Below are 144,179 nucleotides of genomic sequence, written 5' to 3' on the forward strand. Positions count from 1 at the left end.
AAACGTGTTGTTTGTAATGTCGCTGCTGATATGCTCCTGTGTTCCTCCTCCTTCAAATAACGAATAGAAGAACGTGTTGCCTTCTGTTGCTCCGTGAAATAGATTTAAAAGGTGGGTCTCGAAAATGTGTTGTTTGTTATGACGCTGATGTGTTCCTCCTTCAAACAACGAATGGAAGAATGTGTGTTGCAAATGTGAAATGTTTCCTGGCGTGTTGCAGGTCCGTGTTGAGCATCGCCGATCCCAGTCTGGCGGGAATAAGACCTTTTGTTCCCTGCTCCTCCGTCACCGTCACAGCTGGACCCAAATTCACCGACCAGATCCTTTTACGCAACGGCCATCCCCCGCAATCTACTCGTCTCGTCTCCCACTCACGGTGACGGGCGCGGCAGACACCGTGTCGTTCAATGCGTGGCGGTGGAGGTGCCAGGGTCGCGGGGCTGGCGTGGAGGAGGCCAGATAAGGGGTAAGGGCTAAGGTTGGTATTTAAACGCTTCCACCTCCCACATCAACTACTTCCAAAGGCCAAAAAGGAGATCAACCGAATTTTAACGACTGTGTTTTTAGGTTCATGGTACAGACGAAGGGTCAGTCTACCACCAGAGTCATAAAACTACCCAAGGAAATGACCCAAACTCTCATGAAAGCTTCGTCAAATATGTGAGATTGGGCACAAGAATGTTTAAAAATATGGCCCTAAGGAAGGTCAGTAAGATCAGGTGGCTGCCCTCCTCCTCGTTCTCCTCCCTCTCTCCACACCTCCTGCTCCCGGCCGCCAGAGAGCCAGGTCCAGGTTGTCATGCATGCAGCCGTTACCAGCGAGGCGGCGAGCAGCGGTCCGCCCTGCATGGTGCTGCACCGGCCTCGCAGCGACCCTCTCTTCCGGTTTACTGCAGACATCCTGCTTCCCCGCGGTAACTGTTATTTTCCAGGTAACTGCTCAGTGCCGCCGAGGCCAGCACATAAAATATCGTGTCGGTTTCGGGATAAAGGAGTGAGCCCCGGCAAGATGGCCTCACCTAAGCTCCCTTTCCCCATCCACCCACCGCGAAGGCAAGACGCCACCGACATGGGCACCGCCGCCCTCCCTCCCTCCCTCCCTTGAGATCCCGTCCCACTCTATACCATCTCTTTTTTCAACCACTTCCTCCACCACCCCACACACACACACACACCACAGCCTCCCCGCCCACCGCCTCACACTCACACACACACACACACACACACACACACACACACACACACACACACACACTTTCACAACACGCCATACCCACCACCGCCACCGCCTCCTCCCTTTGCCCACGAAGACCCGGCTGTTCCACCTCTTTTGTCGGGCGCCCACTCCAGGGCCCGTACGAGCTGATCTAACAGCCGTCTTGTTTATCACCTCGCACCCAAGGACCGCCGGCCGCCGCACCCTCGCTGCCCACTGAGCTACACATATTCAGCCCAACAGCCCACTTCAACCCCCCTTTACTGACCCAGCGGGCGAGGACCGTGAAGGGTGAACCACTCTGGGTAACGCCGTTGATCTCCTCGCACACCGCACATAATGGCGAGCCTAGTGGTGGTGGTGGTGGTGGAGGTGGTGGAGGTGACTGGGGGTTAAGCGGGGTGGAGCCGAGGCCGGCGTGACTGCCCAAGTTCCCCCCACCCTCGACCCTGTCCCCCCCGCCACTCCCAGCCCTGACACACCAGCTGATACTGTTAATGGTGCATGCGGGTTTTGTCTCGTCAGGCTGGCTGGGTCCCGCCTGGCCGCCTCCACCAGACTGCCACCTGCTGGCTGGCGGCTCCTCGCCACCTGCTGCCCCTCCTGCCGATCCAGCAGTTGTTTGGGTGTTTTCCACCAGCAGGGGAATGTTCAAGACTATTCCGGCCGTGCACGCAGCGTGAGGCACGTTCTTGGTGCTCCAGATGCTGCGTCACCGCCTTGGTCTTGTTGCACACCTCCACGGCCTCCTCCACCTCCACCACCACCACCACCACCACCACCCGCCTACTGTTCGTGCCGCCCCGCCTATCCACTCCCTCCACCACCCACCGCCCACCCACCCAAATGCTGCCCATAAATTTCTTCGGGTGATGTTCCTGATCCCCTCCCTCGCCCCCTCCACTTCATCTGCTCCTCCGCGGCGCCGCCACCGTCCCCTCACTGGCTGTAGGGGCCTCGTTTCCTCATGCTAACGACACGCGGCTTCACGTGATACCCATTTTAAATCCAGGTACATCTGTGTGCTGGAGGGCCCGTGCAGGTGGGAGGGCGGGGCGCCCCTAGCCCGGAGCGGCTGTGTGGCGCGGGGGGAGGCGAGCTGAGAGGAGATAACGCACATAAAACCCGCGACGAGAGGAGTGTGCCAGACAGGACCCTGTACCCTACGAGGCCCCCGACGCCCCGCACGTGTGTTCCTCCCAGCGCTCCTCGCTCATCACGCCCACTCCCTCCCCGGCCCCCTCACCCCCCCCGCCACCTGCTTACGTGTGCTGGGGCGGCTGGCTGGCTGACACACACACACACACACACAAACGGGAAAGGGGCTTGAGCACTGCGGCACAAGTGTGTGCAGAAAAAAAAGAGGGGCAGGCACCCACACGCCACGCATCGCCCTGCCTCGCCTCGCCACGCCACACACACACACACACACACACACACACACACACACACACACACACACACACCTGATGACCTCGTTGATCTGCAAGTCCGGTCGACCCCGCCAGGCCCGGACCTATCACGTCTGGCCCAGCTCGCCTCGCCTCCCGCAGCACAGCCGACACGACAAGCCTCCAATACTAATATGTCCAGGAACCTTTACCGGAATCCTGTTCAGTCCTCGCGCCCCGTATAATCTAGCCTCGTAAAGTCAAATAAGTCCATTAGTTGTGCTCTTCATTGAAAAAGATAATACTGTAGTTCATCCCGCGTCGGACCAAGTGGCTGGCGATCTGTTTACCCCCTCATCAGGCAGGAAACGACCCCCGCACCTCGCCAGCAACGGTTCCTCATCATCACCAGGAAAAAACGTTGAAGTAAAAGTCCAAACTCATTATCTCATGAACGTCTTTTCGCGGCCACGCCACGCCGAGTGCTGCCACGCCCGCGCCGACACAGCCTTGATAACAAACAGCTGCACTTTCCCCACGGCCTGCCGTCACAACAGCCACTCCGTCACCGCCAGAGCGCGGCGGCCACCAAGGCAGCTCAAGGGTCATGGCCCCTTAGGTAAACAGGGAGCCTAGACAAGCCCTCGCGACCACCGGGAGAAAGAAATCTGGATGCAGCCTCATGACTCCCGGTCCTGAAAAGGCAGCGGCGGGAATATTAGCGCCGTGTGCAGCGCCAGATGGAGCGCAACAACAGCAGCAGCGGAGCACTCACGGTGACAGGAACAGATGCTAATGGCTCAGAAATAGGACCGCCTCCGGCAGCTGCAGCGGCACCAGCAGCTCTCACCCCTCCCCTCAAGCATGGCAGCGGCCGCCCGTAGCCATATTTGCTATTTAAATTAATCCCATGCGGGTGTTTGGGTTCGCGGTTCCCCCAGACATTAAGCTGGTGTCATAAGTTATCGAAAACTCATTCTGGTTATGCATCCCTTTCACCCGCGCCGGCAGTGTGGGGTCAGGCGAGCGGCGGGATGGGGCGTGTTGTGCTGTGCACGGAATTGTACCGTGTGTGTGTGTGTGTGTGTGTGTGTGTGTGTGTGTGTGTGTGTGTGTGTGTGTGTGTGAGTGTGTGTGTGTGTGTGAGCCTTTATTATCATTGTTACATTCTCGGTGTGTCTTTGACCTTTGTGGTCCGGGGCGCCAGATACGAGGTGGCGGGGCGGTGGCCTGCTATGCACACGGCTGGCTGTTCATTCAGCTCATGCCCGCGGGGAGGGCTTGGCGGCCACACGGGAGGGCGGCGGTGGTGGAGACCACAAGGGAGGTGTGTCAGCCGGTGATGGAGCCCAGGGTGGTGGGGCGGGGTGTGGGTGGGGCGGTGAGGTAACACGCCACTTCATGAGGGGTTGTCAGGCGAGGCCGGTGCCGGCCCAGCTGGCCGTTAGGCGGCGGCTGGAGGGGGAGACCTCAGCGTGTGGGAAGCGTGTGTTTTTGACCGAGCAGGATGGCGCGGCCCGGCCACAGTGCCAACACCTGCCACTCGTCAAAGTGTGGCCACGTGATTCGCTTTCACATCAACCTTAATTAGTGTACACGAGGGGAACCTGACACAGCAGGCCCCCCGCAGCCCGCCCCTGACTCACAGCCTGGCTCAGCGCTGCCGCAGAACCGCAGACCAGCCCGGCCTGGCCCACCTAATGGACGGCCGGCCCTGAACTGGCCGCCGCTTCCTGGTTTGCTTTCCTTTAACATTTCGTTTCGCCGCAGGAAGGAATGACGCAGCGCCTCCAGTGTTCCAGTAACCACCGGGCCGAGCTAACTGCATCCAGGCTGGCCTGCCGCTGGCGGGTCCGTTCTGTAGAGCCTTGCGGTACAGGCAATGCTTGGGAGGATATGGGACGGGAAGAGTAAAATAACATACTTTACAAAGGAACATCCTTTAGCTATCTCCATGAAGTGGCTGTAGTTACATATAAAGAAGTGCCCCCGCAAAGGCAGTTCCCCTAGCCATGCTTATTACTCTTTGTTCTCACGAATATTTATTGAACCAACACTTCAGCGATGTTATTTTCCTTTGCGCCATTGTGGACCTTGTGTGACACCCGCAAAAGCTGACACACACCACAGCTCGACAAAGTTGACAATTATACAGTGTTCTGATAGCTGACACCGAACTTTTTGTTACCACTGTGGAATATGTGGATAAGCAACACACACACACACACACACACACACACACACACACACACACACACACACACACACACACACGAAACCTGAGCAAGCGGGGATGGGGGAAAGGGAGTGAGCGGGCCTCCAGACGTGAACACAAGTTAGGAGCTGCGAGCCAAGACAAGCGATACAAAAAGCTGCCAAACCGACGGCGCGGCGGCGAGGCCTGGAGGAGGGCACCTGCTGCGGTGTTTACCAGCCCTGGGGCCTCTCGCTCGCGCCCCCCTCCGCCAGCCAGCCACCCCAGCCGCGCCGCCCGCACTGCGAACAGCCGACCCACCTGCTGGTCTTTGTTTGAAGCAGACTCCGACGACCTAGTAATGCTGGTGTTTATGGCGCAGCGCTGCCTTATGGATCTCAAGATTTAATGGTCGGGTCAACGGGCTAGACGCGCTGAAGGGGAGGAGGACAACATTACGGGTGTTTGGGTGTAGCGGCGACGGCGCGTGGAAGGGAAGATGATAATAGACTTGTGATAATGGCTGCCAAACGCACATGCAGGTGGTACTTCCAGGATCATGCCCCCCTCCCCCCCGCACCGCTGAGGGAGCGTATCTAAAAACAAGTATTACCAGGTAACACATTAGTTCCACTCTCCTAAAGACAAAATCATTTACTCCCTGTGAACTACATACATTTACGAATTTTTCTTCCATCCTAATTCAACGTTCAGTGTAACGTCGCTGACCCAAGGAATTATGGGACACAAGAACGAGTTCCCTGCGAGGGGTGTGACGCCTAGACAAACACCAAATTGGAGGCGTGCAATGAAAGAGGAGCACGGGCGGAGCGGCGGTGAAAGCCATCCGCGGGTGAGCAGTTTGACAGCGCAACACATATGGCTTCGTAATCGTTAGCAATAAAACACGTGCACGGAACACGTCAGACCTCCAAGAAACGCTGGCACCCGAACAACTGTTGAGCGCAGACTTCACTTAAGGTAACGACAAGGCTGCGGGAGATAAAGAGCGGCTAGGAAGTTAGAAACACCGCCGCGGCGAGTGCTGGCGGCAAGGAGGGACGTGGCGCCGCAGAGCCCACTCTCCCGTCACCGCAGCGCGCCTCGCTCCCCGCCCCCGGCCGCCGCCGCACAGCCGGCTCCGACAAGTGACAGGTAAGCGGAGGCGAACAAACTGCTCTGGGCTACAGGACGGCGGCCGCAGGGGAGAGTGATGGTGACAACCGGGGAGTTGGCACGCAAGGCAGCCTTAAAGCTACGGATGACGTCGCCGGAGGAAGTCGAGGGCGACGCGGGGCGGACAGGAAGGCCGGCGAGTGGCAGGTACGGGCCTGGTGGGCAGGGGTGGGTGGGTAAGGAGTGTGGGGGGGCGCTGGGGCCACCCCGAACAGCGGGATAGCTGCGGCTGGCTGTCAAGTGAGGCCTTCAGCCCTGAGCGGTTTGAGGGAGATGCTGCCACCCACCTCAGCATTACGCTTTCTCTCTCTCTCTCGCAGTCTCTCTCGCTCTCTCTCTCTCTCTCTCTCTCACACGAGTATACAGCCTCGGGGGTGAACCATAAACCTTGTAAAGAGTGAGTGATGCCTCAGCGCCGCCAGAAGACCGCACAAACAAACAAAAAACAGCAGGGAGTGTGAAGACAGGCCGGGAAAAGTCTGAAGCTGACGGTCACGACTGGCAGCCATCCGTCATGAGAGGCGGAGGTGTGCGTGTGGGGCTCACAGACCCTCGACGATGACCTCCCTCCCCACCGCCGCCGCCGCCGCCCCTCGCTCGCCTCCTGCTTAGCCGCGTCATGTCTCCTCACATCTGTAATCTACTCACGTCATTTCCGACAGTTTTTCGGCCCATTTACCCTCCGTCTCGCCCTTCCTGTTTAGTGCCGCAGTAACAACACGGGAGGGCGTTCAGACAGTCAGCCACTCTACTTGGCAGCCACCTCGACAGTCAGTCAGTCACCCCCTCCTCCTCCTCCTCTTGCCTTCCTCACGACCAGGGATCCCGTCAACTCATCGTACCACCACAGCCCTGTCCCCGCCTTAGTCGCGCTTCTGCAGCCACCCCCCACGTCCCCCGCCCACCCATCCACCCGGCCCTCACTCAGCCTGTCTGCCCATGAACCCAGATCACGCCATCACCCGCCACCTGCCCTCCATCCCAGCGATCTCCGTCTGAGGTATTCACGGTGAGCCTTCGCCCGGCAGGGAGCAACCCCTAGCGATCCCTCCACACAAACACCGCCAGAAACGCCTCCATACTAATGATCATTTGCATACACACTCAGCCTCTCAGACCCCCTTCCTCCTCCTCGTCTTCCTTCATCCCCTTCCTCCTCCTCCTCCTCGTCCTCCTCACCACACGCCCTCTCTAACCGGACCCTATCGGACTAGACCTTCCGCTTTCCACCCCTCCCTCTCCCTCTCGCCATCCCTCAGGGCCACACACACACACACGCACACACACACACACACACAATCACTTCTGCCTCTCCGCCAGACGCATTCACGCTCAGCAGACTCTGTTACCCTCCCCACCAGACGCTCCTCTCACCCTCCTCGCCACTCCGCCGCTCCTCTCCTCACACTCTCTCCCTTCTCAACACTACTGGCTCTCACCACCATCATCTCAAGGCTCCTCCATCCCCCACCACCACCGCCGCTGTCAAGGAACCGTCCAATCCTTTCTGGGTCCGCTCGCCGCTCACCTTCCTTCCTCAGCAACTTTGGCGAGGGTGCGTCCGAGGTTCACACTTTTCTGCCCCATTCCGCCGCGCGGCTACATAAAACAGGTAATGACACACGAACCAACGACCCAACCCTTGCACACATCCACCTTGTCCTCATTCCTCCCACACCCACGAGCGGCGGCGGCGTCAGGCTCCTCCTCACACACACACATACATATACGCCCATCCACACACACACACACACACATACACACACACATACACAGAGACCCTCACCCTCACCCCTCGCTCGCCCTCTCTCTCTCTCTCTCTCCCCAGCCAGACATTCTCGCCACCACAAATAACAAGGGTCGCGGACAAGCTTTTATTCTCTGCGTGCACCTGCTGTTCGCTCGCTCCTGCTACCACCACCACTGCCACTGCCACTACTTCCTGCTCCTCCTGCTTCTGTGCCACCGCTCCACTCACCCACACACACATACAGACATACACACGCCCTCCCAGCCAGCCATCAACCGTGCACCCTCCTCCTCCTCCTTCTCCTCCTCCTCTCTCTCCATCCTCAGTCCTTCCCCCGCATTCCCACACCAGCTGACACCCTCGATTACTGCACGACTCCTCCTCCTCTGCAGCGCTCACATCCACATCCATTTGTCACTGAGCTGCCTCGCCTCGCCCCTCCCTTCCAGTCCACACGCCGTCACTCACAACCACCACCACCACCACCTCTACCACCACCACCACCACTACCACCACCACCACGATACTCTTTCTTCGCCACCCCGCACGCCATGTATCTTTAGTCTTGCTACAGTTACACATTCCTGTCATGCCACCGCTGCTGCGTCCCTGTCGTTCTGTCGTTCCCTTCCCCTTCCACTCTCTCCCTCTCTCTCTCTCTCTCGTCGTGTAAAGCTCTCCGTCTCCCTCTCGCCTCGCCTCGCCTTTCTTCCCCTCGCTCCTCGCCATCAATAAAGATATCACGACCATCAAATAAAGTATCCAGCTGCCCGACCATGGGAGCGCCCTCTTCCTGGCCATTCGTGTCCTCCACCTCTTCCTTCTTCTTCTACGCCTTCTTCAGTCAGCACTTCCCCTTCAGTATTCTCGTGTCTTTCCCCTCTTCTTCCCTTCTTCCTTCTTCAGTCAGCACTTCCCCTTCACTCCCCTCGCGTCCTTCCCATCTTCTCCTCGTCCCCGTCTTCTTCCCTTCCTCCGCCGTGATGCCTCGCTCGCTCCTGGCTAACGATTCTCCTCTAAAACCCCTTCCGGTACCTGCTTTCATCCCTTCCCTGCCTCTCTCTCTCTCTCTCTCTCTCTCTCTCTCTCTCTCTCTCTCTCTCTCTCTCTCTTTCCCTCCGTTTATCCGAGCCACCTCAACCTCGCCTCACCTCACCGCTCTCTGCCTGCCAACCCAACAACCCCGTCTCTTCCTCCTCCTCGTCCTCGTCCTCCTCCCTAAGCCCTTCTCTCTTTCTCCCTCTCCTCCTCCTCCCTAACCCCATCTCTCTTTTACCTCTTCCTCTTCCTCCGCCTCCTCCCTAACCCCTTCTCTCTTCCTCCTCCTCCTCCTCCTCCTCCTCCTCCTCCTCCTCCTCGTCCTCCCTACCCAGCCTCCAGACTCTCCCATGCCGGCTTTTACGCCCGCCGCCCATTATGCAGCCTCACAACAAAAGGATCGCCGCCCACTGAGGTAGCGGTCGTCACCACAAACAACAGGTTCCTTCTCGCCGACCTCCACCTCCCCTGAGCCACCGCCACCGCCGCCGCCGCCACATCACAGCTGACGCCTGACACTCCATCCTCTCCCCCTCTTGTCCTGTCCCCTTCCTTCTCCTCCGCACCGTCCTCCTCCCCCACTCGCCTTCTTTCCCGTCCAATCCATCCTCCCTTCACCTGCAACACACACCTGAGCCGTGCCAACACACACCTGATGTCCGTAGCTCACCACCACCACCACCACCACTGCTTCCTCCTCCTCCTCCTCCTCCTCCTCCTCCTCCTCCTCCTCCTCCTCTTCCTCCTCCTCCTCCTTTTCAGCCCACACGGATAACCAGGCGACTCTTTCACCCACCTACCGCATCACGCTCTTCTGAGTCATGTTTTCTCCCTCTCTTTTCCTTGTCTTCCCTTCCTTTCCTTCCTTTCCTCCTGCATGCAACGCCTCCTCCTCCTCTTCCTCCTTCTCTGACGCCATTGCCTCCGCCTCCACCTCCGGCTCAGTCATCATCACCTTTCTTCCGTCTTTTTTTCTTTTTTCTTACCCTTTCGCCTTCTTCTGTTCCTCCTTTCTTTTCTCCACTGCTACCACACACACACACACACACACACACACACACACACACACACACACACACACACACACACACACACACACACACACACATACAGGACGTCTCTTTTTTTTTTCCCCTTTCTCCTCCTCTTCTCCTTTCTTCCTCGCTAAACTCTCTTGCCATATACTCCACTTTCCAGCGTAATCATCAAAGCGAGGCGACGCGCACACACACACACACACACACACACACACACACACACAAACGCCGCCCCCCTCCCCTGCCCTCAAACACCCCGCTCCCCCTCCCCCCTCCATTCTGTCGTCAGCTGAGCGCCACGAGGGCAGTAGTAATCACCGCCGCCCCGCCAATACGTCTCACCCTCGCCCGTCGACGCCGAACGAATATGAATGAAAAACGAAACAAACTGAAGAGGCACTGAGCGAGCGTGTTCGATTATCACTTGAGGAGCAAGAGCGAGAGCGGGGGACGGCCGGGCCCTGAGGTGTGTGTGTGCTAGTATGCCTCGCCTCGCTTCGCCTCCCCTCTCCTCCTCGAGCTCTCCCTTCCTCTCCCTCCTCCTCCTCCTCCCCTTCCAAGAGTCCCACCGTCCCACCACCACCACCACGTCCGCTCCTGTAAGACTCACGGATGTAATTTTACCTGTGGCTGTGTGTGTGTGTACCTGACCGCGCCGCCGCCTCCGCTACCGCCCGCCGCCTTGCCCGCCCACCCGAGGAAGGCAAGGGACGGGACGGGAAGCGAAGGGAAGAAAGAATCCACGCTTACCTGCACGGGAGAAAGAAAAAAAGGGGATTAGAACGGCATAACATAAATAGTGGCATAAGAAAATTATGTGTAAAAAGATTATTGCTACACTGTGACCGGCAATTGCAGTAAAAACATCAGATAACAACAACACTGGCAAAAAAAGAAAGATTAGACGAGTATAAAATAAGTAGTGGGATAAAAGTATTTGTGTAAAAAGATTATACACTGACCGACGATTGCAGTAAACGTCAAAAATGGTAAAAATGAATGAGAATAATAAATGATACAGTCTGACCGAAAATAAAGAGGTTAGAACTGTATAAAGCAAACAGTGGAAAAGAATGTGTGTAAAAAGATTCACTGTGACCAGCAATTCCAGTAAAAACGTCGGATAACAACACTGGCAAAAAAAAAAGTTAAAACAGTATAAAATAAACAGCGGCATAAAAAGTGTGAGTAAAAAGATTATACACTGTGACCGGCAATTCCAGCAAAGACGTCACATAACAACACTGGCAAAAATAAAAAGATTAGTACAGTATAAAATAAATAGCGGCATAAAGAGTGTGAGTAAAAAGATTATACACTGTGACCGGCAATTGCAGTAAAGACGTCACATAACAACACTGGCAAAAAAAGAAAGATTAATACAGTATAAAATAAATAGCGGCATAAAGAGCGTTTGTGTAAAAAGATTATAGCTAAACTGTGACCACCAACTGCAGTAAACGTCAAAAATGCTAGAAACGAATGAGAAAATGAGAAAATGATACACTCAGACCGAAAAAAAAAAGAGTTTAAAACTGCATAAAAATAAACAGCTGCATAAAAAAAAAAAAATGTGTGCAAAAAGAATACATATACACTGTGACCCGCAACTGCAGTAAATACGTCAGATAACAATAGTAGCAAAAATGAATACGAAAATGCTACACTTTGACCAGCCCTTGCGGTATAAAAGTCAGACACACATAGATACAAATCACGACCTTCCGATGCGTGGAAAACAGAATCGGACAGCGCGGAGGAGAGACAGCACTGAAAGAGACAATCCAAGTAGTCAGCACACATGCCCGCAACACCTCACGACCTTTGTATTGAATAACCGTAACACTGCAAGGAAGCAAAACACGGAACACAGACAGCTTATAGGGGATGGGTAGGGAAGGGATGGGTAGGCAAGGGAAAACAAGGGACGGGAACGAAAGAGAAGGGAAAGGTAAGGAAGGGAAGGAAAGGCAAGGGAAGGGAAGGGAAAGGAAGGGTAAGGAGTGAAGGGAAGGGGAGATGCGGAAAGGAAATATAAGTGAAGGAATAAGAGAAGGAAGGGAAAAGAAGGGAAGGCAAGGGAAGGGATGGGTAGGGAAGGGTAGGCAATGGAAAACAAGGGACGGGAACGAAAGAGAAGGGAAAGGTAAGGAAGGGAAGGAAAGGCAAGATAAGGGAAAGGAATTAAGGGCGAGGAGTGAAGGGAACAAGAGGCGGAAGGGAAGGAAAAGGAAGAGAAGGGAAGGGAAGGGAAGTCGGGAGCGAGATACATAGCTAGATAGATACGCAGGCGAGAGGGAAGTCGACGAGCGAGCCCTTGATGCGAGAAGAGCAAACACGTAATGCCACCCAGCCGAGGAGCGCGAGGAGGAGGCAAGGGGGTGGAGAGGGGGGGAGAGGGAGGGCAGGGAAAGCTACAAGAGGGGCGGGGAACTAGAAAAAGCCGCGTGTGAGGGGCGAAGAGGTGGGATGAAAAAAAGGTGTGAAAGAGAGCGTGTTGTGGGGTGGAAAGGCGAGGCGTGGGTCGAGGAGGATGTGGAGAGAGTTGTGGGATGGAGTGGATTAGAAGTGGAAGGGAAGACTTGGAGGTGGAGAAGAGTGAATAAGGGGTAGATGGGAAAGGAAAGAAAGAGGAAAGTTTTGTTTAGTCGGCGCAACATCTGTGGTCATATGCCGGAGAGAGACAGAAGGGGAAGGAATTATGGGAGAGGGGAAGGGGTGGAGGTGGAGCAAGAGATATAGAATGAAGTGGAAGAGGAGGAATATAGACGGCAACGTGTGGAGGAAGAGAAAAACATGTAGAAACGAAAGTGGATGAGAGGTGGAAGATTGTAGAAGTTGTAGAAAGAGGTGGAAAAGGCAAGGCGTGTAGTGTGGAGGTGAAAAACTGTATAAAGAAAAGTGGAAGATAAGGCATGGAAGTGGATAAAGAAATACAGACAAGAGGTGGATGAGATATGGAAGAAGGTGAACAACTACAGAAAGAGGTGGAAGACAAATCCTGTAGCATAGAGGTGGAAAGCAATGAGAGAGAGAGAGAAAAAAAAAAATGCGTGCGAGGGACATAGAGAGGTAGATGGAGAGAGAGAAAAAGACAGAGAGAGAGGTAGGGAGGGAGGTGTGTGGGGTGCGTGTGAGTGAGTGAGTGGGAAAAGTGAGGAAGGAGGAGGTGGTGCGTGGAAGATGGAGGTGGAGCAAAAGGAGAGGTGATGTGAGGTGAGGTGTGGTGTGAGGGGGAGAGCACAAGCCAGCCACCAGCGGAAGGGAAGAGAAGGGACACGAGGGAGAGGGGGAGAGGGGCTGACGTCGCATAATGATCCTGAGAACATCACCTCCTGGCTGGCTGGTCGTCTAGTCGCCCTGGTCTGCCCTTCAGCCCACCCTACAGGCACTCGCTTCCTCTCCCTCTCCCCTCCTCACTCTCTCCCCTCTATTACCTTCCCTCCTTCCCGCCCGTCCTCTCTCTCACCCTCGCTTTCCTCTCCACGCAGGACTTTAAACATTTTCTTCTCTCCCTCCGATAAAATACGTAGAAATAAAACAGTCAGTGCTTGAATAACACATGAACGAGCGATACTGTGGACGGTTTGAAAAGTGGGGTGCATGTAACTATAGCATTAAGTGGATGACGTGGATTTAGTGTTGAGTGGGTGCCGGGGTGGAAGGGAGGGAGGAAGGGTGCGTGGTGTGTGTGTGTGTGTGTGTGTGTCTGAAGGTACTTAGTTGGAAGGGAAGAGAAGGGAAGGGAAGGGACGTAAGGCAAGGGAAGATGCGGAGAGGAGGCATTAGTGAAGGATGGAAGGGAAGGAAAGGGAAAGGGAAGATCAAGGAAAGGAAGGGAAGTGAAGAGAAGGGATCGGAAGGGAAAGGAAAGAAAGAAGAGGGAAAGGAAGGTGAAGGAAAGAGGGGAAGGGAAGGAAAGAAAAGAGAACAGAGGAGAAGAAAGGAAAGAAATAACATAATGAAAGTGAAGGAAAGAGATGAAGGAAGGAGAGAGAAGGGAAAGTAAGGGAAGGGAACAAAGGGGAAAGAAAGGAAATGGATAAGAACGGACAGGATGTAACAGGAGAAGAAAATATAGGAATAACAAGACAATGAAAGAGAAGGGAAGCTCAAGGAAGGAGAAGGAAAGGAAGGGAAAGGAAGGACAGGAAGGGAAGAAAGGAGGAGGAGGAGGAGGAGGAGGAGGCCGGAGGAAGGAGCGTGATGCAGGAACGGAGCCTGGAGCAATGTGTGAGGGGAAGGATGCGGTCTGCAGATGCGTGAAGATGAAGGAGAAAGCGGAGGAGGAGGAGGAGGAGGAGGAGGAGGAACAGGAGGAAGAAAAGGAGGATCTGGAGCAGTGGGAGGATGTAGGAGACCAGCTGACGACCATGAGAAGAAGGAAAAGAAGAAAAGAAGAAAAGAGAAGAAAAGAGAAGAGATAACAGAATGTAGAAGAGAAAAAGAAGTTACATAGTTTAAATAGTAGTAGTAGTAGTAGGAGTAGTAGTAGTAGTAGTAGGAGGAGGAGGAGGAGGAGCGTGACAAGGACGACCAGGAAAAGCAGGAAGAGCAGAACAGGAGCGGAGAAGAGAGGGGAAGAGAGGGCGATGAAGAGGGGAGGCGCAGGAAGGCGGGAAGGAGGTGGAGGGGAGAGGGGTCAGGCAGGGGCGTTGAGCCGGGCGTGGGTTTGGAGCAGTCGTTAACCACGCCCCCGTGAGTCACTTGGGCGCTGATGCGGGTTAATGGAGGCGAACTGGACACGCGGCCCTCCCTGCATGGCGCGGCGGCGAGGGCGAGAGTGTGCAGGGCCGGGAAGGGCTGAGGCAGGGATGGGTTAGGGTGGAAAGGACTGAAGCAAGTTGGGAAGGGCTGGGCTGGGCTGAAGCAGGCTGTCGAAAAGAGGGTTAGGCTGGGTTAGGTAGGCTTGGAAGGGCCGGGAAAGGCTGTGCTAGGCTGAGAGGGACTGAAGGTGGCTGGCGAGGGCTGGAAAGGGCTGACGCAGGTTGGTGAGGGCTGGGTTGGGCTGAAGCAGGCTGTCGAAAAGAGGGTTAGGCTGGGTTAGGTATGCCTGGAAGGGCTGGGAATGGACTGGGTTAGGCTGAGAGGGACTGAGGCTGGCGGGCGAGGGCTGGAAAGGGCTGACGCAGGTTGGTGAGGGCTGGGTTAGGTTAGGAAAGGTTGGGAAATGCTAGGAAGAACTGAGGCAGAACTGTGTTAGACTGGGAAGGGTTGGGGAGGGATGGCGAGGGTTGGGTTAGACTGGGGTCAGGTCCAGGTCGGGGTATACATGCAGCTTGCGGCGTGGCGGTCCCGAGGGTTCAAGGGGATAGTTGAGGCAAGTGTACCTGGGTGTTGGTGTTGGTGTTGCTGGTGTTGGTGTTGGCGGTGATGGTGGTGGTGAGGGAGGGGGAGCAACCAAATGTGTGCCTGTATGTGTAGAAGTGGTGGTAGTAGTAGTAGTAGTAGTAGTAATAGCAGGAGCACATAAGCGTTAGTAAATAGTAGCAACATGTATAACAGCATCAAAAAGGCTTGGTTCCCTCAGCTTATCTCGCCCCCGCTGCAGTAACACAAGGACTTGAGGGTCGGAATGATCGAGAGCGAGTGGGTGGTGGCGGGCGGCGTCCCCTCTCTCTCTCCCTTCCTCCTCTCTCCTCTCTTCCCTGGACGCCCGAGAAACACACTCACACAAAGGCTGGCTCGCTCGCTTACTCCCTCCTTCCCTTCCTTTCCTCACCTTCTTCCCCTCGCACGATCCTCTTACTCCATATTACCCTCACACTACCAATACGCCATTTCTTCATCGCCTCGCCTCGCCTCGCCAACGCTATCAGTCACTATTTAAATCGAGACCTCCCTCCCGTACTTCTGCTGAGAGGAAAAGAAAAGCAAACTCCCCGCGGACTTATGATGGGAATGGCTGGTTGTTGTTGTTGTCATCTGTCTGTCTGCCTCTTTTTTATGTCCGGTCTATGACTCTTTCACCTTTCCTGCTCTCTCCGCGCGTCCCAGTCTCCGGTATCGCTCATCTGACTCTCGCTGAGCATCCGACAAGCTGAGATTCGAGGCGGCGGAGGTGGGAGAGAGAGAGACGCCCCTCAGTGCCGGCGGGCGGAAACAGACGGATGGACGGTCGGGAAGGGACGGGTCGAGAGACTAACTGCGTCTCGGAAACAGAAACTTTGTACGCCACAGACTGACGACGCGCGAAGATCAACTGAGGCAAAATTAAGTTGGTTCAGCTTATACGGTAAACTTTGATATCTGTGACCTGAGGAAGTGAGGAGGGAGAGAGGGCGGCTGTCGTGGGGGGGGGACGTGGGCGGGGCGGCGGGTTAGGTTAGCTTGTTGAGGCGACTGTGTGGGTATGTAAGTGGTGGGTGGTGAGGGGTGGTGGTGCTGGGAGGGACAGGGCAGGGGGGCGGGGTGCGGGGACTGGTCTGGAGTGCGAAAGGTTGTTTGTACAAGGTGAAGGGTGTAGGGTGAGTGTGGGGGTTGTATACACAGTGTGGGAAGGAGGGTGTGTGTGAGGGTGGGGGGTGGGGGGAAGATCCGTGAATGCAGCGTGAAGAGGAGGAGGAGGAGGAGGAGGAGGAGGAGGAGGAGGGGGCGGTGTGAAGGAAGGGTGTGGTGAGCGTAAAACAAGTGGTATGTGTTATGGTGTGAGGGGGATGTGTGTATGTGTGTGTGTGTGTGTGTGTGTATGTGTGTGTGTGTGTGTGTATGGTGTGAACGACTATGTATACAAAGATATGAGGAACGTGGGGATAGGAAAGTGAGGCAGGGTAGCGATGACGGTGGAGAGGAAGGAGGGATGTGCCTGCGTGTGGAAGGCCGTGCATGCAAGGGTGGAATGAACGGGGCGCGGGAGTGTTGCGAGCTATGTGCGTGGCGTGGAGGGCAACGGGAGCAATGTGGAGGAACACGCAATACAGGGTAGGTGGAAGGCTACAGCGGAGTGGAGGGGGTGTCGAGAGCGTGTGAGTAGGAGAGGTGGAGGAGGAGTGAGAAGGACAATGTGGAACGCTTGTAAAGTGTGGCAATGTGGAGGGACACGCAATACAGGGAGAGTAGAAGGCTACAGCAACGTTAAGTGGAGTGGAGGGGGTGTGGAGAGCATGTGAGGGCGTGGAGGAGGAGGAGGTGGAGAAGGAGGAGGAGTGAGAGAAGGACAATGTGGAATGTTTATAAAGTGCGGCGGGGAGGCAGGAAATACTATTAAAGTGCTGTGAGTATGACAAAGGCGATAACTGCAAACAGACAGTCGCAAGTGTAATCCTTGATAATACAGAAGAAGGATTAAGGGCAGCGAGGGGCGAGAGCAGCTTGCAGGAGGAGGAGGACGAGCAGGAGGGAGGGGAAGGAGGGCCCCGACTAATGGCTGGCTGGGGGAGGCACGAGCAGAGGCAGCAGCAGCCAGCCAGTAGGGAGGGGGACAGCTGTGGGATTCTCGGAGGTCGTGTCTAAACCTGGAATGAGGGTCTTGAGAGCGGCGGGCGGCGGGGCGGGGAGCGGTGGGGGGGGTGAGGGGAAACGACAGGACGTGCGTGGCGGCCACTTCAGTCCGCTTTATGGATGAGGCCGGCGGTGAGGTTGCTCAGAGATTCCATCTAGATGATAGACTGAAGCGGGGAAGCTGTGCTGGCAGGGGTGGCGGATGGCACGGGAAAGTGGGATGGCAAAGAAAAAACATAGTAAAGTGAGGGCGCCGAGGGAGACGAGCAGTGCGACCAGCCTGTGACAGGAAGCCACTCGGCAGGCGACAGCAGGGGCGGGAGCGTCTGGACACTGTCAACCTGATGACGCCCATAAGATCGAAACTCGCACAGCAATGCAGTGGGGGCGCGACCCTCGAGCCGGTGGCGGTTGTTGCTCTCCTCATCGACCCGGGGAAAGTTAGCAGCAAGTTGGCACACAGACAGCAACATCCCCCGCACCGGCGACCGTGGCCGAGCTGTCCCGCGGCAGGTGTGTCCATTTGCAGGTGGGGGGAAGAGGGGGAGTGGGAGGGGGTGGTGGTGAAGTGGTGCAGCTGGTGGTGGCGGTAGAAGAAGAGGCAGAGTGGGTGGTGGTGGTGGTGGTCGTGGCAGTGGGTGTTAATGTCCTGAGCGTCGTGTTGGTGATGACAGCCGTGTGGTGGTGGAGGCGTCGGGTGGGAGCCGTAAAAGTGTTACAAGGTGCCGTGGAGGGGGTGGTTCTGGCGGAGGGAGGGAAGGCGGAGAGGGGGTGGCAGTGGATAGGCGTGGAGGCGCGGCTGCAGGAAGCTGTGGCGGTGAAAAAGTATCGCTTCGGCACATTTTTGCATAATTTCGGTAGAGCTAGGAGGGATAACAACATAATGACGCCATTAACGTTTGGGGCTGGGACATTTAAGCTTATTTTCCTCACGCAAAAAAAAAACAAGTAAAAGTATCAAATGCCGGGATAGTTGTGTCCTTCCTCCCCTCGGAGTTCGTATTGCTCTCAAATGCCAAAGTTGTGAGAGTGCGAGAGGTTTGTTGCTCCCCACGCAGCAGCTTCCTCACGGCGCTGTCTTGCCGCCTGACTCGACTCGATTCTTGTGTGAAAAGCACTTTAAGCTTCTTATTGGGCGCGGACACTTCAAGTGGCCTCCGACACGCAGGATAAACACACAGAATGCGCCGCGTTGCTATGCAGGGGGTGACGTACAACTCCCGCTACGAACCCAGAACGAAACTCGACCTCAATACGGCACCGGGGAACGCGGCATGCAGGGACAAAGGCCGCGTGACATTGGCTGTGCTTCGACGTGGCGGCTCGAGGAGGAAGGGCTGAAGCAAAGACCTTGGGCTGAAGTTTTGCACCCTCGCAGGCTCCTCGCTCACACCACCAGCACTGAACGAAACCCGACCTCAATTCGGCACCACGGGAATGCGGCATGCAGGGACAAAGGCTCGTGACATTGGCTGTGCTTCGACGTGGCGACCCGGGGAAGGGCTGAAGTTTTGCACCCTCGCAGCCTCCTCGCTCTATGTAAACAAAAGTGCCTCGCTCACTCCCCGCTTCGGTTATGCACCTACGTTCTGGCCCTTAACTTCCTCGCCGCCTCCTCCCTGCCCGACTAACTCCTTAACTCTGCCATGCTCTCTTGTGGTTCCTGTCCCCGACTTCTTTGCTACCTCCTTTCTATATGAGTAAATTAAGCTCACAAACGCTGACACCAACACACACACACACACACACACACACACACACACACACACACACACACACACACACACACCTGCACGCTCTTTGCAGCCTCCACTGTATTACTTAACTATGCTACCCGACTTCTCCGTCAGTGTTGTCGTTGTGCGTCCGCCTGACTGACTCTCTTTCCACCTCCTCTATAAGAATAATGGAAGCAGGTCAACCCACTCCTTGTCCCTGTCTAAATCTCTGTCTATTGATGGTTAGTAGACTTAGGTTCCTTTAACACCTTCGTCCGCTCTCAGACTTCCTTGAATTCACTCTAACGTAAGATAAGCTATTCGAATCTCATACCCTAACGTTACTGTCTCCTTCCTTTCTATAAGTAAACAAAACAGCCACGACAGAACTCATTCCCAAACTCAGTCTCGATCCCTCCTTCCTCACACCCCTTCCTCTCATGAACTTGGCTATTGGCTTGGCTATTGGCACACACAGGAGTAATGCAGCGACTCATGGGACAATAGTGCGCGCCATCACGGTCTGGTACACCGTCTCCGGTGCACGCTGACCTGATTTAGCGACACTGAACTACACGCGACGGGCTGACTCACGCGCTGGCACACAGATGACAGCCTCGGTCCCCATCTCTCTCCCCCTCTCTCTCTCTCTCCTCTCGGTCATGCCAGCAGTCTCTCTCCTTTCCACTCTTCTCCTCTTAACCGAGCGTGTCCGTCTCCTCCTACTCCATCTCCCCCTCCTCCTCCGTCCCCCTCCACGTGGATGTAAAAACGTAAATCCAATTAAGCCTCAAAAAGCAGGCAAATGAAGGGTTAATTATTCGATAACCTCTGCCTTGTGGTGGCTGGTCGGGGCGGATTACGCGTCCTGCCACGGCGCTTCATTGATGACACGCCTTCGGGGTTGCAAAGAGGCGACGTCACAGCGACCACACCAACTAGCCGACCGACCAACCCTTGACTTTGATGGGGAAACAGGTAATAAGAATGTGATGTTTGAAGGATACTTTCTTTCCCTCTCGATAAGATGCGTTGTTCGTCCGTCCAACGTAGTTAATATGAGGGATTTTTTTTTTCATGGTAAAGGAAGAAGGCCAAGGGCAAAAAAAAGGAGGAATATAACAAAAGAGACCGCTAAATGGAAGCGTGTGAAGCGTAAGTGAATATGAAAAGTGAGATTTCTTTTGAGAGGCAGTGGAACATATTTTCGGATAACACACATATATAGAGACAAGAAGGGAGTGAAGTATCGATGCGTGATGTTGCTGCATGGACGAACGAACTAACCCATAACCTAATATACAGAACGTTAGGACATCACCACCACCACCAGGACCACCACCACTATAACCAGCACCACCACTAGCATCACCACTACTACAAGCACCACCACCACGACCCACACCTTCATCACCACCACTACCAAGATCGCAACACCATCACCCAAGACATTAGCACCACCGCTACCACCACTACCAATACCAGCACTACCACCACCACCACCACCATCACCACCACCACCAGGCACTCCTCTCACTTTAACTTTCCCGAGGGAGGCACAGAGTCTCGCGTCCAAACCGGAAAACTGCTGCTGGACTTTGGCAGGAACACGACGAGGCGGCAGAACGAGGACCCTGACGTCCCGAAGGTGCGATCCTCGACACCTGCCCCCCCCTCCTCCCTCCCCCTCCCCTCCCCCTCCCCCTTCACCTGTCTCCGGAGTCCTTCGTCTCGGCTACTCTCACTTCCCTTGTCGCTGCGGGTAAACATTAGGCCCCTACGGACTCCACCCCTTACACACACACACACACACACACACACACACACACACACACACACACACACACACACACACACACACACAGAAGCAGCGAGACATCACTACCGCGTCCCCCCTCTTCCCTCATTCTCTCTCTCTCTCTCTCTCTCTCTCTCTCTCTCTCTCTCTCTCTCTCTCTCTCTCCCGCAGTATACATGCCTGTCACACCTGCACAACTTTCCCGACATCATACACATGCACAAACATCTCATAGTAATACATTTCCTCCTCCTCCTCCTCCTCCTCCTCCTCCTCCTCCTCCTCCTCCTCCTCCTCTTCCTCCTCCTCCTCCTCCTGTCTGCCACGCCTTCTCTGTCCTTGCGTCATCAATAAGAACAAGGAAATAGTTTAAGGAAGCATCAAGAATATACTTATAAACAGTTAGTTAGTCAGTCAGTCAGTCAGTCTCTTCTATCATACTCATCTTTTTTTTTCCTTGTTGTATTAATTTCGCCGTAACAATTAGATACTCTTAGCGCAATACATGATAAAGATACACACCAGTTAATTTATGAAGGTTGAGTTACGTGATATATATACTCTCTCTCTCTCTCTCTCTCTCTCTCTCTCTCTCTCTCTCTCTCTCTCTCTCTCTCTCTCGGCGGAGATGAACGAGCTCTGAGTCGCAGGGGAGCATGAGATTGACAAGGTAGCGAGCGGTGAGTGTTCGTGTTCGGGATGGCGGGAGGTAATGAGTGAGTGTGTGTGTGTGTGTGTGTGTGTGTGTGTGTCTCTCTCTCTCTCTCTCTCTCTCTCTCTCTCTCTCTCTCTCTCTCTCTCTCTCTCTCTCTCTCTCTCGTTCCTTCCTTCACACCCTAACGCCTTTCGCCCTCTCTCTCTCTTTTCCCCGTTTTTCCGACCCTCTCTCTTGCTCTCTCTCATCTATCCTATCGTGCACGCCAGCCAATACTCTCTCTCTCTCTCTCTCTCTCTCTCTCTCGACGCTATCAGGACAATGCTATATAAGTAATCATGTGTACGAGAGAGAGAGAGAGAGAGAGAGAGAGAGAGAGAGAGAGAGAGAGAGAGAGAGAGAGAGAGAGAGGGGTTAGATAATAGATAAATAGGTAAGCATGATGTCTTGAAGGTGAGTAAGAAAAGGGGTAAGTAGGTTAGTTAGCAGAAAGTAAGGTAAGTAAAATGCTAGAAAGGTAATTAGAGGGGCAGGTAGGTAGGTATCTTTTTTATAGGTAGGTAAGTATGAAGACAGATGGACAGATAACTAAACATACAGGTACTACAACACACACACAGGTAGGCAGGCATAGGTAAGGTAGGCACAGGTATCAATCAATCAATCAATACATCAATACATCCATCCATACCCAGGTAGGACGAGAGCACGAGGGCGGCAGGAGGGCCAATGTTATGACAGTACACAACAGGGACCAACCACTCCTGGCAACTTCCCTAACATGACAGCCTAGGATGTGTAGCAGGAAAGTCCAATATTGCACGTCCTGCCTTCACTGGTGTCAGGACTGGGATAACGGGCAAGAGGGGGGGCGGGAAGGGAGTCGAAGTAGGAGCAGAAGTACAGGTGGTGATGGTGGTGTCAGGAGTGGGATAGCAGGCTACAGGGCGGAGGGGAAGGGGGTCGAAGGAGCGGTAGTGTAGCAGTATAGGTGGTGATGGTAAAATGGTGCCAGGAGTGGGATAGCGGGAGAGTAGGTGTGGGAGGAGGAGTTAGAGACGGTATAAGGGAAGGGGAGAGGAGAAGGGCAAGGAAGGGAGAAGAGAGGGAAGGCGAACATATGGGAAGGAAGGAGAGAGGAGGAGGTGGGGAGAGGGAGAAGGGAAGGAAGAGGAAAAACAAGGGAAGGGGAGAGGTGATGGTGGTGGTGGGCGAGTTTTAAAGTTCCAGGACACTGTATACGGATAATGACGTTGAATTAGCAAGATTATTACATAAGTGACTCGGGTCAGGTCGGGTCTAGTCGGGTCGGGGTCTGTAAGCAGCAGTCGTGTTTATGAGCCTGGTGGTGATGGTGGTGGTGGTGATGGTGGTGGTGGGGTCAAGCGTGAAGTGCATAATGAGAGATAATGACGATTAGGTTTTATTACTGACCGAGAACGAAAGCGAGAGCGAGAGCGAGAGAGAGAGAGAGAGAGAGAGAGAGAGAGAGAGAGAGAGAGAGAGAGAGAGAGAGAGAGAGAGAGAGAGAGAGATGACTGTCAATGTGTGGATCGTGAGCTTGACAGGACGCAGGCGAGGCAGCAGGCGGACGCTAATGGGAGGAGGAGGAGGAGGAGGAGGAGGAAGAGAAGAAGGAGGAAGGAGAAACACAAGGGAACAACAATATAAAACAGGCAGGCGCTGATATGAAGAGGAGGAGGAATAGGAGGACGAGGAGGAGGAGGAGGACGAAGACGACGAGGAGAACGAGGAAGAGTAGGAAGAGAATAAGGAGAAGAAGGACGAGGAAGAGGAGGAGGAGAAGGCACGCAGGACTATACACCAACACGAAAGGCAGGCATTGATGAGAGGAGGAGGACGAGGAGGAGGAGGAGGAGGAGGAGGAGGCGCGGGGCAGTAGCAATGAAGCGGTGAGGCGTGGCGGCAGCGACAGGCTTCACCTACTCTCCAAATTGCCCCGAGACGGTTTGCTTAATCACCTTCACCCTCCCCTTCCCTCCCCCCCATACCTCCCCTCACCTGCCCCCCCCCCCCCCCTCTCCCCTGCTCTTTACCTTAACCTATCAGTCCTGCTCATCACGCGTAACATCAGGCACATCCATTATCCGCTTTCCCCTTCACCTGTTCTCTTATACTCTCAGCATCTATGATATTCGCAGCATCCATCTCCTTCCTATGCCTGGTCTCATCTCTGTACATCTTTTATCCGTTCTTGTATACTTCGCATCAGTAACAATATATCTATTCTCCCTTTCTCCGTCACATTCACAGCACTTTCGATATATGCAGCATCCTACCTGGTCTCATATCTATACACATTTTTTTTTTTTGTCCCGTCATATACTTTGCACCAGTTACAATCTATCTATTCTTCCCTTTCCTCTTCACCTGTTTTTCTTTATACTCGGGAGCTATGATATGATGCAGCATCCACTTTGGTTCTGATTGGTTTCATCTCCCGCCTTTTTCTATCCGTTTCTATCCTCCGCATCAGTAACGAATAGCCGGTGTCTCTCTTCTTTGACCTATATACTCACAGAGCTTCATCTATGTAACTGTATCCTACACTTCATTTCATCCTCTCCTATCTATCACAGCAATAATAATCAGCAAGGTCTCTAAACTATCCTCTTTCCCCTATAAATACATAACGACTCATCAATGTAACTGTATCATTCACTTCGCAAGCTATGCCTACCTCTTCCTTATCCTCCTTTCCTTCATTTCCCATTCTATTCACTCCTTTCAGTCACCTCAACCTCCCTCTCAGCCTCCAATGACATTTTTCCTTTTCCCCATTAATCGCTTCCTCTCACAACACCGCTAATCTTCCCTACGCATCGCAAGTCACACATTTACTATTACACACCGTCATTAGCTACACAGGTGGGAACAGGCGGGTAGGCAGGTAGGTAAGAGACGGGGAATAAGAGGAAGTGACTAAGGACAAGGGCGGGGCGAGGTAACACTAACGGGGAGGCATAAGAGGCATAACAGGAGGCAGCGAGGCGAGGCGAGTCACTATGGGAAAGCAGGTGATGAATTGGCAGTCACTGGAGGCAAGCAGAGAGGCGGGGGAGCTGCAGGGCGAGTCAGGGGGAGGAGGGGAAGGGGGAGGAAGAGGAAGGGGAAACATGGAAACATGGAAACATGGAAACATGGAAATGCAGGCAACAGAAAGCCTATTGGCTCATTACGAGGTCGCCCGCTTGGGTGATTTAATCTGCTCGACCGCCACTTGGGGCTTGGTGAGCAGATGAAAGCACCTCGATATTGAGGAGCAGATGGAAGCCCCTCGTTATTCAGTTTACTCCTGACGCAGCGAAATGACGGTCGATTCTATATTTGAAGGAGTTGATGGTATTCGCATTTACTACTTCTGAGGGAAGATTGTTCCAGTGGCGGATGACTCGGTTTGAAAAGAAACTCCTTCCAATGTCTGTGTTACATCGACTCGACTGAATGGGTAAACCGTTATTTCTAGTTCTTGAGTTGGTTTGCAGTTCAAAGAATTTGGAGTAATCGACGTTATTGAACTTTTTTAGATACTTGAAGACTTGAATCATATCCCCTCGTAGGCGTCTTTTCTCCAATGTAAAGAGATTGAGTCGCTTGAGTCGTTCCTCGTACGGTTGAGCCCTTAAGGTTGGAATCATCTTTGTGGCGCGTCGTTGAATCCTTTCCAGTAAAGCAATGTCCTTTCTGTAATTGGGAGACCAGAACTGCACTGCATACTCGAGGTGCGGTCTTACCATGGAATTATACAAGGATAGCATCACGTCTGGTGTTTTACACTCGAAGTTTCTCGCTATGAACCCGAGCATAATGTCGGCCTTGTTGTATACTTTTTGACAGTGATTCGCGTGTTTAAGGTCACTGCTGATAGTGACTCCAAGATTCTTTTCCTCCTGCATCGCTTGCAGAGGTCTCCCATTCATGATGTATGTGTGGATTTTGGGACCCAATGTGCATGACTTTGCATTTGTCAACATTAAAAGACATTTGCCATTTTTCCGACCATTCGATAATGTGATTGAGGTCTTTCTGAATGATTTCGCAGTCGGTCTTTGTGAGGGCATCTCCACCCACCTTGGTGTCATCTGCAAATTTCGATATTGTGGATTTCAGTCCTGATTCTAGGTCATTGATATATATGATAAAGAGGATGGGTCCCAGCACTGACCCTTGAGGCACTCCACTAGTGACTGGTAGCCAATCGGAAGGCTGTCCGTTGAGTAGTACTCGTTGTTTTCTGTCGGTGAGCCAATCTCTTATCCACGCGATCAGATTGGCTCCGATGCCCGCCGAGTGCAGTTTCTTAAGGAGTCGCTCGTGCGGTACCTTGTCGAAGGCTTTCTGAAAGTCCAGGTATATAACATCACTGGGGATGTGGGCATCCCAGTTCTTATATATACCTTGGAAGAAGTCTAATAAATTCGTTAGGCAGGAGCGCTTGTTTCTGAAGCCATGCTGGGTGTCGGAGATTACATTATTGTTTTCTAGAAACTTAACAAGTTTATCTCTAATAATCTTTTCGAGTATTTTTCCTGCCACTGATGTCAAACTTATGGGCCTGTAGTTTAATGCAACGCTTTTGTCTCCTTAATTGAAAAACGGTGTTACGTTCGCCATCTTCCAGTCTTCCGGGACCTTGTTTAGTTGAACTGACCGGTTGAATATGGTAGTGAGTGGTTGAAGTATTTGTTGTTTAAGCTCTTAATAACCGCGGGGACAAACTGTCGGGTCCCATTGACTTGTTCGTGTCGAGTTTGTCCAAGTACTTTTTTACTTCTTGGTCGCATATTGAGTCAATTTCAAGCGGCGTGATCTCACTCGGCGGGGCAGGGCTCTCGGGAATGGTTTCGATGTCCTCGACTGTGAATACGGATGCGAAGTTACTGTTGAGGATTCTGGCCATCTGTTTACTGTCCTGAGTTACAGATCCAGTCTCGTCTGTCAGGGGACCAATATTGATTTTACTTTCTTTTTCGATCTTATGTACGTGAAGAATTTCTTGGAGTTAGTTTTGATTTCGCGCGCTATTTGCTTTTCATAGTTGCGTTTGCTACTCGAATAAGGCTGCGACAAGCTCTGAGGCTGTTGTGGTACTGTGTGCTGGCTTCGGCCGTAGCATTCTCTTTCATCAAATTATAATTCCTTTTTTAGGTTTACTGCCCTTTTATTTCTCTGGTCATCCACGGTGGATCTACGGCCCCATTTACTCGCCTGGATTTCGTAGGCACTGTAGCCTTCTACTTGCAACAGCTTATCTTTGAAGACGTTCCACGCGTTGTCGATTGTATTGTCGGTGATGCCAAGTTGGTCCCAGGTCGTAGGGGAAGCAGTGCACGGCTAAGTTGAAATTTCCTTTTTGTAATCTGGTATCACTGATGGATTATCTACGAGTTTGTGACATATGTTGATATTAAAACGGATTAAGTGGTGATCGCACCCATTAAGTTTCTCACCAACTGTACAGTCGCGAATGAGGTCGGGGTCGCTTACTAATACCAGATCCAGCAGATTGTTTTCTCTTGTTGGTTGAGTTACAACTTGAGTGAGGAACGAATCCTCCACCATTTCTAAAAGCCTGTTACCCTCTTGATCTCCAGTCATCAGTCCCCAGTCAATGTTAGGGCAATTAAAGTCCCCAATTATAATTGCTTCCTTGCTTTGTGTTAGAGAGTGAATCTCTTCGTAGAGGGCAGTGTCATCGGCTGCCTGTTGTTTCGGAGGCCTGTATACGGTTGCAAGTGTTAGTTTCTTGTTATTTGCGGTTATTTCCACATAGACAGAATCGTATTTCTCTGCGTCCTGTTTGTCTATTTTTATGGCAGGGAGTGTACTTTTTACGTAGCAAACTACTCCTCCTCCTTTCTTGTGCTTTCGACTTTTGTGGAAGCTTTCGTACCCAGGGAATGACATTTCGGATTCTAGATGGGTAGAGTTGGCCCAAGTCTCTGTGATGGCTACCACATCTGGTTTCTCTGTTGCAATATACGCCCTAATTTCGTCCTTTTTGGGTATTAAACTACGTGCATTTGTGTACATGATAGAAATGTGGCCGTGACGAGTTGTACCAGTTCGCTTGTCGGAGGCGTGGTTAGTTACACAGTTTCTTGTGGGTCGCACTGACGCTACGGGTTGGTTGATCAAGGGCTGCCTTTGCCCCGTCCTCGCCCGCCGTTTTTTGAAAGGCTTTTCGAAAAGCTTTTCACTGCCTCGTCCAGAAGCCTCCCGAATCCAAGATGGGAAAGTAGCAAAAGTGGGAGGGAAATGGGACGGGAGAAGGTGGAGAGGGAGGGGAAGGGGAAGCGTTGAAGGGAAAGGGATAAGACTGGGAAGGGAAGGGGAAGGTGGAGGAAGGTGGGGAGGGAGGGGAGGGTAAGGAGTGGGCGGGAAGGGAAGTGGTAAGCGCGGGGGAGGGACGGACGGAAGGAGAAGGAAGGCGTTACTGGAGGGACAGGTGGGGCGGGGAAGTGCTTAGCGGGGGATTAACGGAAGACAGGTGACGGGTCTGGGGATATGAGGAGCAAACTGGAGCTGGAGGTCACGAGGGGAATGAACAGGTGGGGAGGAGGAGAAGGAGGAGGAGGAGGAGGGGTAGTAGATTAAGGGAAGAGAGAGGGAGAGAAATAAATATGAGGGAGAAGGGAGGTATCAGAGAGAGGGAAGATCAACAGATGGATAGAACGAGGAGGAGGAGGAGGAGGAGGAGGAGGAGATAGGGAAGAGATAGAAGGAAGAAGGAAGGGTTAAAAGAGAGGGAAAAGACTGAATAGGTAAGAAAGAAGGAATAGGAGAAAGAGAAAGGGATAGGGAAGTGGATAGGAAGAAGAAGAATAGGAGGAGGAGATAGAGAGGAGTTGAAGGAAAGAGATCAGAGTTACAGGGGAGAGAGAGAGAGAGCGGACTGAATAGGCGACGGAGGAGGGAGAGGGGAGATCGGAAAAAGGGAGTAGGCTAAGGGAGAGAAGGGAGAGATCAAGGGTCACAAAGGGGGAACTAGAGGGGAGATGGGGGCGGAGTGGGGGGGGGGGCGAAGGGGTATCTGACGGCAGGATGAAAGGTCAGGAGTTGGTGGGAATCAGACTTTGGAATCAGACGGGATTAACTGCACTAGAGAGGGGGGGAGGGGAGAAGAAGAAAGAGGGAAGGGGAGAGGGGGGGTGAGGGGAGAAGAGAGGAAGAACAAGAGAAACATATGGATAGGAGAACGTAGGGAGGAGGAGAGGAAGGGGAAGAAGAGGAGGAAGAGGATAGGAAGAACAAGGGAAGGGGAACATTGGGGAAGGAAAGGGAACGGAGAAGAGGGTAAGGAAGAGTGGTAAGGAAGGGGAAGAGGAGGAAGAAGAGAAGAAAGAGGGAAATAGAAAACAATGTGGAAGGAGGAGGTGGAGGAAAGAAGAGGAAAGAGAAGAGGAGGAGAAGGAGAAAGGGAGCTAAACAATGTGGAAAGAGGAGGTGGAGGAAAGAAGAGGAAATAAAGAAGAGGAGGAAAATGAGGAGTGAGGGAACTTGAAGAACTGGAAGGGGGGAAAGGGGAGAAGGAAAGAGGGTGTGAGGGGGGAAGGGGGGGGCAAGAATCAGTGAGGGGCGAGCCAGGAAGTTGAAGCACACCGGGTGGTAGGCCAGAGGGGCGGAAGTCACTCGAGGGGGGTGGCGAAGGGTCGGGTTCGAAGGGGGGTACAACAGGCTGCCAGGGTCCACCGGTTCGCCAGCCAGGCACCAGGAAGGGTAAGTAACATGCGGGGTGCAGCTAACGACCACGAGGTGTACCGTTAACACACACACACACACACACACACACACACACACATGCATACACACAATAAAATAATAAATAACAAAAAAATAAACACTGAAACACACACATACTAACAAACACAATTCAAGGAGATTATATATAAGTAAGACTTCGCGTTTCCTTTTGTTAAATACGTAGCAAGAAGACAGACAGAGAAAGGAAGAAAGGAAGGAGGAGGAGGAGGAGGAGGAGGAGGAGGAGGAGGAAGAAAGCATAAGGAGGAGGAGGAGGAGGAGGAGGAGGAGACTAGTCGGTGGCGGTGATGAAGAAGAGTTGGAAGAGACAGAGAAGAAGGAAGAAGAAGAGGAAGAGGAAGAATAAAGAGGAAGTGAAAGACGAGCGAAGGAAGAGAAAGATACAGAGAAAAAGAAGAAGGAAACAAGAAAAAGATGACGACGACGAAGAAGAATTAGAAGAGAAGAAGAAGGAAGAGGAGAAAGGGGAATTGGAAGAACAGAAAGTAAGTGAAAGAAGAGGGAAGGGAAGAAAGGTAAGGATAGGAAAGATAGTGGTGGTTGCGGTAGTGGTGGTAGTGGTAGTGGTGGTGGTGATGGTGATGGTGGTGGTGCCTCTGTCAGTACCCGTCATAACATCACCTCCACGGGAAGTCTCGACAAAGTGGCGCTGTTTTATGCCTTTGTAATGTATCAAGAGGGAAGGAAGTGTTGAGGGAGGGAGAGAGAAAAATATAAAGGAGGAAGAGTGGAGGAGAGAGAGGGAGGGAAGGAGGAGGGAGGAAGGGAGGGAGTGGCGTGAAATGGTGTAAAGGAGAAGAAAAAGATGATGACGGAAGAGTTAGAAGAGGAAGGAAATGGAAGGATAAAGAGGAGATAAAAGAGGCAAGAGAGAGAGAGAGAGATACAGAGGAGAAGAAAGAACAAAAAAGATGATAACGACGAGGAAGACTTGGAAGATAAGAAGGAAGAGAAGGGAAAATGGAAAGACAAAATAGAAGCGAAGCAAGGGACAAGAGAAGTGAAGGGAAGGAAATCTATATATAGAGAAACTACAATGATCTCACACACACATTTCAGAGCTTTTTTTTTTACAGCAAAGGAGACAACACAAGGGCACAAAAAATGGAAACAACAATAAAAAAAAAGCCCGCTACTCGCTTACACACATACATCTGATAAGGCTTTCGTAGAGGATGTTGTGGTAGGCATTTCCACGGTGGGTAGTTTTATGAGCCAAGTGTTAATTTGACAAGGCTTCTGCACCGTGAACACGAAGAACACTCATGAGAACCCGACTGATGTCCTTTGTGGTCTTAGAAAATAGTTGTTATGAGCGTCGGAAGCATCTAAGAATTCGGGCTTTTAACGTCCATATTCTATCAACGTATCGGGCTCCCACTCCGGCTAATTCCTAAGGCCACAGGGAAGATTAACCAGGTTTTAATGGGTGTTTTTTCCTCTCATGATACAGAAGTCGTGTAAAACTATCACTAGGATCATAAAACACACCAGCAATTTCTACGCGAGGCTTCTCAAACAGGCGAACTGACGTGCCGATACTTTTAAAAATACGCGACTAAGAACATCCATTGTAGACAGAGGGACGACCGATCACGAACACCAAGGCAGTGGGTGTGGGTGTGGGTGTGGGTGTGGGTGTATGCAGGTCTCTACGCATAAAGGTTAAGCCAGAAGTGAAAGCAGAAGTACACGACGCCCAGACCAAAGGGTGGGGAGCGAGTTTGGTGGTGGTGGTGGTGGTGGTGGAGCAAGGTGGAGGCGGCGGTAGTGAGGCGAGACAAGAGAGATTGTGAGGCAAGGAAGCGAGCCGAGGAGCGCAGCCAGGCCTGAACACCCACTCCGTCACAGCGGCACGGAGCAGCGTCACGTCGCCGACCATGTTAACGGCACGATCACCGACCACCACCGGCAGCAGCGAAGGGGAGAAAGAAGGCCAGCGGGCAGGGAGGGGGAGGAGGAGGAGGAGGAGGAGGGGTGATTGGGAGGAGGGAGACAGTACGGGCGGGTGTAGGTGACCGGCAGGCAAGTTGATGACGGCGAGATTAAAGCCTAAAGGGGCGGTAGTAAATTGTACTGACAGGAGTGGTGGTGTTGTTGTGTCGGTGTTGTGATGACGGCGAGGGAGTGGCGGCGGTGGAGTGGCGGTGGTGGTGGTGTTAAAGCCGCCGCTGGGGCTGGTGTTGTGGTGGAGGCGGTGGTCGTGGCTGTGAGGGCGGGGGTGGGGCAAGGGCAGGGGTAGCAGCAGCGCCTGGCGGGGTCGACCTCACCAAGGCGGGCGGCAGCGGGGCGTGGTGGGCCGTGATCCGTTAAACCACCCACTTATCCCCCTCACCCGCGGCCCGTCTGCTCCGCCTGCCCCCGTCCTGCCACTCTGTCCCTGGTTTGGGGGTGGTGGGGGGGACGGGGGGTCGCTCGGGGGCCTGGCGCGGGTGGAAGCAGCGGGTGGCGGGGGCTGCGGCGAGGACCGGCACTCATAACCCGAGGCGGCACGCGGCTGATGGGGGTCTGCCATCACAAAGTGCCGGCAAGTGCGGTGCCTCGGGCGGCGAACACCTGCGGTTACATCTTGGGTGATATTTATGTTCACTTTTATTGACCTGGCCGCCTCCTCCAGCCGGTATGCTCCATAATAATACTCGCAGCTGTCATCCCACTAATACTGGCCAGCTGCCCGGTACAGTTCACTGGTGGTAAAACCTCTTTTATGGCTCTCTCGAGACCGGCCGGACCTCTTTTAGTCGCCGTGGAAATTCTGCTCACAATTAGGACCTTGTATACTGAAAACACTATTCATGGCCCGCGAGAGGAGGAGTCAACGAGGCCACAGGTTCGCTCAGGGAGTCCTCTGGCGACGCGGATGATCGTGACTGGATTTTTATCAGCTTAGGCGCGTCGTATATAGAGAGGCGTGCTGCTTGTCATCCCCCTCGCCGCGCCAAGGCTGGGAGTGGGGACGAGGGTTCTGGGGCCGATTACACCAGCAGCGAGGGTTTGGCGCGCCCACAATCATCGCGGGCTGCAGGATGTACTACAAGATTAATCTGGATGAAAGTGAGGTCGGTGCAGCAGACCCCACGCCGCGGAGGGAGGGCGGCGCCGCGTGAGCATTGCCGCATGTTCCACGCCAGCGGGGCGGAGACGGCGGCAGCGGCGGCGGCGACCTCCCCACTACCACCAACCACTGCGTCATCGCCCTCCACATTCTTGTTCGCCCCATGCCATTCCCTCGCCTCCACTTGAGAACTGTAAATACGTCCACGATTGCCCCCCTTCTAGTTTACAGCCGTCACTTAACCTTACACCTGCATGCTTCCCTCCCTCCCCTCTCCCCTCTCCCCTCACTTTACACACCCTTCCTGGACCCCTCTCCACTTCACCCCATTCTTTATACACCCTTCCTGAACCCCTACCACCCTTCTTTCACTCCTCTCTTTACACACCCTCCGCCCAACCACATCCTTCCTGCACCTCCCCCACCCTACCACATCCTTCCTGAACCCCTCTTAACCTCGCTTCACCCCTCTCTTACACATCCGTCCTGCACCCTCCACAACACATGTCCACAAGGCACCATGTTATAGTCTAACCTCCTGACACATCCCACCCGTCTGTCTCTCCTTACACCTCTCCTCTCCCTCTTCTCCTCACAAGGCTACGCACACTTCACAAATCACAGCCCTTCCACTCCACTCCACCCCTCCTTCACCCACTTCCCTCCACACACGCCCACACGTCCACAGGTCAGCATATACCTCCATACCTGTCCACACCTTCCCCTTCAGCCCTTACACGCATTAACACTTCCACTCCTCTATCCATACATGTCCTGACACTCTTCCACTCCCCCACCCTCCTCCCTCCTACCCTGCCCTCCACACGAGTCCACACAAGGGAGAACACGCACACTTACGCATTCTTCCACCTCTTCCCGACTCTTATTCCTCCACCCCTGACTAGTCTCTCCACCTCGTCTCTTCCCTCCTTCCCATTCTTCCACATAAGGGAGAGCATAGTCTCTTACATACGCATCCACTTCTCCCTACTCTTACTCCTCCACCTCCACTCTTCTCCCCTTCCCTTCCTCTCCTCCTTATTACTCTCCAATCCTCCGTCCAACCGTTTCCTCCACTAAAGTCCACACACACACACCCTCCACCTCCCCTTACTCTTCCTCTTCCACCCCTACGCTTCCCTCCTTCCCTTACTCTCCTCCACCTCTCCCTACTCTTACCTCCTTCCCTTCCTCTCCTCCACTAAAGCCCTCCCCCCTACATACACCCATCCACCTCTCCCTACTCTTTACCCCCTCCACCTCCACGCTTCCCTCCTTCCCTGCCTCTCTTTCGTAGGTCCGCACGAGTGAGTCAGTGCCAGGTGCCAGGTGCTGCCTTGGCCCGGACACCTGGACACAACACGACACCCCCACCACCGCACGATGCCGCGCCCCCAAGTGACACCGACACGATAGGCTATATACACCCCCTCCCCCTCCCCCTCACCTTCCCCCTCACCCTCGCCAGCCAGTCATCAGGCAGCCTCGACCCTCCACGTCACCCTCCCTCGACGCTGGCCACACAAGTTTGATGATGTGTCCCCAACTCTCTCTCTCTCTCTCTCTCTCTCTCTCTCTCTCTCTCTCTCTCTCTCTCTCTCTCTCTCTCTCCAAGGTTCACGACGTAAATCTACCTACCTACCTACCTGCCTGACTACCTCATACACACACACACACACACACACACACACACACACACACACACACACACACACACACACACACGAACATACCACCTTGCATTCTTTTCATCTCACATAATCCTATACTCGCTTTCTAATCAGTTCTTTTATACTATATTATTATTTTTATTTTATTTTATATCAGAAATATGAAGCAGAAGTTAAGTTCAGTTCAACCTAACCCAGTCCATCCCTAACCCAGTCAAGCCCAACCTCAACCCATCCTACTTCAGCCCATCCCTAACCCAAGGCCGCCAGCCCAGTCCATCCTTGCATACTTCAGCGGCGTTCCACAGCAGGCGTTCCCTCGTCTGGCGCCTATCTGTCAGTGGTCTCGCCGAAGCCTGCCTCCGTGGGCCCTCAATACCGCCGGGGGATTTACGCCAGTCTTCCTCGCTCCCTGCTCGCTCCTTCCCTCCCTCCCTTTCTCTCATCTCTCCTCCTCCTGTGTGTGTGTGTGTGTGTGTGTGTGTGTGTGTGTGTGTGTGTGTGTGTGTGTGTGTGTGTGTGTGTGTGTGAGAGTGTGTGTGTGTGTGTGTGTGTGCCGCCCCGCCACTGTGGCACCTCAGGCCTTTCTTCCTCCTGTCACTTCAAGCTTTCCTGGCACTCTAACCGCCAGCCTGTCTCACACACACACACACACACACACACACACACACACACACACACACACACACACACCGTGACACACGTAGTCTTGCTCGGCTCTTTAATGCCTCTGTCTCTCCTCCTCCTCCTCCTCTTTATTCTCCTCCTCCTTCGCTCAGATACTTCCGTCACCGCTGCTAAAATAACCTCCAGTGTTGCGTTTTACTGCTTCTCGTCTGGGGGGCCTCCACACACACACACACACACACACACACACACACACACACACACACACACACACACACACACGCCTCCACACCACCGACCGAGACCGACACGCTGATAAGTCAATCTCCTTGGGGTGGGCGAGAACTGTGCCGATCTTACAGTAATCCCCCGCCGCCCACCCTTCCTCTCCCCGCCGGCCGCCCGCCCCCTCGCCGCCTAGACACAATAGAACGCTTTCATCGGTACCGCCACTCGCCTCACTCCTCTCTCTCCACCCCGTCACACATCCTCCTCCCAGCATGCGGTGCGGGGTGCGTGACCTGCGGGTAAGCCTGTGAGTATGAGGGAACGCGAGTGTGATACGGAGTGCGTCAGACCCACCTGCCGCAGCCCGCCCAGCCAGCCAGTCATCCAGTCAGCCAGCCGCCGCACCCCCTCCCTCACTCTTCCTCCCTTCCTGCCTTGCCTGCCCACTACCTCAACCTAGTCCTCTCCTCCTCGTCCTTGTCTTCTCGTTCTTCAGGCACCTCCACCTTCTCTCATCCCTCTTCCCTCACCATCCACCCCCCTCCTCCTCCCTCCGACATCACCACCTCCACCGCCCACCTCAACAGTTTTGCTGCCGCCCTGTCGTCGTCGCTCTTCCCTCCTCCTCAAGGCTTTCTGGACGGCCTCTCAACACGTTTCACAGAGATCTTTACCAAGGATCTTAACCACCTCACTCCGACTGACAGGACCGCAGCTACCCGGCCCTCAATAAAAGATGTACTAAGGCAAATAACATCGAAGTAAATACCACAATATTAGATGTTTAATGTTTGAAAAAGCACATGTGACTTTAACCGTAACCACCTCACTCCGACTGACAGGATTGCGACCAGCCAGCCAACCCTCAATAAAAGATGTACAAAGATAGATAACAAAATACACTCCACAATAAAAGTTTATAAAGCACACTTGACTCGGGAAAATGATACTGCATGTCAGGAAAGATTAGCTGTGAGGGAGGAGGAAAAGATAGAGAAGGAAGGGGTGGTGTAGCAAAACATATAACAGCAATATAAATACCACATTGAAAGAGGCTTACTGTTTCAAGAAGCGTACTTTACTTACCGAAATCTTACCGTGTGTAGGAAAACATTAGTTACAAGGGAGGAAGCAAGAGACAGAGAAGGAGGAAGAGGGAGTACACGAGAAAGCAGAAAGAACATATGGTTGGGTAGGGAAGGTTGTTACAAGGGAGGAAGGAAGAGATAGTATGGGTAGGGTATACGTTAGTTACAAGGGAAAAAGGAAGAGACAGAGAAGGAGGAATAAGTAATACACGAGAAAGCAGAAAGAACAGTATGGTTGAGTAGGGAAAAAGTTAAATACAAGGAGGTGGAAGAGGAGGAGGAGGAGGAGGAGGAGAGGTAGTACACGAGGAGGTAGAAAGAACATTATGGTCAGTCCCTTGAACGTCACATCTCCCATCCTTTCATCGCTTCCTCTGGTTCCTCTCCTCGCCGACCAGACCAGCAGGAGGACCAGCAGCCAGGGAAGACGGGACGGGATGCGGCAAAAATCAAGGCAGGCCGGGTGCATCAAAGCCTCCCTCCCTCTCGTTCCTCGTCCCTCCTGCCGCTCCCTCCGCCCACCTCCCGCCCCTCGCCGCCGCCCGCCCCGCCATAACCATCCCCGGAATACTAACAACCACCATCAACAACTGGCCTAATCCGGGCGGGCCGCAGCAGTGGTGGTGGTCGCGGCGGTGGTGGTCGTGGTGATGTTGGTGGTGGGCCGCGCCTCCACGACCACCGCTACCACCTGAACGTTCGCGGCAAGTGTCACCGTTCCACGCACGCACGCACACACACACACACACACACCCTTGCTTCACCAGTATATATAAGCACTTCCCGCGGTTCCTAAAAGCGGCATACATACATACATTTAGCTTTACGCGCAAGAGACACGCAGTCAGTTCCGTGTCCTTTTACACCAGCCCAAGCGAGCCCCGAGCACCCGAACACCCGCGCTGAACCACGCCAGGTCCCCCTCCCCAATCCCCTCCCTTCCACCGGTCATGTCCCGCAGGCAGTGAACGTGGCACGAGAGGGGGCGGCAAGAGCACGGTCGGCAGCGTCATCATGAGCCTGAGTCACACAGAAGCAGCAGCAGTAGAAGGAGGAGGAGGAGGAGGAGGAGCAATGCGGATATGTGAAAGCTTCTGTGTGTTACGGAGAAAATGAACTTGGCGGCGCTAAGAACGATACGCCACTCTGTGTTGATGTGGAAGGAGAGAGGAGAAAAATAGCGAGAGGGAGAGAAGGCGGTGTATGGGGAGTGAGGAAGAAGGTAGTAAGAATGGGGGGAGGAAGGGAGAGGAACAGAAGGAGGGAGAAAGCAATGTGCAGGGAGGATGGGAGAGGAAAGGTGGGAGATTAAAGGCAGCAGGAGTATGAGAAAGGGAGAGGAACAGAGGGAGGGAGAAGCCAGTAAGATAGTGGAAAATGTGTGTGCGTATGTGTGTGTGAGAAGGGTGTGGATAGTGGAAAGGAAAGTGGCGCAGGGACGTGAGGTAACAGAAGTGACTCGTGGAGGTGGAGGTGGTGGGGGTGGTGGTGAGACGAGGAAGGTGGTTGGGTGTGGAGGTGAGTGGGTGGGGTGGGTGGTGATGTCTGTCTGTATGCGGGTGTTGGGGGAAGGGAGGTGAGGGGTGGTGATGTGGGTGAGTGGGTGTTAGCTGGGTGAACGCCATGAAAAACACCTCACATCCCTTGTTCCTCCGTCCTCTCTCCCTCCTCCTCCTCTCTTCTTGGTGTTATCGTGATGTCAGATGGTGGCGGTGGTGATGGTCGGGTGAGGGTGGCGGGAGGTGGTGGTGAGTCCGAGCCTGTCCCGTTTACCTAACCTTCTACAGTCTCTCTCTCTTTGTATCCTTCACCTCCAAGCCCTCACGCACCTCTATCAATGCCTCCATCGCCACTTTAGCTGTCCGTTCACCCATACACTAACTCCCGCGGCCTCTCCCTCCCTCGTCTTCTTTGTTGCAGCCGTTTGTTCGACATTTCCTATTCTCCGGTGACATATTTGCGTCATCTGTTATTCAAATGCCTTTACCGAGTCTGTGCGCCGTGCAACACATGGCCAAGCAAAGCCTCACCTCAGCCACTACGCCACAGTCCCCTTGTTGACAGCCAGCCAGCCAGCCAGTCAACCCAGTTTCCCTCCTCCTCCTCCCTCTTGCCTCCCCTGCTCCCGCCTCCATACTCGTCCCATCGCCCATATCCGTAACGTAACGCTCAGGCCGCCCTAGAGCACTCACCCTCGACCGGCCCCTTGCCCTAAAAAGCTGCTGCTCCCCGCCAGGAAACGGCCATCGATAACAGGGGTTATCGGGCCCCGGCCAGTCCTCGCTCGCTGATGTCACCCGATCAAGGTCGCCAGCCGTCACTGCGGCCAACTGCTCCCCCGTCAAGCCTCGCACGGCACGGCACGCCGCACTCCGCCTCCCCGTCTGCGGCTCGGCCTTTTGAGTGAACTAATATGTTTAGAGCGTCTCCCAGATATTTCGGGGCTGTCGTCTTTAACAGCTGAGGGGCGGTGCGTAGATGTGGCTTCATTTGAGCCCGGATATAGTAATGCGTTAGTGGCGTGTAATAACGGTGGGGGACACACACACACACACACACACACACACATCCTCGCGCTTTTTACGGCCGTGTTGTGAAATCATTACATCGCTGAAGCAATATGGAAGTGAAATTCTGGAGCTCGCGGCGAGAACACGCTTCATAAATATCGCGCAAGAGTGCGAGTGTTCGACAGAAAGAAACCGTTTTCCGCGCGAAGGGCGAATCAGCCGTGAAAGGAGCTAATAATATCATTACAGTCCAGCGGCTTATATGACACTCTTACACGGGACGAATTTATGTCGCAACGACCTGGGGGTGAGCGAGCGAGGGAGGCTGCGTCAGTAACGGCGTGCGGGCGGGCAGCCTTGATCTCCGGCTGAGAGGGGCTGGCTGGGGCAGGTGGCGCCGCTGAGAGGCCGCCTCCACCACCACACACACAGCCTTGCCACCACAACAACCTCCCCTCCTCCCCTGAGCCTCCCCGCCCGCCTCCACAAATGCGGTCCGTGTTGACAGCGGGACTGCATTATATCTCCCAGAAATTCGCCATTCATCTTCCGGGACGGCAGGGGCTTGTCTCGCAGCGGGCAGCGGGGCGTTTCGGGCCCACCCAGGCACGCGTGAACCCCGGACGGCAACACAGCACCAGCGGCGACGACCCTTGAGAAGCCAATAATGCCAACCTCCGCAGGCGAGCTAGGGCGGCACCACCACACCAGGCAAATGCCGATAAAAATAAAAATTGTTAGCCTGGCTTTTCCGACGAGCTGATTCCTGGTATCCGGCGGTGTGGCTTGCTCTACTGGTCCCCTGCCTCCACCTACCCTTCCACCGGCTCCCGCACCGCCAGCCTCACTATTTCATGCCGCTGGTGTGTGAAAACATTGAAAACCTGAAGACAACCGCAGACATTCTTTCTCCCGCATGAATATACGTCAGTGGCCGTCACCGTGAAACACACCGCCGCTCGACGAGTCCCTCGCGGCCTTCCTTTGTTACAGTGTAGGGCGTTGTGTGTGTCTGTCACCCTCCCCCGCTCCTAAACGCCCCTCGGCTTTCCCCTTCAGTTGGTGTAGGCGGGCGAGCACAAGGCCATCTATGTGTTGTGTGCTCCCTAACGCCGCCTGCCTCTCCCTCCCTCCCTCCCTTGGCCCTTCCCTTGCCTCAACCCCGCAGCTCAGCGGCGTTACCATCCTCCTCCTCCTCCTCCTCCTCCCTGCGTCTCCCTCTCCCTCTCGGCTCTCCCAAATCACCCTTCCCAGCCCTGCCTCTCCCTCCCTCCCAGCCCGGCTACAGGCTATCCATCGCACGAAGGGAACATGGGTCTGGGTGGGCTTTTAGGCTTTATTTCTACCTTTCTCAGCACACACACACACACACACACACACATACATACACACACACACACCGCTTCTGTCCCACTGCGTCGTGTTTATCTCGGTCGCGACACTCAACGACTTGACACCCCTTCGTCGTCCCCTCCATCCTCTGATCTAGGCGTGATCCCTCCCTCCTTCCCTCTCTCCCTTCCTCTCTCCCTCTCTCTCCCCCCCTTCTGAGGACGAGGCCTGGAATGGGGCGCGCACTGGAGGGTCGTGATTGTGTCCTGAAGCTCAAAGTGTGGCGGCAGAGAGAGAGAGAGAGAGAGAGAGAGAGAGAGAGAGAGAGAGAGAGAGAGAGAGAGAGAGAGAGAGAGAGAAGGGGGGGGGTCACTAATACATACATACACAGACTTCTTGCATCATCGTTGCTTCCAATAATAACAATAAGAATAAAAATAGCCTCGTAAGGGGTCCGTGTGGTCTGGATATCTATGCAAATCTATGTAAATCTCTCTGATAGGTAGGTACTCACATGTCACGTGTTCTGTACAGCGAAACTCACCTGCAAGAAGAATGGGAAAACAAGGTTAGTAGAATAATAATAATGATAATAATAATAATAATAATAATAATAATAATAATAATAATAATAATAATAATAATAATAATAACAATACTACTACTACTACTACTACTACTACTACTACTACTAATAATAATAATAATAATAATAATAATAATAATAAATGTTTAAAATACGAATATACACTAAAATAAAAACATAAAACAAACAAATAATTAACAAATGCACGACAGAATGTTCAATAATTTCTAAAAACAAAAACAAAAGAAAAGAAAGAAAAAAAAGAGCCGCAAAATAGCAAAATAAGTAAGTAACCAACCAACATCTGTAAATATTATTATGCTTATATACATACACTTAGATGACTCTCAAAAGATAATTCTCTCTCTCTCTCTCTCTCTCTCTCTCTCTCTCTCTCTCTCTCTCTCTCTCTCTCTGCCGATGTCCCCAATAATTATGTTTCTCGCGCGCCCTTGCCACACTAATGCAATAATCTACATATCACATTACACGATTTCCATTGCTCGCCACACGCATGCATCTACCCGCCTGTTTGCAAGAGGGAGCATGTTTTTGTAATGTAGGGGAGGGGAAGGGGGGAGGTGGCAGAGGAGTGGGGAGGGAAGGGTGAGGAAAGAGAAAGGGGAGGTGGAGAGCCTGTGTGATGGGAAGGGGGAGACGGAAGGAGGGTTGGGGTGAGAAGGGGAAGGGGAAGGAAGGGATGAGGAGGGGAAGAGGGAGGGTTTTGGAAGGGGAGGGAATATGGAATGAGAAGGGGAAGGGGTAGCAAGGGGGTGTGGGGTGAGAAGGGGAAGGGGTGGGTGGGATGAGAAGGGAAGAAGGGGGAAGGGAGTTACATACATATGCTTTGAGAGAGGGAAGGGAGAGGGGGAGAGGGGATGAGGTCGGTGTGAAAAAAAAAGGGGGGGGGTGGTCTGTGTGAGGGGGGTCGTTTTCCCTTATACTGTCCTCCTACTCCTCCTCCTTCTCTATCGTGTCACTTTGTCTCCCCTCTCTCTCCCCCTCCCTTCCCTTCCTCCCCCCTTCAGGAGTCTCTACCTGCGTGTAGCTCCAAAGCATTCCCTCTTATCTCCCCGACAGCTGCCACTGCGACTGTGTAACTTCCCTCTCTCTCTCTCTCTCTCTCTCTCTCTCTCTCTCTCTCTCTCTCTCTCCTCTTTCTTCTCCTCTTTCTCTTCTTTTCTTCGATCCCGTTCAAGTATATTCGGTTTATTATTTTTTTTCTTTTTTTTTCTTCTCTACGCTCGTTTCCCACCAGCTCCTGTTTTCCATAATGACGCAGGTGAGCTAAAAACACATTAATTCGCCCGTTCGTCAGCGTATATTATCACCTCCTCCTTCTTCTCCTCCTTCCCTCTTGATGGTAAGGTTGGAATTCTCAGACGCTTCAACATCTCACATCAACTATAACCAAAGACTGGAAAGGAGATCAATCGGGTTCTCATGAGTGTCCTTTTCAAGTTCACGGTACAGAGGAAGGGTCAGACTACCACCAGGGTCATAATACTACTCCTGGAAATGCTCCAAACTCCTACGAAAGCCTTGTCAATTATGTGTGAGTGCTTGAGCGCCGAAATGTTTTAAGAATACGACCCTTGTGCCTATAGGTCAGTTGATTGTCACTTCTTTGTACGTCTTTGCTTCGCTCGCTTCACGTTTGTCATCTCTCTGTTCTTAGTCTGTCCTTCCTACCTCCATTCATCCTTCCTTTCTCTTGTCTGTTCCTAATCAAGCTCTTTTTAGTCTTATTTCCTTTACCCTTCTTATATTCCTGCTTTCTATCCCTACCTTTCCTCTTTTCTTTCTCCATTCCCTTCCTTTTTGTCTTACTTATTCACTACCGTAATTATATTCCTCCCTTATTCCTTCCCTTCATCCCTATTTGATATTCCTACCTGAACCTTCTACCCTTCATTTACTTCCCTTCTGTCTTCCAACCTTCCTTTCCTTCCCCTCTATCTTGCTCACTCCCTTTCCGATCTCACTCCTTTCCATCCCTTTCTGTCTCACTCCCTCACTCCCGTCTCATTCTCACACCCCTCCTTCCCTTCTGTCTCTCTCACTCACTCACTCCCAGCCGTCTCTCTCCCTTTCCTTCCCCTCTCGCAAGGCAGCCGACCTCACCTCTCACACGGAGCCACCACGTCGGGACTGGCGTGATCGACCATTATAGTTGTGGGGCGGAATTATAGGTCGCTCCGGCTGCTCCTTTAACTTCCCTTCCCCTGCCGCTCGTCTGCCAGCCCGTTCACCCGCCCTCACGTCGCCGTCCGCCGTCACCTCCTCCTCCCTCTGCCGCCACGCTGACACCACGCCTTTACTTCCCTAATCCGCTCCCACTCAGTGTACTCTACTCTCATACACCTCCGCGGCTCCTTCCCCCTCCTCCTCTCTCCCTCCTGTACCTCTTGCTCCGACCCGACCCTCTCCCCTTCCTGTACCTCCTTCGTCTTTGTTCCATCAGCCCAGGCCAACCAGCAGCCCCTGACACACACTCTCCCTGCCTCTTCACTCTACAGTACTTCGTTGTTCCCCCTTTTCAGCCTCCAGGTCTCTCTCCCTTCCTCTCCCTCTCACTGATTTACCCTCTCCTTCCCTTCCCTTCATCCTCGTCCTCTCTCGACCTCTTCTCCTCCACCACCACCATCTCCTTCCTCACCAGAAGCCCTGAAGCTGGCGGCCATTATTCGGCGAGAGGTGGTGGCTGGTTGAGGGGTTGAGGTGGAGGGTTAGGGGGGCTTGAAGGGGGGAGGTGGTGCTGGCTGGCCACTGCTTCCCTGCGTCAGGAGTGCGGGGTCGCGGCAGGCTCATCCATCACACTAACGAACACCACACCGGGGCAGCGCATACACCACCTCCGCCTCCGCTCCCTCACTCATCATCCCCCGACTTGCCTCCTCCTCCTCCTCCTCCTCCTCCTCCTCCTCCTCGTCCTGGTTGCTCTTGTTCCCTCCTGTTCGCTCCTGCCTATCATACAGTTCTCACTCTCTCTGTCTCTGTCTGTCTGTCTTTCCACTCCTCCTTGTCTGTCTGTTGTTGTGTTCTTGTTTCCTCTTGTTCTAATATTCTTGTTCTCGCCTCCTTTAACTGTCTGACCTAATGTTTTTTTTCTTTTCCTTCTCTTCTCGTCCTCTTTCTCTCCCATTTTCTCTTCTACTGTTTTATTCCTCATCCTCGTCTTCCTCTTTCTTCTTCTGTTTGTTCTCTTTCTCCTTCTCTCCTTCTCTTTCTACTGTTCTTTTTCCGTTCTTTTTCGTCCCTTCTTTTATTTTTCTCCCTGGTTCTCGTTCTTCTCTTCCTCCTCTCCCTCTCGTTCTCTTCCTCTCCCTCCCTGTTACCCTTTTCTCTCCTATTCCGCCTTCTACTTCTACTAGTCCTTTTCCTCTCCCACTATTCTCCTCCTAGTCCACATCCTCCTCTTCTACAACTGTCCTCCTCCTCCTCCTCCTTCTCCTCCTCCTCCTCCTTGCCCTAGTTGAGAGAATTCAGGTGGGTGAGTGGGTGCCTAATTCAACCCCCTCACCCACCTACCTACCTACCCACTCACCCACCTACTCGTCCTTACCGCCTCGCCCCGCCCCGGCCGTCTCCCTCGCCCCATAAGCTCGGCCAGACACTTCCGTCGGCGCAGCGCTGAGAACAATGGGAAGGTCGGGACACGATAAAGTGCTTAGAGGACGTCCCCGCCTCTCGTGCCGCGACCAGATCCGACCAACCCTTCCTTCCTCTTCTTTTTTTCAGCCTCCATCATGTCCTCCTACTCCTCCTGATGATGATGATGGTGATGATTCGTTTTTAAGAGGTGCGCTTCGGGGATTACTACGTAGGTCGGGAAGGGAGTGAGTGAGTGACGACAGACGGAGAGAGCAGCCCCCAGTGTGTGTGTGTTTGTGTTTGCGTGTGTGTGTGTGTGTGTGTGTGCGTGTGCTGGTGAGGAGATCAAGGCAAGTATGTAGGGTGACGCTCTGTCCTGACCCTTAATAATTCCTTCCCTGCCTGTCTCATGCCGTGTAATAGTCCACAAGTCCTTCCCTTAACTCCCCTCTCTCTCTCTCTCTCTCTCTCCCTTGTGTTCCTTTTCCCTCCCTTATCCTTCCCTTCATCCTTCCTGCCTCCCTGTCTTTCTTACGATTCTGACTCTCCGCATGTAAAAAAAAAAAAAAAGTGTTCATACTAAACCTCTATATTTTCGTTGCCAGCTCTACTCCTTTTCTTGTTACTTGTCTTCTTTGCTTCCCTTTCCTCCCTATCCTTCTTTCCTACCTCCCTCTCTTCTTTCTGATTCTGACTCTCCGCATGTATATAAAAAAGTGTTCATACTAAACCTCTATATTTTCGTTGCCAACTCTACTCCTTTTTTTGTTCCTTGTCTCCTTTGCCTCCCTTTCCCTCCCTATCCTTCCTTCCTGCCTTCCTTTCTTCCTTCTGTCCCTTCGCATTCTATACTCCACCCTGTCGTCGTTACCCTGCTAACCCTACCCCGTCCCTTCCCTTGTCTACTGTCTCCGTATGCAGGGTGTCTGTCGTACGTCCTCTCCCTGGCTTCCCTTCCTTCCCTTCCTCCCTCTTGCTTTCCTTTTTTCCTTATGATTTTACGGGTGTTTAAAAAGAGTTCACATTCCCTCTGTCTCACACTTTTAACCCTATCTACCCCGTCCCTTGCCTCTTGTCGTATGCAGGGCGTTCGTTCACATATAGGATCGTAGTACTAAACATTGCGTCGTTCAGGAACACATATTTGACAAGGCTTTCATAGGAGTTTGGGACATTTCCAGGAGTAGTTTTATGACCCTGGTGGTAGTCTGACCCTTCTTCTGTACCGTGAATCTAAAGAAACACTCATTGGAACCCGATTGATCCCCTCTTCGACCTTTAGAAATAGTTGATATGAGAAGGGAATGTGCCTTATAATACCGACCTATACAGTATCTTCCCTCTTCCCCTCTGCCTCCCCTACCACGCGCTACACCATAACCTAATTTTACCGTCCCCTTCTCGCCCCATGTATCCGCAGGCAGGGTGACCATATATCCTCTTTTCTGACGACCTTTCCTTCACCCTGTCACGTTAATGTAATCTGAGGTCCTTTTACCCTACACAGTCTGACCCAGCAAAAGCAACCTCCAGCATGTCACATCAACCTACTGACCTGACCTGACCTGACTTGACGTGACCTCCCCATCTGCCCCAACACTCTCCAGTTTGTTGGTCAGTCAGTCCTCTTCAACTCCCCTTCCGATGATATCTGATCCCCTTCCGGTTCCTATGCGCCTATACACTCAAAGCCTGCACGTGTATACCTCTTCCTCCTCCTCCTCCTCCTCCTCCTCCATCTCTCCTTTTTACATTACAATTTGCATTAATATCATCACTACTTTTTTTCTTTATCTAATTTTCTTTATTTTCTCTTCCTTCTCCTGATACGCAAATGCATTCAGCCATGGAGCCATACTTTCTAACTTGATTCTCGGTCAGCTGAGTTAGGAGGTAACATCTAATATATACAAAAGTGACTGAACGTACTGTGCTGTTTGTTTAATGAGTGGGAATGAGTGGCTTTATAATATGTAAGAGGAATGCGTGGTTTTAGTATAAGAGGAGAGATTGATACATAGAGAGTCTGCATATGTTAAGTCTGCGTAGTAAGTAAAATTAGTCTATCATCACACTTATCAACAGAGAGACTTGCGGTTCATAATCAAGTTATTTGTGTGTGTGTGTGTGTGTGTGTGTGTGTGTGTGTGTGTGTGTGTGTGTGTGTGTGTGTTTGGATGCGCTATAAACACCAATGTCGCCGCCACTGACACACACACACACACACACACACACACACACACACGTGATAAATCTAGCTGCTCACACGGATCCTCCACGCCGCCACACTTGTGCAACACCACCACCAACACCACCACCTCCACCTCCACCACCTCCACGCGGGCAGCAGCAGCAATCACGGAGCAGCACCAATCCCGGCATCACCTTTACTGGAGCGCCGATGATATTGCACTCACCACCACCACCACCACCACCACCACCGTGCAACAACAAACCACCAGGAGCAAGCCGGTCTTCCACCTCCAGGCAGTTCCCGCGACACAGCTAAGGCGACCATTGTGTCCTGTCCTGCAACACCACCATCACCACCACCACCGGAAATCATCGTCTCCTGTCCTGCAACACCACAAGTAACACCATAATGCCCGCACCACCACTATCACCAACACCACGAGGAGCAACAACTAACTGCAAAACCCCAGACTACCATCACCACCTCCACCTCCACCACTTCCAACACCACCGCCGCGGACAGCCCATCATGCAAATGAGGATTTGGTGAGCTGCTGCGGTCGAGGGGAACTATTGATTTGTTTGCTTGTTTAAGGGTCAAAGTCTCGTATGGATGGGTGTGTGAAAAACTACTCCCGTGTGTGTGTGTGTGTGTGTGTGTGTGTGTGGAGATGCCGACACACACCGCAGCCAAGTGTAGGAGTGTCGGTCGTATTGTCGGGTGGCATAATGGTCCAATAATACGGCCATCACTCACCGCTTGCCTTGTGCTATACATGTTAACGCTTCCCTCTCCCCCCTCTCTCCCTCCCTGGTCCTCCCCTGTCCTCCCCTGCCTGTCACACTCCCTCACACTCCACCTCACTTTGCTTCGCCCTGCCGCTGATGTCCGTGCAAGCTGTCACCCCATTACACATCACCTCCATGCTCATCCCTGCCCTGTCACTCCCTCACGCCCTGCCGCTGATGTTCGTGAAAGCTGTCACCTCATCACACTTCACCTCCCTCCTCTCCCTGCATGCTCATCCTCATCTTGTTTTACCCTTCCCCCCTGTCGCTTGGGACGTTCAGAATACCTCCCCATCTTTCTTTTCTACCTCTTCTCGGTTTCCACTACTCTTTCCATAATTCTCCCCCAAGACATTTGCAGAAGTCTTTTTAGGTCTTTCATATTGTTAGCTTATTTAATCTCCCCGACCTCCTCCTCCTCTGTTCCTACTCTCCGTTTTATCCTGTGTGTTATCCTTCTCGGCTAAATCTACTCCACTACTCCTTCCCTCTTCTTCCTTCTTCCTAATCCTTCTCATCTCATGCCGTCATCTATACTCCCTCTCCTTTCTCCCCTCTCATACTTATCTCCCCAAATCTACTCCTCCACTCCCCCTCGTTCCTCTCATCTCCCTTTCTCCCCTCTCATCCCTTGTCTTCCTCTCCCATATCTACTCTTCTACTCCCCTTCCTTCCTCGCCTCTGATCCTTCTCTCCCAAATCTACTCCCCTTCCTTCCTCGCCTCTGATCCTTCTCTCCCAAATCTACTCCCCTTCCTTCCTCGCGTCTGATCCTTCTCACCCAGATCTACTCCACTTCCTTCCATCCTCCATCTCCCTTCCTCTCCTTTCTCATCCCGGCTGTCCTCCTCCTCCTCCACTCCCCGCCCGCCCGCCCACTCGAGGCCCTCCGCCATGCGTGTACAGCCTCACCACCTCTCCGTATCGGCATTCTGAATCTGATTTCCCGTCTAGCCAGAGCCAATTATGGAAAGGCCGTCTGCATCCAGGAGAAGATGGATGGAGGGGCGGAGGTGTGAGGCGGCGGCGGAGGAGGAGGAGGAGGAGATAATGGTGGGAGTGAGGGTGAAGCGGAGGCGGCGGCGGAGGAGGAGAATCAGGGATGAGTTATACACAAAAAAGGGATCATAAAAAGAGAGCGGAAGCGTGTTAAAGTGAAGGGAGGAGGAGGAGGAGGAGGAGGGAGAGGCGCGGAGAAGAGAGTTATCCGCTCCCCCGAACCTGTGATGTTAAATGATTAATGTAACAACGGCGGTGCGCTGCGGTGTGTGACAGACCTTGTAGAGGAAGAATAGATGGGCCTTGGCTGCTGTTGTGGATCCAGGAGGAGGAGGAGGAGAGGGAGGAAGGAAGGAAGGAGCGGCGGTAGTCCTTAGTTGTGGGTTTAGAAGGAGGCGACGAGAGAGGGGAAGGAAGGCAGGAAGGAAGGAAGGAGCGGCGGTAGTCCTTAGTTGTGGGTCTAGAAGGAGGCGACGAGAGGAAGGAAGGCAGGAAGGAAGGAAGGAAGGAGGGAGCGTCGGAGGCTTGGGAATGAGAAGCGACAGAGAGAGGGAGCAGCCAAGAGCGCACACGAGGGAGGGAGGGCGCGAGACCAAAGAAAAAAAAAGGTATATTGAGAAAAGAGGAGCAGGAGCCGAGGTAGTGGAGCGTGCCTCGGGTGGGAGTGGCGGCGATCAGTGGAGCACCTGAGCCGCTCGCCACACACACCTCACATCACCCCCTCGCCTACACCTCCCCTGCTCCTCCTCCGCCCTCTCGGCTTCAGGGTGGCTCTTGGTCGCGCTAATCTAGCCTCTATCAATTATCTTCGGTGTCCCCATTCTCCTGCTGCGTCGGATACAGGTGGCGGCGACTCAAAGCTCCTTGCTCCGTGTAAGACTGGAAAAATGGCGCTGGTGGTGGTGGTGTCGGTGGGGGAGTGGGCGCCAGAGAGGCGTATAGCACAGGGTGGGGGTCGCGGTGGTAGTGGTGGTGGGGGCGCGGGTAAGCTGGCAGATGGGAGGGCAAAGTGGCAGGTAAAAGTGGGGAGGCTGGTAGGCAGACTAGCAGATAAGCCCGAGCAGGCGCGGGCATAAAGGCGTAGGCAAACTGGCAGCTCCGGGGTGAGTCGCAGGAGCCGTGAAGCCATCCCGTGTGTCAACGGCGGCGCGGCGGAGTGTTAATGAGCATTCCGCGGAGCAGGTGTCTTCAGGGGGTGGTGCTGGGCCGCGTTTCTCAAGGCGCGTGGAAAGTCGGTACCAAAGATTCCGGGAGTGGAAGGCGGCGGCGGCGGAGGAGGGGGAAGAGGAGGGGCGGCAGTGGTAGTGACGGTGGGTGGCGCTAAAAGGCTGAGTGAGGGCGCGAGATGCAGGTGGTGCGACGCGTGAAAGGTGAGAGTGTTGAGGGTGATGTTTTGTTTGTAGTGCGGGGGTAGCGAGGCCGGGGGGAGCGGGGTCGAGGCGGAGGGAGGAACCTGAGTAGCGGGCTGGTGGGACCCGGGGGCGCGGCGCCGTGGGAGGCCACAGCTGTCGCCAGCCTATCTGAGGGCGACCGCGTCCGCCTGAACCGACGATATAGAATGCTCCTCTGCTGCGCTTGAAGGGGTGTTGCCTACAGTGTCCGGCAGTGAATGCAATGTGCTGCTGGCTGACGCTGCAGTAACGACAAGGATTTCTGGGCGAAGTGCAAGACGAGCGAGGCAGCGCACCCGCCGTCCCTCAGCCCAATACTGCCTGAAGGCCCGTCGCCCCGCACTCTCCGGGGAGCACTTTGCTATACACTCCGCCGGAAATTCTCCACAAAAGTGACAGTTTTCGATGGAATTATGCATGCAGTTAGAGTTGCCGCTCTATGGCCGGGGATGAAAGGCAAACAAACACATAAAAAGTAAGAGTATCAACACACAAGTTGGAGTTGGTGCATCGCTATTGTGTCACCGCTAAAGTATCTCTTTGTGCGTGTGTGCCTGGCCGACTGCAAACCAACGGTGAGAACGGAGCGCTGCCGGGCGGGGTGAACGTAAATGGTGCGGCGGCGGAGTCTAGACAGGTGGCGGTGGCGGAACGCGCGTGCACGAGGCTGCATGACTGGCGGCGCTCGGGCGAGGCGGAGATGCATACAAGTGCCTCATGTTCAGACATCAGGTGAGCTTTGGGGTGATATATTGCGCGTGTCTCGAGGTAAGTACGTGTCTGTGCTTCCGTGCGTGAGTTTGTGCGTGAGCGTGTGCGTGCGTGTGTGTGTGTGTGTGTGTGTGTGTGTGTGTGTGTGTGTAGGTAGGTAGGCGTGTGGGAGTGGGCGAGCGCGCGGGGCCGAGGACATGCCCGTGGCTGCACAGGGGGTCGTAAAGGCGAGGTTACGACCACGGCTGCTGCTGCAATTTCCGTCTCCGTCCAAGGCAGAGTGGCGGCGGTGGCGTGCCCCGACGTGCCACACACACACACACACACACACACACACACACACACACACACGCCCCGCCCTGCTGACGTCACGCCCAACCAACCAAACCTGTCAGCAAGTCCCCGCAGCTCCACATCCGGTCCCCGCCTCAACTTTGGTCACAACTTAGCCCACACTTTTCACCACGGCCGGCGTGCTTGTCATCACCAACACCGCCACCACTAACCACCACCAACCACCACCACCACCACCACCTACATGCGCCTCAGATTACAACGACACTATCACCACCACCCCGCCACCGCTCACACTTGCAACAGACAGCGCTATAAAAACTGCTTCACGCTAGACATATTAGAAGACCCACACTCCTCCACTCGGCCGCGACTCAACACGGCAATTCTTCGACCAGCGCCTCGTCACTTCCACTCACATTCCCGGGCTCGCTGACGCATGCAGCCCTCCACTCGCTCACCCGCCTGCCTGCCTGCCCGTCACCACCGGCACAGTCACCAACCACGGCAGCATGAAGCACTGCACCTGACCTGACCACCTGAACACCTCTTTGGATTCTTTTTGAGAGCAGCGAGTAGCGGGCTTTTTTTTTTTATTATTGTTTACTTTTTATTGTGCCCTTGAGCTGTCTCCTTTCTTGTAAAAAAAATACCACCCAGCTTAGCCATGTCACCAAGTAGAGGGTCGGGTTCTATGATGTCCCCACCTTCCTTCCTTCACCGCTCCTCGTCCTCCTCCTGAAAAGCCTCATTATTATTTCAAACACGATCACCATCACCCTCGCACTATCACTACTCCTCATCGGTGTCCTCATAATCCCCAGCGTCTTTACTACCGGCTGCACCATTACGACCCCCTCCACCGGCACCATCACCACGTAATCTCCCGCTGCCCGCCGCTCACCCCGCACCGCCGCCAAAGCTCAGCGAGGCGAACGGACATTGACAACCCTGCAACGCGTGTCAGTTTCACCACGCCCAGACTCTTTACACCGTGAGGGGCTGGAGGGAGGGGATGAGTGGTGTGTGTGTATGTGTGTGTGTGTGTGTGTGTGTGTGTGTGTGTGTGTGGTGGCTGTTCCTCCTGCTGCTACTGCTACTGACGGAGGGCAAAAAAGGAGGGTGGGGGTGGAGGGTGACTATGTGTGTGTGTGTGTGTGTGTGTGTGTGTGTGTGTGTTTCTTGGGGTCTGGTGACTGTTCCTTCTCCAGCTGCTGCAAGTGACGGAAGCCCAAAGGAAAGGAGGAGGAGGAGGAGGAGGAAGAGGAGAAAGGTGCCGACGGGAGGAGGGATTCGGGGTGGGAGGGTGGAAGGGGTGATGCCCGTGAAGGAGGCGGAGGAGGGAGGAGAGGGAGGAGGAGGTGGTGGAGGAGTGGATGAAGTACTGGAGGCAGCTGGCGCGAACCTGCGTGGGGGAATATAATAACTTTGCCTCAAGTTAACTCAAGACTTAGCTCGGAGCCATCTTGCAAGCCAGTCCACCACCTCGCAGATCCCTTGCAACCACCCTCCACCTCCTATTCTTCCACCACCACCACCACCACCATCGCCGCCTTCACCTCCTCCTGGTATCGTTAGGCAGGCCAAGACCTTTCAGCGCCCGCCTCACACGACCAGCACGAAGCCTGGAAACGAGCACAGCAACGCCCAATGCCTCCCTCGCCTCTCCATGCTCCGGCCGTGCTCCTACTCAGCGTCGCACCATCCCCCTCTCTCCCTCTGTTTTATACTCCATCCACGCACCCACTCCACACTGCACGATCCCCCCCCCTTCTCCTACTCCTTCTCCTGTTCCATACTCCATCCCTGCACCTACTCCATGTTCCACCATCCCCCTCCTACTCCTTCTCCTGTTCCATACTCCATCCCTGCGCCTATATACTCCAGCATCATTCCCTCCCTACTCCTTCTGTTCCATATTCCATCCCTGCGCCTATATACTCCACATTACTTCTCCTCCTCCTCCATACTCCATACATGCACCTATACTCCACGTCGCATCATCCCCCATCACCGCTGCCGCCATCACCAAAATCACCTCCCACATCATCACGACGACCCACAAACATCCGCGTACTGGACGACGCCTCGCTAACCAGACACTTTACACCACCTGTTCATCGGCACCATACGTCTACCCATCATCACGTAACTGCCGACCACCACCACCACCACCACAACCACTAGTCACCATCATCACCACTACCACCAGTCACCATCATTATTACAGACATTCACCAACCAGCCATACGGCCGCCAGTCACGTCGCTAGGTCCTATATATGTGGTTAGGCGTCCTCATCCCCTTTCTGTTAGCCCCGCCAAAAAGCGACCATCACAGCCAGTCCCTCACCATTCTTATTGCAGACATCCACCACCCAGCCGCCAGTCACGTAGCTAGGTTTCATATATACGTTTTATAGCTAAGCATCCTCATCCCCTTCTATACTATTATCACCGCCACTCTCTCACTATTCTTATTACAGACATCCACCAGCCTCCCGCCACGTCACAGATCGGATGCTTGACGCGGATTCTTTCTCTCATCTCTCGCTCCGGACGTGTCAGATGCGCCGCGGTATGGTCTGCTTCGGTGTTTGTTCCGTTGCCTTTCTGTTTGTTTTGGCGATGTTCCTATTTTCACAGGCGGCTTTAGACACCCTATATATAGAAATCATTGTGGGCAGTGCAAAGTGTTTAGAAAGGGAATAATAGCTTGGTGAGGATGTTGATTCCCTTCCGCGTATTTCTAAACCTATCGGCGCCTCAGTATCCATTTAAAAAGTCTCTCGTAAAAGTTCCTGGGATTTTCGCGGCCTGTTTTGTGATGCTAGTGATAGTTTAACTCAATTTCTACGCCTTGAACGGTAAAAAAAACATCCCTGAAAACCCGGTTAATCTTCTCTGAGGCCTTGGAAAATAGTAGTCATGGGAGCCCGAGACCTTTAAGCATATGGACCTTTAGAAGTCTTTCCTATATGCGGACAGAAAGCATACATAGGTGACGGCCGTGCGCGGGTTTGTTTACGTGGGATGCGAGCGGTGACGTCAAGCGCAAACTAGCACACATACCACCACCACCACCACCACCGCCATCACATCCTTCCCTTCCACTAACAAAACAAACGCCGCCACCACCACCACCGCCTCCACTCAGCCCAGCCCTGCCCGCGCCTCCTCCTCCTCCTCCTAGCCTGGCATGCCGCAGCTAACATGACCGCACCGCCAGAACGCTACTTATCGTTCCGTCACACGCCGCGCTCACGTGAGGGGGAATATGAGGAGCGGCGGCACCACGCCACACTGCCACCCGCTGCTGTGGTTGTCCGCCCACCAATCCGGGGAATTTATGACGCACGGTGCCCCCGGTCTGCTGCTCCACCACGCCACCACCAACCCATCCACCCCATCCACCCGACGGCCTCCACGCACCCATCACGACAAGGCATCACCACTACCACCACACACGCACGTACATACATACACACACACCGCGACGCACTCATCACATACCGCATCACAAGTCCCCTGAATCACGCCATTGACACAACAGACAACACAGACACAGCACCACACACTCTCACCACCATAACACCCTAATGACATCAGCACACATAAACAGACACACAGGCCACCGCGTCGTTTCCTGCACAACACATACGATACACACACAACACACCCCGCTACGCACCCAGTACTACTAACCTTCCCCCCGCTTCCTTCCTCCCACATCCACGACTGTAAGCTAGCCATCACACACACACACACACACACACACACTCCCTCATAACATCCTCCTATTAAAGACTCTTCCTCACCATCTTGACTCGCCTATACCAGCTTTCTCTACACGCATCCTACCTGCCTCCTCCTCCTCTATAAGTATTAGCTATTAAGTGGGTTCTAGTGAAGAAAGGACACACGGTAAAAGGTAGAGGGAGGGAGTCTTCACAGCATAAATTACACGCAGTTTCTTGCTTTAATATTCTTCATCACGGGGACTGTTAATGTATAGCGATAAGTCAGATTTAAGCAGTCAGCGCCCTAGTGTTTTCAGTGCTCAAGTCTCGTTATCGATAGTCTAAGTCAGTGTTGTCCAAACTGGGGTCCGCGTACCCCTGGGGGTACGCAGCATAGATCAAAGAGGTACGTGAAAAGACGATGAACACACACACACACACACACACACACACACACACACACACACACACACACACACACACACAGCAGAAACTTCCCATGATCTATGAAGGAAAGGAGAGAGGGAGGGACGAGTACCTAGGAAGGACGCCTAATATACATGTACCTAAATATAATATAATATAATATAAATATAATATAACATAATTGAGTTTAATCAGTCATGGAGGGTACGTAACAGTAGGAGAAGGTAATACAGGGTACAACAGGCGAAAAAGTTTGGACACCACTGGTCTAAGTCATGAGTTGTATTTGTCAGTGAATGTCCCTCTAGTACTGATATCTCCCGGTGACGAGCCTCCTGCTGCTGCTTCTGACTGCTGGGAGACGGACCTCCTGCTGCCATGCTCCCCCTCTCCTCACCCACTCCCTCGGACCCTCCCACGCCAACTGCTCGAAGTCATGAGTTGTATTTGTCTTCGAAAGTCACTTGTACTGATATCCCCCGGTGACGAGCCTGCTGCTGCTGCTTCGGACTGCTGGGAAACGGACCTCCTGCTGCCACGCTCCCCTCACCCCTTCCCCTCCATCCCTCGGTCCCTCCCACGCCGTCGCCGCTCCCCACCCACTCGTGCAAAGCGGCAACACTCATGCACCGCTACAAACACACGGCCACTTTTGAGGGACGTTCATCACTCCTGAGCATTCATTACGGCCGCCGCCCGCCCCTCCCGGGACAACAATGACCCCTGGAGGGCGCCACACACCCACCTTGACGCTCTACCCCCCTACCCCCCACACCTTACACACTTCCTCCCACCCTCTTCACTTGCGGTCAGTCAGTTTCCTGCGCTATTCATGACCGCCACCGCCATCGCCGCCGCATCTATTACTGGCATTGATATTACTAACCCCATTAATCTCCTCCCACTTCGGAGCGTTATTTTTATTTTTACGGCCGTTTCCAATGATGTCAGCGGCACCACTAGTAACCTCATTAATAGCCCGCCGCCGTGTATGTCACCCCCTGCCCCTCATTTACGTCGGGCACAACAACTAACAATCTAATTAACGTCCGCCGCCATCACCGCCGCCATCACTAACATCATAAGTTATGGATCCGTCACCACAACAGTCGGGCGGGCGGCGCGTCACGCTATCAGGCGCACCATCGCGGGTCACCATTATCGCCCGGCTCTGAACCTGAGCCCGCCTGCCCCCAATATCGCCGTCGCCACCACCACCACCATCGCCGCCGCTGCTACCGCCCATCAGCCGCCCAGAGATTGGTTTCCTCTCACCGACCGACCGCCTGCCTCGCCTGCCTGCCTCGCGCTCCCTGTTGACGCTTTCCCGTTCCTGCCGCACCCCCCTCTGTACACCCCCCGACCCCGGCGCCTCCCACTTAACAATACATTAATCTGTCCTCACCGCACCGACCGCCCCGCTACCAACAACAATAACAACAACAAAGCCAACAATTCACCGTCTATCCCCGAACATAAAGCGTGTTTTGCGGCGGCGGGGGTCTGGTAGCACACACACACACACACACACACACACACACACACACACACACAGGAGCGAGCGGCATGCCTTCTAATCTCATCATTATAGCTAACGAACACCGGCACGCCTTCAGTCACTCACTTCCCACCCTGCGTCCTGAGTCACCCCTGGGAGGGAGGGAGGGAGGGAGAGAGAAGGAGGGAGGGACATCCGCCTCGCCCTTATCTCCCTCTTGGGCTAAGAAGACGCGGCCGCCTCCACACACACACACACACACACACACACATACACGCTAGTCCAGGTTACCAGATACTGCAAACACTCCCCCTCCCTCTCCCTCTCCTCTCGGCCTCGCTCCCAATATCACCGCCTCTCCCATGTAGTCTGCCCCTCCCCCCCCCTCCGGCCCTCCCTCCCCCCAAGACCAGACCAGCCAGGCAGCCAGAAGCGGGGAATGTCTCGTGCCGCCTCGCATCGCCTCGCTTCGCCTTGCCTTGCCTTGCCTCGCCCAGCACCAGGCAGCTCCTCCCTTCCCCACCTCCTCCTCATCCTACTCCCTACGGCCTGCACCTGTTTCTCCATACCAAGCGAGGAGGGAGGAGGGAGTGGTGGCGCCTTCATGTCCTCCACACACACACACACACACACACACACACGGCATCTGAAACAATACGAGTGTGTGCATATATATGTACGTCACACTTCCCCCCACCGTTGCAGCTGCCACTCACGCGCACACACACACACACACACACACACACACACACACACACACACAGGGATACGTGGGAGGCTGTGGTGTGGTGTCTGTCTGCCAGGAGTAGGTGAGGTAGAAAGATTTGTATGCAGATATACAGAAAGGTAGATAGATAGATAGATAGATAGGTAGAGTAAATGGAAGATCATTCACACTTAACACACCCATTCATTCTACGATTCGGTGAGACATGAAAGCAGGTAAGTAGTTAAGTAAGCAGGTATAAGTAGAAAGAGCAGGAGGAGGAGAAAAAGCAGAAGGAGGTGGAGGAGGAGGAGGAGCATTAGCACAAAAACAAACCCACTCCACCAAGTCACAAAGAAGCAGGAGAAGACAAACAGATAAGCAGATAAACAGGTAGAGGTAGCAGGGACAAGAGCAGAGGCAGGGAGGGAGGGGGGTGTCGGGAGGGAGGGAGTGACACAAGATGATAACGCCAAGAATTGAAAAAAAAAAAAAAAAAAACTATACACGTGGTAACTGAAGTGCCTCCGAGGATTAGGTGCAGCGGGAAGACAAGCAAGACAAGCAGGCAGATAAGCAGTGAGGCAGGTAGGTAGGTAGCAAGAGCAGGGCGGTGACGAGGAGGTTATGAGACCCATTAGTGTGTCTGCTGGCGCTCTCTCTCTGGTCTCCTTCCGTGCTCCCTCTCCCTCCCTGCCTCCCTCCGTAATAATTCCCCGGCCGCGCTCCGCCTGCTCCTCGCTATCACACACTCACCACACCAATACGTCCCCGCCCTCCCTCGCGCCGCAAGACCATTACGCCAACAGACTCATGCCAGCCTTGTAATGCACTAGCGACCCCTACTCTTGGTTCCCTCTCCTCTATACCCGTTCCCGTCTCTCCCTCCTCACTCCGTCCGTCCTTCCTTCCCCTGACTCGACGCTTTGCTGCTGTTGCGTCTCCTCATGTTCTGGTTTCCTCCTCCTCCTCCTCCTCCTCCTTCTTCTCCGCCTTCTCCTCCGTGAGCCATCAAGTGCAGGTCCGCCGCACAATGCAACCTTGTGATAGTCTCCCTCTCCCTCTCCCTCTGTGTGTGTATGTGTGTGTGTGTGTGTGTGTGTGTGTCCAGTTTTGACTTCTATCCCTGCTCTGTCTGTCCGTCCGTCCGTCTGTCTGTCTGTAGTGTTAAAATCAAGTGCAGGCGATGAAGAAGCGTGCCACACCCTTCTCTCTCCTGTATCTTTTCTTTCTCTTCTACCTTTCTCCTCCGTTCCACTTGTAAGCACTCCTGGTATCCTCCTCTCTCTCACTCACTCACACGTCTTTTTTATTCGTCCTTCCTTCCTTCCTTCCCTTCCCTCCCCTACCTTTCTCAGTTCCTTGATGGCTGCACGGCTCCCTCCTTCGCTCGCCTTTCCCCCTTTCTCAATATCTCTTCGCTTCCTGAATCTACCTTTTTCATCTTTAGAGTTCTCTTCTGGATGGTGTCTTTCCCCTCTCTCTCTTCCTCTTTTTTCCCCCCAAGCATCTTTGTTCCCTTGCATCTACACCACCAGTACGGCTTTGTTCTGGTCCCGTCATCACCATCCCGACAAACAATCTTACAAGCTCCTCTCCCCTCTAGCATCACTCTTTCCTTTCGTCCACATCACTACTCACTGCTCCTGTTGCCACTAAGACCTCACCACCACTACCTTCCCAACGAGACCAATCTTACAATTTCACACATGCTGTCTCCTCTTCTTCCTCCTCCTCTCCTCTCCAGCATCACTCTTTCAGTTCATCTGTACAACACCAGCACTGACTCCTCCTGTTGCTGGTAAGTCCTCATCTCCACCACCACCCTCACTGTACTTTCCCCCACACGCGTAGTCTTAGAATCTTCCGACACAGTTGCTTACGTCACCTCCTGAGTTACGTATAGTCGATAACACATTTCTCTTCAGTCTGTCATTATATACGCGATTCACACCCCGAGGAGGAAGGGAGGAGCTACTATACTACTATGGCTTGCCTTGCTCTCTAGTCCAGTCTCTGTTCGCACTTTACGGTACGTCGGGGTTGTTTTTGTCTTTTTTTATCTCTTCGTCTTGTTCGCCAGGCTTTATACTACACGGTGATGGTTTAAAGGGAGTCTTGAATTGCCCTGAAGGTTCTCTCTCGCTCGCTCTCTCCCTGTGTGTGTGTGTGATGACAGACTTCAGTACACCACCATTATGATAAAGTATCTCACAATTGCCCGGTACATTTACGCGGTTCGCTCACCACTTCCTCCGTCCCTCCCTCGCTCTCCCTCTCTCGCTCGCTCTCACACCCACCCACCCACCCACACATACACACACAGTCAGCATTGTTATTTTGCTCATTATCCCACTTATTACATTTTCATTATCCGCTTTACACGCTCTTTTTCCATTCCTATTTTTTTTATATCTCCCGTCCACCGTATCAGTTCTGTCCAGCGGCATTTGCACCCTCGTTGGCAGCAGGGGATTTACCGACCCAGGCTTAGTGTCTATTGTGGCTGAGCTTAAGGGTCTTTTTACAGTATATATCTAGCCACTGGGAGGGAGGGAGAGAAGGAGGAGTAGAGGGAGAAAGGAAGGTACCATGTTCATTGTCTGTTTGTGTCTGTTAAAGTGAATTGTTAATGTGTGTTTGGTGAGGTGGTGATGGTGTTGGTGTTCTTGTTGTTGTTGTTGTTGGTGGTGGTGGTGGTGGTGGTGTAAAATGAAGACATGTGGATAGTAAAGAATTAAGGGAACAACACCAAAATAATAAAACCGTCAACTTGCTTTTACTCTTTATAATATCGTAAAGTTCAGTTGCAGGAAGCGGAAACCAATGTGTGTGTGTGTGTGTGTGTGTGTGTGTGTGTGTGTGTGTGTGTGTGTGTGTCCCTTCCCTTCTGGCTCCTTTCTCCCTCCCTCCCTCCCATGCACCAACGCTCTACAACCTCGGCACTCAATGTTACGTTCAAGTGATACGGAATCTTCTTTAATACATTTCCTTCTTTCCCTTCAGCTGCATACCTCTCTCTCTCTCTCTCTCTCTCTCTCTCTCTCTCTCTCTCTCTCTCTCTCTCTCTCTCTCTCGGGTCCACATTACGCTCACCCCCTTGCGAGCCTTTCTAATCACTATAGTTTCGACGTCAGTTCTCTTTCGCCCAGAAACTTCTGCATCTCGCTTTTTTTTCCCCACCAGCAGCCTTTACTTTCAATCTCCTCGCCGCCCTCGCCTCGCCTCGCCTCGCTCCCCGTCCCTCCCTTGCCTCTGCCGCTCCTACGCCCAAAATACCACCTTCCGTGTAAACGACTGGGCTTCCTGTTTGAACATCCACCTCCGTTCTCAGAGTCCCTATCCGAATAGCAGGTGGGAGCTTTTAAAGGGGGATTCCGTGTGCTGGTGTTATGACGTCTGGCTGTGAGTGAACACTCAATGCAGCAGCTGGGGGAGAGCACCGAGCCACGGTCATTAGCGATCCTGCAACACCTGCGCCCTCTGTATACGAGGAAAAACGCCAACAGCTCTACATATAACGAGCGCGGGAGTAATCTAGATATGTAGACTTTAATGTAAGTATCCAGACGCACACGCTCTCCTGACACGTACACACGTACACAGGGCAGCGGGGGCAGCTGACACTTCGCTCGCTACCACCACCACCACGCACGCGGGACCCCCGGCCTCGGCCCCGCACAGGCACACAGCACAGCCCGTCTGCTGCTCTCTTCACGCCCCTGCTGACTAGTTGCTGTGCAGTATCTAATAGAGACTCAAACACATGTAAGTGCTCGCTCTGCCTCACGCCTGACATATTTCAGCCGATCCCAAATTAACTCGTAAAACGCTCAATAATTGCAAGAATGTGAAGAAATGTGAGTTGTGGCTTAAGCCCCTCTGGTCGGCGGCCCGGTTGGTGGTTACAGAGGAGCGCAGCGGCGGCCGTCACAAAGGCACAGAAACCATAATGTCAGGCTTGGCGCGCGCCGTTGTGGCTCGGAGGTGGCCGGAGGCGTGTGCGAGACATGGCAGGCGAGCGGCGACGCCTCCCGCAGACAACACCCGTTCCACAACCTTTCGTCCGCTCGCCAAAGAGTATCAGCCGCCGCGCCAGCACGTTCAGGCGACTCGACAAAAATATACCGCTATGTTATTCGTGATGACGCAGCCGAACCAGATTAGCAGCGCAATGCTGTTTTAGAGCCACGCTTGTTAGCTGGCACCCAGTGAACGAAAGCTTGCGGAGTGCCACCCACGGCCTCGGTTAATCTGAAACTCCACATCCTTCTCACGGCGGGCGAGGGTCGTAAGGGCGTCACGCTTACATAAATCACTTAAGACTCGCGCCTTTCTAGCCCTAGGAGGGTGAGCAGCAGCGGGCCGGACACACACACACACACACACAAGCGGGCCGACCCAGATGACTCGCCCCGTCCCGTAGCGAGCAGGCGGGTCAGGGGGGAGGGAGGGGGGGCGCCGGCGGTGGGGGTGAGGGGTGAGGAGAGGTTCAAGGGGATTGTTAGAGCGGGGCGCGCCTGGTTGGGGGAGGAAAGGGAGAACACCGATCTCTTCCCTCCCTCCCTCCCCGCCCCCCGAGGCTTCGCCGCCGAGGTACTGACTGTAATGACGGCGCAGTATGCTCGAGTACTGCCGAGTCGCTTAATAATTAACCCGCCCTGGAAGATGCTGCTCGTCCTCAGGCCCGGCGGCGAGGATTACCTTGATTAGCCCAGCGTCACAGGTTCAACAAAATTACGAGCGGGGACAGCTGGCGACAGTGCCATAAAGCTGTAGGCGGTCTTGATAAATGGTGGCAGTGTGTGGGGGGCGAGGCCCGGCCAGACAACAGCCGGTTACTGCGGGTCAGGTATTAGGCGAGACTGGCACGGCGGCGCTGGCCTCGAATACAACGAGTGTCATTGAATGCGCGGCGGACTTTGTGATCATGTCGCGCTCTGCCGCTCCCGTCCTGAAGGGTGTGACGCATTTATACAAGGGACGGAGGGAGGGTTAGGTTACAGGTGAACATAGTAAATGACAAGATGAACGGTGCTCTCCTGGAAACTATTACTAAAATATTAACAGGCTACGCAGTTCGAGCAGACAAATAGCGCCGCCCGCCAACATGCTACATTATCCCGGTCATGAAGTGATGGACCATTACCATGCAAGTGTGTGTCCGCCTCCAACGTACCTTGACAGTGCCGGTCTGGACGTAGATGTCTGGATAGGGATCCTTGTCCGGGTTGTAGTCGAGGGACGGCGGCGTTGTGAGCTGCGTGATGATGGGGTCCTCCACGCCCCCGTTCAGGTAGCCCGGCGGGGGACCGATGCGAAAGCCTCTTCCTTTCACCCACAGCTTGAATTTGGAGGTCTCGTTATCGACGTAATCTCCGCGGAGGATCTGGAGAATGCGTTGGTATTTATTGCGTGTTATGGTCTTGGTCTTTGCCGAGTCTCCGTACGTCTGCAGGACCCAGGGCTGGTAGGTCTCGTACATGCCCAGGCGGGAGATTTTGGTCGGGGGAGGATGCAGCTCCCCTTTGAAGTCTGTGCCTCTGATGCCTGGCAAGTCCGGGCCGCCTCCTGGGTTCAGCATGAGCCCCGCGGTGCGCCGATCCCTCTTCCGCGGGGCGCGTTCCTGTACCTGCACCTGATGCACCATCTCGACGGCGAGGGCTCCGAGGGGGTACTGTGGCTGACCTGCTCGTTTCAGGCCACCAGGGTCTCGAGAATAGGTTGACGGGATGACTTAAGTTCCCCGAATAATTTAACATGTAATGAGGATCCACCTTGTCAAATACACTGTCCCTCTCGCCTTACATTTACCTCACCCGAGTGTCTCGGGTCGGCAGAGGTCCTGTACGGGCCGCGGGCAGCCCACGTGAAGACAGGCGGACAGGTAAACGTTCCCTCACTAAGCTACACCACTAAGCTCTCGGCTATCACACTTCCCAGCAAGGCCGTTGGCTTACACAAGTACAAAGGAATCAACAGGTTCGCTGACTGTCTTAGCAAACTCAGTTCGTAGCGAGTCACCTTTTGAAAATTGTTACCGGGATCGGCTGTGGTCGGCGGACACTTCTTCCACTCACTTTTCACTGAGACAATGCACACGATAATTTCTTCTCGTAATATATACTTCGGAAAGTTAGCTCACTGTCTGCCACACCAGATTATCCTGCCATCACAAGTCTTTTCTAGGATTCGCAAATGTTTGGAGACACCATTGCGGCGATATCAGGCGAGCGACGGCACTCTAGCAGCGCGCGAGCGTGTGACTGAGTGACTTAGCGACGGAGCGGCCGTACCCAGACGTTCACTCTCTCCGGCCGCCAACCACCGTCTGACTACCGCTGCCCGGCTCGCGGTGTCGACGGCTCACGGCGGTCACAGTGCGGGCGGACCCATCGGCGGCAAGTTAAAGCCCCCACGCTGTTCCCGCACAATATGACCTTCACTCATGGAGAGAAATTGGAGCGCTCTTCGCCGTACACACTCGATGTTTGTTGTTACTGATATAGCGTACCTTTTGTGTTTTATCTCGCTCCCTCGTTCTCCCCCTCGCACTTAATATTCACAGGAGCTACTTATAGGCGTGTGCCCCTCACGGCTGCACAGTTACCTCCCTACCTACGTCCTACTTACTGTCACTCAATCAAAATATCACGCCACCGACTTCACCAGCTAAATATCCCGTGAAAATAAGCTTCAACACACACACACACACACACACACACACACACACACACACACACACACACACACACACATCTCCCTAACTCTACATATATATCCCTTCTTCATTCTACCCCATTATCGCCATCATTCTCACCTTATTAGCTACGGCACCTCATGACTCACACACTGTACCTTTAAAAACACCTTTATTATATACCATCCCACCACCTCCTCCTCCTCCTCCTCCTCCTGGACACAACAAAGTAATGAGGACGCTTCACCGTGGCAGGCAGCTCCATTAGGGGGGGGGATGGGGCGTGAGGGGGGAAGGGGGGAAGGGGTTGTGTCAGCTGTGCGAGGCGAGGCGAGGCGAGTGCAGCGGGAAAATGTGCAGCGCGTAAAATATTGGCAACAAGTAGTGGCAGTCGGCGGGGATCACACACACAAAGCTTCAAACACCGCTCCCCCCCCCCCCCCAAACACACACACACACACACACACACACACACACACACACACACACGCTTCGTCACTCGTGGCACCTAACTCCTGTGGAAGCATAAATAATTCCCTTGATTTTTGCCGCCCAACTTGTGTGTGTGTGTGTGTGTGTGTGTGTGTGTGTGTGTGTGTGTAACGGCGTCGCAAGCACCATCATCATCGTCATCAACAGCAGTATGCACTTTCGGGTTTTCATTCTCTCTCTCTCTCTCTCTCTCTCTCTCTCTCTCTCTCTCTCTCTCTCTCTCTCTCTCTCTCTCTCTCTCTCTCTCTCTCTCTCTCTCTCTCTCGTTATTGATGTACGGCTCCTATTAACACCTCAATATGGCGTGACAACGTATGCTAATATTTCCGCACTCCACAATCACCCCCTGTCACTTCCCCTTATAACAAACCACACAGCCTTTTGTAATAGTCCGCCACGTCACCGATTATCAGTCTCTCTAATTCACTCTTTCCTCTAGTTAACGTCTCACTTCCTCTACGAATCACCCACACCACCATCATGTCATCAATTAGCCTTCATTCCCGTATAACCATGCTCAACCCTACCCATGTCACCGCCCCTCTCACACACACATTCACAAAGGGTCGTGGCCGTAACACACATCAAGAGAGCAACACCAACACCACCAGCAGCAGCACCAGGATCGCCACACAATGACCAGGGAGCGGGATGAAAGTGGCGCCACAACACAACACAAGTGGCATGGATTTGTTAGTTTACGCAGATCATTTATGTATAGCACTTAACGGTGTGCCGGCCACGCTCTCGGCGATTTAAACTTCATTCCACTCTTTATCCCTCTCGCTCTTTCTTTTTCCCTTTTTAAATGTTACACACGCGGCGGACTTTTAATGCCTGAACACCACCACGCAGCTGATGCATTTTGTGACTGTTACGTTTTCGAGGAACTAGACGTGGAATTACGAAAGTATTAAGAGAAGAAAGTCTTTAGAAGTGGACGAATGAAAGCGCGACCATCGTTCACATATAGGAATTGAGTATTAGACAGTAAGAGATGAATATAGCTATGGACAGGAGTAACCCTCGATAAAAGATATACAAATAGATGATGGATATAGACGGAACCATAAAGCGTCCTTCATAGATACGCACTGAACAATAGATAAAAAATACTATCACTGGACGCTAGAGAATGATTAATGACGTGTACGAGATTATAGCTATGAACAGGAGTAACCCTTGATAATAGATATACAAAGAGATGATAGACAGATGAAACCATAGATAAGATTTGAGCAATAGACAGGAAATGCCATCACTGAACACTAGAGAATAATTAGTGAAGTTTTATTTTTTTTACAATAAAGGAGACAGCTCAAGGGCACAAAAAAAGGAAACAATAATATAAAATAAAAAAAGCCCGCTACTCGCTGCTCCTACAAAAAACAATCAAAAGAGGTGGCCGAAAGAGAGGTCAATTTCGGGAGGAGAGCTATGGACAAGAGTAACCGGCACCCATAGAAACACAGATAGAGCATTACAATTAAAAAGAGAATCAGTGAGGCAAAGAAATTACAAAACAGATAACCTATACCTCACATGTTCAGCGCCGACCATGTGCAGCCGAGAGACGTCAACACCTGCCCAAGTACAACACAGGTAACATTGGCTTTGCTCCGTGCCGCAGGTGTGTACAGGTGGGCTCCCAGGTGTCTGCAACAAGGGGGCGAGAAAACAAGAGGTGAAAAAAAGGCTACACGGAAAATCAGACCAACCATAAAAGTGTTCGCTCGGGAGGGTTGTTTATGTACACACACACACACACACACACACACACACACACACACACACACACACCGCTCCCCCCACACCTAATGATCAGTGTAACCCTTAGAAAAATACCCCCAACAGACGCGGTGACTCTGTAAATTATTGTTGTGGTTGACGTAATACAAAAGGTCTCCGGGGACATATTTTGGAGAGGGTGAGTGAGATAGTGGCTCCGTGTGTGTGTGTGTGTGTGTGTGTGTGTGTGTGTGTGTGTTGTATTGCATCCTGACAAGACGAGATAAGATAAAGTAAGAGAGAGAGGGAGAGAGAGAGAGGATGAGAGAGTAGAAAAAAGGAGAAAAGGAGAGATGAAAAGATAAGAGAAGAGAGAAGAAAAGAAGAAAGAGAAAGGAGAAGAGATTATAAGAGAAGAGAAAAGGACACAACAGGAAAAAAAAATGTGATAGAAAAATGAGAAAGAAAAGAGGAGGAAGGAGAGCAGAAACTATAGAAGACAAGGCAAGCAATACAAGGGAGGAAAGAGAGAGAAAGAGAGAAGCGGGAGAAAGAGTAGTGGAAAAAACTGATTCACATAAGTAGGGGAATACAACTAGACATTATACGGACACCACCACACAGCTTTGTCCCTTCCATTTCCTATCCCCAAATCCGGTCAGTTACGTGACCCGCACTCTCTCACACCCATATCCTGCCAGGCGTCCTTCGTATCCTGCTCCTCCATGCCCTCTGGTGTCTCCTTTGATCACGGTAGCCTCTAAAAATATGACATTACCCTAAATTCTATTACTATGCATGTATCTTTGTCTATTTCAAGGAGTGACATACTGGAGGTTCTTTTTTATATATATGTTTTTGCTTTATCCTCTGCCTGTCTTCTGTATAGTAAAAGTGGAATGCAGTAAACAGTATTTTGGGCTCAAGGGCTAAGGTGACGGAGATGAGCACCGAGGCCACGCGTATGCTACAACACTTGAGGCACTTTCCTTGACATACGTCTTTCCTTTCTCCTTAGCTTGTCCTCCATACCACAAAATAAGAACGTAGAGCAAACGTGACGGGGATGAGCACCAAGGCCACGCGTAGTCATATCGTACCCCCCAACTTTACCTTCTTATTGCATCTTTACAGTCATGCTTCACCTCACCTCTCCAGCCAGTCAGCCAGCCAGTCAGTCAGCCAGTAAGCCAGCCAGTCAGTCAGCCAAACCCCCAAACCCTTTAGCGCCACGCTGCCTGCCCCGCCCTTCAGTGATTTAGATCAGTTACATGACAGCAACTCCATTTCACCCCTCGCTTCGGGTTACCTCGGTATCAAGCCGTCCCTCACGCCCTGGTGTGGGTGGCCGCCGAGGACATCGACACCAGCGGAGGGAGACGCGGCGACGGGTGGCCTATATAGTGTTGAAGAGGCAAACTCGAGGAATGCTTATAGATAGATAGGTAAATGGATCGATAGATGGTTAGGTTGGTAGATATAGATAAATAGACAGATATATAGATAGAGAGATAAATAGATAGAGATGATTGGTTAAACATAGATAGATAGATAGAAAGATTGATCGTAAGATAGCAAGATCCATTGATTGATAAGAAGGTCAATAGAATGATGACAAAATGATAAGTATGAATATACATGCATAAACAAATCCTGAGGTGTTTAAGAACCTATCATGTTATCAGTACCGAGGCACACACACACACACACACACACACACACACACACACACACACACACACACACACACACACACACACACACACACACACACACACACACACACACACACACACACACACACTCACACATATAGGTTAGGTTAGGTTAGGTTAGGTTAGGTTAGCTCAGGTTAGGTTAGGTTAGGTTAGGTTAGGTTAGCTCAGGTTAGGTTAGGTTAGGTTAGGTTAGCTCAAGTTAGGTTAGGTTAGGTTAAGTTAGGTTAGGTTAGCTCAGGTTAGGTTAGGTTAGGTTATCCCAGGTTAGGTTAGATTAGGTTAGGTTATCTCAGGTTAGGTTAGATTAGGTTAGGTTAGGTTAGCTCAGGGTTAGGTTAGGTTAGGTCAGGTAAGGTTAGGTTAGACAGATGTCAACTTCATACCTGAGCCTTCCTTCATCCGTAATCAATATACTATGCACCTTCGCGTACCCCGTAACACACAAACGAACACAAACACACACAAAAAAGAAAACGGTGATAGGGTCTGTTACCTATACTAAAACTGTCTATGTCACCCCAAACTAACATATGTGCAAATTTTATACCTGAATCTACTCCTCCTCCTTGTCCTCCTCTCCTCCTCCTCCTCACCCTCCTCTTCCTCTCTAGTTCCCAATACATCATCCACGCACCAAGGCATGTCCTGTCTCTACGCCTTCGTCTGTGTCTTCCCCCTGACTCGCCCGATGATCTCATGAGTGTTAGCCGTGGCCACATAAATCTTGGAGCAAATGATATAACAACACCTTCTCTCTCTCTCTCTCTCTCTCTAATGAAAAATATATGTACACGCATTAATTGCATTGCAGTGTATTCATGACAGGTTAGCACGAGGCAGCAAAAACCTTCCTTGCGACGGTATAGATAACAGCCTTGAGGCGGTACTAGCGATACATGCAAGTAGGAAGGAAAGAATGGCTGTTTTATCGGCTAGAGTGGATTGCGAAGAGGAGAGAGGAGAGGTGCACTGTTACATACGCATAATCAAAGCGACGAAGAGCCTAAGCATGGAAGGGATACCAGGGGAGGGAGGAGAAGTGGACAGTCATAGAGGATTAAAGAGCGGAGGTCATCCATGAAAAACGTGTGAGAAAAAGTGATAAATAAGAGACGAAGAGATCATATTGACGCAGATCATAAGCTGGAAGCAAAGTTGGGTGCTTATATACGGTATTATAAGCCTCGAAGGCATATCACAAAGGGAGAGATGCACAGTTATTTAAAGAGTTGAGGTCCTCCAAGAAAAACGTGTTAGAAAATTAATATTATAGAAAGAGACGAAGATACCATAGAGACGTAGATCATAAGGTAGAGTGCATATATACGCTATTATAAGCTTCGAAGGCATATCACAAAGGGAGAGATGCACAGTTATTTAAAGAGTTGAGGTCCTCCAAGAAAAACGTGTTAGAAAATTATTATTATAGAGAGAGACGAAGATACCATAGAGACGCAGATCATAAGGTAAAGGTAGAGTGAATATATACGCTATCATAGACCAGGAAGGCATATCAAGGAGGGAGAGATGCACAGTTATTTAAAGAGCAGAGGTTATTTATGAAAAACGTGTAAGAAAAAGATTATAGAAAGAGACGAAGATACCATAGAGACGCAGATCATTAGGTAAAGGTAGAGTGAATATATACGCTATCATAGACAAGGAAGGCATATCAAGGAGGGAGAGATGCACAGTTGTTTAAAGAGCAGAGGTTATTTATGAAAAACGTGTAAGAAAAAGATTATAGAAAGAGACGAAGATACCATAGAGACGCAGATCATAAGGTAAAGTTAACGTTGGGTGCATATATACGTTATCATAAGCAAGGAAGAAGAGTGTATCAAGACACCTCTCAACCCGAAATTGACCTCTCTTTTGGCTACTCTTTACTCTTATCTTTTATGGGAGCGGCGAGTAGCGGGCTTCTTTTTCATTGTTTTGTTTTGTGTTGTCTCCTTTGTGTTGCGCTTGAGCCGCGTCCTCTGATGTAAAATAAAAGAAAAGGAAAGCACGTCACGGAAGGAAAGGTGGACAGCTATATAGAAGATTAAAGAGCAGAGGTCCTCCATGAAAGACGTGTACGAAAATCAAGATAAAGATAGAAAGAGACCATAGAGACGCAGATCATGAAGTAAAGGTGAAGTTGGGTGCATATATACGCTATCTTAAGCAAGGAAAGCATATCAGGAAGAGGAGGTTAAAGAGCAGAGGTCACCTATGAATGACGTGTGAAAAAAGGAAAATAAAGATAAAGAATCATGAAGTAAAGGTGAAGTTGGGTGCATATATACGCTATCTTAAGCAAGGAAAGCATATCAGGGAAGGAGAGATGGACAGCTATAGAAGATTAAAGAGCAGAGGTCATACAATAAAAACGCGTAAGAAGAAGAAAAGAGAAAGAGATCAAAGAGACGCAAATTATCAGCATGGAAGGCATATCAGGAAGTGGGAGATAGATGCACAGTTATTTAAAGAGCACAGTCAGGTCATCCATGAAAAAAAATAAAAATGTAAGGGAAAGAGAACAAAAAAAAAAAAAAAAAAGAGATGAAAACAATACCCGTGTTGAAAACTGAGCGACCGATCAAATAAAAGATGTTTTTTTTTTATATGAAACGATGAGGTTTTAGCTTGGCACTTTTGAATGTTTTTTTGGTGTGGGGAAACTATTTTTTTTTTCCTGGAACGGTTTGTATGAAAAAAATATCCCTAACCTTTCATAATGATTATTTTTTTAAAGTTTTGTGTGCATGACTTACGTTTCTGATTTTATACATAAGTAATTTACACCCATATACCTAAACATATTTGACAAGGCTTTCGTAGGAGTTCTGTGCATTTCCAGGGGTAGTTTTATGACCCTAGTGGTAGTCTGACCCTTCTGTACCACGAACCTTAAGAAAACTCTCATGAGAACCCGACTGATATCCCTCTGGGCCTTTGAATAATAAGAATACCAGCCGTCAAACTCTGAACTTTCAGTGGCTATGTGTGGGCGTACAGGGTCACGTATGTAATAATTATGAACGAGGTGTCACGGGCAGAAGCGGACAAGGCCTCCTTATACTGATTTACAACCTGGGTGGAGGAGACGAGGAAGTAGACTAATGGAGGCGGTTCAGCTCACCCAAACTCACAAACACAAGGGAACACACATTACATATCGACAAGTAGCAAAGACATGACATCGCTGGAACGAGAGAAGGAGTACACGCAAATACTGATTCCGTGTGATGTGAGACGTAGTTAGTTTTTTTTACAGTAAAGGAAGCAGTTCAAGGGCAAAAAACGAAAAACAAAAGAAAAGGTCGCTAATCACTGCTCCTGTATAAGTGAAACTGAAATAAGGTCTTTTCTTGATAGCTAAATACGCCGAGAGTTCGATTGAGAAGCCAATTCCTGAGAGAATGGAGTATTAATTAACCCGGTAGCTGCGGGGGTCATGTTTCTTAGGTTAGGTTAGGTTAGGTTAGGTCAAAGGGCCCTCTAAGTTAAATAATGAGAAAAAATCATCACTCACGCAAACCATTTCATAATATATATCAACGCATGTGTGATCAGTTTATGCATCATCTATTTTGGGAGGTTTATATCATGGCAGAAATTTGGCCCATCGCTGGTACATGGTAAAGCCGCAAATTTGGCCCGTCGCTGCTACCGGGTTAGTGACACAAAGAGTCTAAGTAAATAAATGAACAAGTGTCAGAGGAGGAAAGGCGCACAGTTATACATGATTGAAGTGACGAAGAGCATGAGCATGGAAGGGATACCAAGGGAGGGAGGAGAAGTCGAGTCACATTTTTACAGAGTGTCCCGAGTGAAAATAATGTCTACGGCAAGAGCGATGACAAATCCAAAGCCAGCGCTCAGGTAAAGTAAACATTTATATTTTTTACAGGAAGGGAAGGAGCTATAAGTAAAAAAAAACTAACTAAATAAAGAAAGATAGAAATGGGAAACAACAACAACAACAACAAAAACAACAACAACAATAAAAAAGAAGAAGAAAAGAACAAATACAAGAGAAAGAAGAAGAAGAAATAGAACAAGAACAAGAAAGAAGATGAAAAAAAACAATAATAATAATAATAATAATAATAATAATAATAATAACAACAACAACAACACACCACACCATCTCGCCTCGTGGCTGCTGTAGTAATAATAATCATAATAAAAACAATTAGCCTAATATTCGGAAAACCAGCGTTGCCGTTTTTCATAAGCTCGCACTCTGCCTGCAATCATGACACGCGAAACTCATCAAGCCTCATTAGTTTTTTCCCCCCGAAAGAGGAATGTCAGGTTATCAACTAGAGGATAAGGAAACTGATGCTGACAGTCGGGTAGAAGCCTCCTCGTGAGCCTCAGGTCCATGTTAAACACTTCAGGGCCCGAGAACACACATTTGACAAGGCTTTCGTAGAAGTTTGGGACATTTCCAGGAGTAGTTATGATCCTTCAGGGCCCGAGAACACGTATTTGACAAGGCTTTTGTGGGAGTTTTGGGCATTTCCAGTGGTTATGATCCTTCAGGGCCCGAGTACACATATTTGACAAGGCTTTCATGGTAGTTTTGGGCAATTCCAGGAGTAGTTATGATCCTTCAGAGCCCGAGTACACATATTTGACAAGGCTTTCGTAGGAGTTTGGGGCATTTCCAGTAGTTTAATGACCCTGGTGGTAGTCTGACCCTTTATCTGTGCTATGAACCTACAGAAACACTAATTAGAACCCGATTGATCTCCTCTTCGGCCTTTGCAAACAGCACTTAGGTCCATATATTCAATCGCTTTCGGCTCTTATAACAAATGTTTCCCAAGGCCACAAAAGGAGATTAGTCGGGTTCTCATGAGTGCTTTTCACGTTCATGGTGTAGAAGCTTTGCCAGACTGCTCCTAGGCTATCAAAATTACTCATGGAAATACCCACAACAACTTCGACGATATTTTCAAAGGCCTCAAAGGAGATTAGTCGGGTTCTCATGAGTGTTGTTCACGTTCATGCTGCAGTAATCTTGTCAAACTTTAAGCTCATAAAACTATACTCATGAAAATACCTACAACAATCTCTACTGAAGCCTTATCAAATGTGGGTGTGTGGGCCCCGAATGTTTAAAAATAATCAACCGAATCACTACAACCGATAATGATGGGTTTCCAATTTAGTGAGGCTAGCTTACTGATTTAGTGGGACTGTCTTAGTAATTTGTGTAAGGCGTTCTTATCCACTATATAGTTAAAGGTCAATGAAACGGGGATGAGCACCGAGGCGACGCGTTGCTTAGAGTATACTCCAAACTTGCCCTCTTACTCTCAGGCTCGTTTTTCCCCCAACCCAAACGCTTCCTGGCTGATAGTCGACAACACATAATTACGAAACACTGAAGCACTTTACGTAATATGACATGAAATAAGTTAAAAGAATTGGTCACTTGATAATATAGTATAGTTCATATGTTTTTACCCTTGAGCTGCTTCCTTTACTGTAAAAATAAGTAAATAAATAATTAAATCTAGTTGAGTTAGGGTTTCATCCCGTAGGCTATCATATGTAGTCCAGAGAGCGGCTCGGGTAGAAAATGGATCATGACTTAAAACCTACAATCAATATCCCTAGAAAATTATTGGATTCCCTCTTAACTCAGTAAACTACCCCATAAAAAGAATAGAAATATGTGTTCATAACTGACGAGGATATAAAAGAAAACGTCATTAAGCTGTACGAACCGCAGACTCAGTTATTCAGAATTATACGTTTTAACTTGCAACTGCGTAGAATTTATGTGTCCAAATCTAACTAAATAGCCGTTATTGCGCTCTCTCTCTCTCTCTCTCGTGTGCTCCCCTTCTCTTTCTCCGATACATAAATGAGACCAATACGGAATTACCAGGGGCCGACACCCTCGCCCAACCCTACACTTTGTACAATTTTAAGGTGACGTGCGCGTGTCGACCAAGTGCAGGACTGCTTAAGGTGACTAATAGAAAGGGCCTTATTCTCAAACATTTCAGAGCTTACACACACACATTTGATATGGCTTTCGCAGAGGTTGTTGTGGGTATGTATATCCATGCTCAAAACCTAAAGAAACACACATTTGCCAAGGCTTTCGTAGCTTTGGGAGGCATTTCCAAGGGTAGTTTTATGACTTAGATACCCCAAACCTGTCTATATCCATTGGTAGTTTTATGAGTCTAGTGATAGTTTGACAAGGCTCTGAACCATGAAAGTGAAAAGGAGTCATGAGAACCCGACTAATCTCCTTTAATGGCCCTTACCGAATCACTACAACCGATAATGATGGGTTTCTAATTTAGTGAGGCTAGCTTACTGATTTCGGGGACTGTCTTAGCAATTTGTGTAAGGCCTTCTTATCCACTACATGCTCAAAGGCCAATGCCAATGAGACGGAGATGAGCACCGAGGCCACGCGTCTGGGAATTCATGGTCTGGGTCGGTATTCTCAGACGCTTCCGCCTCTCACATAATCTATTTCCAGAGGCCAAAAAGAGGATAAGTCTGGGTTTCTCGAGTGTTTTTCTAGGTTCATGTTACAGAAAAAGGGTCAAACTACCACCAGAAACTTAAAAGTACCCATGAAAATACCCATAAACCCCACGAAAGCCTTGTTAAATGTGTGTACTTGAGAGCCGAAATGTTTAAGAATATGACCTCATGACTTAACATCAAATTTCTTTTTTTCTTTTACCTCCCACTCCTTCCTCAGTCCCTTGAGTATCACGTACTAGCGCTAGCACAATATCCCTCCCTATAATCATGCTCATTATAGTTTCAAGCTTATGATTCAGCACGACATGGTCTTTCCTGCCCAGCACTTGGATATTATTCGTCCACTCATTGTCCTGCAGCAAAAAGAATAGCTTCTGATTTAGTGGCCCCAAACAGCAAGTAAAGAAGGGACAGAGCATGGAAAGGTAAGCATTCAGTGTGCAGAAAGGGCCGCGGTTGGTAAAGTGAGCCGCATAACATATAATAAGCCAGTTACACACGCTGCTCAAGAACATATGAACACTAATGAAATATTTACACGAAGCGAACAGCTTAACCTTCCATGACGCGAATGATATCCCCTCAGAACACGGAACACTTGCACCCGCTCCCTGGAACCATGACCGTTTCCATCTCGCTGTTTACAAGCCTGCCGTGAGGTGAGGAGGTAAAGCGGGAAAGTTCATGATTACAAAATTGCCTATAACAGCCACGTATACCTTGTGACAGCCCTACTTGTTGTCCTGCGTCTAGTGACTGCGGTGCGGCTCTGCTGCTTTCCCGAGAAAACGCTTGCACCACATTACCAGTGAAAAACATTCGTGGTTGGGCCTCACCCCGATGGTCGATATCCGCTACTGCGCGAATACAAAATGCAGCGACACAGAACTGCAAAAACGCATCTGAAGTATATTTAAGCACCCTATTTAAATATGAATAAATGGATAGATAACTACCCCCCGAAATAAATAAATAAATACCCTAGTATCACCAGCCATCGCCAAAGTAGATACAGTCTTATCAAACGAAGTGTTCCTCTGGCTCTGTGGCGGTGTTTGCCGGGCCAGGGCTCCCACAGTGGGTGGGCAGCATTTCTCCAGATAGGGGACACAATTTTCCGAAATAAGAAAAATAATACCCGTAACACTCTAATAGGACGCATACCAAAAGCACCACAAGAGCATGAATAATGTGCTGATTCGGATTTTAACCCTAGAACCCCATCGCTGTTTTTGAGGAACATGAACCACATCGCCGGGAGAATTTTACCCGGTTTTGAAAAATAAAAAAAAATAGTAGTTTTCAATTAAGGTTTATTACAAGTTTTACAGTGAAAAAGGAACTCTTAAACTATAGATTATAAACTTATAAACTTAAATTGTACTTTATTTTAATATTGATATTGACCTTAATAAGGAATAACCAAAATTTGACTAAATTTGAAAAAGTGTTTAGAAAAAAATTTCCAAAAAAAAAGTACTGCAGCTGGTGACTTCTCCTTTGGTACACTAGTTACTAGGTAGTTGGCCCCTCGCCTCAGTCAGTTGCAGCCCACTACTGCCACAGGTAACTGTATGGGATGCACGCGAAAAGTGGCTATATTTTTTTTGTGATTTATATATATATATATTTTCCAGAGCTGATAATGACTTTTTTCAACATGGAATGATGAAATACAATAAAAAATTGTCTTCCACATCACTTTCAATATCTCTAAATTCTTCCAGGTCATCAACACACTCACTATCTGAGCTATCATTTACTGAGAGGAAACCAGATTTGTTCATCGTCTCCACAAGTTCCTCCTCAGTCAGCACTTTGCCTCGGGCAGCCATATTTTCTGTTTATCTGTAATAATTACTAAATATCTGAAAAGAAACACACGTAAGATATCACTAATAGTTACAGGTAAACACATCGTCGGGAGAATTTCACCCGGGTAAAATGTCTAACGTTCACCACATCGTCGGGAGAAATTCTCCCGAAATAACGGTTTTCCCCTCGCCGTAGAAAATTCCAGGCGCGGAGCCGGAGCGCACACCCACCCTTCACGATGTCTCACACAACCCTGCGGGTACACAGGCGGCCAGCTGGTTCCCGCGCTTTCTTCATATTTAACTACGTGGTAACCTAGGAGAGTCGGGAGAAAATCACCCGGCAATGTGGTTCTAGGGTTAACTACCAGTTTGCGTCAACTACTACCGTACCTGAAATATTTAATATGCCTACATTTAAAGAAAATAAAGCTGTACAAATAAAGATACTCCAATTAAAAAAAAATCGGGGGACTTATTTAGTAGACCTAAGCGATCTATTTCAGACACAAAGTTTCATGGTAAAGTACTCGTAAGATGCTTCTTTTTTTTTCAAACCGAGCTAGTCATTACTGGAAAACAGCAAAGAAATCGCTCGATCAAATCTATCGAAGAAATCGCTGTTAAGACCTGCTGTCAGAACGAATAACAAAGTGCAGCGCACGTTATTATTCGTCCGGGATCTATTAGAAAAAAAATCTAACAACCCCACCTTGACTTGCCGAGCAGCAACGTATCGCCGCAAAAATAGTAACCTATCGCCACAAAATAATAGCCTTTCGCTGCAAAATAGTAGCCTATCGCCGGTAAGGATAGTAAACTACCTCTGGTAAAAGTAAACCATCGCCAAATTTACTCTAGGGATTTCGTATCTGTTTTTCAGCGATATATATATATATATATATATATATATATATATATATATATATATATATATATATATATATATATATATATATATATATATATATATATATATATATATATATATATATCTGTACTTTCAAGTATCCAGTAGCTATCTAGGCTGACTTGGGAAAAATATAAATCTTACCGAATTCAGATCACATGACCCATTAACCCCCAAAAATACATTATATATAATTTTCATGACTCAGATAATGTCTATTAAACAGTAGAGATGAATATAGGTTACCACTTTTCAAACGCCTGATCAAAAATAATAAATGTTACTTTTTATTGCTAGATGTTACGTATTTTTGTTACGCTTTCAAGTATCTCACTGGGAACACTGCCCCACACACCCCACGCTGGTCTCGGCAAGCAGCCCTCCCGACAAAAGCGCCGGAGAATTAATATCAGGCTCCCATTACGACTATTTTCCAAGGCTACAGAGAAGGTTAACCTGATTTTCACGGGTATTTTTACTATTCAGTGTGCAGAAGTAATGTAAAACTATCACTAGGATCGCAAAAAAATCCATGACAAGCCCAGCAACTTCTACGAGAGGCTTTTCAAACAGGCGAAGTGAAGACATGACGGGACAAAACATTTTTCAGCGCACTGCCCAAGGAGATCAGACATAAAGAACTACTCAGTGGATAAGTTCAAAGGAAGTCTCGATGCTTACCTGAGGGGAGTGCCAGATGAACCACCAATGCCCGGCTTCACTGCAAAACGAAGCCTCCTGTCAAGTGTCAAGAGGCGCCTCCTGTCAAGTGGCGCCAACTTTGTAATTTGTAAACAGTCCCGCGTTTTGCCTTTCCAACGGGTTCTGGGTTGATTGATTGATTGATAGTTTACTGTTGCAGGTAAACAACAAGGGAGAAGGGAGGAACATGCCATCCCAACCCCCAGGCAGGACAGAGTGTGATTATACAACTATTAATACATGTGTAGGTAGCACCATGAAATTAAAAAGATACAATGGTAGGAAGGAAAGCACAACAAGGTTCAACGTTAATTTCTATATATCCTTATTGTCTGGGCCTCTGCTGTTCAGTTATTCGCATTAATTAAAAAAAAGCTGTTGGGAAAAAAGATCTGAGCAGTGAAAATTGAGTGCATGAAAAGTGTAATAGTGGAAAATAGCAAAAGCACATAGAAAAGTATATATATCAGGGAAAGAAAAAGACAGAAAAAACCCATAAGTTCAGGATGAAGCGTTTAAAGTGATGCAATACTGAAAAGGAAAGTGTGAATAAGTGAATAAAAAGAAAAGAGGAACTAAGAAGCGATACAGGTCAAATGAAGGAGAGATACAGGTCAAAAGAAGAAGAAGAAGAAGGAGAGATACAGGTCAAAAGAAGAAGAAGAAGAAGAACAATTTCATAACAAACAGGAAAAAATAAACAAAAACATGGGAGTGTCTTGCAAGGTAATGAAACCGAGCCTGTCATCCATCATACTCCTCTAAATCCATCACTGCCAAGGTAAAGTAGCTGTTGGAGGATTAATATACACACTAAGTTAATAATGACCCTGTAATAGTGAAAGATAAAGCCCATATCAGTAAAATACAGGAAAACCACATATACGTAAGGTAATCTGTACTGTAAGTATCTAAGTATCTGTAAGTAGTAGTGAAAGATAAAGCCCACACACACCGTTCTTTATACAGTAAGGCCACGTATATAAGTTTCTTAAAGTTATAATCAAAACCCTGTGTCTTCATACGACTCTAAATCCATCACTGCCAAGGTAAAGTAGCCGTTGGGGAAGTAATATACACACTAAGTTAATCTTGACCCTGTAAAGGTGAAAGATAAAACCCATATCATCAGTCCAGTACAGTAAGACAACATACACGTAAGGTTCCTCAAGTGGTGCAACAAACAGTCTGGCTTCATACATTTCTAAGTCCATCACTGCTAAGTTAAAGTAATTGTTGGGGGAGTAACATGCAGACAAAGTTAAGTTATTTTTGAAAAATAGCTACGGGAGCATTAGAGGCTATAACAAATTTGGTGATTGTTTACTAGGTATTTTAGTGGCTGTAGGCTCCTATCCTTAGCAGTGATGAATTACAATTTTGCAGTGATAGGATGGGATAGACTCAGGTCTGTTAAACAAGTCCTGTGAAAAGAATTGTTTGCGCCAGTGTTAGAAGTGTCTTTAATTTCCCCTGTGCTCAAGATGCTTATTTTCCATATTATTTATTGTTCATTATTTCAGGTGAAGAGCACCAAAATGGAGCCAGATACAGTAGAGGCAGATGATGACTTGCAGAACATGCCGGCCAGTGTGATGGAAGGCATCATACATGGGCTGAATCAAAATGATGCCTGGTTGACCATGGCAAAAAATCTCAAGGATGGAAGAGGCAAAAAAGCAATAAGGTAACATATAACTTTTGATGTAAAGTATTAATATTTTTTCTGATATTTAAAAGTATATGTAGAATATTACTGTTGGATGGAAGTGGCAGGTTGCCGCTCACTATATAGGCAGGCATAGGACTATATGGAGGCAGTGTTTTGAATAGTTTCAGCATCATTGGTCACTGGAGATTGAGGCAATGGATAGAATTATTTGGAAGTGTATCATTGACCATTTAACCTTGTAAGAAATTACCTATGGGAAAATCTGACAGTAACCCCTTGATTGTGGATTTCCTACAAGAAGACCTCACCAAGCTACAGGAATGGAACAAAAAATTACTGTTACAATTCAATGAAGAAAAATGTAAAGTCATGCACCTTGGGAGGGGATATCCAGCATACCAATACCACATGGACAACACTCCACTATCCACCACAGAGGCAAAGAAAGACCTGGGAGTATATGTTATCAGGCTACCAGTGATTTCTTACCCGGATAGGGACACGCCCCATCTAAAAACAGTGCGATGTCTCCAATCAAAACTGTAGCGCGACGGTTTTCATGAAGATGGTCAGATGGTTGGCTAATATGACATCGCGAGATGGCAAGGACAACTACTATTTTCAAGACACAGTCAACCACAACAATCCATAAACACACCCAAAAGAACAACCAAACCATTAGAACAAATTAATCAAACTCATATAGGATCAGACCAAGATGCTTGTCCAGCTGCCGTTTGAAGGAATTCACCGACATGACTGACACAACAGAATGACAGCCAAAGTGAAACAGATTGAAAGCCAAATCCATGCCGGTCACAGTGGATGGGTTAAACAGATGATGATTATGAGGTGGAGGAAGAATATTTAGAGCACCCCTTATAGAAGCAGAACAGTTTAGGTTGAATATCCTTCTGCTGTGAAAACCTCATCAATAACCTCATTTGCTACCCTCATAGAATATCCTTCACTTGGAATATAAATAAATAAATAAGTTAAAATTAATAAATAAACAAAAAATCTTTCTTTTTCAGTGATGCATCTTTGTCCCAAATGAAAAAGACATCATCGCCTGGGAGACAACTTATTGATATGCTAATGAGAAACCTTTTGAGAGTGAGGGATTTCCAGGCCATGCTGGAAGGATGTCAACTGTATGACATTTTGAAGCTTATAAACACAAGTGGTATGTTCTGTTATATGGAAGCATCATATTTTTTAAACTATTATACGATATGATGTATATTTCATATTGACCTCCGTTAATGTTGCTGAGTATACTAAATCTACATATCAGCATCCTCGTAAGCAAACTGCCTGAGTTGCTTTTCATCGATTTCCAGGTTTTTGGCTAAATCAATAAGTAGTTGCCTCTACCATTCAAGGTCTAAGTGTTCAAAAACTTGCCTTTACATTTCTGCCTATGTCATTAGCCGAATGTGAAAATGAGTATTTTTGATTTCCTGAAAAGTAAGAAAAATGACTGGCAGGTTGTTTAGGAAGGTGACGATATGAACATGGAACAAAGTGAAGCCTATGGAAGACAGAAACATTAATTCTCAGCTTAAAACAGATAATCTCCACATGCCATACTAACACCACCAGGTGAATATGATAATAACTGCCTTGTATATCCACAGAGCCAGCTAAAATCGTGATTCCCGAAAGAGATGCCTGCTACAGAGTCAAACTAGGCTCCCCCAAGGTTGAATTTTTTGTGGAAGTGTGTGGGTCTCCTTACCCTGACATCCAGTGGTATTTTAATGGGAAACCTTTGATGGGGAAGACCTCACCTGAACTGTCGCTGGAAAATTTTAGGTAAGTATCCCATTCTATCTGTCTATAATGGGAGCATATGCTATAATTGCACATGGGCCTGGAGCTCATCTCTGGTGCATTATCCCTTGAGCCTGTGGTGGAAAATAACCTAACCTAACCTAACCCATTACCCCGGTATACGTGGCCAGTTTGACATCCGAAACACCAAACTTCACCTTCCCCAGGTCTCATTTATCGACCAGTTCGAAAAGGAAGATTGACAGCTGGTAGCCCATTCCAAACTTCTGAAATGTGAAAGTAGGGAATCGTATTCAGTTAAAAGTTGGACTTGCAATAATAAATTAATATATACTGAGCTGTGAATCTAATGAAAGTCTTGACGTCAATTCACCGTTCACAAATTCACTCCAGTGCTCATCATTTGTAGAGTTCATTTTACTGTTCAACCCAATTTTATTTACTTCTTTACAAGTAGTGTGTAGTGGGCTTATTTTCCTTTGTTTTCCTTTTTTTCTTTCTATTTTTTATACTTGAGCTTGCCGTACTAGAAGAAAAAGACACCTCTCCTCCCGAAATTGACCTCTCATTTGGCCACTCATCTATACACTCATTTTATGGGGGCAGTGATTAGCGGACTTTTTTTCTCCGTTATCTTTTTGTCCTTGAGCTACTTCCTTAACTGTAAAAATAAATAAATGAATAAATATATCTATAAAGCTTTGAACTAATAAATTGTGTAAGGCTCTAACTCTGATGGCCTATGTTTATGATTTTTGTGTTTGTTTTCATGCAACACTCAGCCTCAAAGATGTGGGCGAGTACACTTGTAAGGTTAAGCAGAGACTCAACGGGGCTGTATCAGAGCTGACCTCACCCAAGTATATCTTCACTCCAGACGACTCTCCCTCCAGAATTTTGAAAGACCTTGAAGATGTGGAAATAAAAGCCAATGACGATGTAAGTGTATAGTGACGTTGCTTTGTGTGTGTGGGTGTGGGTGTGTGGATGTGTGTGCGCTCTTGTAACTGATCAGTAAACTCATGGGGTTTTTCAAATGTTATATTAGTAGTTATCAATAGTTGCGTGACTAGCGTGGCTTTGTAATTCCATTTTCGGGTTGGAGTTAAATAGAAGTGTTAGATTTTCACAGAATCCAGTTGACATATTACAAACTCAGTTGTCGAAAGTGATATATAAAAATCAACAAAACCAACCAACCATGCCATGAAAAATAGGTCAGTAAAGACAAATCAGCCATATTATAGTTAAGAGATACTAATATGACATTTTCAGGGGTAGTTTTATAACCCAGGTGGTAGTCTGACTCTTCCTCTGTAACATGAATCTAAAATATCACTCATTAGAACCCAACAAATCTCCTTTCTGGCTTTGGGAATAGTTGATATGAGCGGAAGTGTCTGAGAATATTTACCTAATGCTTTGTACAACAGGAGCGAGGATGCTGCTATGTCGATGTTATTAACCTTACTGATGCCACAGGAACACATATGACCTGTAAACTTCTATGCATAACAATCTTCATCATCGTTTTGTTTACATTTTCTGCAGCTCACCTTGTCCTTCGAAGTGACTGGATACCCTGAGCCCCGGTGCTTCCTGTGGTTTAAGAACAACATGTTTATATCAAGAACTGAAATCCCACAGCTCCGTGTAAGTAGATTTTCGATTGTAGCAGGTCTCGTGTCACAGTGTAAGTTGTATTTCGGTTGTAACAGGTCTCGTGTCACAGCCCTGCCTCTAGTTTGGCATCCTAAAGCATCTTATTAGTTTCCTCTTTTCTACCTTATTTGGTATCCTAAGGCACTTTATTTGTGGTCTATTTTGTACTTGATTTTTACCCCTGTGTTGATTTGTATCCTAAAGCACCTTATTTATATGCTAAGTCACTTGATTTGTATCCTAACGTTCATTATTTTTAGCTGTTGTGTCATGTTTTGTATTCTCAGGCACGTTTTTCTCTCTTTTTCTCTTATTCTTCCTTCGGTATGTCCCTGTTATGAGTAGCCACAGCTGCTCAACTCTCTCTCTACCTCTCTCTGTCTTCTGCCTCTCCCTCTGACACTCCCTCTGCATGTCCACCTCTTTGGCATCTATGGATCTCCTCCTTGGCCTCCCTCATCTTCTCCTCCCTGGCAGCTCCATCCTCAGTGAGTTTTTTCTTTCTGAATCTACAACTAATCTTGTTAATTATTCTCACATACGGTAAGACTGATTAACGTCATTCTGTTCTTCATGCAGAGAGGAAAAGCAGATATCCACAGCTCCGGTGAATACCTCTGTAAGGTTGCAAATAGAGCAGGAAGATGTACGACAAGGAGAGCTCTTGTCAAGGTAAATGTTTTGTTGTTGTTTTTATTTTTTGCCCTTAACCTGTCTGCTGCGATTAGCATGAATTTGGCCTTCACTGGTAGCCTGGTAACATATATTCCCAGGTCTTTCTTTGCCTCTGTGGTGGATAGTGGAGTGTTTCCCATGTGGTATTGGTATGCTGGATTCCCCCTCCCAAGGTTCATGACTTAACATTTTTCTTCACTGAATTGTAGCAGCCACTTCTTTGTTCCATTCCTGTAGCTTGGTGATGTCTTCTTGTAGGAAATCCACAGTCAAGGGGTCAAGCTGCCTCCCTTGCTGTAAAGAAAAAAAGCTTGTGTGTCAGAATCCCAAACTTGCATTCATCACTTCTTATCTAATAGGCTGAATCTGTCATATGTCAAGAAATTCAAAACTAACTTGTAATAACTTCTGTTCATCACTGTTTATCTTCTCTCAACAGGTTAAGGAGGTTTCCATGTGCTCAGAAAAGCCAGAAATCATCAAGCAGCCCAGAATGAACCAAGGGTACTACTATGTGGGGGACAAGATATGCCTGTCCTGTGAGGTTCTCTGCAGCAAGCCGGTGGAGTTTGCCTGCTTTCTTAACAAGGATATGCTCGCTAGTAGGTATTTTTTATGTGCTATGTATGTGGGTAATGCTAGTTTGGGGCAATCGGTAATGTTGATCCTTTAGTAGGCAATGTTATTTTTGTAGTGTCAGCACTTCGTCCCTCGTTGCCTCCCAGTGTCTGTCTTGTATCATGTCCGCATGTTCACGTTCGTATTCTCGTTACTCCCCAGGTAATACACAGGCCTTAGTTTATTCGATGTTTGTCTATCCCATCATTACAAGTCCAGACAATACCCTGAACAACAATGTACTGAACCTTCTCTTTCAGTTAACAGTGCTTCATATCTTAGTAAATATATGACAGCAGTTTTGATATTTCCTCAACACATACTACTCCCTTAGATTAAATTGAAACAAGTTGTGAGTGCTTTGAGCCTTAGATCTTAGGCTTACTCATTAAGAAATGTATACAAAAAGCTGTGCTCTGTACTGTGGCTTTTTGAACCATGTTGACATTTTATTTACATATCCCTACAAACGTCTTTGCAGAGAACAGTCACATCCATGATATCACCATGTGTGTGTCAAGGGATCGCCACAAGTTTGATCTCAAGTACCTTCTGACCAAGGAACAACTGGATAAGGAAAACTGGAAGCCCCTGGTGTTCAGATTTGAAGTTTCGTCTTCAGGCGGCCGAACTCTGGCCGATGATGTACATGTGAAAGTGAAAAAAAGAGATGTAAAAGAATCTTACTTTGGTAAGACGCAGTTTGTTAAAAAATAGATTAAGTGAACAAAATACTAATATATGAATTTACATCTAAGTCATTCAGCATTATTTGCTAGGATCTTATTCTAATCATAAATATATATATACTGTAGTACCTTGACATTTTCTTTTCAGCAAGAAACAAGTGGGCATTGTTGATAGGAAACTCTAATTACCCGAAAAGAGTAAATCTACCGGCTGCAAAATGTGACCTAAAGATTATATGGAAAAACTTTGTAGAGTTGGGATTTCGGGTCTTGATGCTGACCGACCTCAAGAGGACGGAAATCCAAAATGCTGTCAGACTCTTCTCAACATTCTTGCAGAAAGGAGACTATGGTAAGAAATGAAGCATAGTTGATCATTGCACCATTTTTGTTTTACTTAGTTATTTGTTCATATTTCTATTTACTCTTGTCTGTTTGCTAGCATGATGGCTGACTGGCATCACAAAATTGTTTACCTATGTAAAAAGATATTGTTTTATTTTTCAGTTTCATTCTGTTATGCTGGACATGGCCTCCATAATGATGGGAAAGACTACATCATACCCTTGGATGCTAGTGAAAAACTTATATCAAAAACTCAAAACGCTTACACAGAAAACATTGTCACGGTACCCATTGATGAGTGCATTTCTTATGTGTGGATCTTCAACATTCTCCAAGAGAGTGAACCGGCCCTCATATTTTCAATTTATGACACTTGCCGCCCCATGACACCAAAGTACGATGGGTAAGAAAGCATTTGATGTCTTCATGGGTACTGCAGTAACAGCAGTCATGCAAGAATGAGGCATCTTAATACTCTGTGTGTTACACAGTCTAATGCAGTGAAAAATAACTTTTGCATGAGTGTCAGCTATGTTGCTTTTCTGTATGATCTGAGAGGTTGAATTGTTATTGTATTGCTTCAAGAATGCCTCTTTGGAGATAGTAGATTTCTCATTAATAAAAGGTGCAGACAGTCAGTTCAAATCAGACCGTCACAGAGAGCAGAATACCTTGCTCTGCACTGGCTCGCATGTCTCAACTTAACTTGTGTTACGACTTACTGTTGCTGAGAATGCGGAAAAATGATATGGCCAACACTCATGTGATTGGTATTTTCCTGTGCATAACATGGGAACGCTTTGCCTTGTGAACATCAAGGATGTTTTCACCGGGTTATTGAAACTAAAACCATCCATTGAGTTGCTACTAAAACACAGACATAATATGAGGCATGTAGTGTACTAGGTGCAAACAATGATATGCTCATCAATATTCCAGATGCCAGCCACTTGCATCTCAGGATGCCTACCAGACAGCCTTGAATAATTCCTTCACCATATTTGGAACATCAGAGGATTATGCAGCTTATGAGGATGACGAGGTCAACACTTCCTTCTAATGGGTACTCTGCAGGCCTTGATGACTGGAAGATACCAGTCAAAGAACTAGCAAATCAGGTGTTGGAAAGTAAGTACTAATCTTTTGCACCATTCACACTAAACATCCTCTTTTGACACCCCACCAGCTGCACTACACTTTCTACTCTAACTCATCCCTATACTGTCCAAATCCCTTGTGCAAGAGTTAACCAGCATCTTCATTCTTTCATCTTCTTCACTGGTAAACTCTGGAACAGCCCTCCTTCATCTGTATTTCCTTCTGCCTACGACTTGACTTCTTTTGCGAGGAGAGTATCGAGACACCTCTCCACCCGAAATTGACCTCTCTTTTGACCACTCATCTATACACTCTATTATAGAAGCAGTGATTAGCAGGCTTTTTTTTTCCCTTGAGCTGCTTCCTTTACCCTAAAAAATAAATCCCCACCACTTCCCTTCTTATCATTTATTCCCTTTTTCCTCCACCTCCTTGAAGCACTTTTCAGTTCCTCCTGCTCACCCTCCACTTTCTCTACTCTTCCCATCTCCTTCACCTCTCTCTCTACACTCTACTCTCACCGCCTTCTGCCTTCTTTACTCTTTCTTGATATTCCTCTTAACAGAATCGTGCTTCTTGCTGGAGTCTCAACTTGAACCCCTAGACGGCAGTGGAACCCTTTATAGACGGTCCAAAATTCAGTCAGTCAGTTTTGTGTGGCAGAAATATAACAACACTCCCAGACTGCAGTAGAATCTATATGTAGACAATAGTTATAACATCTCTTATGCGCTGCAACTATATTCATACTATGGTCCTAAGGTCGGCAGTGACTATATGTAGATGATTCATTTCGGGGGGAGCTACTCTTCAAATACTGCTGCCATCTAAGGGTCAATTATGCATAGTGAGGGAGGTGAAAGAATATGTTATTGATAGGTCAAGTTCAGGGTATCGTCAAACACATGCGTATTGATGTAAAGACCTCAGACGCAGGTTTCTCCACACTCAGGCTTTTATTTACCGAGTGACAGCATCCCTGAAGGAGAGAAACCACAGGTGCCCAAGATCGGCGGGGACTTGGCCAAACCACTGTCGTTAACGGACCCTTCTCGGCCAGAGGAAATTGATACATCAGGTAAGAAAAAAACATAACCTTATGCAATATCTCTTGGTGAAGGAGAATATTAATGTTGTTTTACCTGACACACATACCATGGTCAGTCTCTTAATACCTTTTTTTTGGGGGGGGGAGGGTCATGATGAATCCGGCACAAAAAAATCCATTCACAATTTCTCTCGGTGAAGTAATATATTAATTTTTTTTTCTTCTCCCTTTTACTATTTTTCTCCTTTATTTTCCTCATTTTTAGTACATCTTAACCAATGCCACTTACACAAACTTTTCCCTGCAGAGAAGGGTGTCTGTATGAAGTGGGAAAGTCTCGGAGGTCTTGGAGGGAGCATTCAAGATTCCGTAAGTGTCACTGTGGCGGCCTTACCGTTAACACCTTGCATGTTTAACCCATCTGCTTCGATTGGCACGGATTTGTCTTTTACTGGTAGCCTGGTAACATATACTTCCTGGTCTTTCTCTGCCTCTGTGGTGGATAGTGGAGTGTTTCCCATGTGGTACTGGTATGCTGGATATCCCCTCCCAAGGTGCATGACTTTACATTTTTTCTTCATTGAATTGTAGGAGCCACTTTTTGTTCCATTCCTGTAGCTTGGTGATGTCTTCTTGTAGGAAATCCGCAGTCAAGGGATTAAAGAGCCATGTGTGTGTGTGTGTGTGTGTGTGTGTGTGTGTGTGTGTGTGTGTGTGTGTGTGTGTGTGTGTTTGATTTGATATAGACAATATTTCAACGCCCAAACACACACACACACATTTGAGACAGTTTTCACAAGAGTTTTGGGGATTTCTAGGGGTCGTTTAATGACTCTGGGGGCAGTGTGACCCTTCTTCTGTACCATGAACCTAAAAAAAACACACTCATGAGAACCTGACTGATCTTCTTTGGCCTTTGGAAATAGTTGATGTGAGAGAGGAGAAGCATCGGACAATTACAGCTTAAGGTGTCATGTGTGTATAAGTGTATAGTGTATAAGAAAAATTATACAGACCCAAACAAAGTCCCTTCATTGAGCAGACACGAATACAGAAAACAGAAGAGGCAGTGACATTGAGATAAGGAGAATAACGAAAAGAAAAAAGAGAGGGGAAGGAGGAGAAACACAGTACCTAATAACTTTACAATAGGCAGTGGGTATTCAGTATTCAGGTCATCAACATATACACCCATATTTATTTTCACATAGCACTGGCAGACACTAACATAAGAGTGAGTGTGTGTTAGAAGGGAGAGAGGGAGAGGGGGACAAACACAGTACCTAATAATTCAACAATAGGCAGTGGGTGTTAACTTCTGCCTTCAACTCATCAACGTACCCCAATATTTATTTTCAGATTGCATTGATAGACACTAACATAAAAGTGAGTGCTTGTTGGAAGGCCGAGTCACCTAGAGATGGGGTCGCTTGGGTCATCAGCAACTGTTTGGAGCTTGGGGTCACCCTGTCTCGCGAGGGGCACCAGGGCCAGCAGAGAGTGGATGTTCAGATCAGGCTCTCCAACAGGAAAATGGTAAATGCTTGCTTTTAATTTCTCTCTATCTCTCTTTTTGTTTGTCTTGCTCTGTCTTGCTGTCACTCACTCACTTACAGATGCTTTATCCTTTTGTCTGACTGTCTCTGTTTGTCTTACTCTTGCAGTCTTTCTCTTACTCTCTCTTTTTGTGTGTCTTTCTCTCTTACTGTCTGTCTTACTTTATATCACTGTCTCTCTCTTACTGTTTCTCTCTTTATCTCACTCTCTTACTGTCTTTGTCTGTCTTATTCTCTCATTCTCTGTTTACTTTTATCTTATTGCCTCTCTTTTTGTCTGCCCTACTCTCTCTCACTCTCGCTCTCTTTGTCTATGTGTAAGGGAATGGAAACTTCAGGGTAATCTTCACAGCTGGTCACGTTATTAATACTGGTTTGCTATTACTTCCAGGCCTCGGGAAAGATGGGTACCGAGTTTTATGCCAACTTCATAATTCCTCATCTCCAGGCTTTTGAGGTAAGAATTGTGTATGTTGTCCATTGAATAGGTTAAAGCATGCAGGTATATATCCAACTCCACACCCCTGGAAAAATGACAGGCAATTTGTTTATGAGGCTGACAACGTGTATGACATATGTATGATGACGAGACGGATACATAACCTTATGATTCTTTGCTTGCAGGAATGTTTGGCGATCGAGCTGCTTCTCACCTACAGAGGACAGTTGTATAAGAAGAGGTTGTATTTGGAGAGCCCAGCAATTTCTCAGAAGTTCTATAGGGGGAATTATATATAGGGTAAGTTTTGTAGTTAGAGTTGATGAGGTGTGGACCACATGACTTTGCTCTCTCCTGTTAAGATTAATTTCTGTGTATTTACCTAGTTGTAAATTTACCTAGTTGTGGTGTCTTGTCTCCATAACTGCATTTGCTCAGTGTGTGTGTGTGTGTGTGTGTGTGTGTGTGTGTGTGTGTGTGTGTGTGTACTCATTGCCAACACTAGAATTAAATAGGAATATGAGACTGCCAATAGTGCAGGAATACAGGTCTCCCTTGATTTATGATTGTGGTGTTCCTAAAGATGTTATTGTAAACCAAAATATCATAAATCAAGTTCTATATGCATGATGGGGTTATAGGTGATGTGTCCTCGGGTCTCCCTAAACTCACAGTAACACAATGATGTACAGTGACTCATAATGACTTAAAATAACTGCAAATGACTTATGACGACTTAGCACAGTTACTGATATGTTTGTAGCCCAACACTGGCACCGTTAAGCAGGTACCGTTAGTGAAGTACTGACTCTTCAACTCTTGGCTATGAATGGCGGGGGTGAATGTGTTTCCCACCCCACAGTTCCCTCTATTGGATATACTCATTTTCGGGACACTTAGAAGATATCAACGACTATACATATTGATCATACAGGTAATTTAATGATGAAATACACCACTGACACTCGCCTGGCAGGTTTGAATGATGGTGTGGGAATGAGTGTCCAATACATTAGAAATCAAGGGAGACCTATATGTGTGTTTATGGTATGTGAATATATCTTTTACTGGTAAGTGGTATATTTCTGTGATGCTCAACTTGAATGGTTTATCCCGGTTAATTAATTTTATTCCACACTGTTTCCTTGTAATGTAGTTATTGAGGAGGGCTACAGAGGTGGAAACAGTTAAGGTGTACTCTATTTTAACCCGGTAGCAGCGGGGATCATGTTTCTTAATGGTCCCTCCAACTGAGAAAAATGAGAAAAATCATCCATCACACAAACCATTTCATAATATATATCAAAGCATTTGTGATCAGATTATGTATCATCTATTTTTGGGGGGTTTATATCATGGCACAAATTTGGCTCGTCGCTGCTACACGGTAAAGCCACAAATTTGCCTGTCGCTGCTACCGGGTTAAGGTCCTAGTGCATCAAAATCAGGGCTTATCTGTGTCTGTGTAAAGGTCACCCCCACCACTGTTGTCTTGGTAAACCTCACACATGCTACCACTTCTTCACAAATAAATAACTAGGAGATGTGGGAGTCACACAGTTCTTTTTCAATACTGGTCCTCAGACAAACCATGCAGCACTGGTGTGGGCGGACTCACTGATGTCATTATTATTGGAGGTGATCTCTTGCTATTCAGTGGGAGATGGAAGTTGTCAGCCATCAAGGTGCCTTCAGTGGAGCTCAATTTGTAATCTGTAATTGTGTATAGATATTTGAATACTTTTAATACTCAACATTCCAATTCAGTTTTATAAGGATTTGCAAGTACATCCATGGCTTGAATGCAGGGTACAGTATCCTCCAGCTCCTATAATGTCAGTTGTACTATATAGTGTTGCTCAGTCATTACTCCTGCTGGAGATTCATAATTTCATCAGCTAATAAGTGCTGCAAATATTTTACTAATTGCTCCAGTGTATGATACTATATTCTGTATATGAAATTTCAAGATGTATTGATCTATTTGGTATAAATAAAACCAAATTATATAGTGTTGTCTATTAATCTTCATACTAATCATTAACATATTAAAACATAAAGGAGTCTGACAGCCTCCACATTATTAAGGTTAGCAATAGCAAGAATGCTTTATACATCTCATAAGCCTCCCTTTGGCTAAATGAAGTAGCTGAAGGCTGGTGCCAACCATCCTTAAAATCCTATACATAGGCAAGCCTTCCAAAGCAATTGTTGTGAATGTTCGTGTTTGAGCATCACTCCTCAGCAGTCTGGGGGTCGCTAGCTGGTGTGAGGGAACCTTTGGCTTTTGAGCATATGGCCCCATGATGCCTGCACCCAGACCTTGACGTGCTAGAAGGCAAAATACTGCCAAACTACCCAAGTGGCGGTCAGGCCCCAGGAAACAACCACCCAGACCTCTCCCACACCACCTCAGAGAACCAGCAGGCCCGAGATCAGACGCGACAACCTCACCCCAGGAGCACCTGGTTATGTAAGGAATTTGGGTACATTGGTATCTTTTTCTCAGTGCCACCAGTGTGACCCAAAAACTGAATTTTTCCAAGTGCCCACTCTCTTTAAGGGGCAGAGGGTCCTTGGTCCGCTCAGCTTGAAGTCCCTGTCAGCCATTAGGTCAGGGGCAAGAAGTGGCTGATGGATGGGAGGGGTCATGGATATTTGATTAAACCTTCTTGGAAAGGCTTGGACTGAAATGTTCTGGGCTTGTTTTTTGGTCACCTAAACCTTTAGTTTTCTTTTTGTGTGTAGGTGATTAAGCTGAACAAACCACTACACCAAAATATCTATAAAATTATATTTCAAATTTATCCAGTCATATCCCACGTCAGCAGCAGGTGGGTAGTTTTACTCACCTGCCTTGCACCTGATCTCAATGCATGACCTGACTTCATTAACACCAACACATCACCTGTAATTATGGGATTAACAAGACCATGGGATGGCTGGGGAAGGCAGAATTCACCTAACCTCATTATTCTCACCTTACCACGGTCAGAACAGTTTTCCCATCAAATTTTAGTAACTTTCCAGCTCTTATGGAGTGCATCACCACCACCATAGCCACCACTGTCACGGCCACTGCCTGCACCACCACTGCCACCACCACCACCACCACCACTGCCACTACCTTCTAACCTCATAAGAAATTATAGAAAACCTGACATTAAACAGCTGATGATGATGATGATGATTTAATTGTATCATAAAGGATCAATTTGAATATAATTGAGTTTTGCCATGTGACTTTATTATTTTCACCTTGGAACAGTTGCATCTTTACATGCTCAGCAGGTCTTGGCATGATGGATGCATCTCACACTGGCACTTGAGAGTTTCACTGCACCGGACAAGTCTTTGTGATCTTGCAAATATAATTCTAACATACTAATGTATCACAACAAAATGTATTTGCTGTTATTCTCATGAGATAGCAATAAAAAAAAAATGTACCATTGATACTTTGATCACACACGTATGGCACAATAGCTTTTCTATAGTTTGTTCCAAATATTCAAGAGGAACCTGGAACACAAAGTGGCAAAATAGCTATACCTTTCATTTTCTCAAGAGTGAGTAGGAGTGAATATGAGGGAAAGGATGTACAACAGTTTCCTAGGTGCAGAGAGTGACAGTGTTCACAGTGGCCACCTGAACCTCTGCTAACTAAACTAGTGATCTCCAGACTGTTATTGTGAAGCAAATCAAATTATCATTTATCAGGAAAACATTTTTTACACTGTATATTGTAGATTCAATGATATAAATAAGAACATACTAAAAGAGATATAGAGCTTACAAAAAAGCATTTCAGACAACTAAATGACTGACAAATTGTTTATGTACCTTATGGCAAGAAAATAGCAAAAAAAGGTAATGGTGTTTCAAGTCATGGATTACAAAACAAGATCAATATTATATGCAATTTCAAACATAATTGAAAAGCATAGTACATAGTAATGCAAGGAGCCCACGTCTGGCAGCTCAAAGTAACCACACTGAACCACTCACCACAGCAAGTTGGCACACATTATTGGATATGGCTGTGTCTCAGAGGGCAGCTGGGATCTCTTGAAATTAATCATTTTGTATTTCACAATTTATGTTCTTATTCAAAAATATATAATACAATGGAATTACATGCTAGAGTATAGTATTGTCTATTTTAATTTTCAAGCATACAGGTTTAATGTTTTCTTTCAAATGAATGCAAAATGGGATATTGATCTATTTGGTGCTTCAGAAGTGTTTTAACTCAGCATGTGATATGTTGTGTAATGGATAATAAGCAGAGGTAGGAAGGAATGGTAGGTGACGCTAATGTTATCTGGGGAAGACTAGCAAGACACTAACTCAACATCGACACATTTTGGTCAATGTGCAAGATCACAATGACTCACTTATATGTATATATATTTCTATATATGTCTCGTGAATACTCCTGTCACATGCTGTGTATGTACAAGGCTTTACACTGTACACTATTTCAGTCTTAAGAAATGAGTATGTAAAAGTAACTAAAATAATTCACATGGTTCTTCATGGTTTACCTAGAAAATTAATGTAGCTATGATCTATTTTCCTGCACATTGGGACAGTTTAGTGTGAGACCTGACATCTAAACCTTCAGCAGTGAATACAAATGAAAATCTAGTTGCAGCAGATGAATGTCAAAATATACTTTTCCTACAAGTATGTTATATTATGCATCTAAGTACTGCTTTGATCAGATGAAAAATAGCACTGTGAAGCCATCAAGTAATGGTTATGTTTGTCATGATATAAAGTACTGTGGTTATTGCCATAGTCATGAAAGAAGCTGATTATTAACCAATGTAAATAAAAGATATAAAAAAATACTGTAATGAGACAGATTATCATCTGCGTCTATAATAATGGCCAGCATTACATTAAGTAGTACAAAGGCTACAGGGATCTGTATATGATGTCATCTATTACACATGCGATATAATGCATATGTTTATAATCATATTCACAAAGCATGCATACATTTTCTTTGGTTTATACATTCATTGTATACTTGGGATAACTTGTTTAGATTTTCTCCAGCATGGATGTATAGGCTGCCGGGAGGACCTCCAGTACATCTCAGTTTAGTATCACTTGCCTCTTATCTACAGGAACTTCTAATCTCCATATCAAGTATATATATGTGTGTGTGTGTATATATATATATATATATATATATATATATATATATATATATATATATATATATATATATATATATATATATATATATATATATATATATATATATATAATATGAAGTGTCAAGGACCAGAAGGCCATGAGAGATGTTTTTATTTTGGAAAATGAGAAACAATTAAGGGACCAGAACGAGTCATTAAATCCACCTCGGGACAGAGAAAAATATGGGGAAGAGAATGGTATGCTTAGCTCCATTTCCTGTGAGGTGGCACTTATGACCTTCTGGTCCTAAATGCCTCTTGTATGTATATATATATATATATATATATATATATATATATATATATATATATATATATATATATATATATATATATATATATATATATATATATATATATATATATATATGTGTTTAAAAATAACACATGTAATTTAACACCCAGACTTGTTGACTCACAAATATGCTGCGTTGGTTAGTGTTGGTATGAAGCCATTGATTTATATGGGGTGCAGTGATCAACATCCTAATCTGCAGTACACTTAACATAATGTATATAATACAGGAACCTAAACATTTCTTTACCAGTAACATATATATATATATATATATATATATATATATATATATATATATATATATATATATATATATATATATATATATATATATATATATATATATATATATATATATATTCTAGGCATGACATATTGTATCCACAGTGAAACTTTCCCTCTAACAAATGTTAACAACAATTGATTTTTCTCTCCCTGGACACACCATCTCACCAACACTTGTAAAGCACCACACAACACCCCCAGCTAGGCACAGTTCTGAGCCTGAGGCCAACCATTCAGCAGGGTGCACCCTGTCCACTTTGTGCTGAGAAAGCTTCTATTCCCTTAATCATATTACTTGTAGGACATGACAGAAAACACCTCAGATCACCTAACAAAATAAGTAAGCAACAACTGATATGCAAATTATTTGATCAACTTAGCTGTTGTTCCTTCTCCATCCAAAAAGCATAACGTGTACATATATATCTTTTATATATATCTCATTTGCCATAGGTGAATTCATGTATGTGGGTGAGTATACACACAAAGCTTTCATTTGGGTAGTGAATCCTGTTGGAGGTTAACTGAAGGCAGGTGGCTAGAGGTACTTGCTGCCCCCCACACAGGCTTAGGTAGGGTGGTGGCAGCACACTGGATTTGTTTGTGCTCATGCTCTGTCTGCAAGGAGGGAATCATGGCTTTTGTAGTTATGCAATTTCTGAAAGTAAAATTTATAGGAATTCATATATTGCAGACAGGAAGCAATGTTTCTCAGGAACAAAGCAAATGCTATGAATAAAAAAATACTATTTATAATATTTTATTTTAAAACTTTTTATGGATTCATTTTATGTACAGATGAATGAGCTCTATAATCTTTTTTTTTATTGAGGTGAAGAAAATACAGTTGGCTGTAGGAGTGCTGTTTTTCCTTGGAAAGTTTGCTGCTAGCTGATGGGTTGAATATATTTATGATGTCTGAATAGTATCACATATGTGAAATAATTACCAGGTAATGCGAATCAAAACTTACTAACTCATGTTTTTGCCTCTGATATAGGCATGTCATGCCACTTAAAAAATGATAACTAGCGGCTAAATAGATCAAGAAATGTCCTGGTAAGTCAGTTTGCTAACATCGGTCACCTCACAGGCAACACAAGCATGTTTTGGATGCATGCTATTTCCTATGTATATTTTCACATAATGGATGACAATATCCAGGACCAATGCCATGTTCATTAGTTTCATATATAGCTACAGATTGGGAAAAATACTATTAATGTATAGTAATTTTATCTGATGTATTGATTTACAGAATAGGTATACAAAGTAGTCTACTTGCCATAAAGCATACATGCAAGGTCCCATCTGAGTCATTTGAGTAGACTCTGGATTAAAGAAAAACAGAGTTGATAATTGCATGCTTTCTTGTGTTTTGAGCACTTTGTCTCAGTCTTCTGTAAAATGCGTTAAAAAATACCTCTGAAGTATTGTGCATCGTAACACCTGCTTTTGTGGTTTACTTGGGCAGCTGATGTTGAAAAATTAAGACTTACCACACATTATCTCTTTACTTGTAATCCTGCGCCTGCAGCTTAGTTATTTTCATGCCTTGAGAAGCATATTTTAAAGGAAAGGTTGAGAGAAAACTGAAAATGCCCGGTCCAGTCCTTTAGCCACAACAAAGCCATTTGGAGCTCATTGGACCCCTAGCAGCCACTCTGCCCAAACGTCTGCTACTTATACCTACCTCAACCTATCTCTCCCTACATTCTTCGGAACTTTCAAGCTAAATGCGCCATGGTATTGGCCAGTTCTGTTTGTCCCTGCCTGAGGTAGGAGCTAGGGAGCTCAGCAGGTAACTAACCTGCTTCAATTTAATGAAGTGGATTCCTGCTAATTTTTTCCACACATGGCATTTATTCCAAATACAGTGGTGTTATTCAGCCATTGTATATGCAACTAACAGTAAACTTTCCATGGAAAAAGGGCACCTCTAAAGGCAAGTGCAATTTTGCCTCGATAAAAAAAAGGAATAATGTTTTATACAGTTATAAAAACCTGTAGGCTACTTGTGTTGCAGACAGTGTACTCACTCATGCCTTCACCAGCAAGCTTTCTCTGATCTCATCATACCTGAAATCAACATTGTTACTCAGATGGTTGTATGGCAATATGAGCTTTGGTAATTTGTATACATTGGGTGGTTAAGCTGGTCTCAGATAGAATAATAATGATAGGATAATTAACAAATATTTTTTCTTTTTAAGTGGAACCAGACATTCCTCTTTATGCATTGTAACATTTTTATTTGTTGTAGCCAGACGAGAGGGCCTGTGTAACAGAGTACTTACTGTTTGACTCTGTCTGGAATACACACTTGGTCCATTGGAATAAGGCTGGATAGTTCTTTCAAACTATTTACAAATCTCAACTTGCGAGCAAATTTAGCACTGAAAGAGGAATTTATAATATAATTCAAACACAGATAATTTATAATATAATTCAAACAGATAATTTGTATATGTAGAACAATAATATATTCTATTTACAAAATATGTTGTAAAGTATATTTTCATGTTGGAATACACTTTATAATATGTTATTAGATAAGGTGGTTTCTAAAAGATTGGACTTATTTTGTCCTGCAGTAGTACCTGACAAAGGGGCGCGTCATCACCACCACGGTCTTCACCCAGAAGGTCGGGTGCACCAGGTAGAGGCCCTGCAGGTTCTTGCGGAGCCGCCGGTCAATCATCTGGTAGCAGCGCTGTAGGGGCACGCAGAGTTAAGGTGAGGATGGCCTTTCAGAGGACGGTAGAGTCTTATTTGAATGCTCACTCACATATCTCCACCACACGCTTGTTGAGGATGCATTGAAACAAAGTAGAATAACTACGAAATATATGATATGGATTAGTGATGGACTGTAATTATAGTTCACTGGGCCACACCCATCCAAGCATCACTAAGTATTGCTGACCACACCCTAAAAGGAAAGTGAGGCAGGTGAATCAATCAAAGGGGGCATACGCCGGGGGGCGTGTCGCCTCGCCCACCCTACGATGCCAATAAAGTCGTAAGGTAAGGCAGGTAAAGTTAGAGGCATACACTATAGCTGCGTGTTATGTCGCAGCTCACCTCGGTCATTTTGCCTCAGAGTCTGTGGTGGGTAAAACCTAGCAGCCTGCTGGTTCAAAGGGCAAGTGTGTGACACCCAGGTTTCCTAAGGCATTGACATGGAGATGCTATTATTCTATGAAATGGAAGGTGCATGTCAGTGTGACTCCTACTTAAATTATAGCAAGAGGAACAATAACAGATCAATGTGTTACTCAAGTATACTCACTCAGTACATGATTGAGGGTTTATGTAAGAATGGCCGTACCTTGAGCCAGGCGAAGGACGGCATGTTGCCCCTCGTGGTCGCCCCATGGAGGTAGATGAGGACGTAGTCTTCGGCGATGAGCTGGTCCAGGGTCGTCAGAACATACCTAATGGGACAGATGAAATGTGTGAGCTTAATTGGAGAGGCGTGCAAGAATGATCAAGAATTCATATTTGACATGAATTCTTGTGAAATTCTTGGCAGTCATGCCGTCCTTTTTCGTGACGCGCAGAGGTCGTGTGAAGGTACAGTACAGTGAAGTGGAAATAACAGCTGTGGCGTTGGAATCTATCTACACAACTGCTTCATATCTTTCAAATTTGTCAACCAATTTAACCTGTCCTTAAACCTTAATGTTTTCGACTGTTACCCATTGCTGTTGGTCCTAATATCTCTTTTGCAGTATTATAAGTATCTTAACATACCCTTAGTAACCCTCTTTTGGCCTATTTTGATCACGATTTCTGATACTCACATGAAGAGGTTATCCATGACGTAATCGTAATCTTTCCGTGACCGATCAGGGAGGAAGCAGGCGGAGAACACTATGATAGCTTCGTTGCTGCCCGACAGGTAGCCCCCGTGACTTAGCACTTTCTTGTACGGCTCAATTACCTGTGCGAGTAAAAAGAAAAGAAATACACACACACACACACACACACACACACACACACACACACACACACACACACACACACACTAGAATATTTGAAGTAGCTTACAAATTCCTCCGGTAGTCATTTATTAAATTTTGATGGTCATGAACACGTCATACGAATACACTGCAGTTTGTCACTGTTGCCGTGACTGATAGTCGCTAAGCTCTGTGCTGAGTATCGGCTCTCCATGGAAACTAAAAGAGGCGGGACGTCATCACTATCAAGGGTAAGAGAAAGAGTAGCTACTCTTTCCCTCATCCTTCATCACTGTCACCGCCGCCGCCGCCGCCGCGTCATCACCGTTCGCTCATACCTTCATATCAATTCTCCTCTCGATGCCCGATATGACGACTGAGCGCCACGACCTTTCCTCGGTGGTCTCCTGGGTGGCGGTGTACTCCGGCAGGGGATCTATCCTTGGCTGGGGGCCCAGACCTGGCAGGGCAAGAGAGGTGGAAGATGGTTTGAGATACATAACCGAGAGACTTCATGACTCAGGCTGACCCTTTACACAAGGCTATACATTAACAGACTACAAGAAGCCATACGGCCTACACACAGCTAATGAGGACGTCTGCGCTGGCTGTCGTCTAACATTTTAATAGTTCAGACTGCTGATTTATTTTTAGTACAGGCAGTTTTGAGGTAGTTATCGATTTAGGACTAGGCAACACTAAAGGATATGAATAGAGATTCTTGCTCCAGTGTCTTTTGATAGGGCTACAGGGCCGCACCCAGAGGAGGAGGAGGAGGAGGGGGAGAAGGGGGAGAAGCAGGGAGGGAGTTGTGGGTAATCACTACGATGAATTAGATGCATAATTGTTGGAAGGTGTCCATGCATGGCTCCAGGTGCAATAGATGTTTCAGAAGTGCCAAATTTATTATGCTGAGTGATATTCAGCAGTTAACATGACTAAGGGTTTTGACTTTCTTTCTGACATATGATGGACAGGCCACCAAGTCCCTGGATGCGACCCTGGGGCAGAGTGTGGCAAAGGGCGAGGCAAGAAGCGTGTTTCCCTTACGCTCCATGATGGACTCTTCCAGCTCGTCGGGGGTGTCGATGTCGTCCGGCGTGAGCATGTCGGTGAACTCGTCGTGGGACAGCATCTGAGCGTCGTCGTCGTCGTCGTCGCTATGTTGGCTGAGGGACGAGATGGAGTGCTGGTCGTCGTCCACGGCCACCGTCAGCAGCTCCTCCGTGACGGTGAGGCGCTTCTTGCGGTTCACTTCCAGGCTGGAGGGTCGCTCTGTGCGGGGCGGGGGTGAGGGGGCGGATAGTTGGACCACGGCCATGTTTTGAGGCGGTGATTGATCTCGGCTCTACACATGACGGCTACTGCAGTGCATGGAGGGTGGGAAGGGGCGGCTCTAGGCGGCAACACTGAGGGCTAAGACTGGCAAGGGGAGATACAATACACTGCACACGTTCTTCTTCATTGATTACTGACTACTGAATGTTGTACTGCCAGGGAAAACCGTTTTGAAAGGATCCATCTTATGTAATGAAATGATCTCTGAAGTTGGAAACTCTGACAACTGTTCATCTTTCACATAATGGCTGTATACTGAAAATTTCAATTAATTGTGATAGGAAGGAATGATTGTGTTTTGAAAAATCTCCCTTGAGTATGCTGAAAAAATAAGGAAAAGAATCTTTTGATATTTGTAATTCAAAACAGTTTCCTAACTGGAGTCGTCCCGTCACCCTGCAGGCTCTGGAGGAGAGGCCTGCCACTCACCTTTCCTGAGTGTGACCTGACCGGTGGGCGGCGACACCACCGCCGTGTACAGGGACCGGTCCTCCTCGGTGGGGGTGGCTGGTGGCTGCGTCGTGTCCTCCCGCTCGGCCAGCCGTACGCCGCCGCAGTCCTCGCCGGGGTCCGCCAGATACCGCAGAGCAGTTGGCGAACTGGGGAAGTCCACTATGGGAGGGAGGAGTGGGTCAAGCTGCCTTCCTGCCAGTCTTACAGGTGAGCTGAGAGTTGTGACCATGTTTATTGTGGCTCCTTAGCACCTCTTTTATCACAAGAACATTTCTGCTTAGTTATAGAATATTATTACCATAAATTCTCCCTTTGACGAACCTCTGTTAAACGAAAATCAGATTTATCAAATCTGTACTAGTTCAATTCGTTACCTGTTTCGGGCTCGTATATTTCAGTGTCCGGCAAGGTGTACTCGAGGTGGGACAGGTTGAAGGGCGTGGGCTTGTGTCCCCGGGCAGGCGCCGCAGCCGCCTCGCCCAGCCCCGAGGGCGGCGAAATCTCCCCCTCCACCGCCGCGCCCACGAGCCGTCCGTTCTGTCATGTGTAATCAGATGCGCTTTTGTTAGGCTCACTATTGACAAAGCTCCGTGAGCCATCTAAAATTTATACCTCTGGCTGAAGATCCAACCAGCGCCTGCTTGTTTGCGTGTGTGTGTGTGAGAGAGAGAGAGAGAGAGAGAGAGAGAGAGAGAGAGAGAGAGAGAGAGAGAGACACACACACACACACACACACACACACACACACACACACACACACACGCACACACCATGCAGTATACAACCTCCAACCCTTCCCCAACGCCAGCGGTTCCTGGTTCCCAGACTTTTCAGGCCACGCCCCCTTCCGGGCCATGACCGAGTCCACGCACCCCCGGTCTCGTCAGTTTCTTTAAATTTCGTACATTTGTTACGATTTTTAAGTGCGCAGTGATTAGCAGGCTTTTTTTTTTTTACCTCATTACTTTTTTTTGCCCTTGAGTTGCTTCCTTTAGCGAAAGAAAACAGAGAAACGAAAATAAAAACTGCAGGCTGGATGGCTGCGCTCCGAGCCTGGGTAAGTTTCAAACTTAACTCCGCTGAAGCGTACAGCATACGTTAATCTCAAAATGACACCATCTAACGAAGTGTTTAAAAATTTAATAAGACTAATATAAAATCCGCCATCACATTTTTTTTCTCACGTCCCTCCAGTGATCATTTCACGCCCCCCCAGGGGTGAGCGCAACTCAGTTTGGGAACCGCTACCCGGCACCCTCCGCTACGAGCCCCTCTCCCCCCTAACACCCCCAAGGAACGTGAATCATGCGAAAGAAACCTCTTCATGTGTGTCGGTCGCCTCATTCTCACCTGCATTGGAAACCTTAGAGGGTCACGCACGCCGTGTTCGTAGGAGTAAATGTTGCTGGCGAGGTGGTCGGAGAGCGGCGAGTGGTTGGCCAGTGTTCCGCTGCTGTTACTGGCCTCTGACACGTCCATGCACTCCTCACTGGCTGGGTCAGAATAGGAATACCCTCTCCAGCCGAGCTAGGGGCAGGAGGAAAGCACCGAGTAAATATTCGTAGAGGAAGTGTGTAATACAGTGCGCTTATACGCGTGCGGATAGGTATAAATTTATAATGATAGATGGCTTAGCTAGACAGATAGGTAGATAGATAGATTAACACAGAGATACGTATATATATATATATATATATATATATATATATATATATATATATATATATATATATATATATATATATATATATATATATATATATATATATACACACACACACACACACACACACACACACACACACACACACACACACACACACACACACACACACACACACACACACACACACACACACACACACACACACACACACACACACACACACACACACACACACACACACACACACACACACACACACACACACACACACACACACACACACACACACACACACACTCCTGGTAATTGGAAAGATAATCGTGCACCGCGGTCATTATTAAAGATTATGTCGTGACAGCTTTGTGTGTTCGGCAGCCTCTCAGTTCCTTTAATAATCTTCCTTCTTCTCGTAAATAATAAAGCCTTTTGTGTACGTTTAAATCAGTCAGTTATTCAAGCATGCAGGAGATCAGACTGTCGGGTAGTTTCAGGCTATGATTAAGATCTCCTCCTACTCCAGAGTTCTCTTCATATAGTACTGATCACCTTATTTCTGTGTTCGCTTCTTCACGGAACTGATCAATAGGATATCGTAAAGGAGATCATCGATTGAGCAGGCTTGAGGGGAGGTCTGTATTTGACTTCAGACGGGCTGGGCTTTTGTCGCAGCACGCTCTCATTTGTAACGCTTCCTTGGCCCTGTCAGAGAAAGAATGGAGTCGACGGTCTAAAAACTGAAAGGAGGATCGAATCATATCTTCATAACTTTACCTTAGGCAAGTCTTTTAATCTACAATCGGTCAAATGAATATCGGGTCTAATATATAACATAGCACCGAAGAAAGAGGGCAAGTCAGGGCAGATAGAGGACCAGGTGGAGAGATGAAGTTAGAACGTTTACCGGAGCAGGATGGAATACGCTGTTAGACGCCTCACCCCTCACATCAACTACTTCCAAAGGGCAAAAAGGAGATCAGTCGAGTTTTTAGGAGTGGCATCTTAGGTTCACGGCACAGATGAAGGGTCAGACTACCACCAGGGTCCTAAAACTACCGATGGAAATGCCCACAACCACTACGAAAGCCTTGTTAAATATGTGTGCTTGGGCGACGAATGGTTAAGAGTATGGCCCAGCGCATCTCGGGTAAAGACAAGGGGCTTTCTCAGACCAACCAGCCCACGCACGCTCCATCAATAGTGAATCCATTGTGACGTTGGCTCCCGCGGGTCCTTTCCTCCCCTCTGCTCTGCCACACAGTCCCAACACCTATTTCTTCCTCTCATAAGTTAGCTATAGGTAACATATGAGAGGTAAAAATAGGTGTTGGGACTACTTCTCAAAACGCACTGGGCATTCTGGGTTCACTATACTGTTGGGCTAAAGAGCTGAACTGAGGAGCTTTGGGAGTATAAACCTTAACGCTGTGCCGCCGCTGTGTTATTAGAGAAGTGAGGCAGTGACCCTTCACGCCTCGTCCAACATCAAAAGACACGTGGTACTGTGTAAACTGCGTGGGGGTGTGTTGGTGGTGGTGGGGTGGGTGGTGGTGAGTGCAAGTGAAAAACTCTCTCTCTCTCTCTCTCTCTCTCTCTCTCTCTCTCTCTCTCTCTCTCTCTCTCTCTCTCTCTCTCTCTCTCTCTCTCTCTCTCTCTCTCTCTCTCTCTCTCTCTCTCTCTCTCTCTCTCTCTCTCTCTCTCTCTCTCTCTCTCTCTCTCTCTCTCTCTCTCTCTCTCTCTCTCTCTCTCTCTCTCTCTCTCTCTCTCTCTCTCTCTCTCTCTCTCTCTCTCTCTCTCTCTCTCTCTCTCTCTCTCTCTCTCTCTCTCTCTCTCTCTCTCTCTCTCTCTCTCTCTCTCTCTCTCTCTCTCTCTCTCTCTCTCTCTCTCTCTCTCTCTCTCTCTCTCTCTCTCTCTCTCTCTCTCTCTCTCTCTCTCTCTCTCTCTCTCTCTCTCTCTCTCTCTCTCTCTCTCTCTCTCTCTCTCTCTCTCTCTCTCTCTCTCTCTCTCTCTCTCTCTCTCTCTCTCTCTCTCTCTCTCTCTCTCTCTCTCTCTCTCTCTCTCTCTCATCCTTTCTCCATTTCATCCTTCCATGTTTTACACCCTTCTCTCTTTCCCTAAGCCTCTCTCTCTCCCTCTCGTCCTCTCTTTTCTCTTTCATTCTCTGCTCTTTTCTTTCTTTCCTTCTTTCTTTCCATGCGTCTCTTTCTTATCGTTCCTTTCATCCATTCCTTATTTCTGTTTTTTAATCGCTTCCCTCCTTCCTGCTTTCCCTTTTCCCTTCATCTCCTCTCCTCTCCTTCCTTCCATTCTTTCTTCTTTCCTTATTTTTTTCCCTCTCCCTCCCTCTCTCCCTCCATTTCTTCCTTCCCTCCGTTCCTTCCTTCCAACCATTCCTCTCTCATCCCTTTCTCCTTCCTTACTATTCCGTCCCCTCCTTCCTCTCAGTCGGTAGGGTTTCTGCAGGAAAGTTTGGGTTCAGGGAGAGGTGGGGTTGGTGGGATTACCTGCATGCCCGCTAGAGGGTGGGGTGGGGAGAGGGAGGTTAGGTGTAAGGACTGCTGGGACCCTTCTGGTATACTCACATCTCGTTCATGTTCACCTGGAAAAGAGAGAGAGAGAGAAATATTAAAGGTGTGTTCTGTATTAGTTGTTATTATCATTATCATTATTACTATTGCTACTACTACTACTACTACTACTACTACTACTACCACCGACACCATTCCCTACTCCATTTCCAGCGGCTTAAGTTTTAACGTCTCGGCCTATAGCACCAGTACGTTTTCTTGGTAGGGCCTGATGGTCGACCCCAGCCCGTTATGGCGCATGCAAATGTGTTCATAGTGAAGCCATCTTGCTTACACTCGTCTGTCCTTCGCCGTTAATGTCATCCCGTTATCTAGGATCTGCGAAGTCACATCCTGTAAACTCTCCTGACAATGTGAGTGTATCGTCGCTGAAACCTCGACTTCATCCACGCAGTATATAGAAAGCGGGCGTGACATTTTAAGGGGTGACTATTGCGTGTTGGTGCTCGTTTTTATATGTTTTGTTTTTAGCTCCTTTTGTAAGTAGTGGTTTTGCGAGGGTTGTATGTAGAAAGTGAAGCGTCCTGCAGTGTAATGGGTTAAAACTGGACAGGTGTGTGCGTGTGTGTGTGTGTGTGTGTGTGTACGAATGAGCAGTTTCCAATGGACTGTGAATGGACGTCGGGTTCCCATCACACACACACACACACACACACACACACACACACACACACACACACACACACACACACACACACGCCTGCCCTGCGTTATTGGGTTGTTCAGGTCAGACACACACACACACACACACAGCGGGCTCTGTTTCAAGGCTTTTTCTCGCCCTATTCCTGGTTAACCTTTTGGAGAGTAACTGACAGGAGAGTGGAGATGAAAAAAATCCTCCTGTAATTCTTGTGTTGAGGAGATTGATGTTGAGCTGTCGGAGCTTGTCGGACTGATGATAAAAAATAATAGTTAATGGAAAGATACGGTTTGGATTCGTGGTGGTAATAGATATATATATAGATAGATAGATAGATAGATAGATAAATAGATAGATAGATAGATAGATAGAGACGAGATAGATAGAGAAAATAATCCGAATGAGAGGAGATGAAAAGCTGTAAATGGTTCTAATATTGAAAATAGCAGAGAGAGAGAGAGAGAGAGAGAGAGAGAGAGAGAGAGAGAGAGAGAGAGAGAGAGAGAGAGAGAGAGAGAGAGAGAGAGAGAGAGAGAAAACACTGTGTTGCTCCTGATGATTACAACAGGGCGGCGGTTAATAAGCTTTCCTTCAAACTTTTATCCGCTCTGTTAATTAGACGACCCGAGCAGCGCCCCAGATTGATAAAAGAAAGAAAAAAAAAGAAAATGAACGTAATTAATAAGAACGTCAATAATAATAATAATAATAATAATAATAATAATAATAATAATAATAATAATAATAATAATAATAATAATAATAATAATAATAATAATAATAATAATAAAAACGTATAAAAACGAGCACCAACACGCAAGTCACCCCTTAAAATGTCATGCCCGCTTTCTAATAATAATAATAATAATAATAATAATAATAATAATAATAATAATAATAATAATAATAATAATAATGCTAGAAAATTATCAATAACTCCACAACCTGACACTGCCGCGGACACATGATGAACGTATTGTACATTATATGATTTTGTGGTCAGTTAATTATCTATCTATCTATCTATCTGTCGGTTAGTCTCAAGATGTTTACTCATCTATCTATTCACGTGTTTGCCTGTCTATTTATCTATCTCAAACTATACATCGATCTATCTACATGCCTATCTGTTCATTTTAATCTATATCTGTAAGATCTAAAGCTATCTACATCTAACTGTCGTTCAATCATTTTATTTATCAATCTCTATACCCATCTCTCTATCTCAGCTTACATATCGATCTATCTAATTATCTAACTATCTCGCTCTTTCTATCTATCTATCTATCCGTTGACATATTATCCAATCATTCAAGTAAGGTCGGTCGAAGGCAAAACCAACAGTGTCTGGCCCGGTGGCGCTCACTCGGATGAAAGAAACAAGAAGAGAAAAGAAATAGAAGTCTTACCCTTAAAACTCGATCACTCCCTCTGCCATTCATTCTGCCTCACCTACCCACTTGTACGTATGAGTAGCCTACTTATTAAAAGGGAGAGAGATCCCAACCAGCCAGCCTGTCAGTCAGTCGTTCAGTTTGCTCGCGTCTCCGCCGCTTCCTTCATCACGCCAGGCTCATTTCTACGCCGCGGTTTTTGCTACATACATGCAGTCCTGCTTTTCTATCCCTTTATTTCTTTGTATCAAGGCGTAGTGATTATGATGATGATGATGATAATAACAACAGTAACAAGTAGTGACCCCGTTTTCAGCTTAGAGAATAGACTGGTCGAGAGAGAGATAAAAACAGAGAGAGAACATACAGGTCCAGACGCTAACTAAGGCCTGGCACCGTTACCGCACTTTTTATTCCCCTCCTTCGTGTGTAGCTATAACGTCGTCCTCCGTCTTTGCCTTTATTGCGCTCTTGAGGAAATTTTTACTCTAAGCGCCGATGGAGTGTAATGGCGAGCTGCTCACACTCACACCTCGAGCAGTGAGAGCCAGGGCAGTTTCATATATTTAATTTTTCTTTTACGGTGAGAGAGAGAGAGAGAGAGAGTTGAGTCGCCAATGTAAACTGTAGGTCTTAGCACTTTCTTTCTCTCTGTCTCTATCTATCTCTCCCTCTCTATCTATCTATCCATCTATCTATCTATCTATCTATCTATCTATCTATCTACCTCCCTTTCAAATATATATATGGTGCCTGAAAACATTTACTTAACCATATTTTTTCTTCTTATTTGTAATGTTTATGAATTGGTTCCGGAGATACATCGCGTTTTGCCTTTTCCTTCCTCGAATATATATTCCCCGGGCGAGCATGTAACATTTACTCATATTATTTCTTCCTGTTGTGTCACATATATTCTTTCCTCTCTCCCCAACCCCCCCTCCCCCACACACACACATACCCTCCATTTCCTCTCTCTCCCTCTTTCCCTCCCCTCCCTCTCTTCCCCTCCCTCGTCTTTCCTTCTATTCCGTTCATTCTTCCATTCTGAGTTTCTTCTTTCCTCTTTCTCTGTTTCCTCCTTTTCCCTTCCTCCCATTAGAAGCGCTGTCCCGCCTGCTCCCGTATATAATGACTTGATGGCGTGCTTATGAGTTCTGTCTCTTTGTGTTCGTCTGTCTGTCAGTGTGTGTGTGTGTGTGTGTGTGTGTGTGTGTGGCTGGGGGACAGAGAGAGAGAGAGAGAGAGAGAGAGAGAGAGAGAGATAGAGAGAGCAGACCAGACCAGACCAAACTGGACCGAACCAAACAAGAGATGAATCAGACATGAGCGAGACAACACCGTTTTTCACACACACACACACACACACACACACACACACACACACACACACACACACACACACACACACTATCCCTTGCAGACCTCCTCCACTGCCTCGCGTATTGGACCTGACGATCTTGTAAGCTGCTGTGGATTAGGCCAGACCACCTCCAATTTACCGGAGGGATCTGCGCTCTGAATATCTATGAGCAGGTAAATCCTTTTCAACCGAGGCGAGGGCGGAACCAAGACCTACACAAGGGGTGGGGGGGGGGGGGGGGAGAGGAGAGGAGGGTGCATGGGAAAGCATTCATAGGGGAACACAAACAAGATCATGAACCCGGATGCTGCATATGGCGAACGTGTTGTTGACAGAGGCGGATTCGAGAGCTTCGTGCGGGTTAAAATCAGTGAAGGGAGAACTATATAGGCGAAGGAAGGGTTAGTACATGGAAGAAGTATATGCTGAAGATGAGGTATAGATAGTGGATTCGAGAGCTTCATGCGGGTAAAAATCAGTGAAGGGAGAACTATATAAGCGAGGGAGGGTTAATGCATGGGAGAAGTATACTTTCAAGAAGAGATATAGATAGTATTGAGATATAGATATAGAGTATTTAGATATAGATATAGATATAGAGTATTTAGGGAAGAAACACACACACACACACACACACACACACACACACACACACACACGGGCGCATACGGGAAGGTCGTGTGTATAGTTACCCTGCAATCTCGTCCTCAATTTCACTGAGTTGTCTCATTTCCAGCGCGATTTAACAAAAAGGGAACGCTGCGGGACCTACAAACGAGAGAGAGAGAGAGAGAGAGAGAGAGAGAGAGAGAGAGAGAGAGAGAGAGAGAGAGAGAGAGAGAGAGAGAGAGAGAGAGAGAGAGAGAGAGAGAGAGAGAGAGAGAGAGAGAGAGAGAGAGAGAGAGAGAGAGAGAGAGAGTATAGAACTTTTTATTTTCTTTCATCATTTACTAAGGAGCCGAACCCGACTGTCTGGCGCCTCCTCCTTGTCGGAAAGAGAACAGCAGAAGCGAAAGGGTACACACACACACACACACACACACACACACACACACACACACACACACACACACACACACACACACACACACACAGACACACACACATTTATCTCCCTATACATACAAACATACATGCATGGTACATAAACACATTCATACACATATACATACGTACATACATACTTATATACTTTTACACATACATATTCCTCTATCTATGTGTGTGTGTGTGTGTGTGTGTGTGTGTGTGTGTGTTTATCGGGGGCCTAAGTTAGCGCCATAAGGTCGTAATTTGCGTATATTGTCTGTTTTCCTCATTATCGGCAGAGAGAGAGAGAGAGAGAGAGAGAGAGAGAGAGAGAGAGAGATAGAGAGACATACTGTGAAGGGCGTTGCTGATAATGTTTTCCTCTCTCTCTCTCTCTCTCTCTCTCTCTCTCTCTCTCTCTCTCTCTCTCTCTCTCTCTCTCTCTCTCTCTCTCTCTCTCTCTCTCTCTCTCTCTCTCTCTCTCTCTCTCTCTCTCTCTCTCTCTCTCTCTCTCGTCCGGTCTTCCGTAAAAATAAAGTATCATGAAAAATAACATCGAAAAACTCCCTTAATCTCCATAATTAAAAAAAAAAAAACGTCAACAGGAACAACAATAACAACAGTGACGATATATAATGATGATGATGATGATGATAATGATAAAAATAGTGATAATAATGATAATAATAAGTAATTCATTTATAGTATCCATTCGACCTGAGTTCATATTTCAATAGCAGTGATAATGAGGGAGTGAGTGAGTGTGTGAGTGAGTGAGTGAGTGAGTGACTGACTGACTGACGGACCCATCTCACGCCCTCTCTCTTCCCTCGATCTTTTCTTCCTCTCCTCTTCCTAGATAACAACGAACCTATTTGTATATATTTTTTTTGCAGTGAAGGAAGCATTCAAAGTAAAAAAAAAAGTAATACTAAAAAAAAGTCCACTAAACACTGTCACTATAAAGAAGAGTTCAGAAGAGTGGCCGAAAGAGCGATGAAATTCGGGAGGAGAAGTGTCTTGATACATGATTCATATCCTTCATTTCCCAAACAGAACAGAAATTGGGTCAGTCAGTCGTTTCGCCCTCCACCTCACGCGGCCAACCCTTCTTTCTTTTACCCAGCCAGGCTCCTGTGTCAATATCTCCATCAGGGTATTCCATTAATTAATAAAGTTTAGTGTCCAATGAATTTCGTCCGCGAGGAAGCCATGCAAATAGTGGGCAGATAGGTAATTAGTTAGTTAGTTAGTTAGGTAGGTAGATACGTAGATAAGTTCTGGGGAAGTTAAGGTAGATAGGTAGTCATTCGATATGTTTATAGGTAGCCATTTGATTCGTGGGTAGATAGGTAAATAGATAGTTAGTTTGTTAGGTAGGTAGATACGTATGTAAGTTTTCGGGAAGCTAGGTAGGTTAGGTAAGCAGGTAGGTAGGTAGGTAGGTACGTATTTATGAGAGATCAGGAGAATTCCCTCTCGTTACAATATAAACCCATCCCTTCCTGTTCATCTTTTACCATGAGACTTTCAACACACACCTACAAAATCCACTTAGTTCATCCATTTCTCAAAGGTACAAGACTCGAGGAAAAACATGCGTGCATATACGCAAGACAGAAACAAAGAGAGATTACTACCCAGAACAGTAACAAAACGGGGCGGGGAGAGAGCGAAGACTTTAAGGAGGTACTCGTTGGGTCAGGGGAAGGAAAGGCAGGCAGTGGATGTCCTCAGAGGAGTGTGGAGACATATACAGTGCTGGAGGAAGGATCAAGGGAAGGAAAAGATCGGAACGCAAAGAAAGAGGAGTAGGAGGAAGATCAAGGAGGAGGAGGAGGAGGAGAAGAGAGAACACAGGAGGCAGAAAGGTTAACATGAGTGAGGGGGAAGTGGTGAAGAAGGAGAGAGAGAGAGAGAGAGAGAGAGAGAGAGAGAGAGAGAGAGAGAGAGAGAGAGAGAGCAATGAACGGAAGTGAGGTCAAGGCCTTCTACTAAGAGATGAGATGAAGTCGGGAGACGGTAAGAGAGGAAGAGAGGAGGAGGATCAGCATCAGGAGGAGGGAGATGGGAAGGCTGTCGGGTATAAAGAAGACGGGATCACTGCGCAGGAGCATAACCAAGGCAACCAGCGACCTCTATTGAAGGGGAAAACACTCGAGGTGAAAAATAGCGGCGGGCGTTTTGCGGTTTTTATGTTCCGTACTCTGGACGCGGCAAGGGAAGGAAGGAGAAGGGTGAACAAAATCTAGTACCAAAGAAAAGCGACCCGTGAGATAGATAGATAGACAGAGTAGATAGATAGAGAGATAGATAGATAAAGAGATAGAGAGGAAAGGGAATAGAAGAAAATAGTGAAAAATGAAAAAAAAACGAAATTAGAAGAGAACAAGAGAAATGAAGAATAGAAAGGTCTATAGGAGAGAGGAATGGAGTGACACAAAAGAGAGAAGGAGAGAGGGAAGGAAGAGTAGAGAAAAGAAGAGAAGTAGAAGAAAAGGAAAACAAAGGAAACAAAATTAGGAAAGGAAAACAAAAGATAGGAATAGAAAAGGAGAGAGAGAAAAAAAGAAAGGAAAAAGAAAACGAGGTAAAGGAAAACAAAACAAGAAAACACAAGATAGAAAAAAAATCAGATAGGAGAGAAATAAAGCTGAATAAAAAAACAAGAAAACAACAACAAAAAGAAAGAACATCACACACACACACACACACACACACACACACACACACACACACACACACACACACACACACACACACACACACACACACACACACACACACACACACACACACACACACACACACACACACACACACACACACACACACACACACACACACACACCAGCTTCCAACGCCTCCTCCTCCTCATCTTCCATCCCTTAAGAACAAGATCCATTTCTGCCTCGCCCACTCGTATGTATTTCGTATCCTCTTGCGTCAGAGACCGGATAGATAGACACTCTTTGCCTCCGCCCGAAGAAGCTCCTCCTCCTCCTCCTCCTCCTCCTCCTCCTCCTCCTCCTCCTCCTCCTCCTCCTCCTTCCGACAGTGCTGAAAGGGAACTCGAAATAGCAGCGGAGCCAAGCGAGAGGGAGAAGCTAAAGATGGGAAACTTTTCTTCATTGTCGACCTCTTTTCTCCTCCTCGTCCTCCTCCTCGTCGTCGTCTTCCAGCTCGTCCTCGCCGTTCTCGTTTTCCGCTTTCTCCTTCTCCACCTCCTCGTCTTCCTCCTCCTCCTCCTCCTCCTCCTCCTGTATCATCTCCACCTGTACCATTTTCCTCTAATTTCCTTACGTTCTCTTCTTTTCCCTTTTACGGTTCCCAATTTTCCTCTTTTCTTCTCCTCCCCCTCTCCTCCTCCTCCTCCTCCTCCTCCTCCTCCTCCTCCTTGTCTTCATCTCTTGGCGTCCGCTTTCTTTTAGTGAAAACTAGTCTGTCCATCACCCAGTCTCTGCCTTAATTGGAGACTGCGAAAACCTTGTACGTGTGTGTATGTGTGTGTGTGTGTGTGTGTGTGTGTGTGTGTGTGTGTGTGTGTGTGTGTGTGTGTGTGTAGTAAAAAAAAAAGTAATATACGTCCTAGTGGGGGGAGGGGGAGGGGGGGAGGAGGGAAGGGGTATACCTGATCTCTCGAAAAAATAAACTTGTCCCCCCTCCCAAAAAAAAAGGAGAGAAAACAAAACAAAAAAAAAATCACATCGTTAGTTTTTCTTAGGTTTCTTACTTCGCCTTTTTTAGGAAAGATTTAATTGCATATATATAATTTTTTTTCTCTCCTTCACGTGTGTTTTTACTTAACGCAGATATTTCACACTAACCTAATGGTCCTCAAACTGGTTCGAAACGCGTTGAATTCCGGTTCGTCGACGCTAATAGGACTGAGGCGGCGGTTGTATTTGACTTTGTGGAGTTGGAAAGGTACGAACTGAGAGAGAGAGAGAGAGAGAGAGAGAGAGAGAGAGAGAGAGAGAGAGAGAGAGAGAGAGAGAGAGAGAGAGAGAGAGAGAGAGAGAGAGAGAGAGAGAGAGAGAGAGAGAGAGAGAGAGAGAGAGAGAGAGAGAGAGAGAGAGAGAGAGAGAGAGAGAGAGAGAGAGAGAGAGAGAGAGAACCTACGCACCTGTCCAGTCTTCCTACCTGGCTCTCCTGTACACTTAAAAATACCTCCGTGCAGCTACTCTTCATATACACACCCTGCAGCACTGTTCCATCTCTATCTATCTATCTATTCACCCTCAGTATTTTCTCTCCCTTTCGCACACATACATGTCTGAAGAGGAAAAAGAGTAGAGAACCTTTCCCCCGAACTGCCTTGAGGATATGTGTGTGTGTTGAGGCTTGCGTTGGGAAGGAAGGGGACATATTTAAGCCCAAAGAGAGAGAGAGAGAGAGAGAGAGAGAGAGAGAGAGAGAGAGAGAGAGAGAGAGAGAGAGAGAGAGAGAGAGAGAGAGAGAGAGAGAGAGAGAGAGAGAGAGAGAGAGAGAGAGAGAGAGAGAGAGAGAGAGAGAGAGAGAGAGAGAGAGAGAGAGAGAGAGAGAGAGAGAGAGAGAGAGAGAGAGAGAGAGAGAGAGAGAGAGAGAGAGAGAGAGAGAGAGAGAGAGAGAGAGAGAGAGAGAGAGAGAGAGAGAGAGAGAGAGAGAGAGAGAGAGAGAGAGAGAGAGAGAGAGAGAGAGAGAGAGAGAGAGAGAGAGAGAGAGAGAGAGAGAGAGAGAGGGCGGGTGGCTGTTCCTCCTGGTTGATGTTAGTATATAGAATAGATTAAGTTGAAGTCCATGGGTGTAGATATTTCTTTCCCTCTCAGTTTATTCATTCCCCGTCACTATTACCTCTTCCACCACTCCTCCTCTCTCTCTCCTCTCTCCTTCTCTTCCTCTTTTTCTCTATTTATCGGCTATGAAAAAAATAATCGACCCCAGCTCCGATTCCTGGAAGTGCTTACAACTCCTGCGAAAGCCTTGTCAAGTGTGTGTGTGTGTGTGTGTGTGTGTGTGTGTGTGCTTGGTCGTCGAAGTGTTTAAGAGTACTGCCTATGGTAAACACCTTTGGCTGCATTTAAGAGTAGTTCCCGTCCCCTTAGAGACAACCATTCGATCTTTCTTTAGTCCGTGAGAAGAGGGAAAGGGAGGGAAAAAAGTACGTGCTGGTAAAAGAGGAAAGGAAAGCTAAACGGAGGTGTGGAGAGAAGGGAGGGAAGGGAAGGTGGAGGAGGAGGGAAGAGAAAGGCTGGGGAAAGGATGATAATGGAGGTGAGGAGTGGGGAAGCCGGAGGAAGGGAGATGAGGAGGAAAGGAGGGTGGGGGAGGAGAGAAGAGGAAGGGCTGGGGAAAGGATTATAATGGAGGTGAGGAGTGGGGCAGGCAGAGGAAGGGAAGGTGAGGGAGCGGACACGGGAGGACCATAACGGCCGTCCTGCTTCCGTTCCCCCAAAGAGGAGCAAATATTTGTCAGTTTTTCCACCGTATAAGCAAACGCAGACTCTTAGCCAAGCACACATCTTCCCTCTCCCTCTTCCTCTCCCTCCTTTCCTTGGCTTTTCAGTTCCTTCTATTTTTAAGCTATTTTGCCTTGTTTTTTTCCCCTTTGTTTTCTTCTTTTGTTTTCTTGTTTTCCTTTGCACATATTTTCCCTCTCCTTCTCCCTCCTTTCCTTTCCTTTCTAGTCCCTTATTTATTTCTTTTTACGTTATGACCTAGTTTCCCCTTCTCTGTTTTCCTTTTTTCTTCCCTTCTTACATTTGCACACGTTTTTCCCTCTCCCTCCTTTCTCTTTCTCTTCTTTCTCCAGTCCCTTATTTATTTTCTTACGTCATGCTGTCTTATTTTCCTCCCCTCTCTGTTTTCCTTACTCTCCTTCAATGCTTACTAAACTTTTTTCTTTTTTTGAGTGTGCTGTTCGGTATGATGACAATTGTTTTCTCTCTCTTTCCAGGACTAGCCAAGGAAGGGGTGAGCGCAAGAGGAACATGTCTAGTGGATGAAGTTTATGACAGTCTCTTGAATGCTAATGGAGGAGGATGGAGTGGCAAATCTCGTGAGGATGATGACATATGACATGATTGAATAACGACTCCATGATCACCGACGTCACTGAACTTCTGGTACACTACGTTAAGGTAAGTAACGTCTAGATTCGAACCTTGGTCCTTGAATTGAATAGAGCAGTAGACGAAGCCACTGAGCCACCGGAGTCACCTAAGTTCGGATGTGGTCTCTTTTTTCCTTTTTTATTTCTTTTGCTTGAACTCATGAGCCTCCCGCTTGCCATGACGAAGGCAGGTGGTAGGCAGGCGTGGCTTGTCTGTCTCGTCTGTTGTCACCTGTACGTCAGCGCTGCCCAACAAAAAAGCTTATCGCGCGGTGTTGTGCAAAAATGAATTTCCGTGTTTGCCTCGAGCCTGGCAGAGGCCTTCACTCCGTCTACCTGGAAAACACCTTTGTTGTCACGACAATGCGAGGCTCTATTATAAGCGTTCTCGCGTGAGCATGGTGTGTGTGTGTGTGTGTGTGTGTGTGTGTGTGTGTGTGTGTGAGAGAGAGAGAGAGAGAGAGAGAGAGAGAGAGAGAGAGAGAGAGAGAGAGAGAGAGAGAGAGAGAGAGAGAGAGAGAGAGAGAGAGAGAGAGAGAGAGAGAGAGAGAGAGAGAGAGAGAGAGAGAGAGAGAGAGAGAGAGAGAGAGAGAGAGAGAGAGAGAGAGAGAGAGAGAGAGAGAGAGAGAGAGAGAGAGAGAGAGAGAGAGAGAGAGAGAGAGAGAGAGAGAGAGAGAGAGAGAGAGAGTGTTTGTCGGGATACTGATGGCTAAGACTTGCTTTTACAAATGTCGTATTGGTCTTTGTTAACTATAATGCGGCTGATTTGTCTCTTTTTTACCTGTTTTTCAAGGCGAGGTTTGTTGGGCTTTGTTGATTTTCTTATATATAAATTTTTAAGACTGAGTTTGCAGTATGTTGACTTAACTGCGTAGGTGAAAATCTTACACTGCTAACAAATTACATCCCAAAAACGGAATTAAAAAACTAAACCAGCTATATAACTTTTAACGAATACTAACATGGGTGTGGCTGGGAGCAGGATCATATGACGCAGTGAACACAAGTATATTTCGAGCTGGTGTAACGAAGGAAGGTTCATGACTACACTGCCGTTCAGGTTGTCAAGTTAGTCTATTTTTCCTAAGCATAAATTTGGACTGCCATGGCTCAGTGAGTGTGTGGGTGCCTGGCCTGTTCAATGAGCGCACCCACGTCACTCATGCGGCCTCACAGGGGGTTAGAGGCGAGACGAGACCGCTGCAAGGCCTCCCCAGATACAGCCTTGTTCCCTTTATTGGCTCGGGCGAGGAAAAATAGCCCGGCCGTTGCGAGACAGGTGGGATGCAAGGGGATGGAGACGGGATACAGGAAGATGCAGAGTGGCAGGTGCCTGAGATAAGATGCTGCTGAATATAATAAAAAGGAAAGGTAATATAAATAGAGGGAAGTAGGAAGGGGAGATACAGGGTGGCAGGTGCGTAGGATAATATGTTCCTGAATATAATAAAAAGGAAAGACAGTGTAAATGGAGGGAGTGGGAAGGGAAGGCACGTGAGTGGGAGGTTTGTAAGATGCTGAATATAATAAAAAGGAAAGAGATAATGCAAATAGAAGGGAAGTGAAGATACGGTATAGACCAGCCCTTCCAATATCGACAGGTGGGATACGAGTGTGGATAATAAGAACTGGAAGATGATGAAAATAATAACGCATAAGAAAGGAAAGGAAATATAAATGAAATGAAGGGAATAGAAAAGGAGGATACGATAGGAATTAATAAGCTTTTCGTATATAGATAGACAAGCGGGATACGAGCGGATAAGAGCTGGCAGGTATAAGATAAGGTGTTGAAGCTATGAATAATGTGTGACGGAGGATGATATGAATGTCTGTGTAGTCCAGGAGAAGGCAACGAAAGATGAGGACGCGCATATATTCAGAATGGCATGAATAAGAGGATCAGAGTATTGACAGGCACTAGGAAGGTAGGAAGGAAGGAAGGAAGGAAGGGACGAAAGGAAAAGAGATAGAAATGTGAAGCAAGACACAGTACACGAAAAACAGTAAAAATTCAAAAAAGGTATATGAAAGAGGAGGAATAGATAAAGAGATATAAAGAAGGACGAAGGGAAGAAAGGAAGGAAGGAAGGAAGGAAGGAAGGAAGGAAGGAAGGAAGAAGGGAAGAAAGGAGAAAGAGATAGAAATGTGAAGCAAGACATAGTACACGAAAAACGGGAAAGATTCAAAGAAGGTATAAGAAAGAGGAGGAATAGATAAAGAGATATAAGGAAGGACGAAGGGAAGAAAGGAAGGCAGGAAGGGAAAGAAGGAAGGAAGGAAGGAAAGGAGAAAGAGATAGAAATGTGAAAAAAAGACATAGTACGCGAAAAACGGGAAAGACTCAAAGAAGGTATAAGAAAGAGGAGGAATAGATAAAGAGATATAAGGAAGGACGAAGGGAAGAAAGGAAGGCAGGAAGGGAAAGAAGGAAGGAAGGAAGGAAAGGAGAAAGAGATAGAAATGTGAAAAAAAGACATAGTACGCGAAAAACGGGAAAGATTCAAAGAAGGTATAAGAAAGAGGAGGAATAGATAAAGAGATATAAGGAAGGACGAAGGGAAGAAAGGAAGGAAGGAAGGAAGGGAAAGAAGGAAGGAAGGAAGGAAGGAAGGCAGGATTATTCAGGCAGTCAGATCAAATAAAGAAAACGACCGTATATATAGAGAGGAATCTTTTCCCCGCAGGAAGTTAAGTGAACCTAAAAATAACTTTCTTAAAGATGTGCCTCTTGGCTTCTCCCCTGACCCCCCATATCTCTCTCTCTCTCTCTCTCTCTCTCTCTCTCTCTCTCTCTCTCTCTCTCTCTCTCTCTCTCTCTCTCTCTCTCTCTCTCTCTCTCTCTCTCACACACACACCCCCCCCCCACACACTAGCACTATTACACTACCATGAAGAAAAGGAATTATATAACGTAGTAGCAGTAACAGTATAGTACCGACGACCCAACCTTTCCGCTCCGCCGCTCCTCCTCCGCCTCCGCCGCCGCTTCCCTCGCCTTCCCCCGGAGCTGCAGAAGGGCAAATCCGAAGCCTTCCGTGACAGCCGCCGCGTTAGTCGTCATAAAAGAATGATTCGTGGGGCTGCTCCGGAAGAAGGTCCAACACTCGAGAGACAGAGAGAGAGAGAGAGAGAGAGAGAGAGAGAGAGAGAGGGAGAGAGGGAGAGGGAGAGGGAGAGGAGAGGAGAGAAGAGAAGAGAGGACAAGACCAGAACAAAGGAGAAGGAAAAACGAAGAGAGGAGAAGGAAAAACGAAAAAAAAGAGAAGGAAAACAAATAAAAGTGAAGGAAAAACGAAAAGAGGAGAAAGATAAAGGAATAGACATTTACATTGAGAAGGAAAGCGAAGATAAGGATAGAGTAAGGTAGATAGGAGGATAAATAGATAGATAAATAGACAGACAGATAGATAGAAAGATAGATAAATAGTTAAATAGAGAGAGAGAAAAGAGAAAGAAAGCAAGAGGGCGTTTAAAATCATCACCATCATTATCAGCATCAGCGGCAGCAGCAGGTGGCGCGTCTGAGGGGCTGGGGACTAGAGTGGACAGTTATCGACAAGGCGGCTCTCGTGAGTGGTGGTGAGTCAGGTGAGGCATTGTCCCCACCACGCGCGCTCCGGCCTTTTTTTCCCCGTTTGTTTGTTACCGATTGTGCCGTTAGTGTGCTCGTGCTGGGGAGGGGGGGGGGGGGGGTGATAGTGGCGGGGGGGAGGGGGAGGGGAAAGGGGGATATCACCATTAGTTCATCACCACACGCTCCCTTCCTTCCCTTGACTCTTCCTCCCCTTTCCGTCAACTCTTTTTCAACTCCTTTTTCTTTCTTTATCGCAAGTGGTGGTGATGATAGTGAATAGGGGGAGGTGGGGGAGGGAGGGAAGGATGTCACCATTACCTTCATCACCCTTCTTCCTCACTCCATCTTACTCTTCCTCCTCTTTCCCTCTCACGCTCTCTTCGTCTCCGTCAACTCCTTTTCACATACTTTTGCTTCCATTATTTCTAGCTGAGGAGATGACAGAGCATGGGGGAGGGAGGAGAGGGGGGGGGATCACCACCACCACCACCACCACCATTACCACCACACTCTCCTCCCCCTCCCTTCACTTCCTCTTTCTTTTATCAATCATTTTTCACCGTCTCTCACCTCCTCCTCCTCCTCCTCCTCCTTCCTTCCTTTCTTTCCTCTTCTCTCTTGTTCTGTCATTGCTAGTGGTGATGGTAGAGTATGGGTAGGGTGGGGTTAGGTAAGTTAGATAAGTTAGGTAAGTTAGGCAAGTTGGGTAAATTAGGTGTTAGGTAAATTAGGTAAGTTAGGTAAGTTAGGTAAGTTAGATTAGTTAGGTAAGTTAGGTAAGTTAGATAAGTTAGATTAGTTAGGTAAGTTAGGTAAGTTAGATAAGTTAGATTAGTTAGGTAAGTTAGGTAAGTTAGATAAGTTAGGTAAGTTAGATAAGTTAGGTAAGTTAGGTAAGTTAGATAAGTTAGGTAAGTTAGGTAAGTTAGGTAAGTTAGATAAGTTAGATAAGTTAGGTAAGTTAGGTAAGTTAGGTAAGTTAGGTAAGTTAGGTAAGTTAGGTAAGTTAGGTAAGTTAGATAAGTTAGGTAAGTTAGGTAAGTTAGATAAGTTAGGTAAGTTATGTCACCACTACGCCCCACTCTCCCCCCTCTCTCTCCTCTCCCCACCACTCTCTCTCTCCCCTATCACTCTTTCTCCATCTCCTCTTCCTCCTCCTCCTCCTCCTCCTTCTCCTTCTCGTCTCCTATACCAGCCATCTTATGCTTGTTTTCCTCCTCTTCAGAATGAGTGGTAGAGGTGGGGATGAGGCAGGGAGGGAGAGAGGGGCAGGCCATCCCCACGACCCATCCCCCATCCCCACTATACGCCTCCCTATCCCTTCCTCCCCTCTTCCCCCTCCCTTCAAAATAACTGACAGAGGGAGGGATGGTACAAAAGGACCTATCACCATTACAGCTTCTCTCCTCTTCACCTCCCCATCACCCCCCACACTCACCTCCCCCTCACCTTCCCCCTCTTTCTCCTCTCCCCCCACCTCCACCTTTTTAATGTAGTGGTAAAAAGGAAGATCACCCACCTAATACTCCTTTTATCTTCTCTTCCTCCTCCTCCTCCTCCTCCTCCTCCTCCTTTTGTGTGGTTGATTTGTTAATGAGATGGGTAAGGTGATGATCCTCCTCCTCCTCCTCCTCCTCCTCCTCTTCTCCTTCTTCTTCTTCTTCTTCTTCTTCTTCTTCTTCTTCTTCTTCTTCTTCTTCTTCTTCCTCCCTCTCCTCCCCCTCCTCCTCCTCCTCTTCCTCCTCCGTTTCCATCTCGATGCTTATGGCCCGTGATCGTTACGGAGAAAAACACCGAGGAGTCTTTATTCTCTCTCTCTCTCTCTCTCTCTCTCTCTCTCTCTCTCTCTCTCTCTCTCTCTCTCTCTCTCTCTCTCTCTCAATATTTCACTCTTTTATTCTTTATTCGCGAGACATCGAAAAAAGACCAAAGCGATAACTGTGAAAAAGTAACCCCGTAAAAAACGCGAAAAACCTGACGATAACATAGGCGACATACGAGCCTGTGTGTGTGCGTCCGTGTTTGTGTGTGTGTGTGTGTGTGTGTGTGTGTGTGTGTGTGTGTGTGTATACCTACCTGCCTGCTAAACGTCCTCAGTGTACCCCGCCCCATAACTTCATCGCCCTCCTCTCATAGTCATTCTTTGTACCCTCGCATTAGACTCCAGGAGAAAGAAAGGCGTGACAATACTGCAATGATGGCCTCAAAGCGTGTTACCATATACGATACGATACCTTTGCTTCTAAACGTCATCCGTGTACCCCGCTTCCATAACTTCATTGCCCTCCTCTCATATTAATTCTTCGGTCCTTCACATTAAACTCCAACAGAAAGAAAGGCGTGACAATACTACAGTGAAGGCATCAAAGCGCGTGTTGCCATATAGTGCGATACCTTTGCTGCTAAACGTCATGGGTTGAACTCTGCTATATGTAATCATTTTTTGGTTCTCCATTATGAGGTGTGAAAAGTCTAAGATGAATGGGACGGTATCGGTGAACATTAAAGCATACCTACACACATACCTACATTTTTTTTTTAACTGTGAAAGAGACAATTGACCGAAGGGGGAAAAAGAAACTAACCGCAGCACATTGTTTGTATTGAGAAAACGAAATATGCCCCCCCCCCAAAAAAAAAAAATAAAAGATTGAATATACAAGGTCGTTTGAGGGGTATTTTGCTGCTATATAAGTCCCGTATCCTCAAGGCACTTTTACTCTCACAGCAAATATTTCCCAAGGCCGCAAAGGAGATTAGTAGAAGGGTTCTCAGTCGCGTGTTTCGTATTTATGGTGCAGAAGCTGTGTCAAACTATTCCTAGGCTCACAAAACTACCCATGGAAATACCTACAGCCTACAAGCCTTATCAAATGTGTGTGTGTGTGTGTGTATGTGTGTATGTGTGTGTGTGTGTGTGTGTGTGTGTGTGTGTGTGTGTGTGTGTGTAACCTCCGAAGCGTTTGAGATCATGAGCCTATAGGAACACGCGAACATACATATTCCCTATCTTGATCTCTGACGTAGTTGTTTACTCTCCTCTGTAGCCTTCTTGACAATACCTACAACCTCTACGACAGCCCCGAGATGTTTGCGAGTACCGGCCTTAAGAACACGCGAGCAGAGGACGTATTCCCCCCTCTTCATCTCTGGCTTGTTTGTTTACCCTCCCTTGTAGCCCTCCATGCGCCCTCTCTTTTGCGAGGCGGAGAGAGGCTTCCCATCAGATTAATAGCCTGCCGAGCCCTTGTATGAGTGCGGGGCTGCGCGGGGCCTCGCTCTCCCAGGATAATGCCGCCCACGCTTCAGGTGACTCGCTTCGCACCTTGGTAATGAGGGTCGCGGGGTCACGTCGTCAGGTGGGAAAGGTATTGGTGACGTGATTTTGCTTATTGACTCACCTGGAATAATGAGACGAGGTAATCACGTATTTATTTGCACTTAGGCTGAGAGGAAAGAAATATGTACGGTAATCATTGCTGTATTTAATTTAGGCTTACCGGGAACAAAAATGTATGCCATAACTTTTTTTTTAATAGTTAGGAAACAGTTCCAGGGTAAAATAAATTATAATGAGAAAAGAAGCCAGCTAATCACCGCCCCTATATAGAAATAAGCTTAGGAGGTTCAGTGGGAGCAAGAAAGACGTGTTATATATTTCCATTTGTTAAGTGGTGTATATTAACTCTCTTCATATATACAGAAGAGAATAGTGTAAGTTCACTCAGGAGCAGAGACAGCAAATAACATTCAGTCACTGGTAAATAGCGTTTTCTTAGAAGCGTGAATTAAGCCCTTCGCCTTTTGTAGAACTGAATGTAATTAATATTATTTTGACGTCCTCCCTTAAATTGTTTTTAGGAGCTTGTTTCAACACTTCATTTTTTACACACATACTTTTATTTCGGCCTACACCTGTCTCCTTTTTCGCGATGAAATGCAACGTGTTTTCAGCTCAATAATGTGTAAAATGGTATCCAATCAACAGAAAAAAAATAACATTGATACTTATATCTTTTTCATAGATTATTGGTTTTGAATACATACACTTCAACTTCTTTGCGGAATAAGAGACAGGCTGATGGCGAAACAAAAGAAACTATTAAAAAAACAGAAATGTCGCAAAACGCTGCTCCTAAAAACTAATACACGGGAAGGCGGAAAAAATAACATTAATTAAATTTATTTCTACAAGAGACAAAAGGCTAAATCACGCTTCAACGATGGCTGAATAATATTTCCTGCCTTTTCTTCTACAATAAACAACAACAATAACAACAACAAACAAACAAACAAACAAACAAACAAAACAAACAAAAATGCAGCCAAAAATATAAACTGTCCCCGCACCGGTTTTTATTAATATTGCAGAATCTCGGTAAATAGGAAAACTCGGCCGACTAAAAAGAGCACAGCAATATAAACCAGGGCACAGCTTCCTCCTGCCGCGCCGGGACTCAGAGGCCGCGCGTGCACAGCTGCGCCCCCTTGATTGGAATTCTTGGTTATCCTTTTTTGTTTGTGCCCGGAGGCTTTCTTTATGCTTCCTTCTCTCTCTCTCTCTCTCTCTCTCTCTCTCTCTCTCTCTCTCTCTCTCTCTCTCTCTCTCTCTCTCTCTCTCTCTCTCTCTCTCTCTCTCTCTCTCTCTCTCTCTCTCTCCATATGTGTGTGTGTGTGTGTGTGTGTGTGTGTGTGTGTGTGTGTGTGTGTGTGTGTGTGTGTGTGTGTTCAAAGTAACGAGTTCATCCCCTTTTTTTTATTTTGCGCACCATATTTCCTTTTTTTTTGGTTTTTTGTCATTACGGGAGGCAGCCATCCAATACACTTAACTAAATAATCGGTAATTGCTCATCAAATGCTCGCTACGAAAAAAAAAAAGAAGCGCTGTGATCCATGTGATGTGTTTGTAAGGTGTGTGTTAGCCTTTCATGTATCGGCCCTTCGCGTATCGGCCCTTCGCTCATGCCTCATTATTTCCCTTGGTCAATACGGAGACTCGCGCGCTCAGGTCAATGCCGCCCACGCTGCTCCTGGTGACTCGCCTAACACCTTCGTAATGAGGTCCATATTCTTAACTGTTTTAGGCTTCCACTACGACTATTTTCCAATGCCACAGAAAAGGTTAACCGGGTGCATATTCTTAACTGTTTCAGGCTTCCACTACGACTATCTTCCAATGCCACAGAAAAGGTTAACCGGGTCCATATTCTTAACTGTTTCAGGCTTCCACTACGACTATTTTCCAATGCCACAGAAAAGGTTAACCGGGTGCATATTCTTAACTGTTTCAGGCTTCCACTACGACTATCTTCCAATGCCACAGAAAAGGTTAACCGGGTCCATATTCTTAACTGTTTTAGGCTTCCACTACGACTATTTTCCAATGCCACAGAAAAGGTTTACCTGGTCCATATTCTTAACTGTTTCAGGCTTCCACTACGACTATCTTCCAATGCCACAGAGAAGGTTAATTAAGGCAACCCTGACCCCATTTTCCCTTAATTTTAGAGTAGCCCTATTAAGCCTCACCCCCGGCAACCCTAACCCCATTTTCTTTCAGTACCTCTTTCATTAAACCATTGTTCTTCTCTCTGTTGTTACTAACTTAAAACAAAATCCTAACCCTTATTTATATATCTCAAGAATAAGTGAATGTATGTGTTTTAATTTTAAGGCAGCCCCCCCTTCACCGGGTTTTCATGGCTGGTTTCCCCGTTCAAGATGCAGAAGTTGTGTAAAACTATCACTAGCATCACAAAACAGTCCATGAAAACCCCAGCAAGTTCTACGGGAGGCTTTTCAAACAGGTGAACTGAGGAGGCAATAGTACGTTTAAGAACACGGGCTTGAGGTTCACGGGGTCACGTCGTCAGGTGGGAAATGCAGTGTCAACGTGTTTTCACTTATTGACTGGAATGGAAGAAAACAAGGTAGTCGAGTGTTTGTTGTCACTCAGGCGGAGCGGAAACAAACATATGTGGTAATCATAACTATATTTCCTGACGTGCATGGGAAACATCTGCTTTTATACATGCGGCGCCTTTGAAACGAATTTTATCCAACCTCTCCTCCCGAAATTGATCTCTCTTTTGGTCACTTCTAAAGTCTTTTTTATATGGGCAGTGATTAGCGGGCTTTTTTTTTCTCATTAGCTTTTTCCCCTTGAGCTGCTTCTTTTAATGTATAAAAAAATACTTCTTCTATTTGCGGCGGTTGGTCAGTGCGTAATACAACTACTCAAACAAACACTCTATGATCGGACATAAAATATTAAAACGAGACGCAATATAATCCATGTGATGCCTCTGTAAACAAGTCTGCCCTCATTCATGCATGCACGAATTCGTTTTGGCAATACGGGAAGCAATTTCGAAACGTTCATTTTCTGGGAATTACACACGAGGATTGGGAAAGAGCCGCCGTTGTCCCGATGATGCTTCAGTAATGAGTTCATCTCCCATATAGGCATCTCTTTTTACTTTTCTTTCTTATCATCAATACCGTACATAGTTACCCAAGCAGACTTTTACCATGCATAATTGCCCATGAAGTATGCCGCCCTTGTATAAGTTTCCCTCTCATGTAGTCTATGTATGCCCCAGTTTGTTTATTTTTTTGCATTTTTTCGGCAACACTGAACGCAATTACCCAAACATGGCAAGCTGAACCCCTAGACTTTGAACCAATCAGTGGGGCGAAGGGAGGGAGGTGGGGAGGGAGGTTCTGCGGGAGGGAGGAGGGGTAGGAGGGAGGGAGGGAGGATGAGCCGTTCCATGCAGGGCGCGATGTATGTACGGCCTCCACAATTTCCACCGGTAAATATTCCTCCAATATAACCACCGCGAGATCGATGCGCACCGACCAACCAGCCCACCGACCTACCTACCGACCGACCGACCGCCTGTGTGTGAGTGTGCCATCCTTCCTTCTTGAGGCGAAACAAAGGAGAGCAAGAAGAAATTAGTTGTTGCTGTTGTTGTTGTTGTTGTTTATATATACTTCGCCCTCTCTTTACTCTTTCTCCGGTTCTCTTTCTTCTTCTCTTATCCCTTACGAGCAAAAAAGATGCATTTATATAGCTAACGCACACACACACACACACACACACACACACACACACACACACACACACACACACACACACACACACACACACACACACGGAGCCATTCTTTAAGCCAAGGTCGTCGCGCGCCTCGTATACCTTCAAGTTGAGCTCCTACACAAACACCAGAAAACACGGGGCACTTGGAGACGTCCGCGATCTCACACGCAGAGAGAGAGAGAGAGAGAGAGAGGGAGAGGGAGAGGGAGAGAGAGAGAGAAGTTTCCTCGTTGAAAGTCTTGGCTCGCCTTATCTCGCGATGTATGCGGTTTTCTTCTCCCTCTTTCTTTTCTCTCTCTCTCTCTCTCTCTCTCTCTCTCTCTCTCTCTCTCTCTCTCTCTCTCTCTCTCTCTCTCTCTCTCTCTCTCGTGTTCTCTTACTTACTTCACGTCTCTTTTATGCCAAGAGAAAAGACAAGAAAGTGGAGAAGAGGCAAGTTGACTGTGTACGTGTGAGGAGGTGAAGGTTCTTGTTTTCATTACGGTTTTCTTCTCCCTTTTTCTTTTCTCTCTCTCGTGTTCTTTCTTGCTTCACGTCCCTTTTGTGCCGGGAGGAAGATGAGGGAAGAAATTGAGGTGCGTTGGAGAAGATGCAAGTTGACTGTGTAGGTGTGAGGAGGTTAAGGTTCTTGTGTTGTCTTCAGTGAGGTTTAAATGAGGTAGTGCAAGTCCTTTCTCTTCCATAGTAAAGGAGGAAGGTTACAGCTACTACTGCTACTACTTCCACTCCTACTACTACTACTACTACTACTACTACACAGTCTGATTACATTACACACTGACCAAGACTGTACATTTTCTCCAATTTCTGTAACCAGTTCTTGAATGACGTGTTTCGCTATAAGAGGACTTTACCGACAAGAAGCTTCACAGGAAACCTCAGATCCCACTGCATACTCATTTTCCGGTGCCTAGATATCTCGGTCCACGAAACGCCACAAACGCCAAGTAAAACGGGTCCAAAGAGGAAAGCGTGGAACTGTGGCGCTCGCTTCAATGGTAGGTTTTGCTTCACAGGGAGATCAGAGACGTAGGTTTCAATAGGCACTTCACAGATCACGTCATGTATATGTGTATGTATGTGTGTGTTTGTGTGTGTGTCCAGCGACCAATCAGTGCGCGCAGGATTTTGTTTCATAGGGATATCAGAGGCGAAGGTTTCAATGGGGACTCTGCAGATCACGCTAGTGTGTGTGTGTCCGGCTACCAGTCAGTGTATGCTCTCAATTCGCCGCCGCATCTGTCACCTCGGCGCGGCTCTCATCTCGGCACCTTTGTGAGATACGCGTTCAATTACCGAGCCTCCGCTATTGTCGCTTGTCGGATCTGTTGTGCTCCGTTGATAATGGCTTTCATGTCCGCCATATTGCTACGGATTGGAGGGAATGATGCTTTCTTAATATGTACATGGACAGACTCACAGCCGCCCCGACAGTCCCACAATGACTTACTGTATTTCGTGTTTGTCATATTGTTGTTCCGGAATGATTTGTAAATTTTGCCTCCCCCATAACGTTGATAACAGTTTTCATGCCCACCATATTGCTACGGATTGGAGGGAATTATGATTTCTTGATATATACAAGGACAGACTCACAGCCGCCAGACAGTTCCCCATATCACAATTACAGTATTTCATTTTTGTCATATTGTTCCTGATTGGAGTAGATTTTACATCCCTATATCGTGTGCAGAATCATGTATAAATATCTTCCTCAAAGTAAATCGCAAATATTCTTTTTGTTGTGTGTGTGTAGCCGTTTGTATTGACTTTGTATTGGGATTATTTACTGTTTTAGAAATTATTAGGGAAGATATCAGTACGTGACATCCACACACACACACACACACACACACACACACACACACACACACACACACACACACACACACACACACACACACACACACACACACACGCACACTCACACAGACCTCCAAAAAAATCGATCACTATATATTATTCATCTATATTATAACACACCAATAGATTAGTTTATACAAGTGGTCACATAAAAGTAGCATTGCACACCCACACCGCCACACCAGCGCTCCACCACCACCACCACGACCGCCGCTGCCGTTGGAAAGACCCACGACCACAAAGAATTCCAATCACTGTATGTCGAACGGGACTCAGACTAAAGTTGCCCTCTGCGGCCCGTCCGGCGATGCTGCGGCCTCGAGGACCAGAGTGCGTGTTGGCCCACCTGCCTGCACACACCAGTCCTGTCAGCACTCAGTTAGCAAGTAAATGAAACTACTGATGAAAACTGAACTGCGGAACGAAAAACGAACTGCAATTTTTTTTTTTGCGGATAAGGAGACAGTTCAAGGGGGTGAAAAAAAAAATAATGAAAAAAAGCCCTCTACTTACTACTCCCGAATAGAGTACAAAGGAGTGGCCAAAAAGAGAGGTCAATGTTGAAATGTTTTTATCTCTGTTCCATGCCCTGCAGGTTCAAAGTGCCGATGTTAGTGTTTACCTCTCTCCCACTGCAGGTTCATAGTGACAATGCGACGGATAAGAGCACCGAGGCCACGCGCAGCTATAACCTATGCCCTCAGCTTTACTTTTAATATCTACTTTGACAACCGTAGAACATGGTGAACATAACACGTGTAGTAACAGCCCGATCGAGGTCTCTGTCCGTTCATTATCAATCTTCACTTTGACAATGGTTTATATTTATACCTCATTTCATCCTTGGTCAGTTTATTTTCGTGGTGTGAGTGCTAATTGGCGTTGCGCGTACAAAATGGGGAACATACACTAGTTTTAACAGCCCGCTTGAGGTCGTTAGCCGTGTGCGAAGTCGTTATATTCATAGACTGTGGCCTCGAGGATGGGAAACGGAGGGGAAGAGAAGGAATGGGATGGTAAGTGAAAGGCAAGGGAAAGGAAGGGACGGGAAACGGAGGAGAAGGGAAGGGAGGAGGACGGGGAAACGGAAGGAAAGGAAAGGGAAGGGATGGGATTTGGACGGGAAACGGAGGGGAAGGGAAGGGAGGAGGACGGGGAAGCGGAAGGAAAGGAAAGGGAAGGGATGGGATTTGGACGGGAAACGGAGGGGAAGGGAAAGGAGGAGGACGGGGAAGCGGAAGGAAATGAAAGGGAAGGGATGGGATTTGGACGGGAAACGGAGGGGAAGGGACGGGAAACAAGGTCGTGGGTCGTAGGCAATAACCAGCGCCTTCCTTCTCCTGGGCATTGAGGTGCAGCGGAGTGTGGAAGCGAGCGTTAATAAGGAGGAGAAACAACACACCGCAGAGAGAAGGAAAAAGCTCCCCTCGTGTGTTCTTAGATATCACTGGAGTCTCCCGCTCTGCTCATATTTATTCTATTCGTGAGTGTAGCTGCTTGTCATTTTTATTATTATTTTGTTCTTTTCGTGTTCTTATTCATGTTATTTTCTGTATTATCGCAGGGAATGAAAAAGCTTAATTTCGCGTGTTCTTGGATACTATTTGAGTCTTTCGCTGTGGTCTTATTTATTTTATTCGTTATTGCACATTTTGTTCTTTATTATTTTTATACTTGTTATTGTTTTGTATTTGTTTTCTTGTTCTTCTTCTTTGTTATCATCCAGGGAGAGTTTTTTTACGTGAATACTCTTCGGCCTTAAATTACTAAACGATTAAGGTTGTAAAACTATCTTGAGAATATCATCAATTAAAGTAAGAGGCGAAGGTCATTCACTATTCTGGCTACACTAATATTATTGGTTACTTTTTTTTTTCCTTTTTCTTTTCTTGTTCTTGTTACTCTTGTTTTTTTCTTTGTGTTCTGGCTCTTGTACTTTTCTTTATTATTATTATTATTATTATTATTATTATTATTATTATTATTATTATTATTATTATTATTATTATTATTATTATTATTATTATTATTATTATTATTATTATTATTATTATTATTATTATTATTATTATCATCATTATTATTATTGTTATTATTGCTGCTGTTGTTGTCATTGGTATTATTTTTGCTATTATTATTATCATTATATTCGGAAAAGGAGACAAAAAAAAAAAAACACACATTGCTCCTGTAAAAAAAAAAAAAAAAAAGAAAAAGAAAAACAAGACCACATAGAGAAAGGAACGATCAAATTAAATTCCAGAGGCGTTGTCTTCATGCTATCCACCCCCCTCCCTCTCCTCCTCTCCCCCTCCCCCTCCATCTCTCCTCTCTTGATAAAGCGTTCAAGTCGTAGGAAGGAAGGAAAAAAATGTATCGTGAGAGCTGCGGGTTGTTCATGCTATACTCCCCCTCCCCCATTCCTCCTCCTCCTCCTCCTCCTCTACCCCCTTCCACCTCTCTTGAAAAAGCGTTGAAGTCGTAGGAAGGAAGGAAGGAAAAAAATAAAATGTATCGTGTTGGTGGCGTGTTGTTTCTCTCTTCGTCTTGTGCTTTTTCTTCTTTTCCTTTTTAACTCTAAACTCGACTCGGTAAAGATAGATTTCAAGCCTCTAAAGGGATGGAAACAGAAGCTCAGGGAGTGCCATATAAGAAAAAGCGTTGAAGTCGTAGGAAGGAGAAAAGAATATCGTGTGTTCGAGTTGTTTCTTCTTTTTTCTTTTCCTTTTCAACTCTCAACTCGACTCGGTAAAGATAGATTCCAAGCCTCTAAAGGGAAGGAAATACAGTCTCAAGGAATACCATATAAGAGGGATCTAGCAAGCGTTTTACTTCATTTATTTAGCGGTGTGTGTTAAAGGAGGAGGAGGAGGAGATGGAGGAGGAGGAGAAGGAAGAGGAAAAGGAGGAGGAGGCGAAAGGTGGAGAGGAGATATCGAGGAGCGTGTGTATTTTTTTTATAGTAACAAACAATAATTTTTCTCCATTTTTTATTAACTTTTTCTTCTTCAGTAATTAGAAACGCCTTACTCCCCGGAGCTCATCTTCATATTTTTTTTTCTCTAATACTTTTTTTTGCAGGCTGAGTCACCTTTCCTCTTGGCTTTTTCCATTTACTCGGCCACCTCTTCCTCCTCCTCCTCCTCCTCCTCCTCCTCCTCTCTCCCCCCTTCCCTCCTCCTCCTCGCCTTACCCTCGGTGTCTATGTTTACCATGTCCCCCCTCCTCCTCCTTGCCTCCCTTCCCTGACCTTCATCCCCTCTTTGCCCTCCTTTCCTTCTCCCCGTTCTTTCTCGCCTCCTCCCTCTCTGTATGCGCCGTCCGCGTCTTCCTCCTCCTCCTCCGCCGCCTCCTCCTCTTTCCCCGTCTCTTTTTCCTACCATCCTCTTCCTCCAACTTCTTCCTGCACTTTTTCTTCTTTCTCCTGCACTTTTTTTTCTCCTTCACTTCCCTCTCCTCCTCCTCCTCCATCTCCTCCTCCTCCTCCCTTATTAACAGACATCCACCTTGAGACCTTCACCTCCACTCCTATCCCTCCTTCCCCCTTCCTCCTCCTCCTCCTCCACTTCCTCTCTCCCGCATGTGACCTTCACCTCCACCGATCCACACACACCTCGGCTTCCTCCTCGGGCCTCCCCTCCTTCCCTCCCTCCCTCCTTCTCTCCTTCCCTTTCTCCTTCTTTTCCTCAGTCTCCTCCGGTCGACTGCTATCACGCCCAGACAGCCTAATCTTCTCTCACCTCCCTCCTCCTCCTCTCTCCTCCTCCTCCTGTTCTTTCTTTCACTCAGCTGCTCCACGCTCGCATCCTCACAATTCCTCTTAGTGTGTTACTGATCCCGTGTTCTCGCTTATGTGGTGGTGCTTCTTCTTCTGCCGCTGGTGCTGGTGGCAGTAGTGGAGCTGGTGGTAGTGTTGTTAGTGAGCGCGCGTGTGAACGGAGTGGAGTTGAAAGGTGAATTAATTCGTGCGTGTGGGATTAGTACTTTGTTTACGATGGTTTATTGTGACGTGATCAGATTGTTGTGGATTATTATTATGTGTTTTGTTTATGTTTTTGCTTTGTGTGTGTGTGTGTGTGTGTGTGTGTGTGTGTGTGTGTGTGTGTGTGTGTGTGTGTGTGTGTGTGGTGTTCTGCGTTCGAGTCGTCGCTGTTTTAGACGTGTGTATGTAGCTACCTTTTAATTAATTATGTGTGTGTGTGTGTATTGCTTTTTTTATTGCGTTTGTATGTTGTTATGCTGGCTGGCTGCTGTTGTTGTTGTTGTTGTTGTTGTTGTTGTTGTTGTTGTTGTTGTTGTTGTTTCCGCTGCACTGGCACTAACAACAACATTAACAACTTTCAACAACGATAACAACAACAAAAGCAATTCATAATAACTTTCTATAACTCAGAAATAACAACTTTCAACAACAATAACAACAGCAACAACAATAACATCAACAACTACTACTACTACTACCACCACCACCACCACCACCACTACCACCACCACCACCATCACCACCGCTACCACCAGCTGATTATAATGCTCCTAATGAGAAGCGTGATTAAGTCTTCATACAGCTTCTACTACCACTTGAAGGGACGTGCCTAGGTCCATCGTATATGCCGACGTTTGTGATAGCTAATTGAATAAGGGAATTATTTTTATGGTGGGTTTTGGGGGAGGATGAGGATGGGGGAGGGGAGGGAGGTAGTGGTGTGGGTGGTGTGGGTTGAGGTGATAATGGTGTTGGTAATAGTGGTAGTCATCATTATTTTCATTATTATCATCATTATTATTTTTATTATTAGTATTATTAGTTAAACTGGTGATAAGAGTGATGGTGAGACTGTGTGTGTGTATGTGTGTGTGTGTGTGTGTGTGTGTGTGTGTGTGTGTGTGTGTGTGTGTGTGTGTGACAGAAGGAGCATGCTAATGTTATGTTATGCTAAATACATGCTGTGGTTTATGGTGCGTCGATGGTGAGTGCTAGTGAGGCGTGGTGGTCATGTGTGTGTGTGTGTGTGTGTGTGTGTGTGTGTGTGTGTGTGTGTGGTCATGGAGTGCAGCTGTGTCTGTTGTATCTTTCGTTGTATTGGGCAGCGTCATGTGTATAGGTACGTATATATGCATGACTGTGATATGTATGGTATGGTTGTGGTGAGTATGACACTGAGCGAGGAGCAACAGACGCCTCGGTGTGTCGTAATATATAGAAACAGTAACATTGGTAGTGGGGACGAGGAAGAAGAGGCATTCATACATTACAACAGGCACGTGAAGGGAAAGCTAAGACGGTGATTGTCGTGGTGATAGTGGCGGTGGTGGTGGTGGTGGTGGTGGTGTAGGGTGCGTGATGATGGCACCGCATATGGCTTTAAGAGCGACAGCCAGCGTGGTGCAGTGCGGAGGAGGTGGTGGTGGTGGTGGTGGTTGTGGTGGTGTTATGTGGTGTGGTAACTGGCTATTATTGTTATCTCGTTCTGATTTCTTGTTGTTTAATCCTCTAACTTTGCTAACCTGCTTATTTTAATTGTTTATCTTCTACTTCATTACCTTTATCCTCAATTCTCTCGGTTTTACATAATGTGGGTTTACAGACTATAAACTATTTACATCATCTTCCTTTCCCTCCTATTCCACTGTGTTTAGCAATGACAATGTCCAAGTTATATGATCCGTAATTTGATATAGTAATGTTCGTAATGGAAAGGCAAGGGGAAGGAAGGGACAGGAAACAGAGGGGAATGGGAAGGGAAGGGAAGGGACGGGAAACAAAAAGGACAGAAAGGGATGGGACATGAAACGGAAGGGAAGGGAAGGAATGGGACCGGAAATGAAGGGAAAGGGAAGGGATGGGAGGAGGACGGGGAAACGGAAAGGAAGGGAATGGAGGAGAACGGGGAAACGAAAGGGAAGGGAAGATAACGGATGGAGAATGAAAACCGATGGGGAAAGGAAGATATGGGACAGTAAGTGAAGGGGAAGGGAAAGAAAGGGATGGAAAATAGAAACCGAAGGGGAAAGGAAGGAATGTGACGGTAAGTGAAGGGGAAGGGAAGGAATAGAACGGCAAGTGAAGGGGAAGAGAAATGATGGGACTCGAACCGGTGGGGGAAGGGAAGGGAAGCATCTCCGTTCTGTGCCATTAAACAATAACACACAAAATGGAAATCGAGGTGACAATCCGTTCGGTGGAGGGTGTTGGTAACTGTGGTATGGTAATGTGCTGGGGCGAGGGTCTGGGAAGGGAAGGAAGGGCAGGGGGAAGACAGGGAAGGGTAAAGAATCTCAGAGGTATGGAAATCAGCTACCTTACCATATACCTTTCCCGTCCCCTTCCCTTCCCTTTCTGTTCCCCGTCCTCCTTCCTTCCCTTCCTCTCCCTTTCCCGTCCCCTCATTTCCTTTGCCTTTCACTTACCATTCCATCCCTTCCCTTCCCAGCCATTCACCATAGCTGCGCGAGGTATAGTATGGTATAAAAGGTTATGGTGTAAAATGCTATGGTAGATAAGGTATGGTATAAAAGCCTTGATATGATAGAAACTGGTAGAAAATGGTAGTATCGTAGAGGCTATGGTTATACAAATATGCGGCGGTTATGATGGTAGACAGAGGCCTGGGATCAAAGGGAAGAAAAGAAAGCAAGGGGAAACGAGGGGAAATAATGGAAGGAGCTCCGTGATGGTATGGCATGGCAGTTATGATGTATGGGGGTGCGGACCGTGGCATTATGACGTGGTGATAGGCGCTGGGGAGGGTGGGGGAGGAGAGCTTGGGTCGGGGGGCTGAACGAAGGAAAGGAATGAGAATGGGAAGAGGGAAAGGAGGAGGGAAATATAAGAAAGTAGCTCTGTTTTGTAGTGTAATTGTTTGGTATTTATGGGTGGGGGAGGGGAAGGAGGGCTGGGAGGGCCGAACGAAGGAAAGAAAGGAAAGGAGAATGGGCAGAGGAAAAGGAGGAGGGATATAAAATTAAGTAGCTCCGTTTTGTAGTGTAATTGAGTTTTATTTATGGGTGGTAAAGGTGAATGTAGCTTGATGATATGGCGTGGTGGTTGGGTAAAGGTTGCTATGGGAAGGAAGGAAGGAAGGAAGAAAGGAAGGAAGGAAGGAAGAAGGGAAGGAAGGAAGGAAGGAAGGAAGGGAAGTGATGTAGGAGTGTGGTATAGAGTGATAAGCGTTGTGGTATAATGTAGAGGTTGAGTACGAGACTGACAATGAATGAATTAAGGAAGGAAGGGAAAAGGGAAGGAAGGAAGGAAGGAAGGGAAGTCGCATGGCAGTATATCATTGAGTGCTAACCGTCTTGGTATGATGTAGAGGTTGGGTACGAGGCTCAGAACGAAGGCAGGGAGGAAAGAAGAAAGAACTGAAAGAATGAGAGGGGAAACAGGAGTGGAAGGTAATGGGAAAGTGTCTCTGGCAGTACAGTATCGAGTGGTAAGCTTTAGATATGATGCTGAGTCTAGGTACAGTGCTGACAACGAAAGCAGGCAGGAAGGAAGGATTGAAGGAAGGGAAGGAAGCAGTGCGGTAGTACGGTATTGAGTGGTAAGCGATAGATATGACGTAGACGCTGGGTACGAGGCTGACAACGAAGGGAGGCAAGCAGGAAGGAAGGAAGGATTGGAGGAAGGGAAGGGACACGAAGGGAAATGGAACCCGCTCGACGTCAGGAGAGGCTGTGGTCTGGCCCGCCTGGACTCCGTGACCTGGGTATTGAGCGCCAGTCACTATATTGAGCGCGCGGGTCCTTCCTCTATCTAGTGCACAGTAAAAGGTCTCTAACCCACCTGGACCCTTCACCTCCTATCTACCGTTTGCTTGTGAGGGACAGCGACAAGTTAACCGTGTATATATGCTTGAGAGGAGAAGTTAACCTTTTGCATGTGTAGGAAAATGATAAGTTAACCGTGTGCATGTCAAGGGAAGGACAAGTTAACCGTATGCTTGTGAAAGGGAAAGCAAAATTGCCGTACATATGCCTACAAGACTAGCTTTATCCTGTATCCGCCTACCTACCATATCCGTTTGCGAGAAGGGTGTGCTTACGAAGGGTAATTACTAGTAGTTAACCAATATCCACTTACTTCACGCATACCAGGAGGAGAGAAAAACTGACTGACTTTTCTCATAAGCTAACTCTATCCTGCATCCACCTACTCATGTGTGTTTGCGAGAGGAGAGAAAAAGAGCCGTACCATATGTTTGCAAGGAGAAAGAGGAGGAGGAGGAGGAGGAGGAGGATATGCAGCAGAAAGGCGCACTTAGGCTCGAAAGAAAGTGGGTTAAAGGCGAAAGAAAAATATAGGCTTGTGAGAAGGCGAAAAAACAGCTGTTCCATTGCCACCTTCCCTGTGCTTCCAAGGAGGAGGACGAGGAGGAGGAGGAGGAAGTCTATACAGCAGAGAGGCACTTAGGTTCAAAGAAAGAGGGCTGAGAGTATAAAAAAGATGAAAGAGTGTGAAGAGAAGGGAGGAGAATAAAGGAAGAAGATGGAAGGTGAATGACGGGTTATGTAAAAAGATAACAAAGTGAAGTGAAGGGAAGGGGAGAAGAGAGAGAAGAAAAAAGAATCGACTATAAAAGGTGAAATATCGGAACACAAGAGAACGTAAGTTAAATGGTAGACTGTATAAAAAAAGATGATGAAGAGAGAGATGAAGAGAAAAAAGAACAATAGTATACGGTGTGAGGTGAAGGGGAACACTAAATAAAAAACAAGCAAGTAAAGGAGACGAAGAATGGCAAAGATATGTTAAAGAAGAGGGCGCAAGGAAACTTATATGACACAGGATAAAGAAAAAGGGAGGAATGAAGAAAGGAATGAGGAGAAATAAAAAGAGTGTGTGGTGTGAGATGAAAAGGAAAAGAAAAGAAGAAAACAACAAGCCACTAGAGGTGAAATTTAAGTATATGTTAAAGGAGAGGCCGCAAGAAAATTAAATGACAGGATGAATAAAAAGAGAAATAAGAGAAGAAAAAGAGTGTGGTGTGAGATGAAGAGGAAAAGACACGAAGAAAAGAACGAGCCACTAGAGGTGAAATTTCGAACTCAGGAGTAAAAAAAAAAAGAGAGAAAGAAAAAGAAAGCAAGACGTGTGAGTTGAATGCCTTGCTGAAAGAAGAAAAAAAATAGAATGCAATGGAGACAAAAAAAGGAAAAAAACAACAACTTGAACCGAACGCAGGAGTAAAATAAAGAGAGAAAACAAAACAAAATATAAGCTTCAAAATAAGACGTGAGTTAAATGCCTTGATAAGAGAAAGAAAAAGCAAAGAATGAAATGGAGAAAATAAACTAAAGGAAGAAAACAACTTGGATCGAACGGACGCAGGAGTAAAAAATAAAGAAAAAAATCCTTAGTGGCTAAAACAAATCCTAAATTGAATTCCTTGTCACTTAAATAAAAACAAATGGAGCGGAAAAAACAACAACTGATGGGGAAACAAAAAACACAAAACTGGGAATGAACGCAAAGAGTAAAAGACAAAATCCAGGTGACTAAAATAAATCTGAAATTGAAATACTCGTTAATTAAGTGAAAAAGAAAACAAAGAATGGAGAGAAGGGAAAAAAAATTAATGGAAAAAATACTTGAAATGAACGCGAAGGCAAAGTAAAAGAAAATCCTAGTGACTAAAATAAATCTGAAATTGAAATACTCGTTAATTAAGTGAAAAGAACAGAAAAGAATGGAGAGAAGGGAAAAAATAAAGGGAAAAAATATAGGGAAAAAATACTCGAAATGAACGCAAGAGTAAAAGACAAAATCCCAGTGACTAAAATAAATCTGAAATTGAAATACTCGTTAATTAAGTGAAAAGAACAGAAAAGAATGGAGAGAAGGGAAAAAATAAAGGGAAAAAATAAAGGGAAAAAATACTCGAAATGAACGCAAGAGTAAAAGACAAAATCCCAGTGACTAAAATAAATCTGAAATTGAAATACTCGTTAATTAAGTGAAAAAGAATAAAGAATGGAGCGAAAAGGGAAAAAAACAGCTCGTAGAAAAAATGGAAATGAAGGCGAGCAAAATAAGAGACAAAATACCAGTGACTAAAATAAATATAAAATTGAAATACTCGTAAATTAAGCGAAAAGAAAGAAAATGAGGCAACGAAAAAAAATGAAAAAAATGTGAAAAGAACGCAAGAGCAAAATAAGAGATGAAACATACCAGTGACTAAAATAAATCTGAAATAAAATGACAAGGAAAAAGACACTAGGAACCGACTCAATAGTAGTAAACTGAAAGACGAAATACCAGTGACTTAAAGAAACCGTAAAGAGTTTGAATTGCAGGTTGTATAAAAAGACAAACATAAGTAAGTCAAATATCAAGCTGTAAAAAAAAAGAAAGAGGAAACTAGAGTGACGTAGAGAATAGTAGAAAAATAAAGAATCTGGGCTCTAATGCAAGATGAAATAAGTTAAGATAGGCTGACGTAAAAAATGAAAAAGAAAGTAAAAAGCGGGATTGAACGCAAGAAACTAAGGCTCAAGTTAAATGCCTGGTTGTATAACACGGGAAAGGAATGAAGGTAAAAGGTCATGGGAATAAATAGCAAGAGAAATTAAGTGGACGCCAACGCAGAGGACGAAAAAAAGGGAAAAAAAGGTAGATTGAACGCAAGAAACTGAGACTCAAGTTAAATGCCAAGTTGTATAACACGGAAGAGAGAGAAAGAAGTGAAGAAAAGAAGTCAAGGAAAAAAGAAAGATACGATGAAGTGGAAGCCAACGCAGAGGACGAAAAAAAAGGAAAAAAGGGAAATTGAACACAGGACGAAGAGACTCAAGTTAAGTGCCAGGTTGTATAACACGAAAGAGAGAGAGAAAAGACTGAAGAAAAGAGGTCAAAGAAAGAAGAAGTCTAAAGTAATGGACGAGAATAGAAGAGAAAAAGGGAGATTAAACACAAGAAAAGAAAGACATAAGGTAAAATACAGATCCTTATATAACACGAGAGAGAGAGACAGAGAGAGAGAGAGAGAGAGAGAGAGAGAGAGAGAGAGAGAGAGAGAGAGAGAGAGAGAGAGAGAGAGAGAGAGAGAGAGAGAGAGAAGAACCAGGACTGAAAAAAAGATATCAAGGAAAAAAAGCGAGCTCAAGTAAGAGCAAGAACAATATATATATAAAACATTGAAGCGCATAAAAGACTCTATTAGTCGGATACTGCGCTGATAATGGACGGCAGAGCACAAAAGGAGGAGCAGAGAAAAGAAAAGACTCTCGCTGGACAAAGGAAAGGGAAAAAGAGAGAAAGAAAGGCATAACAATAAAAAGGTGTTCTATATATTGCACATTGAGAGAGACAGACAAACAAACACACAGAGAGACGAACAAGAAGAGGGAAAGGACAAAGAAAGGAAGGTGACAGGAAACACTCATGGAGGCATACAGAGAAAAGGCAAAGAAAGAAACCTGGAAACATGGAAAGGAAGAAAGGAAAAAATTAAAAAAAGAAAGAAAGAAAGGAAGGAAAGAAGGTAACAGGAAACACTCATGGAGGCATACAGAGAGAAAAGTAAAGAGAGGAAGGAAGGGAGGTGACAGGAAACACACGCAGAGACATACAAAGAAAAGGCAAAGAAAGGGAAAAAGAAAGGAAGGAAGGTGACAGGAGAAAGGAAACGGTGTGCTCGGTAATTTCAAGAGCTGGAGAATGACACTTAGAGAAAATGAAGGTAGGAAAGTGGCGTGAGAATACGGCAAGTGGAGCGGCCGTGACAAAAATAAGGCGGAAAAACACACACACACAAAAAGCAACAACACAAGGAGAAATTAGAGAGAGAAAACGAAGAGTCTGCAGGAGCGAAAATGAAGAGATTGGGAAGAAAAGTTTCATGACGTGGAGAAAATATATATGACCAGTAAATGTCAAGTTTGAAAAAATAATATAAAGAGGAAAAACAAAAGGAGAAATTAGAGATAGAAAATGAAGATTCTGCAGGAACGAAAAATAGTTAGATTAGGAAGGAAGGCTTCATGACGTGGAGAAAATATATATAACCCTTAATGTCAAGCTTGAAAAAGAAAAAGAAAAATAAGAAAAACACAAGGAGAAATTAGAGAGAGAAAATGAAGAGTCTGCAGGAAGGAAAAATAGACAGACTAGGAAGGAAAGTTTCATGACGTGGAGAAAATATATAATCTGTAAATGTCAAGCTTGAAAAAAAAAAGGAGAAGAAGTGCGCGAAATAGATAAGGGAGAAATGAGAGGAAGGAAATTAAATGTCAGCAGGAATAAAATAGGAGAATAATAAGAAGTTTCATGATATAGGTAAGTTGTATAAAGGTGAAACTCAGAGGAGACGAAACAAGAACAACAAAATAACAAGAAATTAGAATAGGGAAATAAAATCTGCAGAATATAAAAAAAGAATAATAATCGATTACAAAGAGGAAATTGTCTACCCCATGAACTTATAGGAGAAAGTAACAGATGAAATAGAAAACAAACAAATAAACAAAGAAAATAATAAGTTAGTAGAGGGAAATGAGGTCTGCAAATGAAAAAAAAAATATAGAGAAAGTTTCATGACGTAGACAAGTTATATTCAAAACCATAAATGTTAAACGCAGAAAATGAAAAATATAAAGAAAAGAAGAAAAGGTCAAATAAACAAGGAGACAATAGAGGCTGCAAGGAATAAAGTCTCGCTGGAAGAAAGCATAAAAAAGACATTAAAGAAAAGAAGGAAGAAAAAAGTTGCCCGTGGAAGGAAAGTTTTATTTGATGGCGAGTCAGAAAGAAAAGAAAAGTTGACCTGGAAATTATTGTGGACGTTCATTTACACTGTTATTATTATTATTATTATTATTATTATTATTATTATTATTATTATTATTATTATTATTATTATTATTATTATTATATTATTAATATTATTATTATTATTATTATTATTATTATTATTATTATTATTATTATTATTATTATTGCTGCTAATGTTCTTATTGTCGGATGTTTCTTTATTTCTGTTTCTTTTCCTCTTGTTTTCGTTCTTCTTCTTTTTTTTTGTTTTGTTTTCTTCTTCTTCTTCTTCTTTTTCTTTTTTCTTTTTCTTCTTCTTCTTCTTCTTCTTCTTCTTCACTTCACTTCTTCTTCTTTTTCTTCTTCTTCTTCTTCTTCTTCTTCTTCTTCTTCTTCTTCTTCTTCTTCTTCTTCTTCTTCTTCTTTTGCTTCTCCTTTTTCTTCTTCTTCTACCTCTCCTACTTCTACTTATAATTAATATTCTTATTCTTATTTTCACTATTATCATCATTAATAAACGTGAATAAAACATACCCCCTAATGCATCAACAACAAGCGAAAATATGTGTTCAAAAAGTATACCTCATAACATAAACTTTTTCTCCCTCCCCCCTAAACAAAAATAAAAACATTGTACACACACTGCAGTAAATACGTGAGGTCAGATTTTTATACCTCGTTAACCTAATTAAACCAGAGCGTGAGAGCGAGTGAGTGAGCGCGAGGGAGAGAAAAGAAGTCTTGGTGTAGCGTCGAACTCCTCCCTGACGTGACCACAGCCAATCACACGTAACCCTGCTTAGCCTCCCATTACCTAAAGTGACTCGATCCCATACGCCGGCCCTCTCCCACCTGCCCGCCCGCCCGCCCGCCTGATACGTGCCTGCTGCCCCTCCTCTTCCCTATGATACTTCCCTTACCTTATACCCCCCTTATCCTCACCTGGTTGTCTGATACCTGCCTGCTGCCTCTCCCCTTCCTGATGATACTTCCCTTCTTAGCTAATACCTCACTTATCCTCACCTGCCTGCTGTTCCTCCCCTTCTTACCTTAACCTTGCCTGCCTTATGATACTTCTCTTCTTACCTAATACCTCACTTATCCTCTCCTGCCTGCCTGATACCTGCCTGCTGTTCCTCCCCTTTTTCTCAACTGATTCCTCCCTTACCTTAACCTTACCGCCCACCTGATACCTTTCTGATACTTCACTTATACCTAATACCGCCCTTACCTTACCTACCTGATCCTCCCCTTCTTACCTTCTATGATGCTCCCTTACCTCATCCTTACGTGCCTCCCTGATACCTTTCTGACACTTTCCTTTTTGCCTAATTTCTCCCTTACTTTTGCCTGCCTGCTTGCTACCTTTCTGACCCCCCCCCCCTTTTTCTTACCTTATACGATGCTTCCTTACCTTACCAATACTTGCCTCCCTGATACCTGACTGACCCTTCGCTTCTTCCTTAATTTACCCTTATCTGCCTGCCTGCTACCCACCTTACCCTCCCCCCTACCTAATATTTATCTTACCTTACCCTCTGTGTCTGTTTAGGTACATTAATTAGTTAGTATGTGCGCATTATCATTATTCCAATTAGTACTTAGTTTGTTTTGTTGTATGTATTTTTTTAATATCAAAGGAAGCTCAAGGGTGAAACGAAAAAAAAAGTGAGAGAGAGAGAGAGAGAGAGAGAGAGAGAGAGAGAGAGAGAGAGAGAGAGAGAGAGAGAGAGAGAGAGAGAGAGAGAGAGAGAGAGAGAGAGAGAGAGAGAGAGAGAGAGAGAGAGTATACTTGGAAACTACCCTTAAGAGCGCCTCAACTAACTTTACAGCTCAAGAACACACACACACACACACACACACACACACACACACACACACACACACACACACACACACACACACACACACCCACACACACACATTCTCTCTCTCTCTCTCTCTGTATTTGCATTTGACGTCTGATTATTTTTAGTTTTTTTTCCTTTTTCCTTTTTTTTGGTGCAGTGTTACCAGACCCGCTCAGGAGTGTTTGCTTTCCCTTATTAAAATTTTCCTTTCCGTCGCTTGTCAGTTTGCGTAATCTCGCCTCTTTGTGTGTGCTCTGATACTCGCGCTACCCGGAATTCCTTATGTGTTTTTTTTTATCACCTCAAGCAAGAAGGCATAGTTAGGTTCTTCTTTCTTTTTTTTTCTTTCTTTTTTCTTCTTCTTCTTCTTCTTCTTTTCCTTTTCCTTTTTTTTCTTTTTTTCTTTTTCTTCTTCTTCTTCTTCTTCTCTTGTTCTTGTTCTTGTTGTTTTTCTTCTACTTCTTCTTCTTCTTCTTCTTCTTCTTTTTCCTCTTCTCCTTCTTCTTCTTATTATTATTATTATTATTATTATTATTATTATTATTATTATTATTATTATTATTATTATTATTATTATTATTATTATTATTATTATTATTATTATTATTATTATTATTATTATTATTATTATTATTATTATTATTATTATTATTATTTTTCTTTTTCGTGTATATATATTTTTTCTTTCTAACACGTATCTCCATTTTTCTTTTCTTTTTCTTTTGCATCTAAATTGTGTACATCTTTTTGCATTTTTTTTTTTTTTATCTGAAGCAAGAAGGCAAAGTTAGGTTTTGTTATTTACTTTTTCCTTTTCTTCTTTTCTTTCTTATTTTTCTTCTCACGTGTCTTCATTTTTCGTTTCTTTCTTTTGCCTCTAAATTGTGTAAATAGGCTACATCTTTTTGCACTGTTGTTGTTTCTCTGTTTAGGAATTGCTTCACGTCTTTCTTTTCTATTTCGTGTTATTTTTGTTTATTTATTTTCATTTGATTTCATTTGATTTCATTTTTTCATTTTATCCAATCATTATTTTTTATACACCAACTTTTTTTTTCAACGGCCAACGCAGCAGGAGTAGATAATTAAAAATATATTCATTTATTATATTCATACATCAACTAAGGTAATTCATTCGTTGTCACTTCATTCACTCATTCTTTTCTTCCCTCCTTTTTCCTGTCGCTCATTCATTAAACAAATCATTCCATCAGAACACCTATACTCAGCCTCTCCTTGTAGGACAAAAATAACCAGGGAAGAGCATTATCTGATGTAACAAGGTATCTACACCATGACAGCCTGAGATACTTATTTCCTGCAGTCCTGAAATTAATAGCAGTGACCCAGTTAACGCCTTGGATGTGGATTTCCTACAAGAAGACCTCACCAAGCTAAAGGAGTGGAGCAAGAAGTTGCTGCTACAATTCAATGAATTACAATGGATGGGATGGGAAGGGTTGGGATGAGAAAGGATGGGAAGGAAAGGGAAGGGAAGGAAAGGGATGAGATGAAAAGGGAAGGGGAGGGATGAGAAAGGATGGGAAGGAAAGGGAAGGGATCAGAAAGGATGGGAAGAAAAGGGAAGGGGATGGGATGAGAAAGGATGGAAAGGGAAGGGAAGGGATGAAAAAGGAAGAAGGAGCACGGAAGGGCATGAAAAGGGAAGGGAAGGGAAGGGAAGGGATGGAATGGGATGGGAAGGGATGGGATGGGAAGGAAAGATAAGGGATCAAAAGGGAAGGGAACGGAAGGGATGAAAAAGGAAGGGAAGGGATGGAAAAGGAAGGGAAAGGAAGGGATATCCAGCATACCAATAACACATGGGAAACACTCCACTATCCACCACAGAGGCAGAGAAAGACCTGGGCCTATACTATGTTACCAGGCTACCAGTGAAAG

The 144,179-nt window shown here is 47.1% G+C and overlaps 4 protein-coding genes across 5 annotated transcripts in view; 1 reads left to right on the forward strand and 3 right to left on the reverse strand.

The window, feature by feature from the left end:
* Positions 1-9,634: 9,634 nt before the first annotated feature.
* LOC126994167 (uncharacterized) lies at positions 9,635-63,009 on the reverse strand. Of its 2 annotated transcripts, none has more exons than XM_050853416.1 (2): positions 61,814-63,009; positions 9,635-10,552 (listed from the first exon to the last, which is right to left on the reverse strand). In XM_050853416.1, exons 1-2 carry the CDS (start codon positions 62,282-62,284, stop codon positions 10,409-10,411), a joined length of 615 nt encoding a protein of 204 aa, XP_050709373.1. In that variant the 5' UTR covers positions 62,285-63,009; the 3' UTR covers positions 9,635-10,408. The 2 variants fall into 2 exon arrangements, with proteins under 2 accessions (XP_050709373.1, XP_050709374.1); XM_050853417.1 differs by lacking the exon at positions 9,635-10,552 and adding an exon at positions 40,113-40,252 and having other exon boundaries at positions 61,814-63,005.
* Positions 63,010-77,844: 14,835 nt separating this feature from the next.
* On the forward strand, positions 77,845-90,821 carry LOC126994166 (mucosa-associated lymphoid tissue lymphoma translocation protein 1-like). Its single transcript, XM_050853415.1, is given in 18 exon segments — positions 77,845-77,992; positions 78,735-78,898; positions 79,918-80,069; positions 80,524-80,701; positions 81,463-81,619; positions 82,232-82,333; positions 82,922-83,014; positions 83,457-83,619; positions 84,117-84,326; positions 84,473-84,676; positions 84,832-85,072; positions 85,609-85,729; positions 85,731-85,797; positions 86,720-86,845; positions 87,123-87,184; positions 88,175-88,351; positions 88,763-88,828; positions 88,996-90,821. Coding segments are annotated over 17 exon segments (2,382 nt in total). The 5' UTR covers positions 77,845-77,992; positions 78,735-78,749; the 3' UTR covers positions 89,110-90,821.
* Positions 90,822-94,572: 3,751 nt separating this feature from the next.
* LOC126994163 (protein prune homolog 2-like) lies at positions 94,573-106,219 on the reverse strand. Its single transcript, XM_050853411.1, has 13 exons — positions 106,204-106,219; positions 104,527-104,537; positions 101,710-101,886; positions 100,734-100,896; positions 100,336-100,518; positions 99,619-99,843; positions 98,907-99,028; positions 98,410-98,549; positions 97,935-98,040; positions 97,204-97,316; positions 96,901-96,999; positions 96,643-96,682; positions 94,573-95,221 (listed from the first exon to the last, which is right to left on the reverse strand). Exons 1-12 carry the CDS (start codon positions 106,217-106,219, stop codon positions 96,643-96,645), a joined length of 1,395 nt encoding a protein of 464 aa, XP_050709368.1. The 3' UTR covers positions 94,573-95,221.
* A 37,780-nt stretch (positions 106,220-143,999) lies between these two features.
* The window catches only part of LOC126994165 (cancer-related nucleoside-triphosphatase homolog), a 4,083-nt gene continuing 3,903 nt past the window's right edge, over positions 144,000-144,179 (reverse strand). Inside the window, exon 3 of the mRNA XM_050853414.1 lies at positions 144,000-144,179. This exon is cut by the window's right edge and continues 172 nt beyond it. Coding sequence (XP_050709371.1) covers positions 144,159-144,179 — 21 coding nt within the window. The 3' untranslated portion in view covers positions 144,000-144,158.

The sequence above is a fragment of the Eriocheir sinensis genome, unplaced genomic scaffold, assembly GCF_024679095.1.
Source record: "Eriocheir sinensis breed Jianghai 21 unplaced genomic scaffold, ASM2467909v1 Scaffold734, whole genome shotgun sequence".
NCBI classification, from domain to species: domain Eukaryota; kingdom Metazoa; phylum Arthropoda; class Malacostraca; order Decapoda; family Varunidae; genus Eriocheir; species Eriocheir sinensis.

Excerpts from the sequence above, each read along its gene's own strand:
- LOC126994167 (XM_050853416.1), bottom strand. The coding sequence starts at position 62,284 with ATGGTGCATCAGGTGCAGGTACAGGAACGCGCCCCGCGGAAGAGGGAT. Across the intron at positions 10,553-61,813 it reads TCCAGACCGGCACTGTCAAG|GTAAGCGTGGATTCTTTCTT; the intron begins GTACGTTGGAGG and ends TCTCCCGTGCAG.
- LOC126994163 (XM_050853411.1), bottom strand. Across the intron at positions 99,029-99,618 it reads GGAAGAGTCCATCATGGAGC|GTCTGGGCCCCCAGCCAAGG; the intron begins GTAAGGGAAACA and ends TTGCCCTGCCAG. Across the intron at positions 97,317-97,934 it reads CGTCCTTCGCCTGGCTCAAG|CGCTGCTACCAGATGATTGA; the intron begins GTACGGCCATTC and ends GTGCCCCTACAG.